Source organism: Molossus molossus, unplaced genomic scaffold (genome assembly GCF_014108415.1).
Source record: "Molossus molossus isolate mMolMol1 unplaced genomic scaffold, mMolMol1.p scaffold_m16_p_17, whole genome shotgun sequence".
NCBI classification, from domain to species: Eukaryota; Metazoa; Chordata; class Mammalia; order Chiroptera; family Molossidae; genus Molossus; species Molossus molossus.
This window is the reverse complement of record NW_023425352.1, coordinates 50,521,319-50,631,418: the sequence shown is the minus strand read 5'-3', so window position 1 is coordinate 50,631,418 and position 110,100 is coordinate 50,521,319. Positions and strand designations below refer to the sequence as shown.

At 44.0% G+C, this 110,100-nt stretch overlaps 2 protein-coding genes across 2 annotated transcripts; both read right to left on the bottom strand.

Annotated features, from left to right (window-relative positions):
• Positions 1–6,170: 6,170 nt before the first annotated feature.
• Positions 6,171–70,400, bottom strand: HKDC1 (hexokinase domain containing 1). The gene is made up of 18 exons (XM_036265609.1): positions 70,208–70,400; positions 64,627–64,789; positions 59,056–59,204; positions 58,835–58,954; positions 55,132–55,227; positions 53,705–53,804; positions 51,065–51,248; positions 47,821–47,976; positions 46,540–46,773; positions 45,473–45,777; positions 41,356–41,501; positions 41,144–41,263; positions 35,131–35,226; positions 34,839–34,938; positions 27,315–27,498; positions 25,032–25,187; positions 11,083–11,316; positions 6,171–7,068 (listed from the first exon to the last, which is right to left on the bottom strand). Exons 1-18 carry the CDS (start codon positions 70,268–70,270, stop codon positions 6,924–6,926), a joined length of 2,751 nt encoding a protein of 916 aa, XP_036121502.1. The 5' UTR covers positions 70,271–70,400; the 3' UTR covers positions 6,171–6,923.
• Positions 70,401–81,013: 10,613 nt separating this feature from the next.
• On the bottom strand, positions 81,014–107,241 carry SUPV3L1 (Suv3 like RNA helicase). The gene is made up of 15 exons (XM_036265760.1): positions 106,902–107,241; positions 102,690–102,767; positions 102,226–102,333; positions 100,923–101,037; positions 99,590–99,758; positions 97,863–97,974; positions 93,438–93,515; positions 91,839–91,930; positions 90,195–90,375; positions 89,575–89,668; positions 88,635–88,854; positions 86,635–86,715; positions 84,227–84,403; positions 82,276–82,424; positions 81,014–81,490 (listed from the first exon to the last, which is right to left on the bottom strand). Exons 1-15 carry the CDS (start codon positions 107,173–107,175, stop codon positions 81,055–81,057), a joined length of 2,364 nt encoding a protein of 787 aa, XP_036121653.1. The 5' UTR covers positions 107,176–107,241; the 3' UTR covers positions 81,014–81,054.
• Between the last annotated feature and the right edge of the window lie 2,859 nt (positions 107,242–110,100).

Genomic DNA, 110,100 nt, shown 5'->3' with positions numbered 1-110,100 from the left:
AGTATCTAAAATTAAAATGACCAACCAATCCAAGTGTTGGCAAAGATGTGGAGAAACTCGAACATTCCTATACAGCTGATGGGAATATAAAATGGTTCAACCATTTTGGAAAAGAGTTTCACTTTTGTCTAAAAATTTTAACCTAATGACCTAGCTATTCTACTCCTAGTTATTTACCCAAGAGAAATGGAAGTATATATCCATACAAAGACCTGTATATAACATTCTTGCTGTTTCATTTGTAATAGCCAAAAACTGGAAACAACCCAAATATCCATGAAAAAATGAATGGATAAACAAACTGTGGTATGTCCATACATTGGAATGTCCAACAATAAAAGGAATGAACTTTTGATACTTAAAAAAAATTTGCCCTGGCCGGTTTGGCTCAGCGGTTAGAGCGTCTGCCTGCGGTCCGGAAAGACCCGGGTTCGGTTCCCGCTAAGGGCACGTACTTTGGTTGCAGTTTGTCCCTGGCCCTGGTTGGTCGTGCGGGTGGCAGCCGCTCGATGTGTCCCTTCACGTCGATGTTTCTCTCTCTCTCTCCTTCCTCTCTCTCGCTCCCACTCTATCTGTACAAGAAATGGAAAAATATCCTCGGGTGAGGATAAAAAAAAAAAAAAAAAAAAAAAAAAAAAATTTTTTTTTCTTTATTGATTTTTGAAGGAAGAGGGAGAGAGAGATAGAAACATCGATAAGAGAGAACATCAATTGGCTGCCTCCTGCATTCCCCCCACGGGGGATTGGGCCCACAACCTGGGTATGTGCCCTGACCAGGAATCGAACTGGCAACCTCTTGGTGCATGGGTTGACACTCAACCACAGAGCCACACCAGCCGGGCGATACTTTTCTAAAAATTTATTTATTTATTTTATTTTGCTTATGGTGGAGTTTTTGTTTGTTTGTTTTTTGTTTTTTGTTTTTTGTGGTACGTGCCCCTAGCAGGAACCGAACCCAGGACTCTGTAGTCCACAGGCTGATGCTCAACTGCTAAGCCAAACTGGCCAGGGCTGGAGTTTTGTTTTTTTTAATTTATTTATTTTTGTTACAGATGTTTCTCGTTATTCCCCCCTAGACACTCTCCTCAGCACCCTGCCCCCCCCCCCCCCAGCACCATTGTCTATGTCCATTAGTTATGCATATATGCGTATAAGTTCTTTGGTTTATCTCATCCCTCTTCGCCTCCTCTGAGGTTTGTCAGTCTGAACTGTATTCCTCTCTATGTCTCTAAGGTCTATTTTTGAACTCTTGATACTTGCAACAACATGGATATATATCAAAACAAATAGGTATACTGAGTGAAAGAAGCCAGATGAAAAAAGTGAATCAACTGTATGCTTCCATTTACATAAAATTCTAGAAAATGCAAACTAAATTATATAGAAACAGAAAACAGCACATCAACAGTTACTTAAGAATGAGGGAGGAAGTAAGAGGTGGGAAGGAAGGATTACCAAGGGTCACAGGGAAACTTTCTATAGTGATAGAGATGTTCAATACTTCGATTGTGGTAATGTCATCAAAACGTATCAAATTATACACTTTAAATGTGTACAGTTTACTGTATGTCAAGTAATGAAGCTTGCTGTAGCTTGACTCTAGAGAACAGAATAATTCCTTTTAAAGGGAAAATGCTTCTTTTTAGTCAAACACCTAAGTGGGCCTTTTGGTTGGGAAAGATGAGATCTCAGGCTGGCCTAGGAGTAGATTGATACCATATCAGAGTCACTTGCTCTGTAAAATAAAGCAAGAAGAATTTTTCGTTTTGTGAGAGTTGTCCAGAATCAGAGAAGAGAACACCAGAAAGAAGTCTCCAGAGAAAATGGGAAGCATTCATTCAACATGGTAGCCAGCAGAGCCTGTGGAGAGACATGGCCGGTGAGAAATTCTCTGGGGTGGGGATGGTCGTAGAACTTTGTTGTCTAATACTCATGTTTAAATTGTTTCCTGTTCTGTGAAGTAGTCCCCCTCCACAGCCCCACCCTTTAGTTCAGTCTGTCCAGACACTGGCCTGGAGTTAATGGTGTGTTGGGGAATCCAAGAGGAAGGGACAGTTCCACATGTCAGCCAAACAGAGAGCGGCAGCAGCTGCAGGAATTTTGAGAGCAGTTGAGATGAGTAAGAAGCAAGCTGGAGCAAGAATAGAGGGGTAACTGGAGGATATCTATAAGCATTCCCTTCAGGAATTGTTGGGATATTAGGCCTTTCTGCAGAATGTGGGATGGAGAAATGAGCCATTTTATTTGAGAATTAAAGGAAAGGTTACTCCAGAGACTGGCCGACTTTCGAACATCCAGTTAATCCTGGAACATACTTTGGGAAGGACCACTCTAGACCATGCTAGACCAGAGAGGTGACTCAATGGAAGCTGAGCCACATATAGACTACGATGTGAATGGCAGCCCATGGGATTGTCCCTGTAGCGTTAGTGCATTCCTGCTCATTAGGCCAATCCCCCCAACTATTGTCAATGACCTACCTTTCTCCTTATCTCTCTTTCCTTCTCATATATATATATTTTTTTATCCTCACCCGAAGACTTTTTTTTTTTTTTTTCATTTTTTGTTCAGATAGAGTGGGAGAGAGAGAAAGAGAGGGAAACATCAATGTGAAAGGGACACATGGAGTGGTTGTCACCGGCACAACCCAGCCAGGGCTGGAGACAAACTGCAACCGAGGTACATGCCCTTAGCGAGAACCGAACCCGGGTCTCTCTGGACCACAGGCCAACACTCTAACCGCTGAGCCAAACCGGCCAGGGCTTTCCCTCTCATATTTTATTTTTTTTATTTTTATTTTTTATTTATTTTTTTATTGATTAATTTTTGTTACAGATGTTTCTCCTTTTTCCCCCACTGATTCCCTCTCATATTTTAAAAAAACGAAGTTTAAAAGTATCTTCACTTTCTCCCTGGCTTCAATCTTCCCTGGCTGGACCAGAAATGAATCAAACTATTCTACCTTAATTGCCCCTCCTAGTTCACCTCAAATATGAGCTACCAGATCCCTCTATTATTATCCAACTTCTCCCAAGTCCCCTCCTTCCTCTAATAAAATACGGTTTACCAGAAGTTTCAACTGTGAAAAGGCAAGGGAGGAACTATCAAGACAGTGGAGGGAAGTGGGTGTGAGAAATCCATTTCCCCCATTTGCCACTCATTAACCATCCACGTGTCTGAGCAGCAGGCGTGCAAGGACCTTAATGCTCATGTTCAAGTTGCTCATGTCCATGATAAGAACGGCCCCATCACAACAGCAACAACCACAACACAACCACCTTATACATGCACAAGTGGCTTATAGCTCATCCCCATGTCTAGACATGCAGCTTGTGTAGTTCACGTAACTTTGTCAGTTTGTCACATTATTCCCCTTTCTTACATGAGGAAACTGAAGTTCAGGAAGCATGTCCAATTGTTCTGAGTAGAAACCCCACTGTCTCTCTAAGATGCTATCCCTAAGTAAATGTCAGGTGTACTAGGACATTTCAATCAGGGCTTATTAACCTGGGCCCCAAGGGGGGATCTCCCCAAAGGGGGAATCTTTAAACTTTGAGAAAACATTACAACTTTATTTTCAATCACCTCTAATTGAAATTTAGCATTTCCTTGCATTATGAATGTGGTCAACAATAGTGTCAGCAGCACCTGCGATTCTGTCTCCAGTAGAAATCACAGACATTTTTAGATCTGTACTGTTGTTGCAAATGTCTCAAAAAACATGGTTTATACTCATCAGGACTTCAAAATTATGGTTTTATTAGGTTCCTGCTAAACCTTGTTATAGGATGCATTAATAAATAAGCACATATATTACTATATCACCACCTTAATATTCTAATAATTGTAATTTACTACCATTGGCTTTCCTTTTAATGCTATGCATTTAAAAAAATTATTCTGTAAAAAGGTCCATAGGTTGCACATGATTGCCAAAGGGGTTTATGGTGCATGTGCACACATGCGCGTAGACACGCACACACACACACGCACAGACACACAGGTCGAGAGCGCCTGATCTAAAGGATGCAGGACATGGTTAGGAATTACGTCTTCATCTTGTTCCTGTTTACCATATTGTATTGCAGATATTTGCATGTCTTTCCTCCCTTGCCAGCCTATGAATTCCTATAAAGTAGGAATTGTGTCTTATATTTCTTTCAGTCCTCAGTGCCTAGAACAGAACTTAGTGTTCATTGAACCATCATTTATAGAGTATCTACCATGGCCCTGGCCAGCGTGGCTCATTGGTTAGAGTGTCAGCCCATGCACCAGAGGGTGGCAGGTTCGATTCCAGCTAAGGGCATGTTCCTGGGTTGCAAGTTCTATCCCCACTCTGTTCAGGACACATGCAGGAGGCAACCAATTGATGTGTGTCTCTCACATAGATGTCTCTCTCTCTCTCTCTCTCTCTCTCTCTCTCTCTCTCTCTCCCCCTCACTCCCACTCACTTCCACTGAATCTATCTTTAAAAAATTCAGTGGAGCCCTGGCCGGTTTGGCTTAGCGGTTGGAGCGTCGGCCTGCGGTACAGAGAGACCCGGGTTCGGTTCCCGCTAAGGGCACGTACCTCGGTTGCAGTTTGTCCCCGACCCTGGTTGGTCATGCGGGTGGCAGCCACTCGATGTGTCCCTTCACATCGATGTTTCTCTCTCTCTCTCTCTTCCTCTCTCTCCCTCCCGCTCTATCTGAACAACAACAACAACAAAATGGAAAAATGTCCTCGGGTGAGGATAAAAAAAAAAAATTCAGTGGAAAAGTATCCTCAGGTGAGGATTTAAAAAGAGAGAGAGAGAGAGAGAGAATCTCTGTGTATAAAGCTCAAGTCCTGTTGGATAAAGTAAAAGAATGGAGAAATTCAAAGGAGAGCAATGACTCATTCATTCATTCAATCATTCATTTAGAGAACTGTCCAATAGCTACTCAATGGCAGCCACTGTGGTAGGCTATGGGGACAACATAAAAAATGAAACCCAAGTCTTTATTCTCATGGAGCACCCATTCAGCTAATGGAAAAAAGAGAAAGCAAGACTTTTGAGGACAAATGGGGATGAGATCCCTTGTTCTGCAGAGTCAGAGTCATGGGGAAAATGTACTTCTTAAATCTGTGCTCATCTGCTCTTTCTAGCCAAAAGTTTCCAGGGAGAGAGTAACCACAGGACTAGAAAGTGTAGATAAAGATGCTCTTCCCAAGAAGAAAAATCGGTGGGGTTCTCATGAGAAGCCTTTACCTTGCGTGGTTGCTGGTCTTGCCTAGCAAACTTTGAGAAGTCAGCCCTCCATCACCCAGGTGTTTCGGTGGCTGGCCTGTCCGAAGACAGTAAGCCGATTTCTGCCCCTCTGCAGTTCCGTCATGGTTCAAGGATTTTGTGATGACATCAATTAGTCAGAATGTGCAAGGTTGCCTGGATACCTTGGGGCTTCTCATTCTCTTAAGAGGTCAAGCCTGTGCGACCTCTTCATCTTGCCAAACAGGTGCTGAGAGGCCAGGTTGTGAGAGAATGTGCTGGTACAGCCACCTACATCTCTAGGCCAGATCATCTGTCTACGTGGATGGCAAAGGGAGAGACCCCCAGCAGAACTAAGGGGAGAAGGGACTGGGAGCTGGACCTGTCTCACCAAGGAATGGGAGAACTGGAGAAAGATAAGAAAACAAAGACAAGGTTTGGGGTTCACTAAGACAAAATCTGATCAGGTAAAATGTTTCCCCAAAGAGACATAACCTTAAAATATAAAAAGACAAATTTAATAAATCCATACAACCTCTCTCCAGGGAGATATAATCTTAAAATACAACAAAGTTCATTTTGACGAAGTTAGCACCTACCCACAGCAGTATCTCCATATATATTGACTGAATATATGAAAAAAATATTTTCCAGAGAATTTCAGCTCCCTCATCTGTCCCCAGCCTCAGCGGGCCTCTCTCTCACTCTTTTAGACTGCAGGATCATGTGACAAACTCGCTGGAAGCATTCATTCAAATGAAATTTGGATAATCTGTTAAAGATCTATAGATCTTTCATGTATTTCCCCCCGTTGGTAAGGAGTTTAGACTGGAGAGATGCTCTCAGCAACTGGGGACTCTCTGTGCCCCTTATGCCACCAGCAGAGCATGAAGTTACCAAGTAAGCCTCCCAGATGACACATTAACACCTCATGCAAAGATTCTTGGGAAATAAAATATTTTTTATTCATTTACTGGATTTCATATACCCAACAGTTCTTAAAACAAGTATTACCAAAAGCAACACAAACCACATGTAAAATGAAAAACAAGTGCCCCAAATGACACCCCTGCCAATGACACATGGGTATTGAGATGCTGACACTACTCCCCACGAGCACGAAAAGCCTCCTGCAGGCTTCCTGGCAATCCCTCCTCCTCCATCCTGGGGCTGAATACTCCAAAGTTTTGGAGTCAACATGACAAGTTAAGGACAAGTTAGATTAGATCTCCGGTTTATGACATGCGTCCCTCACCCTCTCGAGTGTGCACCCACAAGCAGAGGGCCAATCTGCTACAGCGACAGTCGAAGCACACCAGCGGGAGCTGAGCCAGCCGGGCCACACGGGCACATGGTGCATATGTTGCAAGCCCAGCAGCCACAAGACCCAAAGCCATAGAGAACTGACAGGTCAGGCCTCAACTGAAAACTGTGCTAAAAAGGGATCTCTCAAGCCACACGCTTTGATTTTACCAGTTGGCCCATCTTGGGTCCAAATATGGCAAATAGGGAGAGCATGTACTGCCCTTGAAAACTAGTAACAAAATGCTAAGAATACTCGAGAACCTGGGGTTCTCTTTCAGCCATCCAGAAGGCGAAGTCAGCCAGAAGCTTGCCTGTTGGCCCCTGATCAACTCATCTGCCGAGGAAAGGTTGGTCAGTATCCAAGGCACGCTGGGCCCAGCCACGGGGCTTCCTAGTTCTCCTGTGCCTGCTGCAACCTCTTGGCCACAGCAGTGATCAGAGCTGCTCCCTTTCCACTGCCATCTTCTGACAGCATGAATGTCACATCACATTGAGGGGCTAGTTCTTTCACAGTTTCCTGTAATATCGAAGAAAAGCTGTGGAAAAGAGGAAAAACAGTCGTCAGCACTTACATATAGAGTCGGCATATTTATAAATTATTTCAATCTAGTTTGTCGCTTCCAGCTTGCTTCCCACGGCTTTAGAACAACTGATACGGTTTCTTTTGAAAAGCTGTTTTAATATTGCCTTTTATTGAGCAATTATTGTCAGAGAATATTCTAGGTGTTTCACATACAGAACATCAAAGTGTAACAAAAAGTAGTTTGAAAATCATTACTACTATCTTCACTACATAAATAAATTGATGCTCAAAAGTTAAGAAACTTGCCCTGGCCAGTTTGGCTCAGTGGTTAGAGCGTCGGCCTGCAGTCCAGAGAGACCGGGGTTCAGTTCCCGCTAAGGGCATGTACCTCGGTTGCAGTTTGTCCCTGGCCCTGGTTGGTCGTGAAGGTGGCAGTCACTCAATGTGTCCCTTTCACATCGATGTTTCTCTCTCTCTCTCTTCCTCCCACTCTATCTGAACAAAAAATGAAAAAATGTCCTCGGGTGAGGATTAAAAAAAAAAAAGAGAGAGAGACTTTCCTGGTTGATATGCAAATAAATTAAAAACACATTTTTTTTTTAAAAGAAAGAGACTTGTCCAAATTTGTACAACTAGTCAGTTTATTAGGATTTGGACTAGGCCAGTCTTTTTCCAAATCCCACCTTTTTTGTTTACTTTTTCCAAATCCCACCTTTTTTGTTTACATTTTGTTTTTTGTGAAAATTTTTATTTTCAAAATTTGCAAACTTACAAAAAAGTTGAAAGAATAATTCAGTGAGCACCTCTACGCTATCTGTCCAGACTAAACAAAGTTAAAATTTTTGCCCTGTTTGTTTTAGCCATCCATCCATCATCCATTTCTCCCTCCATTAATTTTCCCCCAAAGCACAGTCTTAATCACAATACTTGGCCTCTCTCAGCTATTATTAGAGATATTAAATCCATTTAAATTGACATCCTGGCAGTCAGTTCTCAGGCCAGTCTGTGGGATCAAAATGTGTGTACCAAAAGCCTGGGACCCTGGGTTACTGTAACTGCAGATGACGGTCACCTCCAAGGGCCAGCATGCCAGAGCAGGTCTGTGCTCAAATCTAGCACACAGCAGTGGGTGACTCTGCCAACCACTGAATCTCCTTGGGGCTCTGCTGGTTACATGGGGAGAGAAGAACATGTAGACTAATATTGGAGGCACAATAAGGGTAATTAGACCCAAACTTCCCAGGAGATAGGAAAAAACGGCTTGGCAGTCACTGCTCAATCAAGTCTTTCTTTTCTTTCTTTCTTTCTCTCCCTCCCTCCCTCCCTCCCTCCCTCCCTCCCTCCCTCCCTCCCTCCCTCCCTCCCTCCCTTCCTTCCTTCCTTCCTTCCTTCCTTCCTTCCTTCCTTCCTTCCTTCCTTCCTCTCTTCCTTTCAGCGGTTTTTAGTATATTCACAGAGTCGCGCAACCATCACCACTGTCTAATCCAAGTACATTTTTGTCATCCTAAAAAAGAAACCCATACCCAATAATAGTCACTCTCTATTCACATCAACCCTCAGAAACCACCAGCCATCACTAATCGTTCTATCTCTATAGATTTGCCTATTCTGGACATTTCATACAATGGAATCCTATAATATGTGGCCTTTTGAGTCTGACCTCTCTCATTTAACATGATGTTTTCAAGATTTGTCAAAGCTGTAGCATGTGTCAGTACTTCATTCCTTTTTATGAGTAGTATTCCATTGTATGGCTATACCCACCCATTAGCTGATGGACATTAGGGTTGTCTCACCTTTGGGCCAGTATGAATAATGCTGGTATGAACATCACTAACAAGTTTTTGTGTGAACATGTTTTCAATTCTCTTGAGTACACCTGGAATGTAATTGCTGGGTTATATGGTAACCCTATGTTTATCTTTTTAGGAACTGCCAAACTGTTTCCCACCAGCAATGCATCAGGGCTCTAATTTTGTCACATCCTGATCAACCCTTGTTAGTGTCACTGTTTCTTATTATAGCCATCCTAAGTGGGTGTGAAATGGTATTTCATGTCTGTTTTTTTAAATTGATTTTAGAGAGACAGGAAGTGGAAGAGGGAGACTGGAAGAGAGGGAGGGAGGGAGGGAGGGAGAGAGAGAGAGAGAGAGAGAGAGAGAGAGAGAGAGAGATCTGATGCCTCCTATATGTGCCCCAACCAGGGATAGAAACTGCCACCCAGGCATGTGCCCTGACTGGGATCTAACCAGCGATCCTTCAGTGCAGGGGACACTGCTCAGTCAACCAAGCCACATGGGCCAGGGCGTTATTTTATGGTTTTGATTTGCATTTTCCTAGTGACTAAATAATATTGAGCATCTTTTTGAGTGCTTGTTGGCCATTTTTAGATCTTCTTTGGAAAGATATGTACTTAAATTCTTTGCTCATTTGTTAAATTGATTACTTGTGTTTATTGTTGAGTTGTTTTAAGTGTTCTTTGTATATTCTAGATATAAGTCCCTCAGCAGATATATGATTTTCAAATATTTTCTTCTATTCTTTCTTTTCACTTTCGATGGTATGCAAAATTTTAAAATTTTGATGAAGTCCAATTTATCAGTTTTTTTCCTTCTGTTGCTTATGTTTTCTATGTCATATTTTAAAACACTGCCTAATCCAAGGTCACGAAGATTTACATCTATGTTTTCTTTTAAGAGTTTTATAGTTTGGGCTCTTAATTCAGGTCTTTGATCCATTTTGACTTAATGTTTGTATATAGTGTGAGGTCGAAGTCCAATTTTATTTTTTGCATGTGGATATACAGTTATTGCACCATTTGTTGAAAAGAATATTCTTTCCCCATTGAATGGCCTTGGTATCCTTGTAGAAAATCAGTTGACCATAAATGTTTAGGTTTATTCCTGGACTCTCAATTCTATTCCAGTGATCTGTATGTTTATCTTTATGTCAGTACTACATTGTTTTGATCACTGTAGCTTTAGAGTAAGTTTTCAAATAGAAAAGTATGATGAGTTCTTTTTTTTTTAGCTTTTGGTTTTTTTTAGTGAGTTCTTCAACTTTGTTCTTCTTTGAAGATTGTTTTGACTATTCTGAATTCTTTGTGTTTGCATATGAACTATAGAATCAATTTGTTAATTTCTGTAAAGAAGTCTGCTAGGATCTTAATAGTGATTATGTTTAATCTGAAGAGCAATTTGGGAAGTATTGCTACATTTTATTAATATGTTTTTATTGATTTTAAAGAGCGAGAGGAACAAAATATTAAAACACTAAATGAACATAATAATTATAGCTTTTAGCCTGGCCAGTGTGGCTCAATGGTTGAGCATTGACCCATGCACTGGGAGGTTGCTGGTTCGATTCCCAGTCAGGACACATTCCCAGGTTGTGAGCCAAATCCCCAGTGGGGGGTATGCAGGAGGTGGCCAATCAATGTCTTCTCTCTCTCCCTTTCCTTTCCTCTCTATCTAAAATCAATAAAGAAAAAAAATTTTTTTTAATTATAGCTTTCATCACTGAAGTTTTTATGATGTGCCAAGTACGCTACATACACTATTTAACTTAACCCTCACAACAATCTACAAGGCACGTATGCTTTTTGTCCTCATTTTACAGGGGGTAAGAAACTGGATTCAAACTCATATTGCCTGACGGGGCTCTTAATCCTCTGTCTGCTTATTCTGAGCTAAGAAAATTATAACCAGCTCATACTAGACAATGCTCTGTGTTATACAAAATATTCAGTTTTCATTACTCCCTGTGGGGCCAGGAGGGAATGGGTTAATGATCATCACTGGAATTTACTGAGCACTGTGTGAAGCACTTTACATGTATTAACCCGTGTAATCTTCATGTAGCTCTATGACATGGAGATCATTACTGCCTGCTTTTCACAGCTGGGGCTCAGAGGGGGTGGCAAATATTCCCACAGCATGCCACTAGGAAACAGAGCCTCCAGGGTCAGGTTCAACTGGGTCTGCTCTCAACCTCAGCACCCTCCCACCTCGCCCTTTCAGGCACTCACTGAGGGTGCAGCTTGTACAGGGTGCCGTCCACGCCCACAGTGATCGTCAGGTGCTCCAGCCCCTGGTCTTTCCTCCTTTTCTCCACGATGGCAGCCATGCCAGCGCCACAGAGCTGGGCCGCCCGACGGGACACAGCTCCGCACACCTCCTTCACCACGACGCTGTCCTCACAGGTGCTGTCTAAGCCGAGCTGCTGCAGGATTCTCCTAACCTGGAGGAGGGCCAGCCGATCGCTGCAGGCAGGAAGAGTAGGAGGTCAGACCTGCTCTTTGGGGCCCCGGAATCTGCCCCACACAGCTCACAGCCCCCCATCCCTAGATGTCCCAGCAGGAGGGAGGAGAAAATGATCCAGACGATGGCTAAGTTGGAGCAAAATGCCTTAGAAGCTGAAACTTAAGTTCTGCCACCCATGGAAAGTCCCATTATTCTTAAAATATAAAGTATGAGAACTCCTTATGATAGGTATGCTTAAATCTGCTATCTCACTAGGAACTATTATTATTTTCAGCAACCAAAACATTAGGTATTCATTCTTCAGAAGAGGAATCAGAGGTTCAGACTGCTAGAGACTTACCCACAGAGACTAGAGAGCAGGGATTCAAACACACGCCTTCTCACACCAGCCCAGCCTCTCCCACTAAACACACCAGCTTCTGGTACTCTGGTCCCATTCAGTTGGCCAACTTTCCTTCTTTATGTCTATTCTGATTCTGCGCTTTCTCTTTTCAACTAGACTACATGCTCTTTGAGGGTAAGACTGCATTCTCAATAGTGGCCAGCATAAGGCTGTGTACACACAATGGGCAAATGAATAAATGAATATGCAACGTACAATCAGCATCCAAGTAAACAGAAACTGGCAGGACCGTAAGCACATGTGCAGAAGCGCCCATCGTGGGGACCCGTAAGCCTCGAGTCTGGACCCTGCCTATCTCACACTGAACTTACAGAGCTCTGACTCTCAAGCTAAACAACACAAAGTTACAGCCTTGGTTGTCTCGGGTAATACTTAGGGAAGAAGAGTGTTATCAAGAGAGAACAACTTAAAAGCAACCTCTATCACCATATAGCAAATTCAACAGGTAAATGGGGGTGTAGCCAGACAATAGAATCCTTTGTAGACTTTAAATATGAGTTTCCATGACACTATTTAATGCTATGAAAAATGTTCATAACCTGGCTGTTTTTGCTAAGTGGTTAGAATGTTGGACCATGGACTGAAGGGTCTCAGGTTTGATTCCTGGTCAGAGACACATACCTGGGTTGCAGATTCAATCCCTGGCCCCAGTCAGGGTCATGTGAGAAGCAACCAATCAATGTGTGTCTCTCATATTAATCTCTCTCTCTCCCTCCCTCCCTCCCTCCCTTCCTCCCTTCCACTCTATCTAAAACTCAATGAAAAAATATCCCCCTATAAGGATTAACAACAACAACAACAAAGCCCTGGCCAGTGTAGATCAGCGGTTGGAGTGTTAGCCCATGGACCAAAGAGTCACAGGTTCAATTCCGGTCAAGGTCACATACCTTGGTTGTAGTTTGGTCCCAGCCCTGGTCGGGGTCATGCGGGAGGCAGCTGGTTCATGTCTCTGTCACGTCGATGTTTCTCTCTCTCTCCCTCTCTCTCTTCCTCTCTCTCTCTCCCTCCCATTCTATCTGAAGATAAATAGAAAAATAGCCTCAGGTGAGGATTTAAAATGTTCATGATGTATTAAGTGAAAAAATAAATTATAAAGATTCCATAATGGCGGCTGAGTAAACGGAAGCTACACAGACCGTCTCCCAGAACCAAACTGGAATTACAACTATAACACAGACAAATCAACGGGAAAAAGCAACAGAAAAGCAGCTTGCGAGGACCATATAACCAGGGGACACTGACTCGACCCTGGTAGGATTGCGAAGGCATAAGAGAGGGCTGGGAGCCCACAGACAGCAGCGGCCTTAGCTGTGAGCAGCGCCCTCGGGTTACACTCCCAAGGGGCTCCATTGAACAGAGCCGGGATAGATGCTAAAATAGCCACAGCCACTCACCTTGGGCTCCGGCAAAGGGAGGACAGATGGGACTGGAACTATGTGGGAACACACAGGATTTGGAGGGCGCTCAGAGCTTTTGCTGAGTTGCTGCCACGCAGGACGGTGGCCATATTGCTCCTTCCCACAGCTCTGGGGAGAGCCCCTCCCTTGGAGATTCAACCCCACCCTGTGGGCCATTGAAATGCTAATTGAGGCTCACTAACAACCAGCATCAGCCCCACCCTCGGGAAATCCCCTTACATTGAGCACCTGAGGGAGTTTTTCAATCAACTGACATCCCAAGTAACCTCGACTGCTAGCCTCCAGGCAAAAAGCTAGAGGATAACAGTACCTTTCCTGGGCTAGCAACTTTAACCAGGAAAGTAAGACTTGACAGTGGTGTTTAACGTGGGTCCCCCCTTGCTCATCTAAACCCAGGAGAGGGAGCCACTAACAGCAGAACGCCAACACCCACAGGGAAAACTTGACAGGCTCCAAAGCCCACTGTGACAGCCAAAATGGTGAAACAAAAACAAAAGACAAATGAAAGAACATGAGACCTCCACCGAAGATGAGATCAATGTGGAGCAGTTCAGCAAGATAACAGAGATAGAATTCAGAGCCATGATCTTGAGGAAGCTCAACAGCATGAGTAAGGACATAGAGATGCTGAAAATAAACCAATTGGAAATTAAAAACCACCAAGAAGAGTTCAAAAATGACATATCAGAAATAAAGAACACATTGGAAGGTCTAAAAAAGCAGTGTAGAGGAAGCTGAGGACCGGATCAGTGAATTAGAAGACAGGGTAGAAAAAATCAACCAATTAGAAAACAAAAAGTAAAAAACTATTATAAAACAGGAAGACAGCTTAAGAGCACTGTGGGACAACTGGAAACGTAATAACATTCGCATCATAGGAGTCCCGGAAGAAGAAGAGAATGAGCAAGGGTTAGAGAATATATTCAAAGAAATAATGACAGACAACTTCCCTAATTTGGTGAAGAAAGAAGGCATTAAAGTTCAAGAAGCACAGAGAGCCCCAAGTAAGAATAACCCAAACAGGCCCACACCAAGACACATAGTAATTAAAATACCAAAAATTAAAGACAGAGAGAATCCTAAAAGCAGCGAGAGATAAGCAACAGGTTACCTACAAAAGAAACCCCATAAGCCTCTCAGCTGACTTTTCACAAGAAACATGACAGGTCAGAGGGAATGGTATGAAGTAATCAAGGTCATGAAAAACAAGGATCTGAATCCAAGACTACTCTACCCAGCAAGGCTATCATTCAAAATAGAAGGTCAAATAAAGAGCTTCCCACACAAAAAAAGGCCAAGGGAATACATTAGCACCAAACCAGCACTAAAAGATATGTTAAAAGGATTGCTGTAATTAGTAGAAGAAATAGGAAGAAAAATATAACCAAACTAAACAAAGATGGCAATAAATAAGTACATATCAATAATCGCCTTAAATGTAAATGGATTGAATGCTCCGATCAAAAGACACAGAGTAGCTGATTGGATAAGAAAGCATGACTCATCTATATGTTGTTTCCAAGAGACCCACCTCACAACAAAAGACTCACATAGGTTGAAACTGAAGGGATGGAAAAAAATCTTCCAAGCAAAAGACTCACATAGGTTGAAACTGAAGGGATGGAAAGCAAATAAAAATCTGGGATAGAAATACTCATATCTGATAAAATAGATTTCAAATGAAGGCCATAACTAGAGAAAAAAGGCCACTACATAATATTGAAAGGATCTATCCATCAGGAAGATATAACCTTGATAAACATATATGCACCCAATATAAGAGCACCAAAATATATTAAAAATCTTCTGGAGGACTTCCAAGGAGATATCGACAGCAATACAATCATAGCAGGAGACTTCAACACCCTGTTGACACCACTAGATAGATCCTCTAGACAAAAAATTAGGAAGGAAACAGAGACTCTTAAATGAAGCACTAGACCAAATGGATTTAATAGATATCTACAGAGAATTACACCCCAAAACTACAGAATTCACATTCTTCTCAAGTGCACATGGGACATTCTCAAAGACAGACTACATGATAGGACACAAACTAAATATCTACGAGTTCAAGAAGATTGAAATCATATCAAGCATCTTCTCAGATCACAATGGCATGAAACTAAAAATCAATTGCAACATGAACATGCAAAGACATTTGAACACATGGAGGCTAAATAGCATGTTATTAAACAATGAATGGGTCACTGAGGAGATCAAGGAAGAAATTAAAAACTTCCTGGAAACCAATGAAAATGAAGACACAACAACACAAAATCTATGGGATGCAGCAAAAGCAGTTCTGAGAGGGAAGTTCATAGCACTACAGGTTTACCTCAAGAAACAAGAAAAATTTCTAATTCATTGTCTAACCTCACAACTTAAAGAATTAGAAAGCAAACAAAAAGAAATCCCCAGAGCAAGTAGAAGGAAGGAAATAGTAAAGATCAGAGCAGAAATAAATGACATAGAGACTAAAAAAAACAAGTCAAAGGATCAATGAAACAAAGAGCTGGTTTTTCTTTTCTTTTTTTTTTTTTATCCTCACCCGAGAATATTTTTCCATTTTTTGTACAGATAGAGTGGGAGGGAGAGAGAGGAAGGGAGAGAGAGAGAGAAACATCGACGTGAAGGGACACATCGAGTGGCTGCCACCCGCACGACCATCCAGGGCCGGGGACAAACTGCAACCGAAGTACGTGCCCTTAGCGGGAACCAAACCCGGGTCTCTCTGTACCGCAGGCCGACGCTTTAACCACTGAGCCAAACTGGCCAGGGCAAAGAGCTGGTTTTTCAAAAAGATAAACAAGATTGATGGACCCTTAGCTAGACTCACCAAGAAACAAAGAGAGAGAACTCAAATACACAAAATCAGAAATGAAAGAGGAGAAGCAACAACCGACACCACAGAAATACAAAAGATTGTTTACAGCTACTATGAATAACTATATGGCAACAAATTCGACAATCTAAGCAAAATGGACAAATTTCTAGAAACACAGTTTCCCAAAACTAGACCAGGAACAGATAGAAAACTTGAACAGACCAATAACAACTAAGGAAATTGAAGAGGTAATCAAGACTCTCCCAGCAAACAAAAGCCCAGGCCCGGATGACTTCACAGGGGAGTTTTACCGAACATTCAAAAAAGAACTAACACCCATTCTCCACAAACTATTTCAAAAAGTTCAAGAAGAAGGAAGACTTCCAAACTCGTTCTATGAAGCCAGCATAATTCTAATTCCAAAACCAGAAAAAGACACTACAAAGAAAGAAAACTACAGTCCAATATCCCTGATGAACATAGATGCCAAAATCCTGAACAAAATACTAGCAAATCGAATCCAGCAATATATCAAAAAAATTATTCACCATGACCAAGTGGGATTCATTCCAGGGATGCAAGGCTGGTACAATATTCGCAAATCAATAAATGTGATACACCACATAAACAAAATGAAGAATAAAAACCACATGATCATATCAATAGATGCGGAAAAAGCATTCGACAAAATCCAGGACTCATTTCTGATAAAAACGCTCAGCAATCTGGAAATAGAGGGATCATGTCTTGACATAATAAAGGCCATATATGAAAAGACCTACAGCCAACATCATACTCAATGGGCAAAAACTAAAAGCATTTCCCTTAAGAACAGGAACAAGACAAGGATGCCCACTTTCGCCACTCTTATTTAACATAGTACTGGAAGTCTTAGCCACAGCAATCAGACAGGAAGAAAAAATAAAAGGGATCCAAATTGGAAAGGAGAAAGTGAAACTGTCATTATTTGCAGATGACATGATATTATACATGGAAAACCCTAAAGACTACATCAAAAATCTACTAGACTTAATAAATAAATTTGGCAGAGTAGAAAGATACAAAATTAACATCAAGAAATCGACGGCATTTGTATACACCAATGATGAACTCACAGAAAGAGAAACTGAAAAAACAATCCCATTTACCACTGCAGCAAAAAAAATTTAAGATACCTAGGAATAAACTTAACCAAAGAAGTAAAGGACCTATTTGCAGAAAACTACAGGTCATTGAAAAAAGCAATAGAAGAAGATATAAAAAACTGGAAGCACATATTTTATTCATGGATTGGAAGAATTAACATCATTAAAATGTCCATACTACCCAAAGCAATCTATAGATTCAATGCAATCCCCATCAAAATACCAACGACATACTTCACAGAACTAGAACAAATACTTCAAAAGTTCATATGGAACCAAAAAAGACCCCGAATAGTCACAGCAATTTTGAAAAAGAAGGACAAAGTAGGTGAGATCACAATACCAGATATCAGGTTATACTACAAAGTGACTGTAATCAAAACAGCCTGGTACTGGCACAAGAACAGGCATATAGACCAGTGGAACAGAACTGAGAACCCAGAAATGGACCCAAGGCAATATGCTCAATTAATATATGACAAAGGTGGCAAGAGCATACAATGGACTGAGTCACCTTTTTTTTTTTTTTTTTTTTTTGTGGTACGTGCCCCTAGTAGGAACCGGACCCGGGACTCTTTGGTTCGCGGGCTGATGCTCAACCACTGAGCCAAACTGGCCAGGGCTAGAGCATACAGTGGAGTAAAGACAGCCTCTTTAATAAATGGTGTTGGGAAAATTAAACAGCTACATGCAAAAAAAATGAAACTAGACCATTAACTTACACCATACACAAGAATAAACTCAAAATGGATAAAAGACTTAAATGTGACCCGTGAATCCATAAAAATTCTAGAAAAAAATGTAGGCATCAAAATTTCAGACATCATACGCAGCAGAATTTTCACTGATACATCACCTAAGGCAACAGAAACAAAGGAAAAAATGAACACATGGGACTACATCAAACTAAAAAGCTTCTTCACAGCAAAAGAAACAATCATCAAAATGAAAAGGCAACCCACTGTATGGGAGAGCATCATTGCCAATGATACATCAGATAAGGGGTTAATTTCCAAAATATATAGAGTACTCATACAACTCAACAAAAGGAAGATAAAGAACCCAATTAAAAAATGGGCAGAGGAGCTGACTAGACACCTTTCCAAACAGGACATACAAATGGCCAAGAGACATACGAAGAAATGTTCAACATCACTAATCATCAGAGAGATGCAAATTAAAACAACAATGAGGTAGCACCTCACACCTGTCAGAATGGCTGCCATCAACAAATCCTCAAAGAACAAGTGCTGGCGAGGGTGTGGAGAAAAAGGGACTCTAGTACACTGCTGGTGGGAATGCAGACTGGTGCAGCCACTATGGAAAACAATATGGTGTTACCTCAAAAAATTAAAAATTGAACTTTCATTTGACCCAGTGATCCCACTTCTAGGAATATACCCTAAGAAGCCTGAAACACAAATCAGGAAGAATATATGTACCCCCATGTTTATAGCAGCACTATTTACAATAGCTAAGATCTGGAAACAGCCCAAGTGTCCACCAGTAGACGCATGGATAAAAAAGCAGTAGTACATACACACAATGGAGTACTATGCAGCTGTAAGAAAGAAAGATCTCTTATCCTTTGAGATGACATGGAGGGACTTGGATAGTATTATCCTAAGTGAAACAAGCCAAGCAGAAAAAGACAAATACCACATGATCTCACTTATTTGTGGAATATAATAAACATAACAGTCTGAGGAATATGGCAGACCCAGAAACATGAAAGTAGGGTACAGACTGACAACCCTCAGAAAGGGTGTGGTGGGGGTGGGAAGAGATAAACCACAGAACTTATATGCAAGTATGCATAACCAATGGACATGGACAACAAAACCAGAGGCTGGGTGGGGGGGATGGGGAGAGGGGTGCCAATGGGGTAAAAAAGGAGAAACATCTGTAACAAAAATAATATTTAAAAAATAAATAAATTTTAAAAATAAATAAATAAATTTAAACTACTACATGTCATATGGTCTTGGTTTGTTTTTGTTTCTAAATGTTTATTCTTGCCCTAGCCAGTGTGGGTCAGCAGTTAGAGCTTCAGCCCACAGACAGGAGAGTCCTGGGTTCAGTTCCCGCTAAGGGCACGTACCTGGGTTTGTCCCTGCCCCGTTTGGGGTCATGTGAGTGGCAACCAGTCGATGTGTCTCTCTCACATCAATGTTTCTCTCTCTCCTTCTCCCTCTCTCCCTCCCACTCTATCTCAAGATAAATGCAAAAATGTGCTCGGGTGAGGAAAAATAAATAAATAAATAAATGTTTATCCTTGTACACAAAAAATGAGTAGAAGGAAATCTATTCAGATGCTGGTAGGATTACCAGTAATTCTTATTTTCTTTCTTTTGGTTAAGAATGGGTAGTATGTATAAATTCCTTCTATGGTCTATCCCTTCACAGTTTACCTAGTTCTTTCATGTATGATCTCTTACTCGATCCTCAGAGCATTCCTTGGGGTTAAGCAGCAAAACAATTATTTATCTTATAAAGAAGAAAATTGGGCCCAGCCAGTGTGACTCAGTAGTTGAGCATTGACCCCCACACCAAGAGGTTGTGGGTTTGATTCCCAGTCAGGGCACATGCCCAGGTTGTGGGCCAAATCCCCAGTGGGGTGCTTACAGGAGGCGGCCAATTGATGTTCTCTCTCATCTCTGTTTCACTCTCTCTCTCTCTCCCTCTCCCTCTCCATTCCTCTCTCGAAAATCAATAAAGAAAAAATTTTTTTAAAGAATACAATCGGGGTTCAGAGAGGTGAAGTTACATACCTCAGGTCACACAGCACAAACAAGTTAAGTGGTAGAAATGAATCTTAAGCTCAGGCTCTGACACTGTAAACCCTTCCCCTGAGATGGCTGCCCCACCTCTTCAACGTGTTTTGAAATGGGCCACAATCAGCAGAGCACCTACTATCGTCCCATTGGCACCAGATGGACATGATTGTCTTTTATTCCATAGAGGTTGTTGTTTTTTTAATGCCTGTAGAGTCCGGCTGGTGTGGCTAGTGGACTGAGCATTTTCCCATTGACTGAGAGGTCGTGGTTTGATTCCTGGTCAGGGCACATGCCCAGGTTGTGGACTTGATCCCCAGGAAGAGGTGTGCCAATTGATGTTTTTCTCTCATATCAATGTTTCTATCTCTCCCTTCCTCTCTCTTTAAAAAAATCAATTTTTAAAAAACATGTTATAAAATTTAAAAATAAAAATGCCTATAGAAGTCAAAGTATTTTTTTAAAAACCTTTATGGCCAAATGTTTGCTAATCATTACTTCGGAAACGCAAAATTGCTGCTGCTGCTGCTGCTACCACCACCTCCTTACACAGCAAGAACTCCTCCGCAAAAGTCCATCTGATTTCCCTCAATAAGTACACTGCTCTCATTTACAGAGTTTTCTTTCTTTCCCAAAATGGTTTGCTGGCATATGGCCATAAAGACCGGGAGCATTAAGTGAAGGAATACAAACCGAGAGAAATTCCGAACACAGAAGGTCTGATCACATTCAGGGCTGGTAGGAAAAGCAGTGAAGTGGACACCTGTGCCCAACTGGTGGTAAAGGGAACTGCAACCACCCTTTTAAAAAGTTTGTCCATACAGAAATGCTTCCTTTAACGAGATGCTTCTACTACTAGGGAAATAATCCACGAGGTGCCATTGACTATGCATACAAAAACAATAATTACGGTGCTATTCAAAACTACAGAAATTACAATCTAGCCATCCTATACTAAAGGGCAAGTTTAATAATTGATAGCAACATAATGTAACATGATACAGCCATTTATAATAATTACACCAAAGGACTTCCGGTCAAGATGGCGGCATACGGTATCGCATCCTCCCATAACCACATCAAAGTTACAACTAAACTACAGAACAACCATCATTCAAAACCGCCTGAAATCAAGCTGAATGGAAGTCCTACAACTACGGAATTAAAGCAGCAGCCACATCCAGACTGGTAGGAGGAACGGAGGAGCAAGGGGCGGCAGCGGCGGAGGCGGCACGATGGGCTGGTCCCACACCCACGTGTGGCGGATAAAAATCAGGAGGCTACCTCAGCTGGGAAGGTCCTTCCTGAGGACTTAGGGGTCCCTGTCCCACACCAGATGCCCCGCTCAGGGTTCCAGTGCCAGGAAGAGAAGTCCCCATAACTTCTGGCTGGAAAAACCAGCAGAAACTGAGACACAGGGAAGCTGAAGCGGCTGGAGCCCCAAGCAGCTCCTTAAAGGGCCCCGCGCACAAACTTATCAAACTCACTCCCTCTAAGCTTGGAGGGGAGGCAGCTCGAGGGACACCAGAGACATACAGGGAAGAACTGAGCTGTTTGGCACTGGAGCGAGGGCTGGAGAGGGGGTTTTCTCCGGGACAAAAGTGCTGTCAGAGGCCTTTGTTCCTTTGGTGAGCCCTTCCCTGGGGCGGCAGACAGCCACCATATCTGGGACTCCAGCAACCTGGCTCACACTGGTAGCCCCGCCCTGCTGACTCCCTGAGGCCCCGCCCCACCCAACTTTCAGGCCCACCCAAGCTGTTGCCACTTGCTTAACCATAGGATTGGCCTGTCCTGGATCCTGCTTCAGGTTTTTCCCAAATTCTTTCAAACAATCAGAATCTGGTCTCAGCTAGCTCCATACCTCTCATTAAGTAATACACTGAAACAAACACAGGGAGGCAGCCAAAATGAGGAGGCAAAGAAACAGGTCCCAAATGAAAGAACAGAACAAAATCCCAGGAAAAGAACGAAGCAAAATGGAGACAAGCAACCTAACAGATGCTGAGTTCAAAATACTGCTTATAAGGATGCTCAATGAACTTAGTGAGGGCCTCAAGAGCATAAAAAAGGACCATTCAGAAATTATGGATGCACAGTCAGAATTGAAGGAGGCATTTACTGAAATAAAGAATAATTTACACATATTCAATAGTAAAGTACATAAATCCAAGAAGCAAACCATCGATTTGGAATATAAGGAAGCAAAAAACGCCCAATCAGAACAGCAAAAAGAAAAAATAATCCAAAAAAATGAGGATAGTGTAAGGAGCCTCTGGGACAACTTCAAGCATGCCAACATTCACATCTTGGGGGTGCCAGAAGGAGAAGAGCGAGAACAAGAAATCGAAAACCTGTTTGAAACAATAATGGCAGAAAACTTTCCTAACTTGGTGAAGGAAACAGACATACAAGTCCAGGAAGCACAGAGAGTCCCAAACAACATGAACCCCAAGAGGCCCACACCAAGACACATCATCATCAAAATGCAAAAGGTTCAAGACAAAGAGAGAATCTTAAAAGCAGCAAGAGAAAGGCAGCTAGTTACCTATAAGGGAGTTCCCATAAGGCTGTCAGCTGATTTCTCAAAAGAAACTTTGCAGGCCAGAAGGGAGTGGCAAGAAATATTCACAGTGATGAAAACCAAGAACCTACAACCAAGATTACTCTATCCTGCAAAGCTGTCATTTAGAATCGATGGTCATATAAAGACTTTTCCAGACAAGAAAAAGTTAAAGGAGTTCATCACCACCAAACCGTTATTATATGAAATGATGAAGGGTCTTTTTGAAGAAAAAGATAAAATATATGAACAAACAAAATGGCAATGAATACATATTTATCAACAATGGAATCTACAAACAAAATGAACAGGTAGAACAGAAACATTCTCATAGATACAGAGAACATTTTGTTGGTTGCCAGATGGGAAGGGCGTGGGGGAATGGGTGAAAAAGGTGAAGGGATTAAGAAGTACAAATTCATTGCTAGACTGACAAACCTCAAAGGGAAAGGGGTTGGGGGGTGGGAAGAAATAAACCAAAAACTTATATGCATAACCAGTGGACACAGACAATAGTGTGGGAAAAGGGGGGAGGGGGGCCGGAGTGGGGAGGAGGGGGTCAGTGGGGGAAAAATGTGGAACATCTGTAATACATTTTACATTCAACAATAAAAATTTTTTTAAATAATAATAATAATAATTACACCAAAGTGTTGATCTGGGGAAGTTTCTCTTTCTAGAAGTATTTCATCTAATAAATCCAGAAGTGATAGCATTAAATTATCATTATGTACAATCTCTAATGAAGTCACAGATCTATGTAATGAGCATCAATAACTGCTAACATCATAAAAGACAAACAACTCAACGCTGAAACATTCTTGTCTAAAATTCAACACTGAATCTATCCATGCACCTGGGTCTAACCATAAGTTTTCAGGAAATATAAGGAACATAAGAAAATGTTAAATGCTGCAATCTGCTAAATTGATAACATAGGAAAGTCATGGGATAAAAGTATACTGTACTTTCTTTGTCAAATACATTATGAGGCAAAACAAGAGAGGGAGGGAAAGTCTATTGCTTTTAAAAGATTTAAGAAACACACCAACCGACAACTAAACTACAGAACAACCATCATTCAAAACCACCTGAAATCAAGCTGAATGGAAGTCCTACAACTACGAAATTAAAGCAGCAGCCACATCCAGACTGTTCAAGATTGATCAAGGCAAGCCTTTCATACTTGAGGAACACATGGAAGAAATAAACAGTTGGTTCTCTGCCAATAATGTGGAACAGATTCTTGAAAATTTACAGCAAGATGGTTCATCTTTTGCCCTAGAGCAGTTGAAGGTAATTAATAAAATGTCTCCAACATCTCTAAAGATCACATTAAGGCAACTCATAGAGGGGTCTTCAAAGACCTTGCAAGAAGTATTAACTATGGAATATCAGCTAAGTCAAGCTTGTATGGGAGGCCATGACTTTTTTGAAGGTGTCAGGGCAGTTTTAATAGATAAAGACCAGAGTCCAAAGTGGAAACCAGCCAATCTAAAAGAAATTACTGATGAAGATGTGAATAATTATTTTAAATCTCTGGGAAGCAATGATTTGAAATTTTGAAGTGACTGGATTTTGAAGGTATTTTGGAGCAGGGGTTGGCAAACTACGGCACAGCGCCCAAGTCTGGCCTGCTACCTGTTTTTTATATACCCTGCAAGCTGAAAATGTCTTCTGCATTTTTAAGTGGTTTGGGTAAGAAATCAAAGACTAATATTTCATAACTTGTGAAAATTGCATAAAATTCAAATATCACTGTCCATAAATAAAGCTTTATTGGAAAAAAGAAAAAAGAAACATACCAACCAAATGCAATCTATTGACCTTGTTTGGATGCTGATGTAAACAAATGAACTATAAAAGCCATTATTTTAGGCAATTTAGGAAATGGGAACACTGATGAGATATTTTATGAGATTAAGGTTTATCATGAGCTATTTTTGGTGTGACGATGGTTATATGGTTAATTTTTTAAGAATTCATATTTTAGAAATATATTTGAAATATTTATAGATGAACTGACATAAAATGTGATACTTGTTTCAAGTTGATATAGCTTGTGAACAGGGAAAGCAGGAGTATATAGATGAACCCAATATGGCCACGAGTTGATCATTGTTAAGATGGGTTCATTTTACTATTACTTTTAGTTTTGTATATGTTTAAAACTTTCATAATAAAATATCAAATAAGAACCAGAATTGTAAATGAAAATTTGCATGAACAAACACTGAATAAACAATACACAGAATAATACATGTAATGTGATTGCCATCATGAAAATATGCTTGCACACATTCAGGAACTAAAGAGGATCATTTTCTAGCCTAAGCTAACTCCTGTATAACAGTTCAGAAACTTCTGGCCTGGGCCCAGGCAGGTTGCTGGCCCCTCAGCTGTGTGCAGGCCTCAGGCTGTGGTCCTGATGCACCTGGGGGGTAGGGGGGCAGCCCCAGGAGCAACCCCCTACCTGATCTGGCCTTGCTGTTTTTCATTTTTAAAATCTCAAATCTGCCTAACCTGGGCATGACAGCAGAGCATCAGGGCCTCTTACACTGCACAGGTGAACTTGATCACTTGTTACCTTTCAATCTGGGACAGGAACTTGGTCTCAAAGATGCCTCTGGTCCGGAGACGCTCTGAAATCTGCCCACGGAAGAGGAGCCCCTGCTTGGTCAGGTCAATCAGGATCTGCCGCACAATCTCCCCCAGGTACATCCCACTGGTCATCTTCTCATATCTGTTTGGGGAAGAGGGACAGCGTTGGTAAGGGCAAGAAAATCAGCACCGATGAATGGTTCCCCAAAGGACCATGGGTTCGGGTGTGGAAGGCACACCATTGGCCTCCAGCTGCCTGGCTCGGAAGGTTTCAGAGTGAGCAGTGGGCCAAGAGAAATGCAACGGGAAAGCCTGGCTTCAGAGCATGTTCACCAGGAGCCAGGTCCCAGCCCTGACACATATTAAGAGCACAACCTGAGCAAGTGTTAAGCTGTCATCTATAAAACGGAACAAAGGACTGACCCCACAAGACTGTCGGGAGGCAAGCACCCAGGGCACAGTAGGCACTGAGCAAAAGCTATTCCCTCGCCTGGCCCCAAAGCCAATTCTCCATGGCTTTGTATCACAAAGCCAACGATCTGTTCTACTGGAGATTCCGAGACTTTATATTGGAAGAAATCTATTCCACTAGAGATTCTGCTCCATAAGGTAATATATTTAAATTTTTTTAAATTGATTTTTGAGAGAGAGTTAGGGACGGAGGGAGGGAGAGGGAGAGAGAGAGGAAAAACTGATCAATTGCCTCCTGCACATGCCCTGACTGGGAACCAAACCCGCAACCTTTTTGCTATACGGGACGATGCTCCAACCAACCAAGCCACTGGCGGGGGCAAGGTAATACATTTACATTGTCTGCACACACCAGGGATGCTCAAAAATGTTATCTCCCCATCCCCTTTCTATCAGGCTGTGAGCAATGTGAGGAAGGAGCAAGAGAAGGTGCTTGTAACCAGCAGGCACTGAGCAGGCAGTCTGTGCAAGGACGTGTGACAGTCGTCAGTCACAGGGACGCAGAGCTGGACTGCCACTGCCCGCAGGGCCAGGTGGAAATCAAAGTGTGCCTGAGCCTGGGTGCTGGACTTGCGTGTTCTCTGCACTGCTCAGGCCCTAACATGAACCCAAGGAACCAAGATGAAACCAACAGATTATGGCAGCAAGGTCGAACGGGCTGCCTCCTGTTCTCTCTCCAAGTATGTAAGCCTCCAGTAGATTGACACAAAACTGAGTCAAAGGAGCTTGCCCCTTGAAAAAAGCCATGATATTTGGATGCCCCAATGTGGATTTCAGAGATAAATACATTTATCGGATTTTTTCTTTTTGGAGCAGTCCCTGGTTCAGCTGGGCTTGGCACGACTCACCTGCCTTCCAGCTGCAAAGACTAGTGCCAACAGAAGACAAGGACCCACGGGGCCTCTTCTGTATAGTGTTGTCGGTTCGACAGTTACCAAGGGGTTTGTGGCCCAGGCGTCCTGTTACAGATCCCATCTGCTCAACTTCCTCCCTTGGCTATTGCCCATCACAGCACATCTGTATTTCCATCTTGTTTTATATATTAAGACACTGAGTTTAGTTTTGACCTGAGAGTAAAACATTAATTCTCCGGCACGTTATAGAAAAAGTTCGCCAGCCCCTGTTGGGACAAGCCCCATTTAATGACCAATTCCTAGCATGATAATCATATCCCTATCTACTCCTTTCCTTCCTACTCAAGATGGTATATGGGAATGCAAGTGGAGATGTACTCTATTTTTACAAAAGAACCATTCATTATTTTCAGTGATTTTAGTATGGTCAGTAATTGGAATACACCTCACAGGTGACCGTGACCCAGGCTGAGACATGACATCATGGTTGAGAATCAGGACTCCCATCCTCCACCTGCGGCCACTTGGTTGCCCCAGAACAACAGAGGTCAGCAACTTGACAGCCAGCTCTTGAAAGGCTGAGGATGTTGACCTCTAAATGGAACCCCCTGAAGCCCATCCTGAGAGGGCCCACAGAGTCACCATGCCCCTACTCTGTGAACCTGGCCCACAGACTGCCTCTGCCTCACTTCCAAAGCCATCACTAGTTCTTATGGTATCCTATAGTAATTAGAAAAGGGCAACCCTTCTTTCTATTTATTGGAAATGTGTCATAATATTTTGCTTTTGTTCAAATAAGATAGTACACTGACATCTGACATCTGATAGAGAGTCGTAATCAATGCACAAAGCTATAGTGTCTATAGGACAATGGTACCCACGCCCCAGATCTGGTAAAGTTGTATATGCATAACCTGCATAAACATACACATCCGCCTTCTCACCTCTGTTTGCCAGGATTCAAGGACCCCTCATCCACCTCCTTGTCATACTGGGTCCGGATGCCATCTATACAGCCATTATCTCCAAATCCGCCCCACTCAGTGTTGATGCACATCCTCCCTTCATCCTCTTCCACCAGCTCGATGTTCTTCATGTCCTCCATGTAGCACATGTTGCTGCCCGTTCCTAGAAGGAATTGTGAAGAGACCTAAGTCTTCACAAGACACTACCAGGTCTTAACGAGGCAGCAGAGTGCAGTGGATAGGAATTCAGGTTGGAGTCAGATAAAACTGGGTGTGGACTCCAGCTTTACACTCATTGCTGCATGACCTTAGACAAGTAGCTCATCTTTCAGAGGTCCAGTTTCTCCATCTGTGAAAAGGAAATGATACCTGCCTTATAGATTGTTATAAAAAAAAAAAAAAATGAGATGACAGGAAGATGTGAAAATGGTGGCGGAGTGAATGGAAGCTACACAGACGATTTCCCAGGACCAAACGGGAATTACAACTAAAATAAAGACAAATCATCGGAAAAAAAACAAAAAAACAGAAAAGCAGTGGGACAGGACCATATAACCAGGGACATCGGTAGGATCTGCGGAGGCAAGAAGATGGCGGGCTGGGAGCCTACAGACAGCTGTTAGCAGCACCCTTGGGGATAAAGTGCTAAGCTTGCTCCACAGCACAGAGCCAGAACAGAGCACTGGATTGGCTACAGCCACTCACCTGGGGCTCCGGCAGAGGGAGGGCAGACTGGACTGGAGCTCTGTAAGGACACCGGGATTAGGAGGGCACTCAGAGTTTTTGCTGAGTCGTGGCCACAAAGAACGGTGGCCAGCTTGCTCCTTCCCAGAGCTGTGGGGAAAAGCAGCAGCCCCTCCCTCGGAAATTCAGCCCCTTACCAGTGAGGCAAAGAAATGCAAATTGAGGCTCATTAACAACTAGCATCTGTCCCACCCTCTGGAAATCTTCTTACATGGAACACCAGGGCTACATTCCAAGGCTCTGAGTAACTGAGACAACCTCCAGGCAAAAAGTTAGAGCATAACTGAACCTTTCCTGGGCTTGCAAATCTACCCAGGAAAGTAAGACTTGAAAGTGGTGTTTAACGTGGGTCATCCAAACCCAGTAGAGGGAGCCACAAACAGCAGAACACCAACACCCACAGGGAAAATTTGGCAGGCTTCAAAACCCACTGAGATAGTCAAAATGGTGAAACAAGAAAACAAATCCCAAATTAAAGATCAAGAGGACTTTATCTAAGATAAGAGAAATGAAATGCAGTTAAGCAGATTATCAGAGGTAGAGTTCAGAGCCATGATCTTAAGGAAGCTCAACAGCATGAGTAAGGACATCAACGCCATGAGTAAAGATATAAAAACATTGAAAACCAACCAAGTGGAAATGAAGAATGACATAGCAGAAATAAAGAACACATTGGAAGGGACTAATCAGCAGAGTAGAGGAAGCTGAGGACCAGATCAGTGAATTAGAAGATAGGGTAGAAAAAATCAACCAATCAGAGAACCAAAAGGAAAAAAAAACAATTAAGAGAACTGTGGGACAACTGGAAACATAATGACATTCGTATAATAGGAGTCCCTGAAGAAGAAGAAAATGGGCAAGGGTTAGAGAATATATTTAAAGAAATAGTGACAGAAAACTTTCCTAACTTGGTGAAGGAAGAAGGCATTCACGTTCAAGAAGCACAGAGAGCCCGAAGTAAGAAGAACCCAAATAGGCCCACACCAAGAAACATAATAATTAAAATGCCAAAAATTAAAGACAAAGAAAGAATCCTAAAGGCAGCAAGAGATAAGCAACAGGTTACCTACAAAGGAACCCCCATAAAGGTTATTATCTGACTTCTCAACAGAAACACTACAGGCCAGAAGGGAGTGGCATGAAGTAATCAAGGTCATAAAAAACGAGGATCTGAATCCAAGTCTACTCTGTCCAGCAAGGCTATCATTCAAAATAGAAGGTCAAATAAAGAGCTTCCCAGACAAAAAAAAAAAAAGGCTAAGGGAATATATTAGCACCAAACCAGCATTGCAAGATATGTTAAAAGGACTACTGTAATTAGTAGAAGAAATAGGAAGAAAAATAGAACCACACTAAACAAAAATGGCAATAAATAAGTATATATCAATAATCACCTTAAATGTAAATGGTCTGAATGTTCCGATAAAAAGACACAGAGTAGCTGACTGGATAAGAAAGCATGACTCATCTATATGTTGTTTACAAGAGACCCACCTCACAACAAAATACTCACATAGGTTGAAAGTAAAGGGATGGAAAAAAATCTTCCAAGCAAACAGAAAGGAAAAAAAGTTGGGGTAGAAATACTCATATCTGACAAATTAGATTTCAAAATGAAGGCCATAACTAGAGACAAAGAAGGCCACTACATATTATTGAAAGGATCTATCCAACAGGAAGATATAACCTTGGTACACATATATGCACCCAATATAGGAGCACCAAAATATATTTGAAATCTTCGGGAGGACTTCAAAGAGAAATCAACAGCAATACAATACAATACAAAACTTCAACACCCCGCTGACATCACTGGATAGATCATCTAGACAAAAAAATAACAAGGAAACACAGACTCTAAATGAAGCACTAGACCAAATGGATTTAATAGATATCTACAGACAATTACACCCCAAAACCGCAGAATTCACATTCTTCTCAAGTGCACATGGGACATTCTCAAAGATAGACCACATGTTAGGACACAAACTAAGTCTCTACAAGTTCAGGAAGACTGAAATCATATCAAGCATCTTCTCAGATCACAATGGTATGAAACTAGAAATCAATTGCAACAAGAACATGCAAAGACATTTGAACACATGGAAGCTAAATAGCATGTTATTGAACAATGAATGGGTTACCATGGAGATCAAGGAAGAAATTAAAAACTTCCTGGAAACCAATGAAAATGAACACAAAACAACACAATATCTATGGGAGGCAGCGAAAGCAGTTCTGAGGGGGAAGTTCATGGAACTACAAGCCCACCTCAAGAAACAAGGAAAATTTCTAATTGATTGTCTAACCTCACAACTTAAAGAACTAGAAAGCAAACAAAAAGAAAACCCCAGAGCAAGTAGAAGGAAGGAAATAGTAAAGACCAGAGCAGAAATAAATTACATAGAGACCAAAAAACAATTCAAAGGATCAATGAAACAAAGAGCTGGTTCTTTGAAAAGATAAACAAAATTGATGGACCCTTAGCTAGACTCACCAAGAAACAGAGAGAACCCAAATACACAAAATCAGAAATGAAAGAGGAGAAATAATAACTGACACCACACAAATACAAAGGATTGTTAACAAATACTATGAACAATTATACCGCAACAAATTCAACAATCTAAAAGAAATAGACAAATTTCTTGAAACACATAGTCTCTCAACACTGAACCGGGAAGAGCTAGAAAACTTGAACAGACCAATAACAACAAAGGAAATTGAAAATGTAGTCAAGACGCTCCCAGCAAACAAAAGCCTAGGCTCAGACGGCTTCACGGGGGAGTTTTACCGAACATTCAAAGAAGAACTAATACCCATTCTCCTCAAACTATTTCAAAAAATTCAAGAAGGAAGACTTCCAAACTCATTTTATGAGGACAGCATAATTCTAATTCCAAAACCAGAAAAAGACACTACAAAGAAAAAAAACTACAGGCCAATATCCCTGATGAACATAGACGCCAAAATCCTGAACAAAATACTAGCAAATCGAATCCAGCAATACATCAAAAAAAGTTATTCACCATGACCAAGTGGGATTCATCCCAGGGATGCAAGGCTGGTACAATATTATTTGTAAGTCAATAAATGGGATACACCATATAAACAAAATGAAAAATAAAAATCATAAGATCATATCAATAGACGCTGAAAAAGCATTTGACAAAATCCAGCACCCATTTCTGATAAAAATGCTCAGCAATCTGGAAATAGAGGGATCATATCTCAACATAATTAAGGCCATATATGAAATACCTACAGCCAACATCATACGCAATAGGCAAAAACTAAAAGCATTTCCCTTAAGAACAGGAACAAGACAAGGATGCCCACTTTCGCCACTCTTATTTAATATAGTACTGGAAGTCTTAGCCACAGCAATCAGACAGGAAGAAAAATAAAAGGGATCCAAATTGGAAAGGAGAAAGTAAAACTGTCATTATTTGCAGATGACATGATACTATACATAGAAAACCCCAAAGACTTCATCAAAAATTTACTAGACTTAATAAATAAATTTGGCAAAATAGCAGGATACAAAATTAATGTCAAGAAATCAATGGCTTTCTTATACACCAATGATGAACTCACAGAAAGAGAAACTAAAAAAACAAACCCATTTACCATCGCAGCAAAAAAATTTAAGATACCTAGGAATAAACTTAACCACAGAAATAAAGGACCTATTCACAGAAAACTACAGGTCATTGAAAAAAGCAATAGAAGTTATAAAAAAGTGGAAGCACTTACCTTGTTCATGGATTGGAAGAATTAACATCACTAAAATGTCCATACTACTCAAAGCAATCTATAGATTCAATGCAATCCCCATCAAAATACCAACAACATACTTCACAGAACTAGAACAAACACTTCAAAAGTTCATATGGAACCAAAAAAAGACCCCGAATAGCCACAGCAATCTTGAAAAAGGAGGACAAGGTTGGAGGAATCACATTACCAGATTTCAGTTTATACTACAAAGCGACTGTAATCAAAACAGCCTGGTACTGGCACAAGAACAGGCAGATAGATTAATGGAACAGAATAGAGAACCCAGAAATGGACCCAAGGCAATATGCTCAATTAATATTTGACAAAGGGGGAAAGAGCATACCGTGGAGTCAAGACAGCCTCTTTAATAAATGGTGTTGGGAAAATTGGACAGCTACATGCAAAAAATGAAACTAGACCATAAACTTACACCATATACAAGAATAAACTCAAAAAGGATAAAAGACTTAAATGTGACTCATGAATCCATAAAAATTCTAGAAGAAAATATAGGCATCAAAATTTCAGACATCATACGCAGCAGAATTTTCACTGATACATCACCTAAGGCAACAGAAACAAAGGAGAAAATGAACACATGGGACTACATCAAACTAAAAAGCTTCTGCACAGCAGAAGAAACAACCACCAAAATGGAAAGGCAACCCACTCTACGGGAGAGCATAATTGCCAATGATACATCAGATAAGGAGTTAATTTCCAATATATAGAGAGTGCTCATACAGCTCAACAAAAGGAAGACAAAGAACTCAATTAAAAAGTGGGCAGAGGAACTAAATGGACACCTCTTCAAACAGGACATACAAATGGCCAAGAGACATATGAGGAAATGCTCAACATCATTAATCATCAGAGAGATGCAAATTAAAACAACAATGAGGTATCACCTCACACCTCTCAGAATGGCCGCCATCAACAAATCATCAAACAACAAGTGCTGGCGAGGGTGTGGAGAAAAGGGGACACTGTTGATGGGAATGCAGACTGGTGCAGCCACTATGGAAAACAATACGGTGTTACCTCAAAAAATTAAAAATTGAACTTTCATTTGATCCAGTGATCCCACTTCTAGGAATATACCCTAAGAAGCCTGAAACACCAATCAGAAAGAATATATGTACCCCCATGTTCATAGCAGCACTATTTGCAATAGCTAAAATCTGGAAGCAGTCCGAATGTCCATCAGTAGTGGATAAAAAAGCAGTGGTACATATACACAATGGAATACTACGCAGTGGTAAGAAAGAAAGATCTCTTATCCTTTGAGACAACATGGAGGGACCTGGAAAGTATTATCCTAAGTGATACAAGCCAAAGAAAGACAAGTATCATATGATCTCACTTATTTGTGGAATTTAATGAACATATCAGTCTGAAGAACAGAGTAGTCCCAGAGACGTGAAAGTAGGGTACAGACTGACAATCCCCAGAAGAGGGGTGGAGAAGAGGAGGGGAGGAGAGACAAACCACAGAACTTATATGCATGTATGCATAACCAATAGACATGGACAACAAAGCTGGGGACAGGGCGGGGAGGGAAGGGGAGAAGGGTGTCAATGGGGGAAAAAGAAGAAACATTTGTAACATAAATAAATACATACATACATACATACATACATACATAAAATGAGATGATAACCCAGCTGGTGTGGCTCAGTGGTTGAGCATTGACCCATGCACCAGGAGGTCGCTGGTTCAATTCCCGGTCAGGGCACATGCCCAGGTTGTGGGCTCGATCCCTAATGAGGGGCATGCAGGAGATAGCCAATCAGTGTTCTCTCTCTCTCTCTCTCCCTCTCCCTTCCTTTCTCTCTAAAATCAATAAACAAAAATTTTTTTTAAATGAGATGATATTCATAAGTTTCCTCCACATAGTAAGTATTCAATAAATGGTGATATCATCATCATCATCATCATCTTTATCGTTATCGTTATCGTCATCATTGTTAAGCTATAGGCACACAAAATGAGCTTCCAAGTAGTCACAGAGTTAGCAGTCAGAGCTGGAAGAGACCACGAGGAATCATCTAGTCTTGGAAAAGCAAATGTGTGGCATCTATAAGTCTTTGCCCATGACCTGGCCTCAGAACTATTCTCAACACAACAGTCCAGGCAACTACTATATTTAATGAAACAAGTCCCGCCTCTTTTCTCTCCTATATCTAGCCCAACCCTTTCCATAGATGAGAACATTCAATTCCAGACAGAATAAGTAAACCTGCCCAAGGTCACCAAGTGGGTAAGAGTTGGAGTGAGGTGAAACCTCTTACCTGGCATTGGAAACATCTTACTATATCCCCATCTTCTTGTTCCACTTGCCACTCACCTCCAGGAACCCCAGACAACCAACTGGAACAACTTTCACAGGTTGTCATTACTTACCCTGTGCCTGTCAGTTGGAACATCTCCACGTGTTCAACTCCCACCCTTCTCCCCACCTCAGAGCCATCCCACTGGAACCCACCCAAGTTCTTAATCATGGCCAGACTTCTCCCATAGACCCTTAAAATGCCTGTCTCACCTCAGGCCCTTCCCCCTCTCCTAGGTTTTTTTCAAAGTCTTCCCATCCCATGCACCCTGACAACCATAAATGGTTAGAACAAAGGAGGTGTACATTGGAGCCAGCCTCAGGCCAACATGATTTAACTGAGGTCTCCTTCCTCCCAGTATAAATTGTTCCAAGGTCCTCATCTAAAATTCCCTCTTTTTATATCATTCTCCTCCTTCAACAGAAAGGACAATTTTGGCTTAGCATCCTTAATGAAGAAAGACATTAAGTAAAGACGTGGGACTTAGGAAACCTGGAATCCCAATCTTAACTTCATCTCTGCCTTGACAAAGCCATCTTCAGAGCCTCTGTATAATGGAACAATGGCCCTCCTGTCCCTCATTATGTTAAGATGGAGCTTCCAAAGAATCAGATGGGAGTAGACCAATGGGACATGCCCGAACACCTACCCGCAATCAGGCCAATCTCACACTTGGGATCTTCATAGGCACAGGTCATCATGGTCCCCACTGTGTCATTCACGACTGCAACTATGTCCAGGTCAAATTCCTGCAAAGGAAGCAGCTCTACTGTAGGTAGAATGTGCAAGCCAAACAAAGTTAGGAGGGGCATATCAACCCGTGGTGGGGGTGACATATGAGAGACAGAGGTCAGAGTCACAGGGCTGGACATAGGATGGTAGAGCTGAGTGGCCTGGAGGAAGGGGCTAGGTCAGGTGTGAGCCTCAACACCATATCGTACGTTTCTCCTCTTGATGGCTTCCCTGAGCATGTCCACCATGTCTTCCCCTTCACAGTCAGTAGCCTTAAAGCCTTTGGTCCACTCAATGAGTGTCCCCTGAAAGAAAGGAGAGGAAATTCATTTGAGCAGTCTTTCTGGTACCACTGCACAACCTCGACATCTAATAGGTAGTCAGATGTGTGTGCTTTTTTGTTGTTGTTGTTCAGCTAGAGTGGGAGGGGGAGACAGGAAGAGAGAGAGAGTGAGAAACATCGATGTGAAAGGGACACATCGAGTGGCTGCCACCCTCACAACCCAACCAGGGCCGGGGACAAACTGCAACTGAGGTACATGCCCTTAGCGGGAACAGAACCCTGGTCTCTCCAGACCGCAGGCCGATGCTCTAACCACTGAGCCAAACTGGCCAGGGCCAGATGTGTGTGCTTTTGACTGCTTCCATCTATGCAGCCCTAGCACTGGGCCCAGAGGCATTACAAAGCATGAGGTGCAGACAGGGTCTACTGCTGAGTGGAATAATTGCAGTAATTCACATTCACCAATGGTCAAACAGTGTTCCTGACCATGACTTCACAGAACAAAAGCCTCAATCATAGAGATCCCAATTCTAACTTACCCAAGGACAGGTTAAGATGTGATTAAAGATAAAGCTACAAAACATTTATCAAATCATTGTTGCACAGTAAAACACTAGAGGAATCCTATCATGTCAACAAAATGAATCTATCATCTTGTACATCAATGTAGGAAACATTATATAGCCATAAAAAATCATGCTGTAGCCCTGGCCAGTTTGGCTCAGCGGTTAGAGCGTCGGCCTGCGGTCCGGAGAGACCCGGGTTCGGTTCCCGCTAAGGGCACGTACTTCGGTTGCAGTTTGTCCCCGGCCCTGGTTGGTCGTGCGGGTGGTAGCCACCTGATGTGTCCCTTCACATCGATGTTTCTCTCTCTCTCCCTTCCTCTCTCTCCCTCCCACTCTATCTGTACAAAAAAAAAAAAAAAAAAAAGGAAAAATATCCTCGGGTGAGGATAAAAAAAAAAAAAAATCATGCTGTAAGAGAACACTGGATGTTAGAAAAAGATGTTCACCATACACTAAATAAACACACTTTAAACAAATGGAGATGGTGGGTTATTCTATTACTCTTTTAAAAATCAATCTCTCTCTCTCTCTCTCTCCTGGCAAAAGGTCTGAAACAATGCATATTTCAGAGGGGTAGTATGGTTTTCTCTGGGTGCAAGATTATGGGTGCCTTTTAGTCCCTCCTCTTTGTTTGTCTATATTTTCTAGTTTTCCTAAAATTAGCAATGTATAGCCCGGCTGGTGTGGCTCAGTGGTTGAGCGTTGACCCATGCACCAAAAGTTTGCTGATACGATTCCTGGTCAGGGCACATGCCCAGGTTGTGGACCTGATCTCCAGTGAGGGGCATGCAGGAGGAAGCCAGTGATGCTGTCTGATCAACGTCTTTATCTCTCTCCCTCTCCCTCCTGCTCTCTCTGAAATAAATTTTTTTAAAACTTATTTTAAAAATTAGCATGTATGCCCTGGCCAGTTTGGTTCAGCGGTTGAGTGTCAGCCTGCGGACCAGAGAGTCCTGGGTTTGGTTCCCGCTAGGGGCACGTACCACACACACACACACACACAAAAACAATTAGCATGTATTATTTTTATAATGCTAAAAAAAGTATTTTTAATTAATTTATTTATTTTTAATCTTGTTTATTGTGGAGGGAAATGAAGGGATGTGGAGCAGAGCAGGACAGCCCCTTTCCTCTCCCTGGGCGTCTATGGAAGTGGGTGTCAGGATTCAGTGACGTGAAGTGGGGCTGAGGAGGCCAGAGATAGGGACAAGAGATGAGAAAGGCAGCAGGAGGCCAGAGTGTGAGGGAGAGGTGGAGACAGTGAGGCAGGGACACCAGGATGCCACGTCAGGAAATCTGCACAGAAGTCTACCCCTCATCTTCCTTGCTGCAAGTCCAGTCTGGACTAGGTCTCTGAGACAGGCACAGGGTGGGAGAGACAGCCAGAACTACGTGGAGGTGGCAGATGACCAGACCGGAGGGGCCCGGGAGGATGGGGTGATGGAACACTCAGATGGGACAGGGATGAGGGGACCACTGCTTTTTCCAGGTCAGCCTGGGGAGAATATGCACTTGGGATTGCTTTTTAGGGGGAATAAGAGAACTGGGCACACTGGGTTTCTGAGGAAGAAATGAAACCAAAGCCATATAGACACGAGGTACAACAGAGAGGCCTGAGAAAGCACAGACCAGAGAATGTGGGTGTTACGAGAGGGCAGTGCAGGGTGCTGGGTGTGGGGAGAGATGCTGGAGTCTGCAATCTGGGAAGGGGAAGGGGTCAGGGCCCAGCCCTGGGAAGAACCAAAAGTCCCCAATTGTTGAGAAATAAATATATGTGGTGCAGGTCAGTAATGGACAAGCCCAGGTTCAAGGGCAGGGCAGCCAGGGGCCCAGGCCTTCGGGCTCCTTCCCAGCATGAAAGCTGGGGAAGGGCAGTGAGAGGTTCCCGGCCTGGTAGAACCACTGGATCTGGGACTTGAACAGGGGCAGGGCCAGAGCCCCTTCGGGAGGCTCAGGCTGGGAGCTCTGGAGCTGAGGGCTGGACCAGGAGTTGTAGTAAGTTTAAGTTTTAAAAGGAAGCAAAGGCTATCCTGTTAGCCAGGAATAGCAGTCAGTCTAGCTTCAGACTCCAGAGCCTAGGTGGGGTGAGGGAAGACAGACGTGTGCCATCTAGGCCAGAAGAGCTCCTGGGATAGGAGAGGGGGCCAGCAACTTTGATGGCAGCGCCCCCAACTCCGTGGGCTGGACCGCCACCCCACTTGAGGCCCTCAACCCAGTCTCCCTCCTTCTCTCCAGTCTTTGGAAAGCTGAGCTCCCCTGCTCCTTTCCTGGTGGATATTTGTAGAACACTAGAGATTTACTCCCAGTTGAAAAAAGTCTCTCTTATTAGCTGCAATTCCACAAAAATAATGTGTTTTTAAAGTTTCTTTTTTTCTCCCCAACCACCAGTGGCTTTGCTTCATTGGTGTTCCCCTCCCCCTTCAGCTGTATCTTCATGAACCTGTCAGAATTTCTGGGAGAGAGAGGCCCAGAGGCCGTGTCCTGGGTTAAAAGGTGCAGCTGTGTCCTGGAGCCCATTGTTCATTCAGGACCATGGACAGCCACACATAGCTTCACTCCCTCATTCCCCTATGGTGTGTTAATTTTTAATTGCGGGAGTAATACAGGAATGCATTACCCTTGTAAAAAATTAAAGTCCCCTTTAACTCCCTATCCCCCAGTCTAAGAGCTACATGAGGGAAAGAGCAAGAGGAGAAGGCGCTGTGTAACCAACAGGCACTGACCAGGCAGTCTGCAGGTACGTGTGACTCACTCTTGTAAGAATCACTCTACCATGACTCCTTCCAGACCTTTTTCTGCTTACATGTATTTTAAAATAAATTCATATTGTGTGTGGACTACTACAATTTGTTTTTCTCACTCAATAATGTATCTTCTAGATCTTCTAGGTCAGTTAATATAGAGCTGACACATTCCTTCACTGAACAAAATGTTCCTCAAATATAATTGCACAAAAATTTTAAAACACACAAAATATAACTATCAATTAAAGGCTATTTTTATCTCCATTTTTCAAATGAGTAAATAAACCAAGATCCAGAGAGGTCAAATAACTTGCCCAAGGTCACACAGCCAGTAAGTGGAGAAGCCAAGATTCAAACTAAGGCAATGAGGTTCCAGACTCATGCGCGCTCTTAGCTGCACTCTGCTGTCCCCCGTTAGGCAGGTAATATCTGTGAAGCTCTTAGAACAATGTCTAACACCGAGCAAGCACTATAGATGTGTTTGTTAAATAAAAAGCAAGTAATAATTCCATGATTGATATACTATAATTTGTTTAGTCTCTTTCTATTGTCAGACATTTGGGTTATTTCTAATTTTTTATTATTAAAAAGCAGCATTGTAGTGAACATCTTCATTCATTTCTCCTTGGGCACATGTTTAAGAAATAGAATCTTGAAAAGTGGATCTTCTGGCTCATAGCATTTTGGTATTTTTTAATTTTGAGAAATCAGCCTTATTACCAGGTAATTCAGCCTTTTGAACCCCTGTCCGTTCTCTGAGTGGTTGGAGTGGGGGCGGGGTGGGCCTGCTGAAGCATCTGTTCTCATGCGTCCTCAGAGCCCTGGAGGCTCTGCTTCAGTTCTGAGGTTGTACTTGCCCATCACATGAGCCCTGCAGGCCTCATTTCCTCATGTGAAATAAGGAAATAGGATAGAAAACATACAGTGCAATGTACACAGTAAGGGTAAGCATCATTTCGTGATTTTTGTTTTGTTTTGATCATATACATGTAGGTGTACTGTGCATTATAGTTTTAAAAAATACTGGCATTGAGAGCGTGCCTCCTGGCCTCTGGGCCCTGATCTCAGGCCAACGTGCTGGGATGGAACCTTCCACCACCATTTGTAAGTGTGGCAACTTGGACAATTCGCTAAACCTCTCTGTGCCTCCGTTTTTCTCAACTACAAAATAGTAATCAAAAACAGTGTGTACATGTACAATGGAATATTATTCAGCCTTAAAAAGGAAAAATTATCACACATCCTACAACATGGTGAACCTTGAGGACATTATGCGGAATGAAATAAGCCAGTTACAAAAAGGACATCGTATGATTCCACCTAGAGTGGTCAAGTTCAGAGACAGAAAGTAGAAGGGCAGTTGCCAGAGGCTGGGGGAGGGGTGAATGGGAAGTTTTTGTTAAATAGGTGTGAAGCTTCACTTTGGGAAGATGAAAAGTTCAGAAGACGGATAATGATGACGGTTGCACAACAATGTGAATGTACTTAATGCCACAAAACTGTACATTTAAAAATAGTGTTAAATGTTATGTTATGTATACTTTGCCACAGCTTTTTTTTTTTTCAATTTCTTTTTTCTTTATTGATTTTAGAGAGAGAGGAAGGGAGAGGGAGAAAAAGATAGAAACATTGATGAGAGAGAACATCAACTGACCACCTCCTGCATGCCCCCCACTGGGGATTTGGCCCACAACCTGGGCATGTGCCCTGACTGGGAATCGAACTGGCGACCTCTTGATGTATGGGTAGATGCTCAACCACTGAGCCACACCAGCCAGGCACTTTGCCACAATTAAAAAATGATAAAAATACAACAGAACAAAAACAGTGTGTACCCCATGGAGACACTGAGCAAATTAAACAAAATTTTAAAAAATCTTTGGTGTCATTCTTCTTGCTATTATTGTCACGAGCTCTCTGGTTGACTTGCTGTGCTGACCGGAGTTCTCCTGTAAACTCAGGAGTGGCATTCGGCTTCCATGCCTGGTTAATGTGAGCCTGCCAGACAGAGAGAGTGCTCCACACTCCATGAGCTGATGAATGGTGTTTTTATCCAAGAACTTCAAGAAAGACCTTATTATACATTTTGAAATTATTATGAATAATGTATTAAAATTATTATCCTTATCCTTGATGTTCATTAGTGTCAATTATGTAAGTGTCCATGTGATAAATTCCTTCTGAGAGTCTAACGTCAGGGGAAAAAAGCATTTCTTCTGATGCACTGGTAAGCTTTTGTTCATCAGATGATAAAAACCCTACAACCCACTGTGCTTCCCTGTTTACACCGGCTGCCCAGCAAAGACACACATAAGTGTTACAAGTGGCCTTCACTGGTCACGCCCTCTTTCTACCTCTCCATTATGTACGTTGACCTCTCTTTTAACAGTACTCATATGCACATGTCCCTTTATTGTATATTATCCTCAATTCTTTCGTGGACTTCAATCTAAAAAATGATGGAAAAAAATGCAACATAATAGAAAAATTAAATGATTTAAATTCTCACTCATGTGTCCCCAGCTGCCCTGATCTAAGACCCCTAAATAAAATGAAAGTGACTCAGAGGTACCTTGAGAGCGGGGGAGGGGAGCCACGGCCGGCTGTGGGTGTGGCGGGGCTGTCTTACCTTATCAATGCCCGTCTGCCTGCAGGGAAAGGAGAACGTGAAGCCCAGAGGCAACTGGGCTCCCTTGAGGCCCATGTAGTCCAAGAAGTCGGCGATGCACTGCACGATGTGGTCAAACAGCTACAGGGAGAGAGGGGCGGTCACACCAGCTGGCAATGACACGGGATGGCAGGCTGGCACCTGGAGCACGGAACCCACAGCCCGACGTTTACCTCCTCGCCGGTGCCCTGCATGATCTCCAAAGGAATGGCGAAGATCTTGTTGTACATTCTCACTGACCTTCGTCCACTTCTGATTTTCACCAGGAGGACCCGGAAGTTGGTTCCCCCCAGGTCCAGGGCAAGGAACTTCCCTTTCTCTGTGGTGGAGAAAGCAGAGGCTCCGTTCCACCAGCGCGCACAGAGCAGACTCGTGCAGAGGCACTGGGGGAAGAGGAGGCGAGGAGATGGAACAGACTCCGCCTGGCACGGAGCAGGGTCGGAGTGCTGGGCAGGCGCTCGGAGCCTGTCTGAGGCCTGCTTTTCCTCGAATCGGGTAAAGGCCACAAGTGATACTTATGCTCAAGGAGCCTCTGAGGGTGAATCAGGCCAGGCTGTCCTGGCTGCAGTGGACTCCGGAAGGTGATTCCATCCTGCTGGCCTACAGGAACTGTTCATCACGGAATAGAATGATTCTTCCCATCCTTGCTCCCCTTCCCTGATTCCCACATCTCCACCTGACCAATAAGAAATCACATCAAGTTCAGCCCTCAGTACCGTCCCTGCCTCTCACTTCTCAGCACAGCAGGGCATCGGTCTCACCTTGTTCTCTGCCTCACTCACCTCCCGCAGCCACACTGGTCACTTTGCTATTCCTTGAATCTGCCAAAGGCATCCCTCCCGGACAGCTCTCTTACCCCTTGTCCCGCTCTGTTTTCCCTCACCGCACCTGTCATTACATGGCATCATAGGGCAATTGTTCACTGTCTGCCAGCCCAACAGAACGTAGGCTCCTCCAGGGTAGGGATTGTGTTTTCCTCACTGCTCTATCGCCATGACATATAGTAGGTGATTAATAAAACTTTGAACTTTGATGGAGGAAGAGGAGAAAAGGGATGAAGGAATGAATAACTGAACAGTATCCTTACTGCTCTCAGTCCTGCCCCATGTACACTCCAAGGTCAATGGCTCTGGAAAAGATGGTTGTTGTTGAGAGATCCAAAGTACAGCTGTGGGGGACTTCCGGTCAAGTGGGTGGCATAGGTAAATGTGGTACCATGTCCTCCCACAACCACATCAAAGTTACAACTAAACTACAGAACAATCATCATTCAAAACCACCTGAAATCAAGCTGAATGGAAGTCCTACAACTACGGAATTAAAGCAGCAGCCACATCCAGACTGGTAGGAGGGGCGGAGGCCGACGGGTTGGTCCCACACCCACGTGTGGCGGATAAAAATAAGGAGGACACCTCCGCTGAGAAGGTCCTTCCTGAGGACTGAGGGGTCCCCGTCCCACACCAGGCGCCCCGCTCAGGGTTCAAGTACCAGGAAGAGAAGTCCCCATAACTTCTGGCTGGAAAAACCAGCAGAAACTGAGGCTCAGGGAAGCTGACGCGGCTAAAGCCCCAGGCAGCTCCTTAAAGGGCCCGCAAATGAACTTATTGGACTCTCTCCCTCTAAGCTTGGAGGGGAGGCAGCTCGAGGGGCACCAGAGACACACAGGGAAGAACTGAGCTGTTTGGCACTGGAGCGAGGGCTGGAGAGGGGGCTTTCTCCTGGACAAATGTGCTGTCAGAGGCCTTTGTTCCTTTGGTGAGCCCTTCTCTGGGGTAGCAGACAGTCGTCATATCTGGGACTCCAGCAACCTGGCTCACACTGGTTGCCCCACCCTGGTGATTCCCTGAGGCCCTGCCCCACCCAACTTTCAGGCCCACCCAAGCTGTTGCCAGTTGCTTAACCATAGGATTGGCCTGTCTTGGATCCTGCTTCAGGTTTTCCTAAATTCTTTCAAACAAGCAGCATCTGGTCTCAGATTGCCCCATACCTCTCCTTAAGTAATACACTGAAACCAACACAGGGAGGCAGCCAAAATGAGGAGACAAAGAAACAGGTCCCAAATGAAAGAACAGAACAAAACCCCAAGAAAAGAACTAAGCGACATGGAGATAAGCAACCTAACAGATACTGAGTTCAAAATACTGCTTATAAGGATGCTCAATGAACTTAGTGAGAACCTCAGTGAACTTAGTGAGGGCCTCAAGAGCATAAAAAAGGACCAGTCAGAAGTGATGGATGCACAGTCAGAAATGAAGGAGGCATTAACTGAAATAAAGAATAATTTACACAGATTCAATGGTAGAGTACGTAAATCCAAGAAGCAAACCATTGATTTGGAATATAAGGAAGCAAAAAACACCCAATCAGAACAGAAAAAAGTAAAAAGAATCCAAAAAAATGAGGATAGTGTAAGGTAAGAAGCCTCTGGGACAACTTCAAGCATGCCAACATTTGCATCTTGGTGGTACCAGAAGGAGAGAGAGAGAACAAGAAATTGAAAACCTGTTTGAAACAATAATGGCAGAAAACTTTCCTAATTTGGTGAAGGAAACAGACATACAAGTCCAGGAAGCACAGAGAGTCCCAAACAACATGAACCCCAAGAGGCCCACACCAAGACACATCATCATCAAAATGCAAAAGGTTCAAGACAAAGAGAGAATCTTAAAAGCAGCAAGAGAAAAGCAGTTAGTTACCTACAAGGGAGTTCCCATAAGGCTGTCAGCTGATTTCTCAAAAGAAACTTTGCAGGCCAGAAGGGAGTGGCAAGAAATATTCAGAGTGATGAAAAGCAAGAACCTACAACCAAGATTACTCTATCCTGCAAAGCTGTCATTTAGAATCGATGGCCATATAAAGAGTTTTTCAGACAAGAAAAAGTTAAAGGAGTTCATCACCACCAAACCGTTATTATATGAAATGATGAAGGGTTTTTTTTGTTTTGTTTTTTTTGTTTTTTATCCTCACCTGAGGATATTTTTCCATTTTTTGTACAGATAGAGTGGGAGGGAGAGAGAGGAAGGGAGACAGAGAGAGAAACATCGACGTGAAGGGACACATCGAGTGGCTGCCACCCGCACGACCAACCAGGGCTGGGGACAAACTGCAACCGAAGTACGTGCCCTTAGCGGGAACCGAACCTGGGTCTCTCCGGACCACAGGCCGACGCTCTAACCGCTGAGCCAAACTGGCCAGGGCGATGAAGGGTTTTTTTGAAGAAAAAGATAAAATATATGAACAAACAAAATGGCAATGAATACATATCTATCGACAATGGAATCGACAAACAAAATGAACAGGTAGAACAGAAATATTCTCATAGATACAGAGAACATTTTGTTGGTTGCCAATTGGGAGGGGGGTTGGGGGAATGGGTGAAAAAGCTGAAGGGATTAAGAAGTACAAACTCATTGCTAGACTGACAAACCTCAAAGGGAAAGGGGTTGGGGGGTGGGAATAAATAAACCAAAGAACTTATATGCATAACCAGTGGACACAGACAATAGTGTGGGAAAAGGCGGGAGGGGGGAAGGAGTGGGGGAGGAGGGAGTCAATAGGGGGAAAATGAGGAACATCTGTAATGCATTCAACAATAAAGATTTAGGAAAAAAATTTAAAAATAAAAACAAAGTACAGCTGTGTGACCTTAAATATGTCATCTAACCTCTCTGAGTGTGTTTTGACATCCATAAAATGGGAATCACTTCTCTTTAGGTAACATACAAAGTAGTTGAGAGGATGAAATGAAATGTCCAAAAGCAAACTACAAGCTATAAAGCATCAGACAAAGGTTATTATTTCTGGGTGTGGTTCAGGAGGTTCAAAGAGGTGAAGCAACTTGTCTAAAGAACTGTCTCCACTGTGGACAGAGGACCAGGAGAAGGATCAGGGCTTGGAAAAGGCAGGGGCAGAAAGTAATGAGGGGAGAGCAACAGAGCCAAGCCTCGGGGGAGAAGAGAGGCAGAGAAGCCGGTAGGAAAACAAGCCAGACAACTGCAAGTGTCCAGGTGGCAGCTCCTGGGGACAGCATCTGCGTCTTCTGTTTGCCAACAACATGGGGTACACTCCGTGTCCTCAACTACACAGACACACACGCACCCTAGCGGATGTATTTGCTCACTGCAACTGCCTTGGATCAACCACCGTAAATAGATGCAGCAGTATTCCTACCCCCCATTACAGACATGAATCCAAAGCTCTTAAAACAAAACAAAAAAACCTAACTGGACCTAAGGAGCTTTGTGGGAGTTCTGGGTGGCCCTTGGGAAAAGGGAGCTGTGCATGGCCCACCTGTGCCATCCGGCATCCCACAGACGTAGGTGGGCAGCATCTTGACTGTGGCCAGCAGGTGCGTGTCCCTCTTCAGCCCATACTCGAGCTCAGCCCGCATCTTGTCCTGCACATCCACGAGCTGCTCTCGGGTCAGCTGGAACAAAGCCAGCACCTGGTCAATGAGCTTCCGCTGGGCCTGCACGCGGGAGGCCACCGCTGTCACCATGGCTGCCCCCTTGGTGCTGCCACTCTCCGACAGGAGGAAGCGGACGTCACAGTTCGGGACCAGTTTCCTCACCACTTTGTGCAGGCGTTTTGGGTATCTGAAGGCAGGGGTGATGGCAAAATACATGACAATCATAAAGGCCCGCGCTCGGCCAATGGGAGCAGACACAGGGTAGCAGTGGGCTGGGTCCTGGGAGCCCGGCTGGGCCAGGGCTCTCTCCCTTAGCTGCTAAATGGTGCTGGGCAGGGGGTGACTGGGGGCGGGACTGGGCAGTGGAAAGGACACTTGGGAGGCTCAAGGGAGTGGCTATTTTACCACTAATATTTCAACCAGTAGGGCATGTCCATGGCCCAACATCATCTCTGCCCAAAGGGGGTTCTTTCTCCAGCTCTTTCCAAGGTATACCTGCCTGACTTCCAGAGCCACCTGTGATAGCCAGAGAGGCTTCTGCACTCCCTCCTCTGGAAAATTCTCGTTTCCACTTGTTTTCCTACCCGTCTCCTTCACGTGAGTTTAGTAATCTCTATCATCCCGATTTCCCCCATCTATAACTGGGTGTATTTTTCCAATCTTAACACACAGTAGGTATCCAATAATAATGGATAGATGATGGGTGAATGGATGGAGGATGGATGGCCAGATGGCTAAACACAGGTGGCCTTGCTAGCCAGGCAACTGGCTTTAGCAGAGTATTTCTTTAAGATGCTCCCCAAAGCACCCAGCCAGCTGGATGGACGCAGTCTCCGAACGCAGCCCTTCTCCTGACTTCTCGGAGCCGACGGAGATGGCTGGCTGCAGAGGCAGCGCGTGTGGAGAGAGCACGGGCACTGGCCCCGGGAGACTCGCAGGCCCCACTCACTGAGGGTGGATCTTGTAGAGCGTGCCGTCCACGCCCACCGTGGTCCGCAGCCGCATCAGCTTCTTGTTCTCCCGCAGGCGAGTCAGGATGGCCGCCAGGGCCGCTGCGCACAGGTTGGCTGAGCGGAAGGAGACGATGGTGCAGACATGCTGGACCGCGACGCAGTCGGCCTCCGAGGGGTCCAGGCCCAGATCCGTGAGGATCTCTCTCGTATTGGCCAGGCCTTCTTTGTACCTGGCCAGGGGACAGAGATGGAGGACCACCGTTTTCCACCGCATGGGAGGCCCCTCGGAGAACCAGCTTTCCCACCTCTCGGGGCTGGGAAAATAAACAGGCTGGCACATAGCAGTATAGTAATACTATATCGAGAACGATCACGGGAGCCACCACGTGCCAGGCACTTGTGTAAGGACTTGACACGTGTTACCTCAGTGCTCACAACACTCCTGGGGAAATTTCGTCATTGCCCTGTTGTTCTGAAGAGACCTGAGGCACAGAGAGGGTATGTATCTTGTCCACAGTCACACAGCTAGTAAGTGCAAGGGCCAGGATTTGAACTCAGGCAGTTAGATTACAGAGTCCACCCTTTCAGCACCGTGTACTAGACTGCCTTCCACTGAAACTCAGTCCCTGGCAAGCTCTACATAAATACAGACGCAGGGAGTCTCATGCCATTTCACTAAGCTCAGAGTCTAAACTAATTACAAAGCTCAAGGCAACGCCAGGGTTTCTAAGCCGAAGGAACAGGACCCTGAGTTGACTGGGGCTAGGCCCCATTGCAGGGACCTGTGCCTGAGGCCTCAGATCCCAAAGCCAAAGCCAGTCCCAACAGTACCAGGTAAGAAGACTCTTGCTATAGCAGTTCTTAACTTGGATTCCATGCGTGGGCTTTAACGGGTCCAAGGATATTATAAGTAAAATTGTGTACATTTTGAGAATAAAGTTTCCAGGACTTGAATCAGATTTTCAAAGGGGTCTGTGATCCTAAAAATCTTATATATCACCTACATCACCACTTCAGGGAAGCAGAAAGCAACACAGGAGGAGGGGTAGGCCTTCATCAGCAGAACCCCAGGCTGCAGAAACCCACAATAAGCCACAGCTGAGTCACGACATGCATTGCTCCCCCACCTCGAGCTGTGACCAGGTCTCAGGCCATCCTGGTGAAGGAGGAAGATCTGGTCCCTTATGCTGTACCATCAGGAGAAGACCACACCTTGGCCGCCCACCCTAAACTAACCCTCCATGGTCCAGGTGGGAGGGACTCGGCTAGCAGCTTACTTCTCCATGGCAGCCACATGTCGTGTTTCAATCTTGCCCTTAGTGTGGAGACTGGAGGACTTCTTGCCGCCAAACAGGAGGCCCGCCTTGGCCATCTTCACCAAGATGAGCCTGACGAGCTCGCCCAGGTACAGGCCGCTGATCATCTTCTCAAACCTGCAATTGGGTGAGCAGATCAGTGGCAGAAACGCCTTTGGTTATGCAGCGTCCTTTCCCAAGGCCAGGAGCATGGCCGTGGAGGGGCCGCTCCACAGGTCAGGAGGCCTCCATCCCCATCCCAGCTTGGGGTGCCCTCTCCTCACCTATAAAGGGGAGGACTAGACTAGAGGACAGCTAAGAGTCTTTCCTGCTCACAAAGAGCTTGATTCCAAGAACCTTTCTCTCAATCACCCCTGGCCATGTGGGTGTCCTCATATTAGGCATTAAAATCTCAACTTTAGAGACCCAGTCATGCATGACAGATGCAAATCTCAGATGCCTCCAGCGCCCACACCATGCTCTGTCCGAGAGAGATGCTGTGTCTGTGAGACGGGCTTGGACAGCTTCGGGGACTCTGCAGTCATGTGGTGAAGTCTCCCAGCAGGGCCCCAGCACCTCCACTGAGTGGAGCCATCAAGCAATCACTAAGCGTTTCTCAGGTAAACTGTTAAATATCCTGCTTATTCTCCAAACATAATAAGAGGAAGTCAAGGACAACCTGCTTCCTAATCAACTTGATCTATTTCTTTTTTTTTTTATCCTCACCCGAGGACATTTTTCAATATTTTGTTCAGATAGAGTGGGAGGGAGAGAGAGAAAGAGAAACATTGACGTGAAAGGGACACATCGAGTGGTTGCCACCCACACGACCCAACCAGGGCCGTGGACAAACTGCAACCAAGGTACACGCCTTTAGTGGGAATCGAACCCGTCTCTCTCCAGACCGCAGGCCGACGCTCTAACCGCTGAGCCAAACGGGCCAGGGCTCAACTTGATCTATTTCATTATTTTAAAAAAATCTTAGAACATTGCTGAAGCAGAAGACGAAAGAAATCCAGGTTGGCTTTTGGGGACTGGAAATTATTTTAAGTGAAACGGAGAGGGCAAGGATGATCAGGAAAACAAGGGGACACCACTTTCTCGGGCCACGGTTGCCCTGCATCACCGGTGAGCTGGGAGCAGACGCATCCACAGCAGAAATTTACTTTCCAGGTATGCAGTTCTGTGTTTAAACATTTTCAGGAGGTACTTTTCACCAGGCCTTCTTGGAAAAATGGTTGATCCTAGGGCTGGGGCTGGGAAAATACATGATGAACCTGGAGCACCTTACTGGGCCAGAAGAAAAAGATTGATGGGAACATATCAAAGGATATAGGGACCCCCTTGAAGGGGTTCTGCTGGCCAAATCTGAAATATATGATAGGAAGAAAGTATAACCCATGAAATTTTTAAAAATCCATGTGTCCATATTAGTATAAATAGAGAAAAGGAGGGGATAAGCAAGCTCTTCCTTTCAGTAGAATAACAACTAATAAACAAGAAATGATGGAATGACAAATTCCCAGTGGACGCTGGAACTAGAAAATGAAAATTTAATGAAAAACAGGATGTTTACATAATCTCAAAGGATCTCTTCACCAGATACCTGTTCCTTACAGAGGAAATAACAATAAACGTATGGTGGAGAAACCTATTGCATGTCCCCTCGACCAGGTGACTCAAAGTCGCATCACTGGTGATTGGACAACACGTGCCTCCAGGTGCAGTGCCCTGAAGAGGACACACGTGGCTGATGGGAAGTTCCTGCCAAAAATTCATCACCGGAATCTGATCACAAGGAAACATCAGACAACCCAAACTGAGGGACATTCTGTGAAAGAAACGGCTTTGTATGCTTCAAGATCACGAAACACCAAGAGACACCTCAGAAGTGTGCAGGATTAAAGGAGGCCAAAGAGACGGCAGGAAATGCATTCTGTGATCCTGGGCTGGAGCCTGGGCTGGGACAGCTTCTTTCTTTATTATAAAGGACATTAGTGGGTCAGCTGGTAGATTTTGAATAAGGTCTGTAAATTAGATATCAGAACTGATTAAATGTTAATTCCCTGATTTTGATCATTATACTTTGGTTTCGTAAGAGAATGTACTTGTTTTCAGGTTATACACTCTGACGCATCAAGGAGTGGAAGGATGTTATGTGTGCAACTAAATCTTAAACAGTTCAGGAAACTATACAGATGTGTATTTTATGTACATGTGCATTTTCTGTGTGTGTATATATATATGCACACAAACATACAGAGAGAGAATATTTCTATTTAGGATATCTGAATGAAGGGAATTTTATATGGTATTCACAACTTGTCTATAAGTGTGAAATTTTTTTTTAATATTTTTTTTTTTAATTCAACAAACTCTTAAGGAGTTGCACGACTGTGTAAGCCACGATGTGTAGGAAGGAAAGAGACGTGATGTGGGGAGCCTGCCTCCAGGGGGCAGCATGCAGACTGAGCTGAGGCGGACCCTCAGCAGTTCTGCAGGAGTGGGGTGGTGCTGAGAAAGGTCCGGGGCCCTGGGGCTGGGAGGAATCACGCCCGGTGCCGTGTGACTCGGCCTCCAAGCAGAGTGCCGGAGCACCAGAAACCAAACGAGGAACCCGGCTGACTCCTGCCTCCTCCGCTGCACTGGTTCGTTCTGCGGCCACTCATGCAAAGGCGCCAAGAGGTCAAGACCTGTGTCATCGGGCTACAGCCGAACGTCCCCTGCCTCACACGCACATGCTCCACAAACATGGACTGAATTAAAATTAGGGTTATGGCCTGGCCAGTGCGGCTCAGTGGATTGGGCATCGTCCCATGGTCTGCAAGGTCCTGGTTCGATTCCCAGTCAGGGCACATGGCTGGGTTTTGAGCTTGATCCCCAGTGGGGGGCTGTGCAGGAGGTAGCTGATGGATGTGAGACACATCTATGTTTCTATCTCCCTCTCCCTTCCTCTTTCTCTAAAAAAATCAATCAAAATATATTTTTAAAATAAATAAATAAATAAAAATAAAACAAAATTAGGGTTATGACCAAGGCAAAATCACTCCATGTCCTTGGCCTCTCTTTCCTCATCTGCCCCGTGAAAGTGAAATACAAGCCTGGCCTCATTTACTCCCTGGGATGGATAACCAGCCACAGCTGAAAAGCCTCCCAGGCATAAAGTGCCCTCCGTGGCCAGGTCTTCCCTGGTGCCGATGCCCAGACTGCAGCGCAGGGCACTCACAGCTGCTTCCCTGGGTTGAGAGAGCCGAGGTCCAGGTCCCGGTCGAACTCAGTGCGGATGTCTTCCAGCGCCCCGTCGTCCCCGAAGGCCCCCCACTCGGTGTTGATGCACATCCTGCCCTCGTCGCCTTCCACCAGGTCGATGTTGCTCAGCTCCTCCATGTAGCAGGCATTGGTGCCGGTGCCTGGGCAGGGTCAGAGAGACAATGTGAAGGCAGAAGGGCTCCCCCACCCCCACCCCCCCCACCCCCCCCCCCCCCCGCGGGGCAAACACAGAGCCGACCCTGGGCTGCCTTCAAGTTCTCTGAATGTACCACAAAGTGCTGTGATCCGCCCGGGGGCTGGTTCTCCCGGAGGGAAGCAGCTTTGGCAGGCCCAGGCAGTTCCTAAGAAATGACGCCTGCACCTCAAGTCTATGCTTCTCAGTGTTAATGGCTTGCTGTTCTGAATGAAGTCAGTTGTGAAGAAGTCCCTAAAGAATCTGTGTGAAAGCTGACAAAACACATTTGCAAAGAGGAGGATGAGTTAACCTAACCTTATATGTTTTTTAAGGAATTATCAACCCACAGTAATTTTTAAAACCCTTTCCCTAAGCTACTTAACCTCTTCTCTGTTTGAGAGTAAAAATAGTCTTCATTCATGATCTGCCACAAATTGTTCCGAGCATAAGCTACTTTCTTATCTTTGACAGTGATTCGCTAGCACATAAGAAAGCAAATTTCATTACTGCAACAGAGAATCACTCCAAGGAAATGCCTCACACACTTGAGTATTAGGAGTGAGTGCCAGTGAGCACAACGTGTCTGGACCTACCGGGATGATGGAAAAGTTCCCAAATCAAACGGTGGTGATGCTTACAAAGCTGTAAATGTACTAAAATGTATTGAATTGCACACCTAAAATGAGAAAATGTTATGCCTCAATAAAGCTGTTTTTGTTTTGTTTGTTTGTTTGTTTGTTTTATCCTCACTCGAGGACATTTTTTCATTTTTTGTTCAGATCGAGTGGGAGGGAGAAAGAGGAAGAGAGAGCGAAACAGAGTGGGAGGGAGAGAGGAAGAGAGAGCAAAACATCAACGTGAAAGGGACACATTGAGTGGTTGCCTCCCACACGACCCAACCAGGGCCGGGGACAAACTGCAACCGAGGCACGTGCCCTTAGCGGGAACCGAACCCGGGTCTCTCTGGACCACAAGCCAACACTCCAACTGCTGAGCCAAACTGGCCAGGGCAATAAAGCTGTTTTTGTTTTTTAATTTAAATATCTTCCCTGGCTGATCCTTTGTCTGAGGATTATAAAGGCAACGTGAAAAGTAAGATGCAGGGAAGCAAAATGCAATGCGATGTTTGGGAAAAGCCTTCTCAGAAAAGCGTGGACGCTGTTCAGGCACGGCACCCATCCTAAGCACAGTCACTGTGGCGGGTTCCCTGACACCGTCCCCAGCACAGGGCACTGTAGCTGACGCCGTGACTGGCATGCGCCTGTCCCAAGCTGAGGTGTGGGCTCCAGAAATGGAAGGTAGATCAAGCCTCTTAGGTGTAAAGATCCTGCCTTTACACCTAAATCAGGCTGAGGAGAATGTGGTTAGAAATTAAGAAAAAGCATTTCAGAAATGTTTCCCAATAGTGGTAAAGGAATGGGGAGGTGCAAGGGCGTGTTCAAGAACAGCCTGTAAACCCCATCCATTTGGCATCAGTTGTCCCCCAAACTGCCTCCTCATGAGCCCCTCCATCAGAGCCCCTGCCAGCTCGGGGACCCCACACACACGTCTGCTGCACCTCCCTGGTCCAGCCTCCACCGAGTCCCGCCTACACAGTGCAGTAGTCTCTCTGCTGGTTACCTTGCTTCCACTACTGTCCCCAAGAGTCAGTTCTCCACCCAGCAGCCAAAATGAGCTCTTTAAAAATGCACACCCCATTTTTCCATCCCCTACCCAAAGTCCTCCACTGCCTTCCTCTCTCTCGGGAGACAGACCCTAAGCCAAAGACCCTCCGTGCCTGTGTCTGTGACCTACGCAATCTGTGCGGTCCCGTCCCCTCTCTCGAACCTGGATACCCTCCTGCTCTCGGCTGTACTCTCCTGGACGCAGCTCCCACTCAGCCTCGAGGGTTCCCCGAGCACCCAGACCCGTTCCCATCTCAGAGGCCATAGTGTCCTCCTTCCTTGGCCCAGGACTCACCTCTCGATCTCCACTTTGCTCCCTCCTCCTCCTTGCTGGGGTCCCTGCTCAGATGTACCCCTCAGAGTCCTGCCTGACCACCCACCACACTACCCTCAGTCACAGCACCCTGTTCAGTGTCCTCATCACAGCCAGGATGAGGACCCCTGGAATCTCCTTATTCGTTTAGGCCTTTCGCCTTTCGCCCACCTCCCCACTGAACGCTCCGTGAGCACAGGAACCCTTGAGCACCAGCTCACCACTGGGAACCCAGTGCAGAGACGGCCCGACACTCAGGCACCTCGTAAGCACTTGCTGAGTGAGTGAATGGATGTGTGCTCCAATTTTTCATCTTCCTGTGTTGTTTCTCCTAAATAGACAGCACCAATACCCCTCCCACAGAATCCACTCGGAGTTCACTGAAGCTAAGCCCCAAACCAGCCACATTCCCACATCCCCAAAAAGCAAGTCGAGTTGAGTTACCAATGATGACACCAACTTCACAGTAAGGATCATCATAGGCACACGTCATCATGGTTCCCACGGTGTCATTGACCAAGGCCAGGATATCCACATCGATGTCCTGTCGCAACACAAGCCCCAGAGGACATCAGTGGGTGGGAAGGGGACAGTACCTCTGTCTGTCCCCACAAAGAAAGCGGAAGCGCTGAAGGTGACTGACGGAGGAGGTCCCTGGACCCTGCCTGTTGGGCTGCCTGAGAGGAGCAAGGCCTTTGTCAAGGCCCAGGGGTCTAGGTGAGGGAGAGCAGTTGGGAGCTCCAGGGGGACCCATGCTCCTGCTTCATGGCTGAAGGCTCTGTGCAGTGGAAGTGGGCACAGCCCACCGGGACTCCAGCCCTCGTCTGAGGGACCCTGGGAAAGCGTTTGTCCTGGAAGCAGTGGTGTTTTCAGGAGAAGACACTCAAGTCCTCACCTGGGGGAACATCTTACCCAGCTTCAGCCAAGCCCTCTCCAGAGGCCTGGCTTTCTCATTCTGCCAAGTCAACCTGGGTTACTGCACCCCGGTTCCCCAAGGTTTGGGGGAGATTTTAAAGTAAAATGAAAACAATAAGAGAAGAAAACAGACTACCAGAGAATACGATCACAGCTTCAAAGAGAAAATACAGACTGGAAGGGTACCCCTCAAACAGTCCCCTTGCTGTCAGGGCAGCAAATAGTCTGGGTTTATTTGTGTGCTTTTCAGCTAGCAGGGAGTATGTCTTGCTTTTGTGGTTATTTAGATTATAGAATTTATTCAACAAATATTCAACTAATAGTTCTGGCCGGTTTGGCTCGGCGGTTGGAGCCTCAACCCGCAGATCAATGAGCCACGAGTTCGATTCCAGTCAAGGGCACGTCCCTTGGTGCGGTTCGTCCCCGGCCCTGGTTGGGTAGCGCAGGAGGCAGCCCCCGGATGTGTCCCTCTCACATGATGTTTCTCTCTTTCTCTCTTCCTCTTTCTCCCTCCCTCCCACCCTATCTGAAGATAAATAGAAAAATATTCTCAGGTGAGGATAAAAAAAAATTAAAAACAAATATTCATCGAATAAAGCATGGAGAGTGGAATAGAGCCCGACTGGAACGACAGTGACCTTTAGGCCTCCGCGAGGAGATGCGGGGATTGGAGGTCACACACAGCACGGGGTCTAACCAGGACCCCAGAAGGGGCTGCGGCAGCTGGGGAAGCCCCAAGGGCATGCGGCCCACCTTTCCACAGTAAGTGGAACAGCTCCACGCACAAGGCTCACCAGTGGGGTCCCCCGAATTGGCCGCACCTATACTGCGGTGAGCCCTCTCCTGAGATCAGTTCCTTTCCCCACCCTCCTTCCAGGGCAGGCACAGTGGACACCTGCCTCTGGGAGAAAGGGGCGAACATGGGAGAGCTCCCCGGGCTGACACAGATTCCTCACCTTGTGGTTTTTAATGGCTTTGGTTAAACGGCTCACTACATCCGTGTCCTGAATTCCCCGGGCCTTAAACTTCTTGGTCCATGAAAGCAGGACACCCTGGGGGAAGAATTCAGATCCAGTCAAAACAAAGAAGGTGCTCAGTTCTGGAAATGAGCTGCAGGAATTGTAGGCCTCAAATACAACCCCCTTTCTTCTTTAAGCTGAATCACCTCAATTTTTTCAATATTTCTTCAGAGGCCTTTCCACCTGAGCAGTTTGGAATAGTCACATGGCGGCGGAAAGAGCCATTGCTCAAGGGTCAGAACACGGGTTCACAGACATCGGACAAGTCACTTAACCTCTCTGCCCCTCAGTTTCCTCACCGGTACAATGGAAACGCCCCTTCCCTGCCTGTCACGGGAAGGCTCTGATGGACTCCCTGCTGCCCGGTAGACTCGTGTGTGCAGAACGCAGCAGAACTACAGTGGTGGGACTCACCCTCTAGAACTCCCTCAGGAACTCAAATCAACTCAGAAAAATGGTTCTCAATTTGCATTATCAATTATTTGCTTAAAATTGGTATTTCCCAAGAGTTTCTTGTCTAAACTAGCAAATAATCGTAGAATTTTTCAGGCTAGACAAAATCTTGGAGATCAAGAGACTTGCAGAAGGCCACACAGTAAGAGTAGCTGAGCCAGCACTCACAAACACCCTGACCACATATTCCCAACCCCCTCGGTCTGTGGATAAAGAAGCTGAGATTTAGAGGGGAAGGAAATCGCTCTAGGTCTCACAGCGGGGAAGGACCAGGCCTAACCTAACACAGGTCTGAGTCCCAGCTGGTGAGCAGGCTTTCCCCCTGCACCACAGCACCACCTAGCGGCCACTCTCCCAAACGTCTGTCCTCACCGGCTATAACATCCCTGCTTCACCTCAGATGCTGGGGTAGCCGCCCCACCAAAAAGGTGCTAGGGATAATGCCGGACCTTTTGGGGGGAGAGTACATGGAGGAGTGGAAAATAAGTGCTTGTAATGTACTGTTAAATGAAAAAAAAGCAGTACATACAACTATACATTTTTAAACTATATATAGAGTACATCAGTATTTAATACAGACAAGACTGAAAGGAAACCCCAATGGTTCTAGCAGTGGGTATCTCTGAACATTGGGTGATTCTATTTTCTTCTTTAAACTTTTCAATTTCTACCTCTCTCTCTCTCCACCCCCTCCCTCTCTCTTTTTGTTTTTCCTACCTTAAAGAAGTATTACCATTTTATTGTTAGAAACACACACAGAGAAACTGCTCTTCGGCTAAGACTTTTCTGTTCCCTCATTCAAAAACCAAAACAAAATAATGCAGAATGACCTCCTCTCTTAATTCCTATGCCCTGATCTTTGACAATGTTTTCGCTGCACGAGAAGCCCCTCAGCCAGACCTCTTCCTGCGGCTGCCTCCACCCACCCCCCTCTGCACTTACACGGCCGGTCAGACCTTCTCCAGGAGCGATTTTAGTCACAGAATCGACACCTGTGGCAGAACCACGGCTCAATAGCCCGCTCAGTTATTACTGTTAATGCATTCCCTGTGCCTAACGCTTTCTGCCTAACTTTTGACTTCACAAAAAGGCAGTTTGGGAGAAAATTTTATAAACTACAGGAAATTCAACTAGATTTGGATGAGAAAAGGCAGTTTTCACTGCCTCAATATAAGCATGCTCTCTTCCCTAGTTTGAATGTTGCCTGAAAATCCTTATTGGACTATGACACAAAATGGGTCAAAATGCTTCCAGGAAACTGCTGGCATTTTAAACAAAGTTCTAGAGCTGTTTTTCTGGAAAGGCAATTTGATTGCGGAGTTTGTAAACTTGGGCTGGGTTCCTTTTGGCTGCGTGGCTTTGGGCAAGTCTCTTAACTGCTCTGAACTGCAGTTTTTCTCAAATATAAAATGAAAATAATTATATCTACCTCATATGATTGTTTGGGGATTTTAATGAGATAAAACACACAGAGTTCAGCATAGTGCAAGATGCAATGTTAAAATCTGAGGTAGTGTTTATTACTATTATTATTGAAAGATGCTGTGGGTATTTAACTTAGATAAATGCAAAATCCTGAAAGGCCAAACCATACATTCACCCCTAATTGTCAAGAAAATATACAAGCTTGGTTCTGAAAGTCAAATGAACTCCCACAGAGCTTGAGAATCTTCTTCCTTCTTCCTGGGGTCTGCTCCTGAGCTCCGATAAGAGGTGTTGCACTATGTGGCGAATCCAACCTCCAGGCCTGATCCCTGCCTCCTCCTTCCGCTTCCTCTACTGATTCCAGGACCTCTGCTCTTCAAGCCAGAAAAAGATGACCCTGCAGAGCAAAGCTCCACCGGCCTCCTCTAACATTCCCTGAAAACTTTCTCGTACTATTTTTTCTCAATTGTTCCTAAAGTAACAAAAAAGTAAACTTCAGTCCCTCACCTGTATAGACAGATGATGGCAGATTCTCATTTAGTGGAATCAGGTAAATGATTGATTACACCTTTCAATTTCAGACAGTTACTGGGCACCGTGGAATACAAGACACTGTGCTAGGGACCCTAAGGGCAGAGGAAGGACCATGTAAAACAGTGCCTGGCCTCTAGAAGCATCTGTTAACTGGGAACAAGGGACAAAGGCTGGAAGAGACCAGTCCCACAGGGACAATCATGCACCGGGCAGTGTTGGGCATTGCAGATGTTTTGTCTGAGCTTTCCCTCAGCCCAGCAAGTAAATATTATTAACCATGTTTCACAGATGAAAAAACCAGGGGCTCAAGAAGTGAAGTAACTGCCCAGGGGACACAGCTTTTCTGTGTCTAGGTCTGTGGGACGTGAGAACCCATTTCCTTTCCACTATCAGACACCCTAAGTCAACAACATCAAACATGTCCCAGGGCGGTCCATGATGTCAAGGGGGTCCATGAAATGACTGTCACCTGGGTGTCATAACCAGTATGTGCGGTAGGAGGTCATGAGCCCTGACCCCAGACAGATGTGGCCTGGGAAGACCTGACTCTTGACCATAACCCCTGGCTCCAGAAAGATTATTACCCATTTTCTATATAGACCCTTACTTATTTTCACAGGTTTCTATAAAACTGGGTTTGACATCTCCCTGTTCACAGATTGAAAAGCTGAGGCACACAGAGGTGAATTACCTTTGCCCGCAGCTGGCTAGTGGCAGATCTAGACTGTGCCTCCCAGGAGTGGTGTCTGCTCAACGACATTGTCACCGCAATGACCCGCCTCCAGCCTCCTGCTAAGGGCTTCCTGGGGAGGTGGGGTTCCCTGAGGCTTTCCACTCTTCTCTAGTAGCTGTCAGCTGGTCCCCAGCAGCACCCTGATCACATGGGGACCTGTGAGAATGCACATCTAAGTCCCCACTGATTAAGAAACCCCCAGTGGGGCCCAGCACCCTGTGTTCAACAAGCCCTTCAGCAGATTCTGATGCAACCAAGGATCTATGAGCTACGCGGGAGAACCATTCCATCCCTGCCCTGTGCCCGTGTGAATGTAAAATCAGGGCAGCCACGCTGGCCAGGTCTCTGCCTCCCATTTCCACTTCGTCCTTTACAAGAAGAAGAAAACAACAAGGAAGAAAGTCTGCTGATCCACCCTGTTCCCAACCTGACTACACATCCCCAGCCCCAAACTCCAAATCCTGCACAGCGTCCTCCTCCCCAGCACCACCTTACCTCTTCCAGTTTGGTCTGTCTGCAGGGAAAAGAAAAGGTTAGGCCAAGGGGCAGTTTCTTATGCTTCAACCCTTTGGTGTTCATGAAATCTGCCAGGCAGTCAGCTACGTATTCAAACAGCTGCAGAGGAGAGAAAGCCCAGGACACTGGATTAGAGCCTGGCCACCCATAAACAAGGCACCAAGGCCTTCCCTGCACTTCCCAGAGCCCTGCCCTGGTACCTCGGAGCCGTTCCCTCGGATGATTTCATTGGGTGTTGGGTAGAACTGACTCTCCATCTGGACAGTTTGTTTCCCCTCTTCAGAGACTTGTACCTTCAAGACTCGAAACTTAGATCCTCCAAGATCCAGGGAAAGAAACTCCCCATTTTCTATTAAAAAAAAAAAAAGGTATTGTTTATTGAATGTCTGTTATATGACAAGATCTGCACTAGGAGTAGGACATGTAAGAAATGTCATCAAGTCACACACACACACACCCAGCTGGGCATCATTACACTCCCAGTAAGGACAGAGGGGGTGTGACCCAGCCTCATGGCCCTGCCCCCTCTGCAGAAGGCCAAGGCAAACTGCAGACACGTGGTATCAGGGGTGGGCCTTGGGGGGCCTATTCTAGCATGCCACCACTGGGAAGAGGCTGCTTCTCCCAGCTGGGGGACGCCGGTAAGGCCTGGAGGAAAAGGAGGGGGAGCACAGGGAAGAGAAACCAGCCCCATACAAGCCTCTGTCTCGTGGGCAGCGGGAAAACATGCCAGGAGGGAAGGGAGATGGGGACCAAATGATGGCCTTTAAGGAGCCAAGGATGCTCAATATTTTGGACCAGAGTCACTTCAAAATGAGAACATGTAACACCACACAGCCCTGCACAAGGCAGATGCTATTAATAAAACAGAGAAATGACACATGTTGGGACAGGGCCCACACTAACGTCTTCCCCTCAGGATCCAGACAGAAGTCCTGCCCGGGACCCCTGCCAGGGTCCTCAGCCGCAGCCATAGAGGTAGGATGAGAACTCGAGTGTGCAAACCCTTGAACCAACAAGCCTTTCTACAGAACTGTCTGTGCCTGAAAAGTAGCTACATGTACCAGGCATGCGTCAAGATATACGCCCAAGGCTCATGTAAGTGAAACGCCACGCCCACAAATCCACGCACCCACGTGGCCTTGTTTGGTACCATGTGACCCGACACAGCTGCATGGATCGAAGGGGCCAGCTGGCCATTCAGATTCGCTCCTCGTGAAACAAAACACACGGGGAAATTCCTAGTAGGTGGTAAAAACTGAAATGAAAGCATACTGAAACCGGGTAGCCAGGGTGCCCACAGGGAAGCAGACCGAAACCATGGGGAAAAATTCTTGAGTCTCAGTTCCCTAGAGGCCTGAGTCCCACAAGGTCCTGCCTGGAGCTCAGAGCTAGAGGCAGGCCCTCAGGTCCTCTTCAAACATTAATGTGCTCGCCACTCTCCCAAGGACTTTGTTAACACAGACTGTGGTTTCGTGGAGGTGGAGCTCGAGATTTTGCATTTCTAAACCAGCTCCCAGGTGCTGTTGCTGCCGGGCAGGACCACAGGTAGAGCAGCAAAGGTCTGAGTCCTCATTTATAGGCCCAGCCAGCTGGATCTTTTGTTTCTGTGGAGACACCTGGAAAAACGAGAGATTCATTTCTCCCTAGATCAGCCCCCAGAGGAGCCTGATGGGCCATTTATTATTCAGGGAGGGAACTCAGGAACCTAATCCTGAGCACATTTATTGGTATCAAGCAAGAGGTGCCAAGTAACATGCAGGTGCTAGGGATGCACAGACAGGATGGTGGGCTCCGTCATCAGAACAACAACCAGTCAGTCAGTCATTCCATCTAGTAGGGCAAGTGCTCTGGTCGTGAGAAGCACAGGGAGCGCCACCTAAATCAGAGCTGAGCAGACAACCCAGAGAAGGTGACAGTCCGGAGAAGGGGATGGGCCCAGCGGGAGGAAACGGGGCGAAGAAAGGAGCTCTCACTAGGGGGCCGGGGGCAGGACTGTGCGGAGGATGTGACTGACATGAGGCTGCAGCACTTAGAAAAGCCGCCCCACTCCCAGGAGCTTGGGCTTTATCCGGACGGTGAGGGCAAGCCACAGAAAGACGTTAAGCAAGGGAGTGCCAGGGTTTAACCGAGATTTTGGGGAAGCACCTCTGGCACCAACCAGGACAGACAGGTTTTTTAATAAAAGAGGAGGCTCCTGTGCTGCCATCCAGACTGGAGATGATACCGGAGACCCGGCATAGCGCCGGCATGGACGCATCCCTTCCAGGCCACCAGGCCACCATCACTGGGCCACTCCCGCTCCACCAGGGACTCAAGATGCTATTTCAAGGAAACCACTTGCTGCGATCTCTTCTGTGACTCTGACACCAGAAAAGCCTCATCTGCCCCAGGGGAGGGAGGACCTGCTCTGAAGAAGTGGGGCCATCGGGTCCTTACAGTCATGGTTAAGATTATTATGGGCTGCCACCATGAGGATGGAATGTACAGCATGGTGACTGAGTTACTAAGACTATACTGCATATTTGAAAGTTACTAAGAGTAGGTCTTAAAAGTTCTCATCACAAGGGAAAAAATGGACCTACGTATGGTGATAGATTTGAACTGGACTTACTGTGGCGATCATTTCACAATATACACAAGTATTGAATAGTTGTGTCATACACCTGAAACTAATATGATATGTCAATTATATCTCAATTAAAAATAAATTAAAGAATAATAATTTTTTTAAAATGACCTCCCAAGAGCTGAGGTTTCCTTAACAATCCACCTCTGTGGAAGTTCCTGTGACTTCCAGGCTGCGTGGACACCCGGGCTTCCTCTCCTAAGCCACGGTCAGGCTCGGGCCTCTGCTCCTTCCAGGGTCTGGTGCAGCCTCTCCCAAAGGCACAGTGATTGAATGTGGAGATTCGGCACGCCCAAGGGGACAAGCCTGGGAAACCACGGGTTTAGGAACCGCCCACGTGAGTCTGATGCTCAGACAAGTAGGGGACCCCTGGACCTATCAGCCGACTATGTCATGGCTCACCCTCCAGGAGGCATAGGGGTCTGCCTGGAGGAAGAGGCCAAGAAGAGAGGCAGCTGTGCCCAGGCCTAGAGAATCAGTCTCCTTCACAGTCAGTGATGGGCACGCCCTCAGGGCGGGAAGGAGAGGCACAGCCGATGCCCACACTGTAGGGCACTTTGTGAGACAGGCAGTGGCAGCTCCCTGGCTGAGGAGGTGGCCGAGGCTCAAACGGGCTCCCTCCCCGGGGCAGGCTGGGGGGGGGGGAAGGAGCGGAAACGACAGCGGGGGTGAGCGCAGAAGGATTTCTCTGGAAACTGGATGCATTTCTGAAATGGTGGCCCCAAGGGATTCGCAGAATTCTATTTGTTGGTTAGTAGTCATGAAACTACACCCAGCGCACAAGTGGCTGCAGACTTGGGACAACGCTTAGGAGATTTTAAAACACTCCTGCCACATAACCTCATCTGATCCTAACGACCCTGAAAGCTGCAGGACAACGGGCCACAGCGCTTTCATTGATGAGGACAGGAGCGGCGGCCCGGGGACTCGCCAAGGCCTCTGGGCTCAGGGCCTCACCGCAGCGGGGTCACTGCGAAGGTTCACTGCGTGATGAGGGGCTCTGAGGAGAGACGGTGTCTCCTGGCCTGAGGAGGAGGGAGTTCCTAACACTTGGTCAGTTTCGGCCGGTCTGGCTCAGCGGTTAGAGCGTCGGCCCGCAGACCGGAAAGTCCCAGGTTCGGTTCCCGCTGAGGGCACGTACCTCGGTTGCAGTTTGTCCCCGGCCCCAGTTGGCGTTGTGTGGGTGGCAACCAGTCGATGTGTCTCTCTCACATCGATGTTACTCTCTCTTTCCGCCTCTCTCCCTCCCACTCTATCTGAAGATAAATGCAAAAAATGTCCTCGGTTGAGGATAAAAAAATAAAATAACTTGGTCAGTTTCACTTCCAAACCTTCCTGAAGCAGCCGGGGCCGGAAAGGCCGCCTCCAGAGGCCACTCACTCTCTGGTGCTTCTAGGGACGCAGCTCTGCAGGAGGAGCTGCAGCACAGGAAGCCGGGAGGACTTTGCCCTGTGCCTCCCCACACACACGCCCCATGACTCAGGTGTGCCCTCCACATAGCTGAATGACCTGCCAAGGACCACAGGCCCCACGGCACTCAGAGCAGTATCAGGAACTGGCAAGATTTCAAAGCAGGAGTATCTCTTCCAAAGCTCATGTTCCTCCAGGGCGGTACACTGCCCACCCTCCGCACCCCCCACCAGCAAGGCTCCCAGGGGCCTCTCAAAAGGCAGAGCCAAACTACTTGGACCCAGGCATTGCCCTAAGGGGGCCCAGAACCCAGCTAATCCAACCAAAGGCCCCCGAGAGCCCCCAAACTTCAATCCTTGCTCCTTTAAGAGCCCTAAAGCCCCTGCTGGAGCTTGGTTGGAACACTGGGACCCCGACATGGGGGAACCTCTTGGTCCTTGGTATGCTCATCTGACGTGAGGATAACACTTACACCATGGGGTTCTCGTGAGACGGTGAGTCCCTGGCACCCCATGGCCACAGGAGGTGCCTGGTAGATACTAGTTCCTTTCCTTCCTGTGGCCTTTCCCAGAGGCTGAGAATGGGGGAGTTGGATGGAACCGCAAAGGTTCCTCCTAGAGGTCTCTAGACTGTGGTAAGCAAAATAACGGTCCCCCAGAGGTGCCCACATCCTACCTCGGATCCTGTGACTTTGTTAGCGTGGCAAAAGGGAATTAAGGTCACAGATAAACTCAAAACTGCTCATCAGCTGAGCTGGAGGTCGGGAGATTATCATGGATTATGTGAGTGGGCGTAAAATAAATCAGAGGGTCTTTAAATGTGAAGAGGCAGAAGGGTGAGAGTCAAAGACAGACTGGAAGATGCTCCACTGGGCGCTAGGAAGAGGCCTGAGCCAAGGGACGCGCAGCCGCCAGCGGCTGGAGAAGGCGAGAGATGCCCCCCGGCCCTCGGGAGGCACGCGGCCCTCGGGAGGCAGGCACGCGGCCCTCCGCACGCCTGGACTGTGGCCTGGCTGAGACACTCACACTTCTGACCTCCGCAGCTAGAAGAATAAACGTGAGTTGTGTTAAGCTGCTACACGTGTGGTAATTTCTTACAGCAGCAATAGAAAATTAATACATAGGCCAACTCTCTCATTTTACAGATAGAGAGACTAAGACTATACATTTTGCCAGAGGTCACTGTGGAATGGCAGAGCTGGGCCTAGAACCCCATTTCTTGAATATTGTAATTTAACATTGTTTCTACTGTCATGCTATCTCCTATTGCTTTCTATGAGCCTAGAATCTAGGAGTGAAATGCCATTTGTTATGCATTCAACAAACATTTCAGGGCCTAGCGTGCACTGGGGAGACCCTCACGCACCACAGGGTGACAGGCCCTCTGGCAAGCACCTAACCCAGCACGGGGATGCTTCCCAGATGGAGGCAGTGATCTCTACGCTGAGACCCAACAGCTAAGTTGGTGTTCATCAGGGGAAGAATGTTGAGATGTCCCAGGAGGAGAGGGAACAGAATGTGTAGGGCCACAGTGAGCAGAGAAAATGAAAGGCACATGTGAGCTTTGGTTCAGTACTTTTGGCATAGAGTATGACTGAGGCATAGAGTATGACTGAGGCGTATGATGTGGAGAGAGGGCTGGAGAGCTTAGCCAAGGTGCAGAAGCAAACCTCAGGTACCCGTCAGCCCAGGAGGCGCGGGGTCCAAGTCCCTGGCAACCCTGGCGCACTCACCTGAGCCATCTGGAATGGCCCTGACGAAGGTGGGCAGCATCTTCACCGACGCTGTGGGGTGGGTGTCCTTCCCCAGGCCCTTCTGCATTTCAGCCTGGAACCGAGTCATGATGTCCAGAAGGGCCTCATTGGAGAGCCGCATGTGGTACAGGAACCTGTCCACCTGGAAGATACCGGGGTGACCAGGGTTGGCTGCCGGGGGCACGTGTCCTCCAGTCACGCTATAAATTCCCACGCTCATGATGAGGCTGCTTGGGGACAGCTTTGTGATGCGGGTTCCAAAGTTTCCGTGCCTGACCCCTCGCTGAGCTGGGGACAAGGTGGGGAGTTGGAAGAACAGAATGGAATGAAAGGCTGGAGGAGGTGGGATTTATTCCTTCAAAGGGAAAGCTTTAAGGAAGAAAGGATTCCCCCATTTTTCTGGTGGGACAGTGGAGGGGCAAAAACTAAGCACGAGTCAGGGTTTCCAGTCCCCAGCTCAGCGCCCTCACCAGTGTCATTGCCTCTCCCCTGGAAAAGACCAGCGATGGCTACGACTTGGAATTCCTGAACACGGAGGCTTTCTTTAAGCCAATGATGACAGTGTACCAAACACGCTTCCCTCTGCTATGGGCTGCTAGGAAGCTCGGAGCTAAATTCAGTGTCCAACCACCGTCTCTAAATCCAGCCCTTCACATCTCCATTATTTTTAACTGAGGTTATTCTAATTAAGATGAAGTTTATTTCTAAAGCCAGCCCAAATTGCTATTGGAAATGAGTGGATGCCACTCAGGTAACCAGGAAATTGGGTCACAGGACTCCCCCCCCCTCCCCCAATGGAGGGAGGTTATAAAAATCACTAGCTCTGCTCAGTTTACTTGAAGGTAATAATGTCACATCAAGAATGGCAGAACAGCTTCCTTCCCATGCTAATCATTGGGTGGTGGCAACCTGGATTCCTAGGGCTCCCTGGGATGGATTGTTGGCCGGGCAGGAAGAGGGACAGTGGCCCAAGTGCCCTGCATTTGCCACCCCTACTTTGTATACTGAGTGGCCTCTCCATCCATCCAGGTCCCAAGACTCGATCCCAGCATGTTCCTGGATGAATTGCTCTCCCATACCTTCGTCTAAGGCCAAGTGCGTGCACTGTAGTCTACAGGGTGCTTTCATCATCTGATCGCCATGGCGTCCCCTGAGGCAGCCAGGTCAGGCAAAGATCATCGCCCCTACTGAGAGAGAAGGCCTCCCACGTTCAGAGCCTCTGAGCAGACTAGGAGCTGGAGGTCAGGGACAGCACTGGACGACAGTCCTCACCACATGGCCTGGTTTTGCTTCACAATTTTGTGCGGGACCCACAAGCCCAACAGACAAATTATACCAAAAGTGCAAGGGCCATGTGACCTTCATCGCAGGACAGGTGTCCAGCCATCAGCCAGGCCTCGAGGGCGGGCAGGCATCCCCGCTCACCGGGGCCAACACGGAGACCGAGCCAGTGACGCAGCCCACGGTTCCAGGGACTTGGGGGCCAAAGAGAGGCCAGAAAACCATCAGAGAGCCATTAGCAGAACAGGACAATTGGGCTTTCAGTGTGTTTGAGAAGACAGGACAGAACCAGGTCATGCTTCATTAAGGACTTCCGTTCACCCTGAGTCCGTTCATGACTAATTTGTTGGCACTGCCACGCACACGGAGAAAACCAGCAAAAGGGACGTGACCCAAGTAATTGGGGCTTGGGAAGGGTGAGATGTACACAGGAACTAAGATTGCTCCCTTTGTGACCCCAAGGCCCCTCTGACAGTGTCCCCAAACCTATTGTTCATTTTTGCTCAGCCGCAGAGAACTCTGGGCACCCACAGTGAAATCCCTTCTGTGTAAGAGATGGTTGGAGGCCCTGTTTGGGCCATTCACAGGCTGCAGTTTAACAGTCCTTCAGGGCTTTGGGTTACTACTGCTCTGTTTTAAGAAGTTCAAGTTAGGACAGAAAGGATGTCAATTTAGAAACAGTTTCTCAGTTCGTCTTTGTATCTTCCACAGCATCTGGTACAGTAGCCAGAAGGGAAGTATGAAACATAGGATGGGCCCAGCTGGTGTGGCTTGGTGGTTGAGCGTCGACTCGTGTACCAGGAGGTCGCCAGTTCGATTCCTGGTCAGGACACATGCCCAGGTTGTGGACAAGGTCCCCAGTGGAGGGCATGCAGGAGGCGGCCAGTCGATGTTCTCTCTCGTTGATGTTTCTGTCTCTCTCTCCCGCCTCTCTCTAAAAATCAATAGAGAAAAAAGAAACATAGGTTGGGGGGAAAGCCCTATATTTTAAACTCGAGTAGGTGATGCGGGCCTGTGTAGACAGGCCCACAGGTTGCAGGCACTGGGGGAGGGCGCTTGAGTTACAGAAGCCAGCCCACCTTTGGAGTGGCCCACAAACCATGCGTGGCGGGAAACCTCCTACACAAGAGAGCCAACAAGCAGCACATTTGATGTAAGAAGAGCAAATTTAAAAATGTAGGCTCAGCCTGGCTAGTGTGGTTCAGTGGTTGAGCACTGACCCATGCACCAAGAGGTCGCCGGTTCGAATCCCAGTCAGGGCACATGCTCGGGTTGTGGGCCTAATCCCCAGTGGGGGCATGCAGGAGACGGCCAATGATGTTGTTGTTCATTGATGTTTCTCTCTCTCTCTCTCTTTCCTTTCCTCTCTCTCCCTAAATAAAAATAAAATGTAAGTTCAGAACTTACAGAAGCAGAGATGTGGGAGCTGCAGGGACCTCAGCGATTACATAGTCCAAAGGTCCCGTATTAAAAATCAAGAGTCATAAAAAGGTTCAACTCTTTGACCCACTGATTTCACTTCTGGGAATCCATCCTTAGGAAAGAATCCTGAAGGTGGAGAACATTAAACACATCTCAATGCTTATTACAGCAATGTTTGTTTAAAAAACATGTTTTTGAAAGTAGCCTATCCAACAAAAGGGCATACATATCCAACTTGATTGAATATTAGGAAAATATTTAGATAACTATAAAGAAATGAAGAACCCTGGCCGGTTTGGCTCAGTAGTTAGAGTGTCAGCCCTTGGACCAGAGAGTCCTGGGTTCGATTTCAGCCAAGGGCACGTACCTCAATTGCAGTTTGTCCCCAGCCCCGGTTGGGGTCGTGTGGGTGGCAACCACTCGATGTGTCTCTCTCACATCAATGTTTCTCTCTCTCTCTTCCTCCCTCTCTCCCTCCCGCTCTGTCTGAAGATAAATGCAAAAAATATCCTTAGGTGAGGATAAAAAAAAAGAAATGGAGAAATGTACATAAGTGGTTACAGTATAACAATAAGTGAAGGACACAGTCCAGAATCGTATGTACACTACAAATGCAAACACATACACCGAGAAAAGACTACAAGGGTTTCCACACGGCAAATACGACTATGAGAGGGCCAGGATTAAAGGTAACGTTTCCACTTTTCGTAATGTTGACTTTCTAAACTGTAAAAAGGATACTTTGAAAACCTAACCAGTCCTTTCCTTATGAGTGAACAACCGACAGGTCAGTGACCAGGCCCAGCCCAATGTTATCAATAGGTCAAATAATGTCGATATATTGAATTGGAAGGGAAGCTGTCAGAGTAGTTTCTTCCTTCCCTCCCTCCCTCCTTTCCCTTTTCTTTCCTTCCCTCCTTTATGTTTTATTTTGTCTTTGTTTTAATGTTGGTATAGGGAGTTTTTAAAAAATTGTCCCAGGGTCTGACTAGTACACCTAGCAGGCAAGTATGGCTCCAGATCTTGGCAGCACTAGAGGCAGGAAGCACAGGGACTAGGAGGGGACTGGCTACCTGACCGGGGGAGAGAGGAGCCTGTGCCTTTTGACCAGGTGTGTATTTACCACAGAGCCTGTGACTCACCCCAGCATCCCATAAACCAGCCTCCCGTACTACTCAGATATCTGTTTAAGGTGGCTACAGAATTTCTGTACTACTCAGACACCTGTTTAAGGTGGCTACAGAACTCCCATACTGTCCTAGCCGGTTTGGCTCAGCGGTTGGAGCGTCGGTCTGCGGACCAGAGAGTCCGTGGTTCGGTTCCCGCTGGGGGCACGTACCAAAAAAAATTTCAATTTTAATTTAAAAAATGGAGATTCCCTGGAGATCCATGGTCGTCATTTAAAAAAACAACAAAAAACTCCCGTACTACTCAGACACCTGTTTAAAGTGGCTACGAAACATCCCTGGCCGTCCCTTCTCAGCTCCTTCTCACAGCTTTCTTGCCTCCCACAGGGCAGCTCGAGGCCTTGACCAAGGCTGACCCTCCAGCCGGAAGAACCTGGAACAGATCAATGGAGGCTGCATTTGCAGTCAGAGGGGCCTCCTGAGCCTGCGCCGGGCTGGTGGACAAACATATCTGCGTGATTCTAGGGTGTAACAAAAGACTAATCACCACAGAAGCCAAATTTGTTGTTTGTTTGTTTTTTCCCTTTATTGGTTTTAGAGAGAGAGAAAGAGAGAGGGCGAGAGGGATGGAAACATCGATGAGAGAGAACATTGATTGGCCACCTCCAGCATGTCTCTCACTGGGGATTTGGCCCACAACCTGGGTATGTGCCCTGACTGGGAATTGAACAAGCGACCTCCTGGTGCATGGGTCGGCGCTCAACCACTGAGCCACCCCGGCCAGGCAGAAAGTGGATTCTTAGGCTGTGTTGCATAGCCCGTTCCTACTTCTTTAAGAAGCCAGTAAAGGGCTTCATGAATCTAATCAACAAATGAACGTTAGGATAGGTTAAATCAGATGCATTTATAATATTTTAAGATTTGCTATAACCTCTAACCCAACTCTCCAATGAACAGGACTTCGTGAGAGTGTATCCCACCAAACGCATGAGAGTTGTGAGAGACCATGCCTCCACTCTGTTTGGAAAGCCCAGGGGCGTCCTGGCACAGTGGGAAGAATGATGGAGCAGGAGTCAGCAACTCTGGTTTAATCCCCTCAGCACCACCTTAAACACCTGGGTGACCTTGGCGAAGTCCACCTGCGGGGAGGACTTCCTTGAGCTGGTGTGGTTCCCGTGGCTACCGTGGCAGGCTGGGTTCCTTCCAGCTGGGAAAAGGCTATGGCCCCCAGGTGAGCCTTGGCAACTGTTAACCAGCCACCTTGGAATGAATTTTGTAGGCTGGTTGCTTGGACAAAGTGGCAAAAGAATGCACGCCACTGGCAAGCAGCGCTGCCAACAGGTACTTTGGTTATTGTACATTCAACCTCACATCCCTCTTGGTGCCGTGTTTATATTCTTTCAAGCGCATGAAAAATCATGTAATTACCAGTTCTCAACATTTCTTTAACGATCACTCTTCTTTCCTTTTGCCTTTCTCCCCAAGACACCCCTTCACCTCAAACAGTCTAACCAGTTTCTAAAGACTTTCTCCTCAATCCTTCCCACCTGCCAGGAAGTTCTGAGTGAAACTCAGGGCTCAGGGAAATAAGCAATGTCCAGCCTGTGGGAGATTGACTTCCTCTCCTCCTTCGAGGTTTTTACTGGTCCTGTGCTCCCTGTGTTTTAATGAGCTCTCTCAAATCCTGTGGACACAGGCAGGTATCAGTTCTGTCAGAGAAGAGTCCTTACCTTCTTGATCTGATCCTCCTTCAGCTTGGTGAAGTAAAACGCCATCAAGTGTACCGCAAACATTTTCCCAACTTTGTTTTCTCCTGAGACAGTCAGAGATTTCTGGGTGGCGTTGACTCCCACGTCTCCAGAGTACTGCCCACTTCCAGTTCAGGCTGGGAGCCTCTGGGGAACTAGGTGCTACAGATTAAATACTTCCAGGCTGCTTGGTTCAGTGATTAAACTTTGCCCCTCTCTCTGGTCCCTCCCTCCAGCACACTTGATTGTCTAACAGAAGTCTCGGGATGGCAGCTGAGGGTTGGTGGAGGGGAGGCAGGGGATGGATCGCTTGACTGTTTGAGACTGGTGACACAAATCCCGTTGCCTAGCAACACTCTCACGCCAGTAGTCCACCAAGACCACTGGGCTGACCAAGGAAAATCTGAGAACTTTCAACCAGCTGAGCTGCTCTGCAAATGTCCACTCTCAGGCTTTTCTCTTTGGCCCTGTTCTCCTCAAACCAGCAGTGGCTCCATGACTCCCTGCTCCTCTGCGGCACTGCCTTAATGAAGACTAAACATTGCCCTGCTCAGGGAGACTCCGAGAACGCTGGAACAAATCCCTCCATCTGTGATAGTCCACGGTAATGGAAAACAATGGATTAAGGTTTATCTATTCACAATGTTAAGCCAGAAAACCTTGATTTCACAGGTAGTGACCCAGAAAAAAATATGCAAGAGAAAGAAGGAACTGAAGTCGCCAGTACTCACTGAGAAATGTCTCATGCCACGAAGTTATTTGCTGTACTCGCCTGATTATCTCACTCGCCATACTTGATGTGAGGAAGACCCAGAAAGGGGCCAGTGTGTGAGTATAGCAGACCTTGCTCTCCTCCCAGTCATTGGTCAGCTAATGAAATCAGTGACAATAACAATAACAATGGTGTTAGTAGCAGCTAACATGGGTGGAGCATTTACTATTCCCATTTTTCAGATGAGAAAACTGAAGCCCAAAAGTGGTCAAGTGACTTATTCAAAATTGCAAAGCTTCTAAGTGGTACAGTGAGGACTCAAACCCAGGAGTTCAATACAGGGGCTCAGCTGTTAACTAATCATAATATTGCCTTGATTCTTCCTCCTGGCAATAAATGCTCAGTTGGTAACTATTGGAGCAGTAGCATTCTGCTGGGTTATTGTCAAGAATTCCGACTACTCGGGAAACTAAGCACAGACATACACTTCAACAGGGTCCTTCCAGGGGGCTGGGGAGGCAAATGAAGGAATTCTTGACCATACTTCCCAAATACTAATGAGACACTTTCTAAAATTAGCAACTGACCAGATGTTACTGGGCACCTGCCCGGCACTGCTACACCACACATCCTCTTCCATAAAAGGGAAGAAACATGTTCTCCTGATCAGCTTAGCAGCCTCCACTTTGTTTGCTTTTCTACTGCATAATCTCATTCATCAAAATAATTACAACCTAGTGCCTGGTGAGAGAACCTTCAAGAGCTGTCTCTCCAAAAGCCGCTGATCTCCAGCGCTGCTCCCCACCCGCCCATCACGTGGATGAGCCAATGGACGTATAGCTTAAGTCTGCAGTGCTTGATTGAAATTACTCCAGACACTTTTCTGGATCTATATCTGAGAAGTAAATATCAGACAATGTCTCCCAGATTGAAAAACCCAATCCTCTCGGTCTGTTAACCCCTCAGAATATGAACTCTCTTTTAGCTCCTTTACTTCGTCTATTATAAGAGCAAACAAAGGTTAATCTCTAGTTGTTGAAACTATTCAGTTCCCCAAATGTATGGAATTGTTGGTATTCTGAAACAGGGGTGTTATGCTTGAGTCTACACAGGCTGAGAAAAACATATTGGGGCAGGTCACCTGCCCACAGATGATAATAGCACTCATCTTAATTCCTCTATTGAAAGAGTGACCTTAGCCCAGCCTTTGTGGCTCAGTGAATTGAGCGTCATCCCATGGACTGAGAGGTCCCAGTTCGATTCCCAGTCAAGGCACATGCCCAGGTGTGGGCTCGATCCCCAGTAGGGGGCACGCAGGAGGGAGCCGATTGCTGTTTCTCTTTCATCAATGTTTCTATCTTTCTCTCTCCCTTCCTCTCTCTCTAAAATCAATTTTTAAAAATAAATAAAATAAAATAAAAGTGACCTCGTCCTGGCCAGAGTGGCTCAGTTGGTTGAGCACTGAACCATGCACCAAAAAGGTCACTGGTTCGATTCCCAGTCAGGGTACATACCTAGGTTGTAGGTTTGATCACCAATCAGGGTACATGTGGGAGGCAACTGACTGATGTTTCTCTCACATATCTGTTTCTCTCTCTCTCTCTTTCTCTCTCCCTTTCTGTCTAAAATCAATGAAAACATTTTTTTTTTTAAGTAACCTCTGTGATGCAGTACGGCACCACTGTCATTGATTTATTCAATACAGGCACAGCAGGTTCCAATGGCCTGAGACCAAGGGAAGCAGAGCTGTAGCCAAAGGTCTCTGCAGCCGCACAGTGTGCACCAGATAGGCAGCCTTCGCGACTTTAATGTGGCAAACACCACCAGCCGATTTCCGTCTGTTACATCATTCCACTTTTTTCCTAAGCATATCAGCATCTACACTACCTAGGTCTGAGTTAGCCTACTGAATCAGGAGGCTTGATGGTTATAAAGATCACGAGCATTTGTACTCATCCAGCTCAGCCCCTCACTTTTTCAGTCCAACCTTGGAACTTTTCTTACTAAGCTCTATGTAGCTATTCTAGGATAGCTGGGTGTAAGCGTATCTTGGATTCTGCCTAAGAAGACCTACTTGACCCATTTCAGTTAAAGTGTACTACCCATCTGCTGCAAATCCTCCGTGTACGAAGGGAAATGCTCTCACCTCTACACGTGTCTGTGCAGCTCTGCCTTTGGTAAGGCCTACAGAAAATATTTGCTTCTCTTTAAGCGGTGAGAGGACTAGAAATCCAATAGGATGTACCTATATTATTTAGTAAACACTTGTACAGTGTTTTACAATAGTAATCCCCACTGCAACTATAATTCTCTCCATTTTGCAAATGGAGAAACTAAGGCACAGAGCCCAACTGGTGCATGGTGGAATTGATATTTCAATGTGGGTCGCATAGCTCCAGAGTCCCTGCCCTCGCTAACCTGGAAGCAAAGCACAGGGGAAACGCGCCCCTAAGCTGGGACACCCAGCCCAAGGCTGGTAGCACAGTGCAGTGCACGGGCCCTGGGTTCCCTCCTGGGCTCTGCCCTCACTGGAGAAGAAGGCCCCTCGTTCATATCTGTAAAGGGCTCATAGCGGCCTCAGTGGTCACTATGAGAGTGAACATAAATGAGACCACATAAGGAGAGGCATGTGGGCCACGGTGCGCAAGCTACAAGCATCTCTTTAGCCTTCACCTAGCTAGGACCCTTATTAAAACTGCTATTTCATCTCATCGCATTCAGCCCTTGCATTGTTTTCAACAAAACATGACTAGAACCCATTAGAAGGTACCAGTTGCATTTACTGGAATTAGAGAAACAGTTAGGAATTTTATAAATATTCTATTCCTGTTACTAAAGGAACTAGAGCTTGGACTCTGCCCCATATTCTTTTTACTGATAAGTCCAAAGTTAAGTTGTCCATGTCAGTCCGACCTGCCGATTCCACTTGCTGCGAAAGAACGAGACCGTGTTAGAAAGCAAACTTCCATAAACGTCTAAGAAAAAACCTGCAAATACTGCCGGTAGTGACAGTTACTATGGTGTCTCCATAGGATCAACCCCAAATGAAGCCGAAATGTTAACCTCAGCAAGTTTCAAAAGAATGCTACTGATCTTTTTTTAATGGGTTTATTCCAAGCCCAAGAGAAGACAGAATGCTCAGGAGGAAATCGATTGCACACAATTACTTTTTTATTTCAACTGTATTGTATGTTAAGAGAGCTGTATTGGCAAAATACACATCAAGGAAAGCCATACAAGGAAAGGTGGCATTTTTCAGAGTAATGACAATTACAGTTGCACAAAAGAGCAAACTTCTAAAAGAAAATGAGGCTTCTGGTTAAACGTGGCATACAACCACTAAGACAAAGAGCAATGAAATAGTGATTGTTAAGAGAGCTGGACATGCCCTGGCTGGTTTGGCTCAGCGGTGAGAGCGTCGGCCTGCGGTCCAGAGAGATGCGGGTTCGGTTGCCGCTAAGGGCACGTACCTCAGTTGCAGTTTGTCCCCGGCTCTGGTTGGTCGTGTGGGTGGCAGTCACTCAATGTGTCCCTTTCATGTCGATGTTTCTCTCTCTCTCTTTCTCTCTCTCCCTCCCACTCTATCTGAACAAAAAATGGAAACATGCCCTTGGGTGAGGATAAAAAAAAGAGAGAGAGAGAGAGCTGGACATAATTTTGGAAGAGAGAAGCTGACAGAAAAGCAGTGGTTTGGCAGAGTAAACACTGAACCCTAAGTGTCTGCAGAGAGTGATCTGCTAAGAAATGAGCAGTGGTATTTATAACTCGGGAAAGGCTCAGGATTGGCGGCCCAGATGCCTCTGAAAAGTGGGAGGCAACACAGAGAGCCGAAAACAGGGATTGGCTAAAAGTCTAGATAAAACAGCAGTTAGGCCCCAGTCGCGCCCCTCAACCTAGAGCAATGAGTGACCACCAACCCCCACCCCTACAGGAGACTGTTCATTCTCTGCAGAGATTGAACCCAACAGCCTCTGGACTTAGGACCGACCATTCAGCACCCTGGGAAGTGGGAGTGAGGTACCAGACTGAACACAGGACACAAAGTGAAGCCTTCAAGCTGAACAGGAGACCCTTCTGTCTGATTTCCGCCAGTAGACATCCCTTCCCTCCCTCCCCAGGAGGAGTTTGGGGATCCATTTTTCCTCTGGTAAAATGAAATGGCCTCAGAGGAAAATGTAAACACCAGACACAGAAAAGGCGAATTACAGAGATAGTGAACAGATCAGTGGTTGCCAGGGGTTTGGTTGGCGGGGGTTAGACTGAGTAAGCAAAGCCCAGGGGAGTTTTAGGGCAGTGGAACTATTCTAAATGACGCTGTCACCGTGAATACATGACAGACACATCTGTCAAAACCCACAGAACTTTACAGCACAAAGAACGAACTTTTATATATTTGAATTTTTAAAAATTATTTAGGAGATCAGGGATGCAATGCAGACTGACAAAAGAACCTAAGTGTATTATAAACGTGTGAAATAGCCTCATTAAAGAGGATGGGAAGATGCTGACCTAAGAATCTTGGAAACGAGTGGAGTCAGCAAGACTAAAGGCAGCAGAACCATCCATAGCGCTGGACTCGGTTGATGGAGCTGTTTCCCCAGGAGCACGGCTTCACGAATCTGCACCCACGACACACGGAGACTGGAGCTGACCAAGTAAGTAAACCGAAGGTGGATGGTGGGAGGCAGGGTTCTCGCTGATGTAGTAGGAGGTTACAGACAAGCAAGGGGAAAGGTAGATGAAAGGGTTAATAATGTTTTAACAAAATTAAACTCCATTCTGACCAGTCATTCCTGCACATAAACACCTGAGCAGTTTTCTAAAAACCCTGGGAGCCAGGAAGATAAGGGGTTAATGGTGGCCTTGGGAAACTTGGAGGGACCATAAAAAAGAGATTAATGATGGTCCTGACCTCTGCTGGAGCAGACTCCTCCTTACCCGAGACAGCTTGTATCAGCCCCGGCACCAATTACGCGGTGCCAAGAGAATGAGGGTTTCTTTTTCTAATGTAGGTTTTTTTTAGTTTCTGTAGTTTGTAACTATAAAAGCCAGAGAACAAAGAAATTTTGATGCTGAGCTCGAAATTTACGGCTCAGCACGCCTGCACCCAGGCGTATGCAATGAAGCCATTTTGCTCTACACTGGCCTCGCGTTGTGGATGTGATCTCCCGCCAGCTCAAACCTTTTAGTAGAACGATCCATATCCCTGGATTAGGGTAGACAACATCAGTATAAACTCAAGTTTAGCCTAATATAGAGATGTATGTATGTGATCTTATATACATGTATTATATATAAATATTTATAGATATGTGTACACGCATAGATTAATACATTCACATATACTTCCTTGCTGTCAGCTGAGAAACCCAAGAGGCAATGATATCCAATAGCAATAAGCATATCTAGTGCCTAGACCTTGGTTTCTAAATCACTCTTAAAAAAAAAAAGTGCCCCTTGGAGAAATGGCTGATTCTAGAGCTGGGACAGCGTACAGACACAAGATGAACTTGAAGTATTTTGTGGCACCAGAAAGCAAGAAAATGCTAAAACAAAAACTACAACAAAAATCCAAAACCTATTTTACAGAACTATTCATTTGTTTTGAGCAGTTTAAATTCAGCTAATAAGATGACCACCTCTAAGAAATACTATACTAGTGCTGTCTATAATTGAAAACAGCCCGGCCAGTGTGGCTCAGTGCTTGAGCATCGACCCATGCACCAAGAGGTCACCTGTTTGATTCCCCAGTCAAGGTTCATGCCCAGGTTGTGGGCCTGATCCCCAGTGCGGGGAGCATGCAAGAGGCGTACCAAGGTACGCACACTTAGTGGGAACCAAACCCAGGTCTCTCTGGACCGCAGGCTGACGCTCTAACTGCTGAGCCAAACCGGCCAGGGCAATTCCCTGTTTTAACCTTTCGTATACAGTACATGTCTAATATGCTGTTTAATCTATAAACAAACTTTAAAAACAAAAAGGACAGCCCAGCAGTGTGACTTAGTGGATTGAGCATCGTCCCATGGACTGAGAGGTCCCAATTTGATTCCCAGTCAGGGCACATGCCCAGGCTGCAGGCTCTATCCCCAGTAGGGAACATGCAGGAGGCAGCCAATCGATATTTCTTTCTCACATCAATGTTTCTATTTCTCTCCCTTTCTCTCGCACTAAAAAAAATAAATAAAAACATATTTAAAAATAATAAAAAACAGCCCTGGCCGGTTTGGCTCAGCGGTTAGAGCGTCGGCCTGCGGTCCTGAGAGACCCGGGTTTGGTTCCCGCTAAGGGCGCGTACCTCGGTTGCAGTTTGTCCCCGGCCCTGGTCGGTTGTGCGGGTGGCAGCCACTCGATGTGTTCCTTTCACATCGATGTTTCTCTCTTTCTCTCCCTTCCTCTCTCTCCCTCCCACTCTACCTGAACAAAAAATGGAAAAATGTCCTCGGGTGAGGATAAAAAAAAAAAGGACATGAAATGTAAATTAAAATTTAACCAAGAAAGAAATAGACTATACAATAAAAAATGGAAATTTAATAATAAGCAGCAACAAAAGCAAAAAAAAAACAAAACATGAAAATATTCACAGCACAATTTAACAACACAAGGGTTAGCGGTAAACACACTCGCGCATTCTCTCCTTTGTCCCGAGAGACGTGTGACTGATCACACAGGTATCAGCATAAAGTGTTGTGTTGAGAAGTGAATTGTTTGAGATGGGAGATATTTGAGAACCAAGGTTTGACTGTATTTCTTTCTTTTTTTTTTTTTTTTATCCTCACCCGAGGACATTTTTCGACATTTTGTTCAGATAGAGTGGGAGGGAGAGAGAGAGAGAGAAGCATCGACACGAAAGCGACACATCGAGTGGTTGCCACCCACACGACCAACCAGGGCCGGGGACAAACTGCAACCAAAGTACGTGCCCTTAGCGGGAACCGAACCCGGGTCTCTCAGGACTGCAGGCCGACGCTCTAACTGCTGAGCCAAACCGGCCAGGGCAAATTTGCCTGTATTTCTAACCAGTTACATACTAACCACATTTTATTAAATTATCCAGATCTGTACAGATGGAACTGAGGTCAGCATCTAATTCTCGGTCCTTGCCCCATGGTAATGCTTAGCTGAATTCACAATGATCCAGAGAGGGCTTCAACACCTGTTAGAAAACTGCAAGAACAACAGAGTTGTTTTAGAAAGGTGGAGACATGGCCTTAAGGAAACGATGCCTGGGACCGAGCTGGCCCAGAAGCCCTCAAAGAAAAATAAAGGACATGTCAAGCTTGGCGCAGAGACCAGGTTGTTTTCATAGTGAGTTTTAAGCGCTCTGCAGATAAGTACTCAGAGTCACTCCAATGATATTTTTCTTTTGTTATTTCACCTGATTTGATCTTTCGTTAACCTCTTCTCTTGCCTAACCACAGAGCTCTCCCACCCCCACAAAGAGAAAGATGAAAGGTAAACTATCACTATTTAAACTTTTTTTTTTTTTACGTTTATTGATTTTTAGAGAGTTGAAGGCAGAGGGAGAGAGAAACATCAACGTGAGAGCGTTAACATTGATCAGCTGCTTCCTGCACACCTGCTACCGGGGATTGAGCCTGCAACCCAGGCACGTGCCCTGACCAGGAATCAAACTGGCAACCTTTCAGTGCACGGGACACACCAGCCAGTGCACTATTTATACTCTTTTTGTTGCTGTTGTTAATCCTCACCTGAGGATATTTTTCCATTGATTTTTTAGATAGAGTGGAAGGGAGGGAAGGAGAGAGAGAAACGTCAATATGAGACACATAGATTGCCTCCCGCAAGATCCTGATTAGGGCTGGGGATCGAACCTGTAGCCCAGGTACATGCCCGTGACTGGGAATCAAACCCGAGACCCCTTGGTCTGTAGGCCGACGCTCTATCTATCCACTGCGCCACACTGGCCAAGGCTATTTATACGTACTCTTTAGCTCAGTGTTCAAGCCCTTCCCTTATGGCATCCCACCTCCACGCCTCTTATCTGAGACCTTCACTAACACTTCCTTTGGCAATGTTTGCTAGAGTCTTGCTTAAGTGTCTTCTATGAATTACCAACTGTGGCCCCCAAAATGGAGAAAGTGGGAGAATTAACCCTCTAAGTGATATAATTCATCCCTTAAATACAAGACTAAATCCATTATCCAGTTCAGTTCATGGTTATCTCTTGAGACCATCTGGGCAAAAATGAACTATGTCTGCTATGGTATAAGTCACAGGGGAAGGAAATTCTAGAAGCCAAAGTTGTCCAATATAGAATATCTAAAGAAATATGCCCTTCTGGGTATTTCACTATTGTTTACCCACAAGCAAGGCAGAAATACAGTCAGTGCCACCTATTCAGCCTTTATTTTCACAAAGGCAAAAGTTACAAGAATAAAGATTGCCCTCTCGCCCTGGCTGGTTTGGCTCAGCAGTTAGAGTGTGAACTGAACCCAGAGAGACTCGGGTTTGGTTCCGTAAGGGCATGTACCTCGGTTGCAGTTTGTCCCCGGCCCTAATTGGGTCATGCAGGTGGCAGACACTTGATGTGTCCCTTTCACGTCGATGTTTCTCTCTCTCTCTCTTCCTCTCTCTCCCTCCCACTCTATCTGAACAAAAAATGGAAAGAATGTCCTCGGGTAAGGATTAAAAAGAAAAAAGAAAAAGAAAAAGCCAGAAAGAGCCCTGGCCAGTTTTGCTCAGCTGTTAGAGCATCGGCCTTCAGTCCAGAGAGACCCGGGTTCAGTTCCCGCTAAGGGCATGTGCCTCGGTTGCAGTTTGTCCCCGGCCCTGGTTGGTCGTGCGGGTAGCAACCACTCGTTGTGTCCCTTTCACGTCGATGGTTCTCTCTCTCTTCCTCTCTCTCCCTCCCATTCTATCTGAACAAAAAATGGAAAAATGTCCTCAGTTGAGGATAAAAAAAAAGAAAGAGCCAGAAAGAGATGACTAGCTTGGCAAACTGTTTCTTTTTTTCTTTTTTCTTTATTGATTTTAGAGGGAGAAAGGGAAAGGGCAAGAGAGAAACAAGAAACATCGATGAGAACATCGGTTGGCTGCCTCCTGCATGCCTCCACCAGGGATCTGGCCCACTACCTGGGCATGTGCCCTGACCAGGAATTGAACTGGCAACCTCTTGGTGCATGGATTAATGCTCAACCACTGAGCCACACCTGCCAGGCCAGGTTCACTTTAAAAACACTTCCTGTATACCATGCACTGTACTAAATGGCATCTCATCACATTTAACCTCCTGAACAACTCTAAGTCAGCATTATTGTCCGTCTTCAGATGCAGAGACCAATCCCTCGAGAGGATAAGGTCACTGAGCTGGTAGTGATGAGAAGGTGAAAGGTCTGTCCAACTCCAAGGCCTATGGCCCTTAAGCTCCTTTTAGCTCTATGTCTAACCAGGCCTGAAAACTTTGTTGGACAAGTAGAGGCCACTATGCATCAGACTGACTTTAGGACACGAGAAGAGCACCCACTCCATCTAAAATAGCCCACCACTACCACTTGTTACTCTTTCCCTTATTCTACTTGATGCTAGTAGTTATTCTCTGAAATTACATCCACTCATTGAACAAAGACTGACTGTGCTTCTACTATATTCTAGGCACTGAAAACATAGCAGTGAACTAAACACACAATAATCTCTACCCTCACAGAGCTGACATTATGTATTTAACTTATTCCTATTTGTCTCCATATAACACGTCTTGCTTACTGCGTATTTCCAGCACCCAGAACAGCTCCTGGTATAGGGGTACAATAGACAGCAATGTTTGTCCAAGAATTCGATCCATGGCATCCTCAGCAATGGTGTAGAAAACTGGTCAAACAATTCACCAAATGTGACTTATTCCCATGCAGTTCCTTACAGTGCATTGTCTTCGTGCTATACTACAAATGGCCGTTATACAAAGCTTTAAATAAAATCTTTAAGACATTCCATATTTTTTAAATGTAGAAACAAACCAGTTTACTTATCTTTAAGAGTTAATTTTCCTGGACCAAAAAAAAAACAGTAAAATAGTCACAATAGTATAAGTCAGTAAATGCAATGAGAAAAAAAAGAATTTTAAAATAAATTTTATTTGCAAAATAAAAATAAAATAAAACTAATCTGAATCAGGTTCCTTCTTCTTCCTTCTTGACCCTTTCGAGGAAGTCCCAGGCGCTGTGCTTTCTCTGCCATCCTCAGTCTGCTGGGTCAGCCACTCCTTCTCGAGCTGTTTCAGCATGTCTGCAGTGAGCAGTCCTTGCTGCACCAATCTGGAAGCAAGGGATCTTTCTGCGGCACTGGGGCTGGGCCGCTCAGCCGCTTTACTCCCTAAAGTTTTGGCAGCGCGCGTCCTTCTTGCTTGGCTCTTCAATGTTCCTGGCAAACGAGACCGGCTCTCGGCTGACAAGTTCTCCAAATTCAACAGCTTATGTGTCTCTGAAATTTTAATTAGTTTGGTGATGTTGTGTACACCCTCTTGAATGATGCCATCTAGTTCTTTCTGGAGGTCTCGAACAAGGTTGGCATCTGGAAACATATCTATAAATCGATAGCTGAGAAAAAGACATATTACATTAAAGCAACAGCTCTTATCACAGTAGCTGAACTAATATAACAATCTCAATGACAAAACTACATCTTGATACTAATTAATTGCAAATATTCTGGTTTTGCAAAATTTGTCCAGTGTCTTTGCTCAACTTTTGTCTGCCCCAACACACCCAAGGAATACATCATTACGAGGATGGGTCACCACTCCTACCTTAAGTGAGTCCAATATGCTCCCCTAGTGGGACATGCCCCTCCTTGAGGATCACGGATCTAGAGCAGTACAGCTGGTCCTCAAATAACAGTGTGACACTGTTTCATTATAATACTGATGAGATGCCACAGGAACTTAACTCTTGCCTATATCGATTAGCTTACAGTAAAATTGGTTGTTACACTTCCTCTCGCTTTAAGTTGCAGGACCTATCAACGTTAATTGAGGATTTTGTACCTCTCGAAAGTTCCTATGTAAATGAATCACCTGGGGAATCTTGCTGAAATGCAGAATTTGATTAAGTCTGACATTCTCTATTTCTAATAAGCTTGCACTCTTTGAGTAGCAAAGATCTAATGGACCTTCTCACTTATCTTAACTAGAAGCATAAGAACTCTTTAAGTCATTTTTGGAATGAATATAAACCAGGCTCAACGGCCTTTATGGATACTAAACATAAAATAAAGCACCCTGCAAGTATGTGCCTAATTTGAAAGAGCAAAAGACCATTCACTAAACTTTTGATTTCCCCTATTACTTAGAAAAATGAGAGCACATAAAGGAATCATTTGATACCTTAGCCACAGGTAAAGATCCAAAACATCATGGACAGCTTCAAGATCCATGAGGTCTTTAATATTCTTAGGTGGAAGCAATGGCCATTTAATATATCTGCGTAACCACGCAAAGGTCAGGGGCTCGTTCCTGCTATACTGCCTGGCAAACTGAGAGAAACAAAAGAAAAGAGTTTAACAAAAGAATCAGAATTCACTTAAGCCTGTAATTAGGAAAAAAGCGAGTACAACAAATGTTAACTGTGATTGTGTTTCAATAAGCAGGCTGGTTTCTTTCCTTCTTTATACTTTTCTGTATTTTAGAAAACATTTAATATTTTACAAAGGTAATTTTTATAAAAGGTGGGGCAGGGACATTCTTTTTTACAAAACCACTGTCCCCAGAGGCCATAGATGGGACTGAGCTCTTCTAAAGCTCAGTAATAATGGAGATCCAGGACAAACCTCTAGATGCCACACTCTAACCTTTCAACAGAACACAGAAGCAACTGTTAAACTGTCCCTACTCCTTAGTGAAATGCTTCTGCTTCATTAGAATAATTTGAAGAATGATGTAAATGGGATCAAGGCCAAGGGTTCAAGCTCCATCCAGGTCAGTCTGCAGCATTTAAGACTTTGGCCCTGGCCAGTTTGGCTCAGTGGTTGGAGCGTCGACCTGCGGTACAGAGAGACCCGGGTTCGGTTCCCGCTAAGGGCATGTACTTCGGTTGCAGTTTGTCCCGGGCCCTGGTTGGTCGTGCGGGTGGCAGCCACTCGATGTGTCCCTTCACATCGATGTTTCTCTCTCTCTCTCTTCCTCTCTCTCCCTCCCGCTCTATCTGAACAAAAAATGGAAAAATGTCCTCGGGTGAGGATAAAAAAAAAAAAAAAGACTTTGTTCCATAAGCTTCAGCCCTATGCTGGCGAATGCTCTAACAAATGCTAGCTCTAAGAAACATAGGTAAACACCTGGGCAGGGAAGACCTCTAAGACATAATAAGTGAAAAAGAAAACAGCAAGTTGCAGAATAATTCATATAACAGTTATGGGAAAACACACCCACCCAAAGAAACTAGAATTCCTGTATGTGCACCTATGTAGGCAAATGCAACTGAAAGGTCTGCGAGAATTCATGCAAACAGATCACAGTTACGTCATAAGACTAAGACTGGGGGAGGTAGCCCAATTTATCCTATCTGTAATGTTTTAATTTTGTGCAAAGAGAAAGAATTTATGTAATTTAAAAATAGTTTTAAAATAAAGCTAGAAAGAGAGTTGATAAAAACAGAGCTAATACACAGAACGCTAAGGTCTATAAAAGAGATGGCAGCGAAACTACATGAGTCAGAAAACGATTCAAAGAGGAGACCTCTGGGATTAGTGCGGTGGCGAGGGCACTCCAGACACAGCAGCAGGGAGGACAAGGGCCCAGAGAGGCGAGTGGACACAGCTTCCACCGCCCTTCCCTGGCCCCCTTGTTTTGGTGAATCCTGTATCCCCAGAATTCAGTGATTTGTATCCCTACTCAAATGAGTTAAAGGAAAAGGGACTGGAACTCTGGCACCAAACTCATACAAGACAGCATTCTCTGGTTCAGTGTCTTATGGTGAAGAAAACTGAATACTACGGCCACTACTAAACCCCTGGTCCCACTCCCTTCCAAAAATGTTAACCAACACCAATAAGAAAAAAGTGTATCATCAGGTAAAGACCCCCTTCCCTTGAAAAAACTGTATTTAATTATTTTTGTTTTAGCTTATTCACAAAGACTACCATGTAAGCCCAAATACAAAGCGTTCTCCTTTCCCCAAAAAATTATTTGTAAGAAAAAGAGTGTCACTTTATATTTAAGTTCGTACATAGTATCTCATATTAAAGGATAGTCTCCAATTGTTTTATTTTGAGTAACAAAGTACTGCTTAGAAAAAATACCTCAACCTAAAACTTAAAATATCCTGAAAATAAAGGCTTACCTGTAACAATGAGGAGCAGACAAAAGGCTGCTTCTTGTTGATAGGGGCTGTGCAGAAAACATACCTCACTCGTAGACCTAACGGAATATGCTGGATCAACTCTGCAGAAAATTTAAAATCATCCATATTGCAGACAAAATACTGCCCATCAACTTGTGAAAAGTCTACAAAAATATCCTGGGGGGTTGAAAAGATATATTAAATTACTAGACTGCCTAACTGGGCGTGAATAAAGAACTCAAATCTACAAAAGACAATCTCTTTCACCCATAACAGACTTCTAGAAAGGCCTGCCTTATTCATTGCCTCCTCACGCTAATAGATTCCTCCATAACCTTCCTAACCTAAAATACTCAGACAGAAGTCCCAAAAGATTTTGAAAGTTTTCACTTTCAACATAAACTTCATAAATAGCAACTTCACAAAAAGATTCTATCCATTCATGCCCAAGAGGTTAACTAGTAATTATCTGACATATCAACATTTTTGTTTTTATTCTAATTTTGGAGAGGGGGGATTTTTTATGAGTTTGAGCCAAAACTGATTATAGCTGCAGGGAAGCGAGATCTCAAATGCTCCAATTTTTTATTTTTCAATTACAGTTGACATACAATATATTAGTTTCAGGTATACAACCCAGTGATTAGACATTTAATAACTTACAAAGTGATCACCCCGATAAATCTAGTACACAGTTATTGTAATATTATTGACTAAGTTCCCCACGCTACACTTTGTATCTCCGTGACCATAATTACCAATTTGTACTTCATAATCCCTTCAACTTTTTCAATTATCCTCCCAACGCCCCTCCCATCTGGCAATTGTCAAAAGATTCCCTGTATTTATGAGTCTGTTTCTGTTCTGCTTGTTTGTATTTTAGATTCCACATATAACTGAAATTATATGGTATTTATCTTTCTCTGTCTGACTTATTTCACTCAGCATAATACCCTCTAGGTCCATCCATGTTGTTGCAGATGTCAAGATTTCATTATTTTTCATAGCTTAGTCATATTTCATTATATATATGCACTACTACTTTATCCATTCATCTACTGATGGACACGGAGATTCAAAGGACAGATAAAGAGCTTCCCAGACAAAAGCTAAAGAAGTTCATCACCACCAAATCAGTATTACAAGAATGTTAAAGGTCAAGAAGAAGAAGAGAAAGAAGAGGAAGAAAATATCAAAGATAAAAGTAATAAAATGGCAGTAAATATATCTATCTATCAACAATGACTTTAAATGCAAATAGATTGTTCTGCCGGTATGACTCAGTGGATTGAGCATCGTCACATTGCCTGAGAGGTCCTGGTTTGATTCCCAGTCAGGGTACATGCCCAGGTTGCAGGCTTGATCTCCAGTGGGGGGCATGCAGGAGGCAGCTGATCAATGTCTATCTCTCACATCAATGTTTCTATCTCTCTCTCCCTACCTCTCCCTCTAAAAAATCAATAAAATATATTTTTTAAAATGCAAATGGATTAAATGTGTCAATCAAAAGACACGGTGGCTGAATAGATAAGAAAATAAGACCCTTACATATGCTGTGTACAAGAGACTCACTTCAGATAGAAAGACACCCATAAACTACTAAAAGTAAAGTTATGGGAAAAGATATTTCATGAAAATGGAAAAAGAAAAAAAAAGTTTTATGGTACCACAGTGGCCTATTTGGCTCAGCGTTTAGAGCATCGGCCTGTGGACCAAAGAGTCTCTGCCCTGGTCGGGGTCTCTCTCACATCAATCTCTCTCTTTCCCTCCCCTCCCTCCCACTCTATCTGAAGATAAATGGAAAAATACCCTTGGATGAGGATTTTTTTTTTAAAGTTGTGGCCCTGGCCGGTTTTGCTCAGCGGTTAGAACGTCAGCCTGTGGTCCAGAGAGACCTGGGTTCGGTTCCCGCTAAGGGCACGTACCTCGGTTGCAGTTTGTCCCTGGCTCTGGTTGGGTCGTGCGGGTGGCAGCCACTCGATGTGTCCCTTTCACACTGATGTTTCTCTCTCTCCCCCTCCTTCTCTATCTGAACAAAAAATGGAAAAGTGTCCTCGGGTGAGGATAAAAAAAAAAAAGTTGTGGTACTAATACTTATACTAGATAAAATAGACTCTTTTTTTTTGGTATGTGCCCCTAGTGGGAACCAAACCCGGGACTCTATGGTCCGCAGGCCAACGTTCCAACCACTGAGCCAAACCAGCCAGGGCTAAAATAGACTTTAAAACAAAGGTTATAACAAGAGACACAAAAGGACCCAGCAATTCTACTTTAGGGTATTTATCTGAAGAAACCCAAACACTAAATCAAAAAGACATATACATCCATATGTTCACTGCAGCATTGTTTACAATAGCCAACATATCAACATTTTTAGAAAAGAGATCTAAGAGTGATTTTCTACTTACAATGAGATTAGAAAGTGTTGTGTCAGGGAGATGATAGGCAAACATTTCAATCTGTTCAGCAGTTGGATGAAGACCAGCTGCCTTTAGTAAAAGAAAAAAACAACCATAAGCTCATTTTTTTAAAAAAAGAACAAGTTTTCCTAAGTCAATTCAAACTAAAGTCCTATATAAAATTTGAGTAAAAAGGAGAAAAGCATCATTTTCCCATTTACTACCAATTAGGAAAGTAATGAGATGATTTAGTAAAACTAACCAATTATACCCACCGAGTAATTAGTCAATATTTTCACATTTTAGTCATATTTCAAAAATCTATGATGGCTCTGGCCAGTGTTCTCAGTGGTTAGAGCATCAGCACATGCACCAAAGGGTCACTGGTTAGATTGGTCAAGGGCATGTACCTGGGTTGCAGGTTTGATCCCCAACCCTGGTCAGGGCATGTGCAGAAAACAACCAATCAATGTCTCTCTCCCTCCCTCCCTTGCCCTCTCTCTAAAAATCAATAGAAAAAAAATAGTCCAGCCTGTGTGGTTCAGTGATTGACCCATGCACCAAGAGGTTGCCGATTTGATCCCCAGTCAGGGCACATGCCCAGGTTGTGGGCCAAATCCCCAGTGGGGGGCATGCAGGAGACAGCCAATTGGTGTTCTCTCTCACTGATGTTTCTCTCTCTCTCACTCTACCTTCCTCTCTCTCTAAAATAAATAAAGAAAAAAAATTATTTAAAAAATCCTCGGGCCCTGGCCGGTTTGGCTCAGCGGTTAGAGCGTCGGCCTGCGGTCCTGAGAGACCCGGGTTCGGTTCCCGCTAAGGGCATGTACCTCGGTTGCAGTTTGTCCCCGGCCCTGGTTGGTTGTGCGGGTGCAGCCACTTGATGTGTTCCTTTCACATCGATGTTTCTTTCTCTCTCTCTGTTCCTCTCTCTCCCTCCCACTCTACCTGAACAAAAAAAATGGAAAAATGTCCTCAGGTGAGGATAAAAAAAAAAAAAAAAAAAAAAAATCCTCGGGTGAGGATTAATAAAAATAAAAAATAAATAAAATCTATGATGCTCTGATGGAGTACCAAAATGCTTTCCAGGGTTTCAATTCTCTCCACTGAACAAAACAAACAGGAAAACCCAACTGCTTTAACCCGGACAATATGTGTATACATACACATATACATACATACATACATACATACATGAAAAAATGTCTAAACTGGAGGTCAGTTATCTCTTGAACTCTATATTGCAGTTACGAAATGCCTACAGGTTAAGTGGTAAGACAGAAAAAAGAAAGGGAGTGGGAGAGGACAGGAGAGAGATATGAGTCACGGTCAGAGAAAGTATGAGCACAGGAAATGAGGTACTGAACACAGGAGGGAAATGATGTGTCGTTAAACTGCACTCTTAACAAAAGCTACAGAAATTATTTCAACCTCAGCTTTCCTCCAGGAACTTTTCCTTGCATTATCTCATTTATATTCCCCTTTACCTAAGGTCACTGAAAAATGAGAAGAGCTACATTTAATAAAATTTCCAGGCAACTTTAAATTTTAAGTTAGTTTAAAATGGAACACTTCTGCCTCATTAACCACACTAACCCAATCTAACCTTGTCCTTATTGGCTTGAAGTTGTATTGCTTAGTGCTGTTTCTGCCCCACACTCAAGGGTTTCTTCTCCATTCAGACTTCTGGCAATTCTTCAGTCTGCTTACACAGCTGAGCGCCCACCTGAAGCAACTGTGCCCTACCTCCACCCGCTGCTAGATTCCAGGAAGAACTAAGGAAAATCAGATTCACTAAGTTTGTTCCATCTGGACCTTTCACTTGTATACCATTCTTGACTGGGCAGTCTCCATTCCTCTCCAAGGCAATAAGTACAGCTTTCTTGACATAATTTTCAAGGTATAAAAATTTTCTTTTGCTTATTTGTTTCCAGGTATCTGATGCAAGAGTCTGGAAGGAGGGTGAAGGATGGAATGACTGTAATCCAAAGAGAAGTAATTAACCTTACCGTTATAGGGTCCACAGGCCTATTCAAAATTTCCTTTAATAAACGGAGGTCTTCTCGATTCATTGTTGTAACCTCTCCTTCTTTGTATTTCGAACTGAATCTACCAGCTCTGCCGGCAATCTGCAAGGCTTGAGAAGTGGTGATTGGTTCTATTTCTTTCTCTCCCTTTTCATTGATACTGGGCTTTATAAGGGAATAAAAAATAATTCTTCTTATGCTCCTGAAATAGAAATGAAAGTGATCTCACAGATGAAAATCTCTCCATCATTTGGGTCTCTGCAGAAATGCTCACTCAATTCTAGTTGAGGCCTACTTGCAATCTTGCCCACTGTTTTCAAAACAAGGAAAAGAGGTTTGGTGGTAATTCTTTTTCTTCCCTTTAAAAAGTATTGTTCAACAACTGTGTAAATTTACTAAAATTCATCAACTTGTACTTTTACAAAGGGTGAACTGTAAGGTATGTAAATTATACCTCAATAAGGATACAGAAAATAGCTTTTTTACAAATAAACCACACAAAGTATTCTCAGGCTGCTTTTAAAAGCTGGCTGCTATTAAAAGCTTCAGATCGTTTTTTGTTTTTGTTTTTTAAATTCATTCCCCAGAGAGGAATATTTAAACTAACGCTGTTATCCCTACACAGTAACAGCTAGCCCCTTCATGTATTATAGGCACTCACACACAACTTTGTTGGCTGAGAAACTAAAGTAAGGTGATATAACAGGATAGCAGCAGGGCGAAGCACTCAAAGTCCTAGAGTTACGTGATACTTTCTTCGTACTCCCTTAAAAGATGTAAACAAAATAAATCTCAGATCTATACAATAATACCCATTCTCCTAAATCAAACTGTTTGGTCATTCTAATGCCAACTAGAAATTTTTTAATTGCCATCTAAACCACTGAATATCCATTGTTATTGTTAAAAACAAATCACTTACAAATTAAGTCCCATGCCAATTGCATCTGTAGCAACCAGGATTTTGCACGGATCATCAGGATCATTAAACTTTTTTGCTTGAGCAAGTTTGGTCCCTAAAATAAAAGTTTATATTGAATCAGTGTTCTTAATCTTTTACTGTATCATACTAAGTACATCTTGGAAACCCTCACCTCCTACTTTTTATTTTTATGGATAAATTTCTTATTGTTTTAAACATTTCTTTATATCCTCAAATTTATCCTTTAATATCTCCTTTAAACACCCCATACCACACTAGCCTTATCATTTCTGAAGACACATAGTAACAGATATCAGGACTACAATTTAGAGAATATTACCAAGTTCACATTTTAATGACATTTCTTTAAGAAACTCATCAGCTCAACATTTAAAATAGAGTCTAATAATAACAGCAAATAATAAGAGCTAGAAATAATTAAAATAATTCTATCCCCACCAAGATGACTAGAGAAACATTTATTTTATATGACCTATAACAAATTACTAATATATCAGCATCTTAACTCAATATATTTGACTGTGTTTTCTATACATATCTAAACATAAATAGCAAAAAATAAGATTTCCTATTCTGTCATGATGAAAGCCAGTCATTACCAGGTGGGAGGCTGCCATATATAACAGCTGATTCCAATCCCCGAATTTCAATCTGTCGACTCACAGAATAAATATCATTCTTGCTGAAACAGACAATGCAGTCCCCAGGCCGAAGGTTGTCTAAAGATTCTAATGCATGATCCAGCACAGAAATGGGTGTAAGCCTCTTATAGTTCCGAACCTTTAATAACGACATGATATTATAAAATAACACACCTAACTCAACTTCTTCTAACAATTAAGTGAAAAACTTGCAAACATTCAAGAGTAGCTAAAAGCTGACAAGTTCTAATGTTTTTCAAGGGGAAATACCGAAAAGCATTTAATTTAGTATGATAAATGTTACCATCAGTTCTCATTGCTATTTCTAAATTAATAAAATACTAAATAGTATTTCATAAATTTTCAAAGCACTTTCATATACATTTGATTTTCATGGCAACTTGATAAATTCAGAAAGGTTATTAACTATTATTTTCTTTTATGAAAAAATAAAATAGAGCCCAATAAAAGATCAGGTCTGAAGAGGATTGTTCCAGTTCTAGCCTTCTGTGATTTGCTAAGAATACAAACTAATACCAGCAAAGGCAAGACTAGAACCCAGAATTTCTTCTACTACATTCCACTACCTCTCTGAAAGCTGAGCACAAAACTAAAGTAATGGACCAATTTTTATATATTTCTTCATCTTATTATAAAACTCTGATTAAAAAAAAACAAAAAACGAAAAGTAGGATTAAAAGAAAACCAGTTACTTCCTACTCTAGGAATTTGAGAAAGGGATACAAACTATTTCTAGCAATTAGATCAAAGGCTCCAATTATCTGACATTTGAGACTTTAATTTTTTTTTCTTTGATATTGAGAGAGAGAGAGAGAGAAGAGAGAGAGAGAGAAAAGAAGAGGGAGAGAGAGATAGAAACATCAATGAGAGAGAACATTGACTGGCCGCCTCCGGCAAGGTCCCCACTGGGGATCAGGCCTACAACCTGGGTATGTGCCCTGACTGGAAATCAAACCAGTGACCTCTTGGTGCATAGGTCGATGCTCAACTACTGAGCCACACCAGCCAGGCTGACATCTAAGACTTTAAAAACCATGAAATTCTGCCCTGGCTGGTGTGGCTTAGTTGGTTGGAGCATTATCCCATACACCAAAAGATGGCAGGTTCCATTCCTAGTCAGGGCACATACCCAGGTTGCAGGTCAATCCCCAGTTAGGCAGAGGCAACCAATCAATGTTTTTCTCTTACATCAATGTTTCTTTCTCTCTCTCTCTCTCCCATTCCTCTCTCTTAAATAAAGAAAAATAAATAAAAATTACAAACTTTTGCTGAGCTTCAAATTTCCAACATTCCTGACTTATTTCATTCTAAAGAGATCTGCTGCAACTCCAGAAGGTTTTGTCAAGAGAATATGAAGAATCTCCTGTACTTTTGGAAGACTTACGTGTGGTGGCCACCCTGTCAGAACTTCAAATATGAGGGTCAACCAAATATGTATTATCTAGTCAACTACAAAAAAATAAAGCTTTCTTTTTTAGTTACGTTCTGACTTTGCCACTACCTGGAGCCTAAGAAGCCACTGCCTGGGTACTCTGGGCTATTTGCTATGCCATCTTGAGAACAAAGTATATAATCTAATACCTCCACTTCCTCCCCAGTCGTGTACAAAAGCTCTGTAACCAGGTCAATAGCAGCAGCTTCTCCACATAAATGGACCTCTTCAGCACAGAGTCCTGTTAAATACAAAAATCACAATTTAAATAACTTTAAAGACATAAAATTGAAAATATGCAACACTTTATACAGCACTCTATATATGTGTGTGTACACACACACACACACATTTTTTTTTAATCCTCACCCGAGAATATTTTTTTAATAATTTTTTGAGAGAGGAAGAGGGGAGAGAGAGAGGAAAACATTGATGTGAGAGAGAAACATTGATCAGTTGCCTCCCATAAATACCCCAACCAGAGATGGAACTAGCAACCAAAGTATTGGCCCTGAACAGGAATTGAACCCACAACCTTTTGGTGTATGGGATGATGCTTCAACCAACTGAGCCACCTAGCCAGGGTTAGCAAAAATATTTTAAGTTTGTTCCTATTGCTTTACAACTTAACCAAATTTTTTCATCATTATCTCTTTGATTCAATATACTGGGCAAAGATTATCTACATTTTTATAAAACTCACGGATTTCAAATTGCTTTGGCCAAGGTTTTGAGTCTACTAGAGGGTGATCCCAGCCAGGACTAGAACTTGGCATTTTATGATTAGCACTTACATTAGCCCCATACTTTTGTTTTTCCAATTAGCCTCCATGGAGTCACTGAGGCGCCTCAGAGACTGGGGGCTGGATGGCAGAAGGAACTCCAAGCTCCTTACCCCTTAGCAGATCCACTTTCATCTATTTTACCTTAAGGCTTCAATGAATATTCTTTATTTGAAGAAAGAGTTGAGCTAATTGTTTTTAAATCTGAAAACACCTGCCCTATAACATGCTGATCAAAAATTCACTCCAGCCTTGGCCAGTAGCTCAGTCCTCCCGATATGCCAAGGTTTCACGATCTCCAGTTGGGGCACATACAAATAATCAATGAATGCATAAATAAGCAGCACAACAACTGATGTTTTTCTATCTCTCAAATCAATAAATTTTTTTTTATTCACTCCAATATCAAGCAGTAGAAACATTCATCCATGTCCGTGGACCTCAACAACTCTAATTCCAGGAGCCCATTCTAAATAAATAATAAAATAAATGAATAAAGAGCTATGGTCATAAAGATTTTTTCCTGCATTATTAATAATGGGGGAAATGTTAACTCTGTGGAAAAAATTAGAGTACAGTTCTTCAAGGGAGAATATGCAATATTAGTATGTGGTACAAAATAAAGGTCTGAAACAACAGAACTGAAAAAAGCAAGATACAAAATTATATAGTCACAAAATTGGCATGAAACACACCAAAATCTTAATAGTGGTTGTTGAAGATATGGTAAGATTAGAACATTTAACTTTAATTTAATGGTTTAGCTAATTTTATAATAGAAAAAATGGACTTCCCGTTATTTAAATCATATTTAGAAAATAAAACTCAACACGTAGCTGACTTTTTAGTTTGATTTGTGTCAAAAAGAAAGAATCTAGCTGGCTCTACTTGGCAACATCAAACAGATAAATGCATCTCAGTGCAGATGTCACAAAGCACAGGTTTTAGAGCATTAACACCACCAACCTAGAAGTGCTCTGGTCCAGGCCCATCCTCTGGCTGGGTCTTTAATCATTTGAATTTCATCAATCACAGCCACTTCATCTTAAAATAAAAAGTTATCATGAGCAACATAAACTACTTAAATAAAATTTATTATAAACAAATTACACCAAAATTCAAGCTTTCATCGCCATCATAATCATTATCACCATCGATCACAAAGTGCTTCTTTTCTGGCAGTCTTGTTCTAAATGCTTTACAATTCTAACTCTTTTAATCCTCATAACAAACATAAGAGGAAAGTCATCATCTTCATTTTACAGAATAAAGTGAGGCACAGAGAAGTCACCTGCCCAGGAACACAGTATGTACAGTTAAGTGTAAGATCAAAAAACATGAAATTCAAACCTGGGCCATTTAGCTCCAAAGTCCAGACTCTTAACCACTCTACAGCACTGCCTCCCAAATTAAGCAGGTTCATTTGTCCTATTTCCTGCAATCTCAGAGGTAGCCTGGAGAATCTGCCTAATCAGTACTAACACACCTACACAGCAGACGGAAAACGTATCTCTGATTCCAGGAGCCAGGAATAGATAGCCCTGCAATAAATGAGGCATCTCTACCACAGGAACCCAGACAGGTGTGAGAAGCAGAGAGTAGAGTGGAAAGTGTAACTCCGAGTTCTAGCTATGCTTATTCTTAGGAAATTTAAGCTCATCACTATAGCAAAAATTAGTGCCTCATTTTATTTTCTAATGCCAAAATGCTTCCAACCATATTATTTTATTCTCTAAGTTGTATAAATTATATTTTAATTTTCTTTCCAAAATACCAAGGACTTAAAAACACATTAAATTTTTAAAAATTTAATATGCCTGCAATAACAATTAAGGAACAAAAAAATGTTAATTTTATACTGAAATACCATCAGATTAAAAATTACTTATTGTGCCCGGCCAGCATGGCTCAGTGGATTGAGTGTCGCCCCATGGACTGAGAGGTCCTGGTTCAATTCCTGGTCAGGACACAAGCCCGGGTTGAGGGCTCGATCACCGATGTGGGCGTGCTGGAGGCGGCCAATCGATGTTTCTCTCTCCCATCGATGTTTCTATCTCTCTCTCCCTTCCTCTCTCTAAAAAGATCAATAAAAACACTTTTTCTTTGACCTCACCCAAGAACATTTTTGCATTAATCTTCAGATAAAGTTGGAGGAAGTGAGGGAAGAAGAGAGAGAAACATCGATGTGAGAAAGACACATCAACTGGCTGCCACCCACATAACCCCAACCAGGGCCAGGGACAAACTGCAACCAAGATACGTGCCCTTAGTGGGAACCGAACGCAGGTCTCTCTGGTCTGCAGGCCAACGCTCTAACCGCTGAGCCAAACTGACCAGGGCAAAAAACACATTTTTTTTTAAAAGATAGTACACACAGCCCACATAGGGGCACACCAGGAGAACCCAGCTCGGGTGAATGGGAAGGCTAACCCCCTGGGCCCTACAGCACACCTACTACACAAGGCCACTCTACCAAGTGTGGGAGACATAGCAGCTCTACCTAATACACAGAAACAAACATAGGGAAGCAGCCAAAATGCAGAGACAAAAAAACAGGTCCCAAATGAAATGGAGGCAAGCAAACTACCAGATACAGAGTTCAAGACAATGGTTATAAGGATACTCAAGGAACTTAGAACTTCAATAGCATGAAAAACAACATAGAAACCATAAAATAGAACCAGTCAGAAATGAAGGATGCACTGACTGAAATAAATAAATTAGAGGGAATCAACAGTAGAGATGAGGCAGAGAATCAAATCAACTATCTGGAATACAAGGAAGCAGAAAAAACTAAAATCTAAACAGCAAAAAGAAAAAATAATCCAAAAAAATGAGGATAGTGTAAGGAGCCTCTGGGACAACTTTAAGTGACTAAAATTCACTTCATGGGGGTGCTGGGTAAAGAAAGAGAGCAAGAAATTTAAAACCTATTTGAAAAAATAATGATGGAAAATTTCCCTAACCTGGTGAAGGAAAAAAACATTTAAGTCCACAAAGTACATAGGATCCCAAACAAGTTGAACCCAATGAGGCCCATACCAAGACATATCATAATTAAAATGTGAAAGGTTAAAGACAAAGAGAATCTTAACAGCAAGAGAAAAGCAATTAGTTACATACAAGGGAATTCCCATAAGACTGTCAGTTGATTTCTTCAAGAAAAACTTGCAGGCCAGAAGGAACTGGTAAGAAATATTCAAAGTGACTGCCTTGGCCGGTTTGGCTCAGCGGTTAGAGTGTTGGCCTGCAGTCCAGAGAGACCCAGTTTGGTTCCCGCTAAGGGCACATATCTCGATTGCAGTTTGTCCCCGGTCCTGGTTGGGTCGTGCGGGTGGCAGCCACTCCATGTGTACCTTTCACATCAATGTTTCTCTCTCTCCCCCTCCCACTCTATCTGAACAAAAAATGAAAAAATGTCCTCGGGTGAGGATAAAAAAAAAGAAATATTCAAAGTGATGAAATGCAAGGAACTACAACCAAGATTACTCTACCCAGCAAAGCTATCATTTAGAATTGATGGACAGATAAAGAGCTTCCCAGACAAGAAAAAGCTAAAAAAGTTCATCACTACCAAACCAGTATTACAAGAAATGTTAAAAAGAGTCTTCCTGAAGAAGAAGACGTAGAAAAAAAAAAAGATAAAAAATATGAACAAACAGCCATAAAAAAGAATGAAATCTTATCACTTGTGACAGCATGGATGGACCTAGAGGGTCATGCTAAGTGAAATAAGTCAGTCAGAGGAAGAAAAACACAAAAATACTTATATGTGAAATCTAAAGAACAATATAAACAAACAAAACAGAAACAGACTCATAGATATAGGGAACAGACGTATGATTGGCAGATGGGAAAGGGATTAGGGGACTAAATGAAAAATATAAAGGAATTGAGAATTCAGATTGGTAGTTACAAAATAATCATGGGGATATAAAATACAGCATAGGAAATATAGTCAATAATAGTGTAATAACTGAATCTTGCCAACTGGGTAGTGAAAATATCAGGGGGAACACTCTGTAAAGTATATGATTCTCTAACCACTATGCTGTACACCTGAAATATAATACAAGTAATTCTGGGGGGAAATGAGGGGAGAGAAGAAACTGAACTGAGGATTGGTACAAAGGCAACTTCATACCTGTTAACATTTTAGTTATTTTTTTTTTTTATCCTCACCCAAGGACATTTTTCCATTTTTTTGTTCAGCTAGAGTGGGAGGGAGAGAGAGGAAGAGAGAGAGAGAAACATCAACATGAAAGGGACACATCGAGTGGCTGCCACCTGCATGACCACCAGGGCCGGGGACAAACTGCAACTGAGGTTATGTGCCCTTAGTGGGAGCTGAACCCAGGTCTCTCTGGACCACAGGCCAATGCTCTAACTGCTGACCCAAACCAGCCAGGGCAACATTTTCGTTCTTTTAAGAGAAAAAAGGAAAGAATATTCAAAAGTAAACATGACAGAAAATTTTGGGCATTTATTAGTAAGAACAGATACTAGGTATTTGTTGTACTATCCTCTTCGTCTCAATTTTAAATTTCGTTATAATAGCCCGGCCGGTGTATCTCACTGGTTGAACATCAACCCATGCACCAAGAGGTTGCCAGTTTGATTACCAGTCAGGGCACATGCTCAGATTGTGGGCCAAATCCCCAGTGAGGGGCATGCAAGAGGCAGCCAATCGATGTTCTCTCTCTTCGATGTTTCTATCTCTCTCTCCCTCTCCCTTCCTCTCTGTCTCTAACATCAATAAAGAAAAAAAAAATTAAATTTTTTCACAATAAAAAACATGTCATATGTTCATCAGTATTTAAAAATATTTTAGCCCTGGCCGGTTTGGCTCAGCGGTTGGAGCGTCGGCCTGCGGTACAGAGAGACCTGGGTTCGGTTCCCACTAAGGGCACTTACCTCGGTTGCAGTTTGTCCCCGGCCCTGGTTGGTCGTGCAGGTGGCAGCCACTCGATGTGTTCCTTTCACATCGATGTTTCTCTCTCTCTCTCCCTCCTGCTCTATCTGAACAAAAAAAAAGAAAAAAAAAGGAAAAATGTCCTCGGGTGAGGATAAAACAATAATAATAATAAAAAACAAAAATAAAATATTTTAGCCCTGGCCGGTTTGGCTTAGCGGTTGGAGCCTCGGCCCACGGACTGGAGAGTCCCAGGTTCGGTTCCCGCTAAGGGCATGTACCTCGGCTGCAGTTTGTCCCCGGCCCCGGTTGGGGTCGTGTGGGTAGCGGCCACTCATTGTGTCTCTCTCACACTGATGTTTCTCTCTCTTCCTCCCTCTCTCCTTCCCGCTCTATCTGAAGATGAATGCAAAAGTGTCCTTAGGTGAGGATTAAAAAAAATTTTTTTTAATACTTTTTAAAAAATGATGTGTACATACAAGGAGTTGTAACACTGCACATCTCAACAGTACAAGCGACGTGGGTAGCCTGCTTCCCATTTGGATCTATTGTCACGCGCTCTTCACCTGTTACCAAGTCACAAGGCACACCCTAGGATGACAAAAAGAAACCTGGAATTATTTTCCCTTTGAAAACAATTGCAAAAAGACGTTTTCGATGTTTAATAGAGAATACCTGAAACAAAATATTGTCAACCCTTTAAAAAATTTTTTTCATAAAAAAATAAAAGCTACTCTCTTACAAAACCTCCATAAACTTGGAACATCCGAAGGCAGCTAAATTCTCAGGTAACAAAAGCATGAGAAATTATAGCAGTTTCACTTTTTAACTTTGTATGTTTCTATACTATTTTATTTTAATAAACTGAACATGAATTATTTCTATATTCAAAAAGAATATTATAAATAAAAATTAAGAAGTTACAGTCTTCTAATATGATTCCTTGAGAAGGACCAACATCAATGCTATCTGTGGTGTATTAGAGTGGTCAACCACCCTGGTTCACCCAGGACTGAGGGGTTCCCAAAAATGAAGGACTTTTGGTGCTAAATCTGGGTAACTCCAGGCAAACTGGGATAGTTGGTTTCCCCAGTGGCCTGAAACTGATCATGAATAAACATCAGACATATCGAAACTGAGTGACAGTTTACAACACAACTGACCTGTAGTAGTCTTCCAAAATATAAAGGTTATGAAGACAAAGGAGGACAGACTAAGAAATTGTCTCAGATTAACAGAAATTAGAGACATGAGAACAAAAAAAGTGTGAAACCCTGGACAGAACCTGGAAGTCAGGGGCAGTGAGAGTGTTGTTACTGTTATTAGACAATTGGCAAAATTTGAATACAGACTGCGGATTACATAACAGTAGTCTATCAATACTAAATGTCTTGCTTTAGATAAATATCCTGGGGTTATGTAAAAAAAAAATCTGTGTTCTGAGGAAATATTTTTGAAGTACTTAAGGATAAAGAAGCAATTATGTATGAAAATTACACACCTTATTCAGAACAAAAAATAGAGAATACAAATTACCTTCCAAAACTGGTTAATCTCACATTATAATCATAATAAAACAATGAACCAAATATCAGCCACTTTTGTAAAATGATGCCTCAGACCACAGGCAGTCCTTTTCAGGTTTGAAAAGGTGGCTTCAGTCTTTATCATTAGTTCTAGTTGATAGTATCAGAGGTTTAATCTAAAAAAGGTAAATTAAACACCACAGAGTAATGGTTAACTCTGAGGAGGCAAAGAAGGGGGTTCAGAGTTTCAACTATATCAATAATTTATTTCTTAAAAAAGTAAATAAAACAAGTTTGGTAAAATGTTAGAATCTGATGGGAATTGAGTAGTAGGTTTATCTGCATTATTCTCAGCATAACTCTGTACATGTGAAATATTCGGTAACACTACATTTCATTCATCCTAATACCCAATTTTTTTTTTCACATTTTAGTATCTCTGAAATCAGGACATCTTAATAACTGATGGTATGTCAGAATTCAGTTGGCAGTACTTTTTCTTTCTCAATTATACATAAAATAATAGTACATCTTACAACTGATGGCTTCTTAGTTACAGTGAAATATGGCAATTTTTGTTAACAGAGGGCATACTACATATGTATTCCACCCTTCCATCTTCCTTACCTGCCCCCCCACAAAATTAACAAGAAAAAGCAAATATTTGGTAACACACTGACTTCAGCATTACTCTTTTCGAAGATCTCATGTGCCAGTAATTTTAAAGGGCCACAATACACTCCAGATTTTGCTGACAAGTATTTCTGGATTGCATGATAAGTCTTTCCACTGTTTGTAGGGCCTGAATGGAATACTATCTTCCGCTGTATGGCTCTGGCTTCTGGGTACCTAAAAGATGAGTAGGCAAACAGCTTAATCTCATTAATATCAAAATTCATCTTGGCAAAGTTCTCAATTGAAAAAAATTCCAATGAAACATCCTCTTAAAATTCACAAGGTAAGTTAATTAAATGACGAGTGTCATAGCTACACTAAAATAATGACAACTTTCCAAGAATGACCTTTACTAACTAGAGGACAGAAAAATTCAAATGCAAATTAATTTATTGGATATTTTTGCCATTGTACAAATCCTTATTCTTCTGTAGTTACTAAAAATAAGTTTAAACTACTATTAGTTCCATATATATGTTCCCATGATTCCACAGCTCTAAACACATGATCTCATAAGCAAATATTCCCAGGCTTCTGAATTTTAGTGTATACAATATAATAACTGAATCTTCTGTTTCTGGCCATGAGGAGTGGTACTGGACCTGCCCTCCCACCATAAACAAGTACAAAACTGGACAAAATATATGCAGTAGCTGCTTGGGGACATGGACAACAGGCAGTGCAGGACTACAGCCCTGGAAGAATCGCACACTTGAGATGAACCCTGCTGCACCCCAGGAGGGCTTAGGGAGGTGGAACCCAAGCAGAGCACAATAGTCCCACTGAGCTGAGCAGCAAAGAGCAAATTCAGAGTTGCTGAAGCAGCTGAATTTTAAAGGACAGAGCATGGAAGAAAAAAGGGTGCAGTGAAGAGGGAGCCTTAAAGTCTGTGTGGGAGTTCCCAGTGGGTCCTTGATGAAGGGCTGGGTTAAACATGTAGAGAACAGCTTGCTAAGGATTTGAGCAGAAAGTCTCAATGAGGAGGCAAAGTACTAGGAAATATTGGACTTCTAGCCACAGTGGTTGTGAAAGAGTTCATTAACACCCCAGGCATTCAGCTGAGACCCTAGAAGGGCCACACCTGAATTGTAAGGACAACACCCTAAAGTTAAGGACTACTCTAGATCTGCAGTAATAAAACCAACCTAAAACTGACCTGAATCAGGATAAAGGGAGACACCAGTTCACTGCCAGAATTAACTGCCTCTTTTTCTAGGGAAAACAACACAATCTGGACTCTTAGATTTATCATCCAGAATATAATAAAAAATAATAATAATCACTAATCTCCCAAAATGAGAAACTGAAAATTTCAAATTCACAAATGAAGAAACTAACCAATTAGGTGGTATTCTTAAGTCACTGATTTTACGTAGATCATCCTTACATTCCAACACAGGAAATATCTGTTTTGCATGTCTCAAGAAAAATGGAAATAAATCATCCACATGAGCTGGAAAATAAAACACTGCATTAATAGGTACAATCTACATGTTATCTATAACTACACTTAGTGAAATCTTTTTTTCTTAGTGAACTATGTTTCGGGGACAATGCCAGGATAAAAAGAAAAACCCCAGAGCAAGGAACTCTACCCTTTTCTGAGATCCTGCTTTGTCTTACATCTTCCTCCTAATTTCACTTTTATTTTCTAGGAAAACAAAAAATCGGCTGCCAACCACCATATTCTACTCATTCAATGCAAGCAGGTAAAGATCGGCATTGGTGAAAGATTAATTAAAAAATAAAGAACCTGCCAGGCTGGTGTGACTCAGTGGATTGAGCATCGTCCCATGGACTGAGAGATCCCGGTTCAATTCCCAGTCAGGGCACATGCCTGGGTTGCGGGCTTGATCCCCAGTACAGGGTGTGTAGGAGGCAGCTGATCGATGTTTCTCTCTTTCTCTCCCTTCCTCCTTCTCTTAAAAAAATCAATAGAAACCTATTTTAAAAAGAAAGAAAGAAAGAACCTGAAAGTATACGTTAGAGAGAAGGCTTGTGGTTACTGAAGAGAAATGCAGATGCAATAACTTTTTAAACTAGAGACCACTTCAAGACAAAACATGAAAGTGACTGATTTCTCAACATGAAGTCTCCACACCTTAGTGGCTCTGAGGAGGGTGGGGCCATGTCCCACTCTGCTTTGGATCCAGGTTCAACCTCAGTGCCTGGCACAAGGTAAAGATCTAGTAATCAAATACATTTAAAATATATAACAAAAGCCAAGCTGCCTATGGAAACAAAATAATGATGTTCTTTTTTCTTTTATGGCAAAAACTGTCCTGATATGAGGGAGAAAGCAGTGGTAGAAACAGGTGGAATCTGCTATGTATTAATTCTGTCTTGTGTGAGAATTCATTTCACTGGGGCTTATATTAACACATGGCAAAGAACAGATGGTGAAAGATCAAATCTACTTTCAGTCTAAGACATATGGGTGATTTAGTTAACTAGCTCAGGGACCTCGTATAAAAGCAAAAGGACCTGGACAGCCTCCTATGCAAGCACTAAATTATGTACAGAGAATGTCAATAGGGCCTATTCTAAACAAATAAGCCCTGACTAAAGGAAAAAAAAACATAAAGTATGGGAGGAAATAGTATCTTCAACAGGATTTTTAAAAATCTCTATAAACACTTGCCTGCATTGAAGCAAATATCATTCAAAATAATGTGAATGTCCACATCCAGGGACTGAGACTGCATGATATAATTTCTAAAGCTTATGAAAGCTTGGTGGAAGAGACGAGCTGTAGGAAACACAAAATCAAAATAGGCAGGGCTTAGATTTCATTTTTCATTTTAAAAAGTATATATACATATCACACCTAATTAATCAAAGTGCCTTTTTTTTGTTTGTTTATCAGACCTGGGCTAAAACTGAAATCTTAGCACAACATGAAGGAAAGCTGAACACACAGCTCCTCTGCTGTATGGCTCATCAGGTACATTTTGCCAATCTTCTGCTCAGATAGAAACAAAGGTCAGGGACATCCTCCACATCACAACTATGTTCTCATGTCCAGGCCACAAGGTGCTACACAATACTGTCAAAGCTATAATTTAAAAAGACAAAATATCTCTAATGGAATGTTACTAGCATTACCATCAAGTCCATAATCAGCCCCCAGTTTCTGAATTTCTTTCCTCTTGTAAAACTGGTCTAAGATCTTCTTTACTTCATCTGGAAGAAAGATATCAATATTTAAAATTTGTTTTTTAACATTTGTTTTCCAAATAGAGAAATGCTCAAAAAGCAAAAGAAAGTTGACATCATAACTCAAGGCAGCAGTTTACTGAGCATCACAAGAACTTCAAGGTTTTATTTGGTCACAAGCTTTTTATGATTTAATAGTGAGATGGAGTGCCTACAAAAAATTATAAAGTCAGACAATGCAATACTCCTGTTACACTGCAGAGGAATAAGCAAGGTGCTACAGGATTAGACACCGCCTCTAGCCTTCATCAGGCCACTTTCAGATAACCATATTCTATTTTGTTTACTTATAACCATTGTGAACATCTGATATCTAGAAAGACAACTAATACTGCAACGACCAGACCATTATGCTTCTATGCAAATAACTTAAGGAGCCAGGGATGATCTTCAGTTTGAAGATGGTTTTAGGGAGAACAGATTATACTTATCTTTTTCTAGATGATATAACTAAAGTCAGTGAGAAGTAAGAAAAGCAGATTTCAGTGGAATTTAGACAAGAGCTTCCTAACAACTAGAACAGTGAAAAGGGGCTACCTCACAGAAGTGCCAGCTCCTTGTCACTGAAAGTACTTAAACAAGGCTTAAATGACTGTATTTCAAAGGTGATGGCAGAGAAATTACTGTATTGTAGGGGAGACTGAATTAGATGCCTGCTGAACTAACATGCCACTATGAATCAGTATTTCAAATATTTTATAAAAACTTTAATCAAGCTGAGATTATGCCATTGAACATGTTAAAATATTACATATTACATTATTCTGTAGAGATCAACATTTTACTGATCGAGCCACACACTGCATTCCTGGGAATGTAGTAGGCAGTTAGTCAGACATGATGGGCCAGGTACAGAAAGTCACCAGGATGGAAAGCCATGGGTGCCTAGCAATGGGCAAAACTAGGAAAACGAAGACCTCATCCCCAGGGTAACCTTTTCTCCCCTAGTATATGGCTGGTTATGCAGTTTAGACCCTTTGACCTTTCATATCAATGGTCATGTGGCTTGGACCCTCCTTTGACCTTTCCTCCCCTGGCATGCCCCTAGTCATGCAGTAGACCCCCTTGGAAGAGAAACGAGGGGCTGAAAAGTGGCCTCATTTAACTCCCATGCAGGACCTTGCACATCCATGCCCTTAAGCATTAACACCAAGAAAAAACATCTAGGCCTCAGTTGTATTTCAGCTTCAGACCCAGAAAAGCAGCAAAACCAGACAAGCCATGCCATGGCTGAAATCAGGACCAGCTGCTGAATAATGATCCCCTGCCATGATGTGACAATCAGTGGAAGCCATGATCCTGAAAGGACACACCTAGTTTGTTAATATTAATTATATGAAGAGAGCAAAAGGGAGGCCAGACATTATAAGCATGGCCATCTGACAGCTTCACCAGGAAGTTACAGCTTCATGCTCCCCAGGGAACCACCAGTCCATTCCCTGTAGATCACTGGTGGAAGGGATCAAACAAAGGGTGTATGAGCACATGCTCAATAAAATCGGGGTGATGTAGGTAGGGAAGGAGTTTGCCTGTCAGTCTAGCCTGGGAAAAAGATAATTGGCTAGAGGGTGGAGCAGCAAGCACACAAAATCTTGAAGTTATAATCCCCAGATCAAGAGTTCCCTCTCTGTTGCCCTCTGGTTCCCCCTTACTCTCTCTTGCTCCATGACCCACACTCACCTGCCATGTGGCCTTAAGCAGTCACCTGGCCCATTGTCATGTGGACTCTACACGCAGGATGCTGAACTGGACTGTACTTTTAATATGAAACAGAAACTCTGGGCAGTGGCCTTAATCCTGGCCCTTCTGAAGACAAGACTGGACACTTTCCATGGCAGGATGGGCAGATGGGACCTTGACAGGGAACTCTCTTAATTTTACATCCCCAATAAAGCTTTCCACGAAACCTCATCCTCCCATGGGGACCTCAGGAAATTCTTTTACCCATGGTACCCCAAGAACTTCACACCCACCAATAAACTTTTTTTAAAAAAATAGGTTTTTATTGAAATTTTTTTAGAGATAGAAACATTAATGTGAGAGAGAAACATTGATTGGCTGACTCTCGGGCACGCGCGCACACGCACACACATACACACACCCACTGGGGACTGAGCCCTGTGCACTGACCAGGAATTGAACTGGTATCTCTCAGACCATGAAATGACACTCAATCCACTGAGCCACACCAGCCAAGTCCACCAATATACTTTCTAAATAAACTTTCTCTTACAGTTTGAATCTTGGCTCTGAATTCTTTCTTAGCCAGAACTCAAGGTCAGAGGTTGCTGAACCAAGTTCCAGTCTGACTCCACCTGTCTAATACCTGGTGCCCTGTTGCTGCCAACAGGAAGGCAGATCAAAATTGAAGACAGAGCCCTGGTCGGTTTGGCTCAGCGGTTACAGTGTTGGCCTGCGGTCTGGAGAGACCCAGGTTCAGTTCCCACTAAGGGCACGTACCTCTGTTGCAGTTTGTCCCCAGCCCTGGTTGGGTCATGTGGGTGGCAGCCACTCGATGTGTCCCTTTCGCATCGATGTTTCTGTCTCTCTCTCTCTCTCTCTCCCTCCCAACTCTATCTGAACAAAATATTGAAAAATGTCCTCGGGTGAGGATAAAAAAAAATGAAGACAGAATCTTTGCCCAGGATACAGAGAAAAACCAAGTAGTCTATAGGTCTACCTCCCACAAAGGTACCAACTGCATCTTCATGTAGCCTCGATATATACAATAGTCACTGAAGAAATTAAGCCTGAATGAAGCATCCACTAATAAAAATCTATTCTGCAGAATGAGGAAATTTCAAAATGACTGGTTTAGCCACTATATTTGCCCACTAAATGTGACACATACATATCCCACCACTGGTAGTTATCCTGATATTTCTGGGTTTCTGCTACTTTGTATCCAATGGGGGTGAGGCAAGATAGAAAGAGTTAAGGAAAAATCCAGAAAAGTGGAGTGAGCTCTAAGAATACACTGGACCACCAGAAAGATGAGTAAAGTAAGCCTGAGACATTGCTGGAGATAAAAATGACAAAACTGAAGCTGTCCTACTTCAGGCACATGATGAAAAGGCAGGGTCCTTTGGAAAAGACAATAATGCCAAGATAAATAAATGGCAGCAGGAAAGAAGGAAGACCAAATATGAGATGGATTGACTCGATAAAAGCAGCCATAGCATGAATCCATAGGAGCTGAGCAGGGCTGTTGAGAACAGGACATGGTGGGCATCACTCATTCATAGAGTCACCAGGAATCAGTGACTAAACAGCTCATCACACACATTAACACTGGTGTCACTGAAACAAAAAAGAAAACCAAAACAAAAAACCCTACAAAAAGAAGAAAATACCCGTGTCATTGAATATAAGATGTACAGAATATTGTTCTAGTAGTAGAAGAACTGCTGCTGAACCTTTCACATAATCACAAATGGAAATAGAAAAAAAAGTAGGTGCTCAGCCGGGCTGGTGTGGCTCAATGGTTGAGCATGGACCCATGCACCATGAGCTCACCGATTGATTCCCAGTCAGGGCACATGTCCAGATTGTGGGCCTGATCCTCGTGGGGGCATGCAGGAGGGGCTAGTCTATGTTCTCTCTCATCGATGTTTCTCTCTCTCTCCCCCTTCCTCTCTCGAAAATTCAGTAAAGAAAAAAAAAAAGTAGGTGCTCAGTCAATGACAAAGAATCCTGAAAGAAGTCCTCCTCTGGCTGTTAACCGCCACATTCCCTTGCCCCTTCTCGGAGGCAATAATTCTGGACGGCAAGGGAGGAACAAAGAGGGATGCTAGAAAAATCAGTCGTCCAAGTAACGACTCAAAAGTGGTGAGTCGTCCTATCACAAGAGGGTTTAAACCACTGAAAGAAAAGGAGAGTGAAACGGAAAAGGCCGCTTTTGGGTGTCATATTAAAGGATCAATCAGACACAGTCCCAGGCCCTCAGGGGCTCACAAGCCAGCGAGGGAGGCAGACACTGGCAGGCACGATGACAATGTTGGAGGGAACCTCGGGTCTCCAGGGGAAGGGGGTGCGCCTTCCTCAGGGCCGCACCTCGCCCAGCGGACACCGCCCCGCCGCCCCGCCAGCTCCTGCACTCACTCTTGTTCAGAGGACGGGTTAGCTCAGCCCCGACGTCGCCATCTGCGCTGGGGCCCTGAGGTTTCACAGTCAGCGGCACAAACAAGGACGTGTTCGGGGCTTTGGAGCCTCCTGAGGCAGAGGAGGAGGCGGGGGCAACAGCGGGAACGCGCCCCAGAGTCCCGGGAAAAGGGCCAACGTGGGCGCGAAGGGCGGAGCAGACGGCGGCGCGATGGCCGGCGTGGCGCCCCGCCGGGAGCCGAGCCCACAGCAGGGCACATCTGGGAAAGGACATTTACGGACCGCAGGCCCCGAGGAACACTGGCTGGAGCAGCGCGGGGACACGGCGGTTGACAGTGACGCACACCGCCAGCGCCTATTCTCCGGAAAGACCCAGACCCCGCAGAGGAGCTGCCCAGGAAAACGCTCGATCAAAAAGAAAAAGTGCTTGCAATAAGATTGCGCTAAAGGAGGGAAAGATTAGGAATGAAAACTAGAAAAGATAAGTTCTTGTTCTCTCTCTTTCATTAGATATCGGGGACAGATTTCTCTAAAAAAAAAAAAAAAGAATCAGGCACGTTTGGGGATGTCACAGGTGAGAGGAGGGGCCTGCGTAGTGTGTCACGTGACGCAAGCTGGCCGGGTCAGTAGGCGCGTGTTTAGAAGCACGTGGGCAGTGCAGCGGGCAGCGGGGGCGGAGGTTGCCGGAGAAGCAGTTGCGTGTGCTGTGAGCATGGCTTGTGTACTAGAACGCTGGAAGTGTTTCCCCAAGGGTTTCTTGGAGTACTAATTTTCGTTTTCCGATACAGTGGCATTAGAGAGCATAATTCGATCTGCTCTATAGGAACGTTGCCAAGGTATTTGGTTGGTCTAGTTTCTTGGGTAAACGTCGTGTATAGGTGTGAAGTACTTTAACACTTTTTAAAAAATCCTTACCTAAGGATATTTTTCCATTGATATTTAGAGAGTGGAAGGGAAGGCGGAACAGGGACGACACAGGACGACATGGATGTGAGAGAGATATGAGAGGGACACATTTGTTGACCCGGCTGGGGATAGAACCTGTAACCGGGGTACTTGCCCATGACCGGGATTCTAAGCACTGAGCCAAACTGGCCAGGGCAGTACTTACACTTTAATGTGAGCAGTTTATGTACATCATCCTAGCCGCTGATATGTCACAACCGCATAGCAAAAATGTCCTCCACTCCTGCCCAAGTTTAGTTTCATTTTCATTGGTTGGATACTGTCAGATGAGGTTGCAACATAATTAAATTCAAAATATGCTGTTAGAGTTTCCACCTTTCATTATACTTAAAACATTAAGATCTTGCAACTTTTCTGAATACATGTGTCATGTAATATGTACTATTCTCTGTCAAATGGGATTCCAATAACAATTGGCTATGTGCCTTTGAATCACAGAGTACTTTTTAAACATCAGGGACACAAGAGTAATTGTATTACATTTAGACCCATAGATTTTTCTAAAGGACATCTTTAATTTTATAATCACTAGGAAAATTAGGTTCATCCATTTATTCAGATATTGTGTATGATAAGCACAAAGTACACCAAACAAAATAGGTTGAGTCCTCAAAAAGCCTAAAATCCATTTAATTTATCATCTTCTAAGTGTGGTAAGCAGAGTCCTGGAGGTGTGGCACAGCATGCCTTGGCAGCACAGAGGACATCTCTTTGACTTGGAGATGGTGTCAAGTCAGATTGGTCAGGAGAACCTTACTGGAAGTTAGCTGGAGTATAGGAAGGAGGGTGGATATTCTCTGGAGTCTGGCATAACCGGAGCTGGTGTTTGTAATATGGAATTTAAACTTTATCCTGGAATTGAGTCACTGTAAGATTTTAGGTAGGGGTGTCAATAAGAATTAAGCTCATGGAAGACCCTACACCTAAGAAAGGATGCATTATACATTAATGATGCACATTTTCCTCACTATGCCTTTAACTTATTTGAAACTTAAAATGTTACATTCCAATTCAGGCTAGGAAAAAACCCCTTAAGATGTCCTTTATATACTATGTTCAACATATTCAGCTCAATATAAAAGGAGCATAAATGTAAGACTCCTGACTCACATGGTAATTAAGAACTGAGTATTACAACTACTTCATCCATACTAAAGGGTTCCAGAATATGCCACTGTGGCATAATAAAAGTTTTGAGAAAGTATTTGAGTTCCTGAAATCCCTGTCTGCCTCCCAAAAGAACTCAATTGCCATAAATCTCAGGGAGCAACCAGGAGAGATTAACAGCACCAGGCAGAAATCAGCACCACACCTAAACAGACTTTGTCAACAAAACTATCCTATCTACCATCTAACCTAAGAACCCATGTATTTTTCCTAAAATTCATTTGCTTTTCCTTATGTCCTTTCTCCCTTCAAATTTCCTTATTGAGAAAAAGTGTGCTTTACCCCCTTTCCCCTATCAGATATTTAAGCCCCAAATTCTCTAACCAACTCTTTAAGACACGTTTTTGGCCCTGGCCAGTTTGGCTCAGCGGTTGAGCATTGGCCTGCAGACCAGAGTCACAGGTTCAGTTCCCAGAAGGGGCACGTACCACAAAAGGGAAAAAAAAGATGCGTTTTTGTGAACTCCCTTTACACTCAATTAAATGTTTTTTCTCTTGCTAATCTGTCTTTTGTCAGTTTAATTAGCAGGCTCCCCAACAATTCAAAACAATGAAAATTCTTCACTAGTGAGAAAAATATTCAAATGTTAGATAATGGTTCTCAACCCTGGGTAATCTTTTTTTAATATTTATGTCTGGGCCCCTGAAATTCTGATTTTATTGGTCTGGGTAGGACCTGGCATGTTTATTTTCAAAAACTGCTAAAGTGATTTAAACATGCAGCCAGGATTGAGAACCACTGGATTAGATATTGTACTCTATAAAGATACAAATTTCTTTTCCAGTTCTCTTCAGATTAACTGGCCAACTTAAAAAAAAATTTTTTTTCATTTATTTGAGAGAGAAACATCGATGAGAGAGAACATCGATTGGCCGCCTCCTGTATGCCTCCCACTGGGGACTGGGCCCACAACCTGGGCATGTACCCTGACCAGGAATCAAACCAGTGACCTCTTGGTGCATAGGTCAATGCTCAACTACTGAGCCACACTGCCCGGGCTAACTGGCCAACTTTTTACTCAATTCATCAAATACTAAATTCACATTTTTATTTTTCAAATTGGCTA

What these genes read in the sequence shown, in the direction of transcription:
- SUPV3L1 (XM_036265760.1), bottom strand. Translation starts at nt 107,175, where the DNA reads ATGTCCTTTCCCAGATGTGCCCTGCTGTGGGCTCGGCTCCCGGCGGGG. An exon ending in TCGAAAAGAGTAATGCTGAA is followed by an intron (nt 97,975 to 99,589) that starts GTCAGTGTGTTA and finishes TTGTCATCCTAG; the next exon opens with GGTGTGCCTTGTGACTTGGT. An exon ending in GGCCTGTGGACCCTATAACG is followed by an intron (nt 86,716 to 88,634) that starts GTAAGGTTAATT and finishes CTTTTACTAAAG; the next exon opens with GCAGCTGGTCTTCATCCAAC.
- HKDC1 (XM_036265609.1), bottom strand. Translation starts at nt 70,270, where the DNA reads ATGTTTGCGGTACACTTGATGGCGTTTTACTTCACCAAGCTGAAGGAG. An exon ending in AGGAGGATCAGATCAAGAAG is followed by an intron (nt 64,790 to 70,207) that starts GTAAGGACTCTT and finishes GGTATCTTCCAG; the next exon opens with GTGGACAGGTTCCTGTACCA. An exon ending in TGCAGGGCACCGGCGAGGAG is followed by an intron (nt 41,264 to 41,355) that starts GTAAACGTCGGG and finishes CTCTCCCTGTAG; the next exon opens with CTGTTTGACCACATCGTGCA.